The 144179-nt window shown below is 34.7% G+C and overlaps 1 protein-coding gene and 2 pseudogenes across 1 annotated transcript; 2 read left to right on the top strand and 1 right to left on the bottom strand.

Annotated features, from left to right (window-relative positions):
* Positions 1-58990: 58990 nt before the first annotated feature.
* LOC143389051 (A disintegrin and metalloproteinase with thrombospondin motifs 5-like) lies at positions 58991-93563 on the top strand. Its single transcript, XM_076842380.1, has 8 exons — positions 58991-59092; positions 59846-59964; positions 60312-60999; positions 71779-71911; positions 83326-83493; positions 91094-91377; positions 92806-92989; positions 93361-93563. Exons 1-8 carry the CDS (start codon positions 58991-58993, stop codon positions 93561-93563), a joined length of 1881 nt encoding a protein of 626 aa, XP_076698495.1.
* A 2776-nt stretch (positions 93564-96339) lies between these two features.
* LOC143389023 (leucine-rich repeat protein SHOC-2-like) lies at positions 96340-124915 on the bottom strand (annotated as a pseudogene).
* On the top strand, positions 105558-106493 carry LOC143389013 (opioid growth factor receptor-like protein 1 pseudogene; annotated as a pseudogene).
* Positions 124916-144179: the final 19264 nt, after the last annotated feature.

Below are 144179 nucleotides of genomic sequence, written 5' to 3'. Positions count from 1 at the left end.
CCGAGAGCTAAAAAATAAATATTAAAAAAATTCTCTCTCTCTCTCTCCCCCCCACTCTCTCTCTCCCACTCTCTCTTTAAAAAAAATAAATAAAGGTATTGTTTCCAACTACAATTAAACAATAAAATATTTCAAAAAAATATCGACAATTTAGAATCCCCTGAATAGTTTTCTCCATTCATTTATTGCAGCTACAGAAATATTAAAGGTTATTTCCATTAACATTGCAGAGCAAGTGTTTCTAAATTAATGCATCTCAAAAGCTATTTTCTATACATTGTTATTGCTTTGTCTGGACTTGATTTGAAAAAGAACTGTGGAATATTAAGAAAAAATTTAAAAGGATACAAAGGATTCATACCAATCCTGAGACCTAATTCTAGCAGAAAACAGCTCATTCCAGGTCTTGCCTCAGAGGAACAAAGATGCCTACTAATTCCTACAGGGTCTCATGACCTACTTTGGTAGAATGAATGACTTTCTCTTTCCAGCCTATGTCAGCATCCTTGGTTCCCACTGCCCCAACTGAGTCACAAATGTATCCCTTATCCCTGACCTCAGCCTTCAGTGAAAACAGCTTAAGACCATTAGTACCTGTTTTGTGTATGGTGAAGGATGAAAAATATCCAGTAGATCCAAAGCCAATCAATCAGATTAGAGCAGTAAGAGAGCAGGCTCTAGGACTCAAGTTATTTTTTTTAAAGTCTCTTTGATATATTTGAATACATTATTTGGAGCTTTATACTTATAAGTGTTTGGGAGAAACTAGTAATAGACACATGCAAAACTAGACAAATAAAACAAGCGAGAGAATTAAAAAAAACTAAAAAATTAAAAATATGACTCATGTGAAAATAATATTTGAATAAACATAATGATTAATTTTGGACTTTTCAGATCATGATACAGTTATGGTGGGATAAGGGTTGGGGTAAAATGTTTGTCTGTGTTTGGAAGACAGAGTGAATTGGGGGATCTATTTTCCATATTAGGAAGTAAATAATATTACTGTAGATAAAAACTCAAAAAATAGTAGTATAAACATGTTGTATAGGGGTATGAAAGATGGTATTAGGAAGAACAGCTAGAATACATGGAACTGACTACATCTGGGAAATGGGAATTATTGGGAACCAAGTTTGTAGCAGAGAAATTCCGATTTTCATACATTTTAAAAGTTCTTTTTATTACAAACACTAAAACAACTATTTGACTTTTGGTACCATACATATTTTTAAAATCTTTTTTTTTCAAAGTAGATTAAGATGGGTAATTCTTACAAGACTCTGACATGGAAAGGAATGTGGAGTGTTCCTGCCCTAATAGCTCCTGGTGGGAGGTAGTGGGCTAGGAGCAGAATAAGAAGAGAGGGTTATAGATCCAATACTGGGTCTGGCAGGCAGGGTCTACAAGGCACATGAAGATTTAGCAATTTGCATTGACAATAATGAGATATTCACCTAAGTTCTGAAACCTAAAAAGTATATCCTTATAATATGTTAATCAGTTAAGATAATTATATTAGAAACATTTAAAAAATAAATGAAAACTAGATATTCTTTTAGAGAGCATCTGATATTCTTAGCTGGCTTAGAAGCACCCCCCCCCAAAAAAAGTGAAAAATAGAAACTTCAGATTAATATTCTATCATGTGCAAAATTGACTAAGTAAACCTGGAGTGAAAAAATGAGATTTGATCATATTGTTTTCATAATAGTATTTAATACTAAATAATATTACAAAATTGAAATTCATAAATATATCATTTAATACATATACAACCTAAATTTATGTCAAATCAGTCATTTCATGACTTATATAGTCTAACATATTTATATAGTAATTTTATTAAATGAGTTCCATAATGGTATGTCTATTATTTATTATACAGAGTGAAGTCTACTAAAGCCCTAAAACTATCTTGATCCTGCTGTATAAGTACACAAAAAAGTACTTCAAGAAAAATGTTAGTAAAAATATTCATATGTATACATATATACATACTCATATTTATAAACAATCTTTCCAATTTGTAAGTATAGTAAAAAACTAACTTAATTCAAATTTTATATTGCACATATAAAAATTTCAGGCAAAGTCATCAAGTATGTTTGTTCTTGTCCTCATTACCTGAGTTCTTAATTCAAAACTAGGGTAATAGAAAAATAAACCATGTATTCTGTAACATTCTCCTCTGTTGTAATTTCTCATAGTTATTTTATGATTCTCCTCTTCTGAGGATCAAACTTTAAGCAAATAAAAATCATTGACCTAATTCCTTTAGGGGACCCAGGAGAGGGTGGGAGCAAACTCTCCACATTGGGTATTGTTTATGACGTCTTAAGTCCCTTCCTTTTCATTGCCTATGCTTTTGCTGGTGTCAGGGTTCTCCCTGGGTCATAAGCTCCAATTCCACAGATTACACATTAGGCAAATATATTCTTTGCGGGAGCAGTTAATGCTGTGGGAAGAGAATTCTTGGAAGCACAGTCCAGAGGCAGCCTGATTTCATAGAGGTAGTAAACATCATGGGAACAATGGTTGACATTGGCCAAGCTCCACCATAAGGAGGCACATGATCACAGGACAACCCAAGGGGAAGTGAGTATTTAAAAAAAGGCAAAACCTAAGAATCAGTCATGGAAGGAAAAGGGAGAAGATTGCCAAGAAATCCAGGCATACAAACAAATGAGTAATGTTTTTCTTTGGTTGTTCAGTTGCACATGTGTGTTTTCTGGGGAGGGGGGTGGGGGTGGGTTGTATCTTAAAAACTCAAAAAGTAATTTATGAAATAAAAAAGTTCAAGTTTATTATCTTGGAATTTAAACCCTAGAAACATACTTTCACTTTTTTTGAGATGCTTATTCTCAATTTGCTTTGTAAAGTATTACTTTACACGATTCACAATTAAGCCTTAGTATTTGTACAAAGTTAGTCTTACTGAATTCCCTCAACCTAGGTGGATTTTTATACTTCATTAAATAGTTCCCTGTGCTCTCAGAGCAACAATAAACTGATCAAGAGGCAAAAGCGGGTCACCATTTTTTTTCACTCAAACTTAATGAAAATGTTTTCCTCTTCCAATCATAACCTCTTTGACAAGTTAACATTTTTTGAATATTGTAAGCACTGTTTTTCTAAGTGTCTACTTTGAAAATTCCCAGTATATGCTAACATTCTTAACATATCTTATATCCAGTGTTACCAAAACCTATTTTTCCCTTGGCTTCAGTCTTTTTCAGCCATTAAATGATCTTGAAAATTTTATTGTAAATTTCCACATATTATGAATCAATAATTGTTCATATAAAGTGTTTGAAATCCACCATGTCCTATTTATTCAAACTTCCCCAATTTCTCTATGCTTCCTTTTCTGTGTTTCCAAATATGTAAATATCTCAACCAACAGATGGCAAATGGAAGCACCAATGATCACAGAAATCAATCCAAAGCTTTTAAGCATGAAATGACCCTGAGGCAAGTAGCAGAAGGAATAAAGAAGGAAAGCTTGAATATTTACAAAGAAAAGGAAGAACTGCTTGTCTTTTCATGTAGTTTGGAGAGCCATTTATAAAACTGGACCATTAAAATTGACCAATTCATTTCATACTTTGAATCACATTAATAAGTCACATTGAAAGAGGCACTGGGTTTTTTGGTACTCAATATGAAATAACACGTAAGTGATATAATCTTTTTTAATGCTATTTGTTTTCATTGGAAAAGAAACCTACACATCCTTTGACGTTAAAGAATTTCTGTTTGTTCTTATACTATAACCTACCACGTAGGCTCTTGGTTTTTAATGTTTTTGATATGAAATGTTCTTGGTCTTTGGATTCTTCGCAACTGATAAAGAAACCATGGTTATGCAATCCTAAAGCATGACCACTTCCTGGTATTTTATCTCAATAATTACTCATCTCACATGATTCTGCTCTTAATATTTGACTATGAAGAAAAAAACTTTGAACATTCATACTGATACATTTTAAATGGATTCCAGTGTCACTTAATCTGGATATAATGGATAATTAGAGAGGAATTAATGTTTTCATTTTTAGCTAAAAATCCAATTAAATCTTTTGAATAACTTTAAAATTTTTAATTATGTTGTATATTTCACATTAAAATCATTAAATTTCCTTTTTTATTTTTATTTTTTTGCTTCTTCACAATGTAGTCTAGAAGAAAATAAAAGTTATATTAAAACAACATATAAAAATGTGAACAAACTAAGTGTTTGTTCGCAGGAATTGAAGTGCTAGCATCTGACATCAATATTTTCTTTGTTGTACCTCTTTATTGCTCTTTATTCTAAGTAGTAGATGAAGTATTTTTTCTGTTCAAATTCCATCCTCTAAAACTGCAAAGAAAATGTGATGACAAGTGTGTTTACTTATAAGAGGTCATAAGCAGTACAATCCAATGTTGTTGGTAGCATAACACATCAGAATGCGCTGGATCCTGGTGCTCCAGACCTTGGCTAGAGACCTGGCCAGCACCAGGAACCATGCTGTAACGGAGGCATGCTAAGAAAAAAAAGGGGAAAGAAAACAGTCTAACAATGGAAATTATGTGAAGTTAGAAAAGTGTTCTGAACATAAGATAAGGCTAAAGTTCCTGATGTAGCCTGAAGGGAGATTTATGATATAGAAGATCCAGAAAGACCAAAGTCTTTAAGAGGCCAGCTCTGCGAAGAGAGGAAAAAAAGCATGCCTCCAAAATGTGGGCTGTCTATTCACCTCACAGATTATTCCTTTTGCTGAGAAGAAGCTTTTCAGTTTGAATCATCCAATTTAATGATTCTTGATTTTTAACTCTTGAGATATAATATAAGAGTCTTACTAAGGAAGTTAGGGTCTAATCCGACATGATGGAGATTAGGGCCTAATTTTTATTCTGTTAAACACAGAGTCTCTGGTTTAATTGCTAGGTCCTTAATCCACTATGAGTTGAGTTTTGTGCATGGTAAGAGATAGGGTTTTAATTTCATTTTGTCGCACATGGATTTCCAGTTCTCCCAGAACTGGAATTTGTTGAAGAGGCTATCTTTTCTACAATGTTTGTTTTTGGTGCCTCTGTCTAATATAAGATAACTGTATTTATGTAGGTTAGTCTCTGTGTCCTCTATACTATACCCTTGGTCTACAATTTTATTTTGGTGCCAATACCATGCTGTTTTGTTACTATTGTTCTGTAGTATAGTTTAAGTGATGCCACCTGCTTTACTCTTCTTGCTAAGGATTGCTTTAGCTATTCTGGGACTCTTGTTTTTCCAGATGAATTCCATCACTTCTTTTTGTATTTCTATGAGGGATGTCATTGGGATTTTGATTGAAATTGCATGAAATCTGATAGTGCTCTTGGTAGTATGGTCATTTTGACAGTCTTCATTCTACCTATCCGAGAACAAGATAGATCTTTCCATCTTCTACTGTCTTCTTTAATTTCTTTTTAGAGTTCTGTATTTTTCATTGTAGAGGTTTTCCACTTCTTTCGTTAAGTATTTTTTTTAGTCTATTGTAAATCTTCTCATTTTCCTTTCAGAGGATTTGTCACTGATATACAGAAATGCCTTTGATTCCAGTAAGAATGGCAGCTACTAAGAATACAAACAACAATAGTGTTGGCATGGATGTGGGGGAAAAGGCACACTTATACACTGCTGGTGGGACTGCAAAATGGTGCAGCCAATATGGAAAGCAGTATGGAGATGCCTTAGAAACCTTGGAATGGAACCACCATTTGACCCAGCTATCCCACTCCTCTGTATATAACCAAAGGACTTAAAAACAGCATACTACAGGGACACAGCCACATCAATGCTTATAGCAGCACAATTCGCAATAGCTCAACTGTGGAACCAAACTAGATACCCATCAATTGATGAATGGGTAAAGAAAATGTGGTACATATATGCAATGAAATACTATTCAGCATTAAAAGATAATAATATCATGTCATTTGCAGGTAAATGGATGGAGTTGGAGAATATAATGCTAAGTGAAGTAAACCAATCCCAAAAAAACAAATGCCAAATGTTTTCTCTGGTATAAAGATGCTGATTCATAATGGGGTTGGGGGAGAGCATGGGAGGATTAGACAAACTCTAGGTAGAGCAAAGGTAAGGGAGGGAAAGGGAGGGGGCATGGAAGTAGGAAAGATGGTGGAATGAGATGGACCTCATTTCCCTAAGTACATTTATAAAGACATGAATGGTGTGACTCTACTTTGTGTACAACCAGAGATATGAAAAATTGTGTTCTATATGTATAACATGAATTGTAATGCATTCTGCTGTCATATATAACAAATTAGAATTTAAAAAAAAATCATTCCACCAGAGAGTTCATACCATGAACTAAAACTCACACGGACAAGAGCTTCACTTGTTCCAAAACTGAAAGAAGTCTAGTCTGATAAATAGAATCATGAGGGAGAACAGATCAGAAGTAATAAAGTAATAGGTTGTTGACTTCATGAGCAGCTGCTTTGTCCTGAATGTGATTGGAGGGTTTTAAGCAAAAGCAGTGTGTATTAACTTTCTACTTCTGCTTAAACAATGAGTTCAAAATGTAGATACCTAACAACATTTATCACCTCACAATTTCTGTCATTCAGAAATGCAGTTGAAGTCAATGGAAGACACTCACTCAGGTTTTTCACAATGCTGTAATCAAGGCATTCACTAAGGGTGTAGCTATCTCACGACTGGACTTGAGTGAGGTCCATTTCCAAGCTCACTTACTTTTGTTAGCAGGGTTCAGTTCCTTGTGGACTGTCACACTGAGTGTTGGCTGAAGGTCATACTCAGTTTTCTGCTGCCTGGACCTCTGCATAAAGCGATTCACAGCATGGCAGATTGTTTTATCAGAGAACATATGGAGAAGAAAGAGAGAGAGAGAGGAAATAAAATTGAAGTCACAGTGTTTGGCAATCCAAGCTCAGAAGTGATGTCCCATTACTCCTGTCATGATCTGTTCATTAGAAAATCAATATGATCATGCAGCTCTCAAGGAATTACATAATGGCCTGAATATCAACTGATGATGGGCTTTCTTAGAGGGTGCAAAATGTCATGATCTTATAATTAAAAAAAAATTACTAGTTCTTAGTGAATAATGCCATGTGGGGATCCAAAGTACAGACAGGCAAACCAATTAGAAATAGCCTACAGAATTTGATGATACATTTGATATGGAAAGTTACAGGAAAAGATTCAAGAACTTCTAACATTAGTAACTGAGTTGATGATGATTTATTTTTGGATGATAAATACAAGTGTAAAGAAAGTTTTGATTAACTATTTATGAAAAATCAAAATATTGACTTTTTGGTTCAGGAATTTTGCAAATGTATCTACATATACACATATGTGTGTGTGTAGTTAAGAATACACTACATGTTTTTTTAATCTGATTTTATTTAAAGGATAAATATATAAAGGATAAAAGACACATGTAACTTTTCTTAAAAATCTAGTTTTATTCTTTTTAATCATATAAGGAAGATCAATAGACATAAACTATCAAAAACCAGATTTTTATATCCACATTAGAGTCTTCTTATAATTTAATAAAATTTAATAAACTGATCTATAAAATAATAAGCTTCCTGTTTCTGAAGGTGTTTAAACAGCATTTAAAAACCTGCATGTCAGAGGAACCCTTTATGAAGTAGAAACTGGATTAATTTATCTTTAAATACTCACACATTTTCTGTTCAATAACTCCATAAAATATTTAACAAAAGTATGGCCAAATATTAAGTTATTATATAAGTCATAATATCTTTTGACTTCCTTAAGAAAATTTACCTTCATAAATTCTCTAAATATAGGTCATAGATTTTATTTGTAGGAGAAACAGTAGAATAACTTGATAACGTTATTCTAAGTTTCCTTTATGTTGTGTTTCATGGGATAGTGATGTATGTTCTGATGGATCTCAGAACACTTATCAGTCATTCAGAGCATTGTGAGCCATAGTCATTCAGAAGACTCTTCGCAGTTCTACTACCAAACAAATATATGTCAGGTCAATGATCCATCCCACACTGAGTTCACTTGTAAAATATTACTGAGGAATGGTAAGGCCATTTCCCAGAATGTAATAGGCATAAAGGTCCAAAACGTATGTGTTCATGCAACTTGAGAAGGTGAGAAATTTGACACAAGCAATGGAATGTATTAGCACCATGGCTAGATAGTCATACATCGTCATCTTCTACAACGTGAAAGAATAGCAATATGCTGGAACTGGTATTAATTTTTTCTTTTTAAAATGATTTCAATTAATTTTATGTCTTATTTTATCTTCTGTACTACTTTTTATTGAAATATAGAAGGCATAAGTTTAATACTGAAATTTCTCTTTACTGTGATTACTCCACATTTATTATTTTGAGAAGGTAGGCATAGTATTTACAATGAGTCTTCCATCTTATGACAATGGCATGTCATTCATTTATTTGTCCTTTATTCATTTATTTCAATAATTTTTATGTCATAAGTCTCTGAAGAGAAGTTTTCACATCTACCATTTTACTTATTCATAGGCATTGGATGTATTTGATACTACTATAAATGATATTATAAACATAACTAATATATGTGTATAAGAAAGAAGGTGCATGATTAGCCACCCAAGGTAACCATTGTTGTGACTTTCAGCCTCATTGATTAGTTTTACTTTTGGCAGGAGGAAGGGATTTTATATAAATGGAATCATTAAGTATATAATCTATCATGTCTGACTTGTTACTATCAATTTATAAAGCAACTCATCCATGTTCTTACCATGAAACAAGTCTCCAGTTGTGAAAGGAAATCTTTATTATTTTACCTTTCACATTGAGATCTTCAGTCTACATGTAATCTTCAATCCATCCATAATGAACTCCTATATATAGTGTGAGAAAAAGTTTAGCTCAATTTTTCTTCCCTTTGAATATCTAATTGACCCAGCCTCACTGAATGAAAATTTGAAGGTTATTTTTTTTCCAAACAGATACTCAACTTATCCAGTATCATAACAGGAAATGTGAACCTTTCACCATTAAATTGTTTTAACACTTTTGTGAGAAATGGTGTGATTGTTGATATGCATGTGCCATTTTGGATTTTAACTGATTTTTCACTGTATTACTTGTCTGATTCTGTCAATGCCACATAGTTTTACTATATCTTTATAATAAAACTTGATAGTTTTATTATAAAGATATAGTATGCATTCTTAAAGATTGTCTACTATTCTTCGTTCTTTGACTTTCCACATACCAAAGACAGTTTTGATCTATACACATACTCACACACGTACACACCCCTGGAGGGAATTTGATGAAAATAATTGTGCATGTATTATTTGGGTGAATATTGTTTATACCTTTAAGTGATATGTTCTGTAGTCCATACATATGGTACATTGTTTAATTTGTTTACTTAGTTTTCATTCATTCAATGTTTGATAGATAATTTAATTTCTTAATGGTTTTTGGACATTTTATTACTCACAGAGTAATTTTCTGCGTGGAGATTTGGCACATCTTTCATTTGATTTATTCCTAGGTATTTGAGATGATTGATACTACTTTAAAGAATATTATTTGTGTATTTCATTTTGTAGTCATTAATTATAAAACCCATCCAAAATCAGCCAGCCAACAGAATATAAAGAGAAAAAATGTAAATATATATATATTTAGAACATGAGTTTTGAGATGATTTGTTAGAACACAATAATCAATGGACACGACTTTATTAGTTTAATGAAATCTCCCTCTATCATCAGTTTGCTGTGAGGTTTCTCAGAAAAATCAATATTGATACTATCTAAACAGATAATCATATTTCCCTTTTATTTAATTAATGTGAATCACATTGATCAATTTACAAATATTATAGTAGAACAAATTCTGCTTTATGCATTATTAGATTAATTCTGCTGATATTTGGTTTTATATTTTTGTTCCTATGCCCTTGAAAAAAAACTATGTCCATGATTTTGGCATGAAGTTATGCTTATACATTAAAAAGGTTTGGAAAAAGCTGTGCACTTGGGTGTCTGTAGTTCTAGAATTGCAGGAGATTGAGTCAGGAGGATGACTTGAGCCCAGGAGTTCAAGGACAGTTAGAGTAACAGAGCAAGATGCCTTTTCAAAGAGAGAGAGTGAGGAGGGAGGGAAATAATAGGGAAAATGGAAGGAAAGAAGTAAGGAAGGGAGGTAGGGAGGGAAGGGGGGGGCTGTAGGAAAGAAGGAAAGGAAGAAGGAAGGATGGGAAAAAAGAAAAGGAAGAGAAGATAAATCAAATCACTCAATAAGTGTGGAAACTTCCATTCTAAAAAGAGTTTGTGTGGTAATTGTAATATCTGTAACCAACACTTTTGGGGAAAAATCACAAATGCAGTCCTTGGGTTTGGGAATTTTCTTAGTGGAGACTTTAATTTGTGGATTTGGTGTTTTTAAAAAAAATATTTATTTTTTTATTGTCAATGGACCTTTATTTTGTTTTTTACTTATATGTGGTGCTGAGAATGGAACCCAGTGCCTCACACATGCTAGGCAAGCGCTCTGCCACTGAGCTACAATCCCAATCCTGGATTTGGTGTTTTAAAAGATGGAGAATAAAGAATATAGATACAGATAATAAGGAAATTTACATTTAATCTTTCATCTTATGTCAGCTTAGTAGGTTAAACGACAGTGGTCACTTAATGTTTTTGCTATCTCAATTTACTTCCTGTGTCTCTCAAGTATGTATAGACAGCTTATTTTACTTTCTTCAATAAGCTGCACCCTCTCTTTCTTAAAAAAAAAAAAAACAGTAGTAAGTTTTCTAGAAGTCTACAATTTTAATACTATTTTCAAACAAGCAAATTGTGCCTTTATTTTCCTAAACTGTCAATTTCTGTTTCATTGATTCTTATTTTTACTTTTTATTATTTCTTTCCTCATATTTTAGTTAGCCCTTTTTACAACTTCTTCATATGGAAGTTTAGTTTATTGATTTTTCTGAATTTTCATTACTTCTGAATGATACTACTGATAGCTATGCCTGCCTTCCTCTGTGCATGGCCAGCAACATTTAAGAGATTTCGGTATGCCAATATGTTGTCATTATGTTTTAGTTCAAAATATTTTCTAATTATATAATTTCTTCTTTGGCATATGGGTTATTTACAAATACTTACTTAGAAGATTATTGCTTAATCTTCAAAGTTCAGGGATTTTATTAGTTATCTTTCTGCTTTTGTTATTGTTTTTTATTTCCAGCTAAACCACAGGTTTTTTTTTTCCATATAGATTTTCTCTTGATTTCATTTTCAAATCTTCTGAAGTTTCTTGAGACTTGCTTTATGTCTCAGCATTTGTCAACTTATTTGGGCAAATGTTCCATGCACATGCACACTTGAAAAAAAATTCATTTTGCAGTTGTTGAGTGCAGTTTTATACACACACATCATATGTGCATGTTTTCTGTATATATAGATACATATTATATATGCCATATATTATGCCAAATTGTTTAATTAAATAGTTTTAAATTCTTAGACCTAAACAATACTCAATTTTGTCTGATTCATCCATCATATACTGAATTGCGCATATTTTAGTCTCAAATTACTATGGTGAATCTTCTGTCCCTTTTTTTATCAGTTTTGAGCACATAGGATAAGTTGTATACAAATTTAGGCCTTGCATATCTTTCTACTGAATAAATTTACTGGTAACTACTCCCTTAAATATTTGACTGATAATGTTGTAGTTACACAGCTCTATGTTGCTTTTAATTTTAACTACTGTGTTCTTACATTAAAAAAACATCTCATGGAAGAAGTAGTATAGCTATTTTAATCTTTAATCTAATGTTTACAATGAATATTGGCTAATGAATTTGGATTTATTAGAAACACTTCACTATCTTATAACTTATTTCATCAGTTCTTTGTGTCTTCTCACCTCTTGACATATTTTAAAAATTATTTTAATTTTTCCTTTTCTTTTCATTTTTTAGTTTATTAGTAATACATTCTATTATTATATTTTGTTGTTGTTAAGGTTCTTTTAAAAATTGTGTCAAGGTATAAGCAGAAATTTGCCATTTTAACCATTTTTAGTGTATAGCTCAGTTGCGTTAAGTATATTCACATTGTTTTGCAGTCAGCACTAGCATTCATTTCCAGAACTTTCTTTCATCTCCCCAAACTGAAACTCCATGCCCATTAACACAGTAACACCCATTTTCACCTGTACTGGCAACTGCTCTAGGTATTTCATATAAGGGGATAATGTAGTCTCTGTTCTTTAATGGCTGCTGTTTCACTTAGCATACTGTTTGCAGGATTCAGTCATCAAAGTTTCTTTTTAATGTTAAATAGTGTCTCATTGGTATCTATATATACCTTTTTGTTTTTCTCTTCATTAATACCCACTTGAGATGCTTTCTTCTTTCAGTTGTTAATGAACATGGATGCACAAATATTCATTCAAGTTCTTACTTTCACCTCTCTTCAGTATATAGCCCAAAGTAGAATTGCTGGATTACATACTAATTCTGTTTAATATTTTTTTTGAAGAACCATGATGCTATTTTCCACAGTGGGTTACCATTTTTTCATTTTCACTAACAACACTCAAGAGTTTCAATTTCTCCACATCCTCATCAATGATTTTGTTTCTATTTTTGTTTTCTCTTTTGGTTATAGCCATCTCACCACAGTGAAGTAGTATATCTTGTGGTCTTTGCTAACATTTCCCTAATGATTAATGATGTTGAGCATCTTTGCATGTGTCATTGACAATCTGTATAACTTTTTAAGAGAAATTTCTATTTAAGTCCTTTAACCATTTTCAAAATCAAATTGTCCTGTTGTTTGGGGGTTATATCACTAGCCTTTTAACTGCTACAGGAGGTGTTCAGTGTGCATCCTTGCTTTACTTGATACCTAGCATTTTTTTCAATATCCTTGGCTTACTAGAGTTGACATGAAATTCAGACCTTTATGAATTTCAAGGCAATGCAACAGCCTTTGGCATTTGTAATGCTATTATTGTACTCAACTTTTTCACTAGTCTAATGACTTTTAACTCTGCATTTACTTTAAAACACACAAATATTATTATTGTTGGGATGATAAGCTGGTTATCACTTTAAGCAATCTATTTCCATTTAGACTTGCCCACTTATTTCCATTCCCCATTCTCTTCATTTCTTGTTGATCTACTATGCTTCTTTCTGGTATAATTTTAATTATGCTTAAAGATTCACTCTTCATAATTATTTATTATAGATGTGGAGCTGAAAAGTTTTTATTATTTATCTGAAAATCTCTCTACTTCACTCTCAATTTAAAAGAATATGTCTTATAAACTATAGTATCTAGCTTGGCAATTTTTTTAATTCTTAAAAATGGTATTTCAGTCTTTTCTGTCTCTCATTGTTTCTATTGAAAAGATGAATATCTGCCTTATTTTTCCCTTTGGAAGTAATTTATTCTTTAAACCTGTCTGTTTTTAAGATTTTCTGTTTGTCTTGGTATTCAGTAATTTTAGTCTGATATGGATGAGTATAAGATTTGTTTGTTTGTATAAACTGGTTTGTGGTTTGGAAAAGTTATTGAATCTGCAGCTCAAAGTCTAAAATTCGTTTTGAAAAATTCTATACCATTATTTCTTGTAATGTAATTTTGGTGTCATTCTCTTTTCTTTTGGTGACTACAATTATATGTATGTTATAACTTTTCATTTTAATTCATAACTTTGTTAACTTTTTTCTTAGCATCCTTTTATTTATTCAATTACAGAATTTTCATTTGAAACTTTGAATAGATTCCAATTCTCGTATCCTACCCTCAATCTTTTTATCCATTTTGTTCTGTTATTATTGTTGTTGTTTAGAACCAATGTTTTAATCAAAGCCTAGAACAGTAGGCTTTTTCAATCCCTTAAGATTGAAATTAGGTTATATAGAACAAACTCAACAAAGATTCAAAGATTCAGATGAATTTCATGACTATTTTTTTTATTTCTATGAGGAATGTCATTGGGATTTTGATTTGAATTGCATTAAATCTGTATAATGCTTTTGTGAGTATGGCAGAGCTATATATGGTCTCTTTTTATGGTCTGCTGTGATTCTCACCACTTCTTTCACTTCCTTCACCTACAGTAATATACTTAAGAAATAAAGACTCAATGAATATTTTAGAGAAGAAAAGTTATATACTTGTAAGAGTTTTGAAAATAATCTGGATTTCAGAAAGCCCAGTTTACCATTAAATGACAGAAATCAAAAAGAGAGATTTAAAGGGACTAGAGGCAAGGAAAACTGCAATAGGAGATTGGAAAAGTCACTAAAGTTTCAAACTAATCTTTTCATGGTGAAATATAATATAATATTTCATATACCCAAGCAACACCTTCAGGCATCACCAATGCAAATGGCAAAGATAAGTTTATTTCTGTTAGTAAGTCAACTACTTACAGGTGAGTATATTAGTGTTCTCTGGAGTAACAGAAGCAATAGGAAAGACAGATGCATGGACAGATAGAGAGACAGACATACAGACACATATTTATTTACCATGCAAAATTGGCTTGCATGATAATAGAAGTTCAGAATTCCAAGAACTAGCAAGAAGAGCCAGAAGAGCTTATGTTATAGTTTTGGTTCAAGCTTGAAGGTTTAAGAAGCAGAAGAAATTACATAAGAGTTTCAGTTCAAGCTCAAGGTCAAGTCTAACTCCAAAGACAGAAGACTATCTCAATTCAAAGATAGGCAGAGAGGAAAAAATCTTTCTTACCTAGCCTTCTATTCTATTCAGATAATCCACTCATGAGATGAGTCTAACCCACACTGGGGAGGGCCTTCTGCTCTATTTAGTCTACCAATTCAACTGTCAATCTCATCCAAAAACACCCTCCTAGACACCGCCAGTAAAAATGATTAACCAAACACCCAGCACCCCATGACTCAGTAAAGTTGATGTCTACAATTAACAGACTCAGATTTCATTTGTTTAGAAAGAACTAGAACTGGAAAGTAAAACTGTTTTACATTTGTTTGCTTTTTCTCATTTTGATTTTTTTTTATCTCAAGGTTACCATGACACATTCTGAGGAGTCAGTAAGGTGTCCATCTCTCTGCCATCCAGATCCTATCTGTATGTGGGGCTCAGCTGCACTGTGCACTGCTAACTGGCCCATTCGTGCTAGATGAGAATCTTTGGCTGGGACATCATCAGTTTGTCATGGAGTATTCATATGAACCACAGGGACTGATAACCTTTCTGTTACACCACTAAGTCTTCATGTCACTTCAATTAAGTATTCGTGTCTCTCTGCAAAACAAACCTGAAAATCTGTTTTCTAATTGATTAATGTATTTACCATAAATTTTAAAATGACAAGAGCAACCTGATGCAGTAGTGCATACTGCCCAAACTGTAAGACAGTAAGACCCACCTTAAGCATTGTGAATGGTGAAATAGTCAAGTGAATCACCTTTTATAAATTACCTACTTCAAAATGGAAAGTATTTCATTAATCTTACACATATATTTAAATTTTAGAATAGTAATACTCTGTTGAAACTAAGGAAATTTCCACACTTGATAATGAAGATTCTTTATCTTATGGAAGATTTTATCTCAAGTTTGTTTCTAAAAATACGTTTGAGAGGATAAAATATTCCATGGTAAAATCACAATAAAATTTTCACATTAAAAATGACAGCTCCTATGTAAAACTTTTCTGCAAGAATTCCAAAGCTTCTACTAAAATGTCTGGCATTTCTATAAAACCCTACTAGATATTTTTGGTATAACATAACATTACCCCCAAGGAATTCAACAGGCTGTCCCTCCCCACATCTGTTAGCAAAGTTCCTGTCAAACACAGCCTTGAAATGTGGCTCTGAAACCTCCAACACGTTCAGTCAAAACTGATGATGTAAAGTAGTCATATAAAATTACAATTGTGTCTGCACTGAGGAGCTGGGGGTGCATTACTTTAATCTCCTTAATTTTCAGATGAAGAATTAGATTTAGAGAAGTGAAGAGATGTGTTAAAGTCACATAGCTAGTTGACAGCAGATTTAGTTCCAAAACAATGTTATCCAAAGAACATTAAAAACTTTGCTCCAGATGTTTTTAACATAGAAGAAATTTATTCACTGAAGGTCTAGGGATGTAAATGGTAGGGATTTAAAAGAAGTAGAAACTATCCTGGAAGAGTTTGAATTTTACAAAACACCTAAATATATCCATATCTCTTTTAGTTTTGTACTGTTTATCAATTTTAAAGAATGGGAATTCAGTCAAAATTAATAAGAGCTGGTACATTATGGAAAGCACAGGGTCCAGATATTATCTTTTTACCTCCACAGCATACCCTCCAAAGTATACATGTATCTGAATTTTAGAAATAAATAATGGCAATGATTTCTTTCCTATATCCTTAATTGGATCAACTGGGAAAGAGTATGTGTGTGAGAGAGAGAGGAAGATTTTGGGGGTGGGGGTAATTTTAGAAATCCTATGAAACAGAATAAATGACGCCAGATTCCAAAATAGGCATGGGCAAATATAAAATACCATGAATTTTTACTAAATCCTATTCCAAGAAAAATAACTATTTCATTAATAAACGGTACTCTTGGGCACATTTTTTCTCATAACATAAATACCAAGATATAAATGAGGGCAGAACAGAAGTCATTAGTTATGGCTAGCCCACTAGCACAAAGAGATACCCATGACATTCACTCCTCCCTCCCTGGACTTTTATTCCCCAAGCCTGTTGGGTCCAAACCCTAACATTCTGCTTTTTCCCCTCTAACTTACAAGCTTCAAAATAGGCAGGAAGGTTGTGTTTTGCAAACTTTTTCTGGTTAAAAATGACTCTTTCTATTTCCTTCTTCTATTTAAAACTTCTTCTTTCATAATTCTGTGACTTTTGAGTAGATGTTAGGAAGCAAGCAATCTGGTTATGTAAGTTCAAATAAAGCTTATACAACTAGTAATTTGATCAACCTTTCCCAGATACAGCCTTAATAAAAATGAAGGCTTTATCCTTAGCTTGAATGAATATGCAATTTTCAGAGAATCTGAAGTACAGTATAGGTTAAGCACTAATTTACATATGTAAAATCTGAAATGCTCCAAAATCCAAAACTTTTTGATTATCCACCTGATGTTGTACATGAAAAACCCCGCACCCAAACTCAAGCAATGATTCATAGCCAAAAATGCAAACACACTAAAAAATATTGTGTAAAATTACCTTCAGACTGTATGTACAAGGTATACATGAAACATAAATGAATTTTGTATTTAGACTTGGGTCCTGTCTCCAACATATCTTATTATATATGTACAAATATTCCAATTCTGAAGTCTGAATCACTTCCAACATTAAGCATTTCAGACAAGGAATGTTCAACCTGTATTCACAGGAAGAGCCTGGGAATGATAGATGGCCTTGTTCTCCCCTTTGCTACTCAGTCAGGCCTTTTGAGCTGTCATCCCCTGTTGTTTCAGGCTCTCTCCCTTGATGCTCGACTTTACACTAAGGTAAGCAAAGGCAGGTAGCAGACCTCCCACTATTATAGAATGTCTTTTTTAAAGGTAGTATTTCTCTGTGTGATTTTCTCCTGCACAGTTTCAGCACTTGTCAATTACAGATGCCTGCATCATTACCCAGTAGACATTTCTTTTGAGATTAGGCTTCACAGTCCCTTTTAGCCTGGTGTTGTTCATGGATAAAGCAGTTCATTGAGGTAAGAGGATTCTGCAGGGGCCATCTCCATGTAGTAGTCCACCTTTGCCTGCAACTTCTCTGAGCAGAATTACAATGTTATTTATGGTTTCAATGTCGTAGCCTTTCAACTGCTTACAAGGACGATGGTGAGTACTTCTGTTTTTAGCATGGGGGTAGTTGAGAGAAGTCCCTTAAATATGATATATGTTTTCCCAAAGGAAAAGTTTTTAATGATTTGAGTCTGCATGTGATTCTTGGGAAGTTAAGTAATTTTACCTGCTAACTTGGCAATAGGGATGTGGATAATTAAAAGCAGGCATTTCACAAAATATTAGCAACCAGAAATTTGGAGACAATGAGGGTGTTGACCTATCTTCATAATGTTTCCACCCTTTGAGTATCTTGGAGAAATTAAGAAATATTGACTGATACTGATCCTTGCTGTAAAGAGCAATGGAGGTAGGCAAATCTGCCAAGAATCTGTTCTTTTAAGCAATTCACAAAGGAGGTCAGACTGGTGTGCATTTTCCTTACTTAAATGTTTCTGGTTCAAATTATTTCTTCCAAAAATCAGTTCTGGCAGGATGTTGTATTGGTATCTAGATGGTTATAGTAGGAAGCTGGTTCCAATTCCAAAGTATATTGAGTAATTAGGTTCAATGGAATTGATCTTCTCAGAGATAAGACCAATGACTTACTCTTTAAAACATTTTTCATCAGCAACAATGTTTTCTCTTAGATGTAGCCCATCAACAATCTCGTGTGTGTGTGTGTGTGTGTGTGTGTGTGTGTGTGTGTGTGTGTGTGTGTTTCACTTCCCAAACTCTCACAATGGACATTTTAAAGGTAATATTTCAAATAGATATTTTTTTTACATGTGTATAGGTGAATAGTTATATCATTCAATACACCAATGGTCAGATTTTATGGAAGAAAAATCTTATTTTTAACTGTTTAGTGGTGAACATTTTATACTCCTTATTAGCTATCTTTATGGAAAGAGAAACTTTAAAGCCTACTAACATTCTTCCACCATTATAAGTCTTATTTCAAAGCAGTTTAGAACTTACTCCAATTACCAATGATGTGAAATAATATTATTGATTAAATCTTTTGTGCTTGATACTGTAGTGCTGTTATTTTCTGAAAATAAAGCCACTTATCTAGAACCACCAAATCATACCAGGATTTTTATCATTCTTTTTGGATTCAGGTTTACAAAAACTCTTAAGATTATCAAACAACTATTCCTTCTCTTAGTTAAAGACTTTGCCACCTTAAACTTGGCTTCCTCTTCACAGAAAATTCAAACAAAGAAAACAATCAGCATTCTGAAAGTTCTGACTTGTCTACATAAAATTTTATGTTAATTAGGCTTGAAAAGCAGTTGTTTAAATTGAATTGGTCTTATAAAGACCATATTTGTTTCTCCTTGTGCTTTCAATAGACATCAAACCACTGAAACCATGCATTTCAACAAAGGCACAGTAAAAGTAAAGTTAAAACTATGCTAAATTTCAATTTCCTGCCAATTTTAGATTTATCCATCATAATCATTACCAAATAACCCCATGAAAATAATGCAGGGACCCGATGAAGGTTGAAATATGGCCTTAATTTATCACCTACTTGATATCATCAACCTATACAATTCCAGACATAATCACTAATAACTAATGACACAATTATTGTTAATCCCATCTCTACCATGTCATATAATAGCTATTTTATATGCATTTGTACTCAATTGTCAAAAACAATGAAAATACAAATTGTAATTTTAGTCTCTTCTCTATTTGCCTGAGAGAGAAATCAAATATCCAAGAGTCCATACAATCTAAGATACTTCTCCTAGAAAGTAGGAAAGCAATGTTCATTCATTTCCAGCAATGAATGAACACCTTCTGACCTTGTTTTCACAGATGAAATGCTTATTTCCCCAGTTAATATAAAGTCATCAGTGAAATTCTAGATAGCCACTATACATTTATATGTGTATATGCGAATTCATATATATATATATACATATATACATTTATACATACATATTTATGTACATTTATATGTGTATACACATGTAAAATATAGATGTATATATTAATCCTCTAAAGGAAAGAGATGGATATGAAAGATAGACAGGTCTTATGGAGAAAACAGGTAAGGGGAATGGGGATAAAAGCCTGGCTTGGGACAGGGGACATCCACCAAGGAGACCAGACTAGAGAACCTGATGGAGAAGTGTCCATGTGAGTTGAGTCCTGGTGGCTATGTGGGTGTCGGGCAGGAGGACAAGATATGCATTCCTGGAGTGATTCAGGATAAGCAAGGAAGCCACTCTGGGTGAGGAGTAACATACAAGGATTGGTGTAAATGAAGGTGAAATCACAAGGGAAAGTAGGGAGGCATATATTTAGTGGCCTTCCTAAGCTCATTGTTTTCTCCCATATCACTTTTGTCCCAAGCTTCTCTGCTCTTAGTTTTCTATATTTAATATGGTGAATGACACTTTGTTGTTTAAATTTAGCATCTATGTGTTTCAAAACCAAAATATAACCTCATATACTTTTTTATAATTTATATCAACTACATTAAAGTAAAATTTATTATGCTAATAAATGGATAATTATGTCCTTTTAGATTACTTTTTATTTAACCTGAACTTACATTCAATTTAAATTTGTCTCTTATGTTGAAACCTAGATCTTTATGATAGAACATATAATTTGATGTTCTCTAATGGTAGCCATGGGTAAAAATTATTCAGAAAAGCATTTCCATAGTTCACCACATAGCCATCGCCATTGCATTAACATAAATTTACCAATATTCCATGCATCCTAATCTTGCACCAAAGATGGTTTAGTAATGAATGATTTTAAGTAATACCAGCACATTTTTTTTAAAGCTTCACATTTAGTAGTTTTGATTTGCAATTCTCTAAAAGCTAGGTATGATGAAAATATTTTTCATGTATTTGTTGATTGATTGTACCTCATCTTCTGAGAAGTACCTGTTCAGGTTCCTGACCCATTTATTGATTGGGTTATTTGGTTTTTGGCATTTAGCTTTTTGAGTTATTTATATACCCTTGTGATTATTGCTCTATCTGATATGTAAGGGGTAAAGATTTGCTCCCAAGATTTAGGCTTTCTATTCACCTCTCACTTTGTTTCTTTTACTGAAAAGAAGCTTTTTAGTTTGAGTCCATCCCATTTATTGATTTTTTATTTTAATTCTTGCATTACAGGAGTCTTATTAAGGAAGTTGGGGCCTAATCTCACATGATGGAGATTAGGGCCTACTTTTTCTTCTATTAGATGCAGGGTCTCTAAGGTTTCATTTCAATCCAGTCAGAATGGCAGCTATTATGCATACAAACAACAATAACTGTTGGTGAGGATGAGGAGGAAAAGGCACACTCATTCACTGCTGATGGGACTACAAATTGGTGCAGCCAATATAGAAATCAGTATGGATATCTGTTGGAAAATTGGGAATGAAACCACCATTTCCCTCTCCTCGGTCTATACCCAAAGGACTTAAAAACACATACTACAGGTACACAGCCACATCAATGTTCATAGCAGCACAATTCACAATAGCTAAATTGTGGAATCAATCATAGATACCTTTCAATAGTTGAATGGATAAAAAAATGTGTGTCATATATACACAATGAAATATTACTCAACAATAAAAGAGAATAAAATCATGGTATTTGCAGGAAAATATATGGAGTTAGTGAAGTTAACCAATGCCCAAAAACAAATGCCATATGTTTTATTTGATATAAGGAGGCTGATTAATAGTAGAATCGGAAGCAGGAGCATGGGAGGAATAGACAAACTCTAGTTAGGGCAGAGGGTTTGAAGGGGAAGGGAGGGGTCATGGGGTTATTAATGATGGTGGAATATGATGATCATTATTATCCAAAGTACAGGTATGAAAACAAAAATTGGTGTGAATATACTATGTATAAAACCAGGAATATGAAAAATTGTGCTCTATATGTGTAATAAGAATTATAATGCATTCAGCTGTCATATATATATGCTTCACATAATGGTCACACCCCACTCTTTGCAAAATGTTTGGAATAAAATCTGCAGTGATTGTTCAGTGAGTTTTGTGTGGTGCTGTGTATGTAGGAGTGTGCAATTTGTGAAATTTTAGTTCATTTGTTTTTTTTAAATTGTATTTTAATGCGTTTTTGAAGTTTTATTATATTTTAAGCAGTTTTTAATCTGAGAAAGTTTTAAATTTAGGCAGCATTGTAGTTTATTTAAAATTTTATATGAAATAGAATCATCTTGGAAAAACTACCTAATTAGCTCATATTTTAGTAATTTTTAATTAAAGTACATCACTGCATAATAAATTATATTAAATTAAAACTTTCTACCAGTATCTAATAGTCCACTTATTTTAGCATATTGAAAGCTATTTAGAATAAAACCATAACTGAAGATGAAAAATATTTTGATGAATAGTTGGAGTAAAAGAAGAAATTCAGTTTGGTTAACACTGTGTTTTAAATTTGTTCCAAACACCTGAATCAACTTTTAAAAATAAGATCACTGTCCTTGACTGTATTGGTTTAGGACAGTGATCTTATTTTTAAAAGTTGCTATAACAAATACACAAACTGGGTGGCTAAAAACCATAGAAATTTGTTGTTGCATTGTTTCTGAAGATAAGACTCCCCCAGTCAAGACGTAGGAAGAGTTGTTTTTTTTTCTGAGGGCCACGAGGGAGAATAAATTCCATGCCTTTCCTCCAATCTACTGGCTGTCTCTGGCCATAGGGTTCTCCCTTGGTGCCAGTCTGTGGCCAAATTTACTTTCTTAAAAGAATAGCAGTCATATTGACTTGGGGATCCACCCTAATCTAGAATAACCTCATCCTACCTGATTCCATGTGCAATGACCCTATGTATAAATACGGTTACATTCTGAGATTGGTAGTTAGGCCTTCAGCACGTATTTGCGGGAAGTGGAGGTCAACATTGAACCCATAAAACTAATCAATAGTTTCTTAAAAGTAACAGCTCCCTGATTCATTATTTGATCTTGCTTCCCATGTAAGTGACATGTTTCTTTCTCTCTTCCCATAACTTACTTAGGTTTTGAATAAATATAGATCTAATGTATTTTCATTTTCCCTCCCAAACAGATGTTATCATTTATTTATTTGTTCAAAGAGCGGACAATCATTGAATTATGTAGAACTCTTCTAGATGCTAGGGAAAAAGTGTAAAAGAAGCACTAAATGTTGTTAACTCTTCAGAACTTACAGTCAAATTTGAAACAGTCAACTAAGAAAAGTTTATAGTCCAGAAATTTTAGATATTAAAGGAAATATACTATTATTTTGGGTACGGAAAATGAAGCAAGAAGTCAAGAGCTTGTTCACTCTTATTTTTATGACTTCCCCAAAGCCTAATTTTTCATGTATAATTGTCAGTCTTGGTGACAATGTGACATTCCAAAGGGATTAATTCCTAGCAAAAGGAAACAGACTCCACAAGAGTACATTTCAGTGACTCGTTGAGCATCCTTGGGCCATGAGCCACAGACAGATTTTCTGGCTTGGATTATAGCCTTAAGAATTTGAGCAAATATTTCTCAGAAACATGAATGGAGAAAATTCACTCTAAAAATTATTTTTTCCTGTATGCTTTGTTCTTTGCCACAAGCAATTTAAGCAAACCATTCTTCAAGTGCCACACTGGGATGGAATTCAAATAGACCACAGAGTGGATGAGAATCATGCAAATGAGAAAAGTCTGAGGAACACAGGCAACTGGAAAGTGCCAATTCAACCAAGAATAGGTAGCATAACATCACTATTTCCATGTATTAAGTGGAAACATTTACATAAAAAATAAGCGTTAGTTTTGAATTTTTGTTGTTTATAATGAAAATAATTTGGCACCATTAAAAACAGTTAAGTGCTGAAGAAACAAGCTTCATTCTGTAAAAAAGTTCTAAGAGGGCCCAAGTATCTCTTTTCGTGGTCTTGATAGTTTCAGTACAATAATATTTTTCCAACTTCCAACTCAATGAAAGGTATTAAAATTCAGAAAATGGAAAGCCTCACAGCAAGTTAGACAGGAAGTAATTAAGAGAGGTTTGACCTCAGCCTAAAAGAGAGAATATTAAAACATCATTAACACTGGGAAAGAAATGATGTTATTGTGTATGTATACATAATTTGAATAAGTATTGCTAGATTGCTCTGAAAAAATAAGTATAGATGTTTTCATTTCCAATTATAAATGGATTGTTTCCTATCATTCTATATGGTAGAAGATATGTGGTTATTTCTGGCCTATGTCATATTTCTGGTCACTTTATGGCAGAAGTGACATAAATCATTTATTTGTCAATAAAAGCCCCATTCCCATCCCCACAGTCTTAACACCCATCCCCTGCCCCCATTCTTTGTCCAAAGATCTCCCTTTTCCCCATTGGCATAGAGATAAATAACAATCACTTGTTTGTGCTCTATCAACTTGGACTTCTGAGTACAGTGAAGAGAAGACTACCCAACACTATAATTCTCACAAATTTACACGTAGCAATAAGTAAATCTTGGGTATATTTTACCACCAAATTTGGTGTGTCATTTGTCTTTGTCACTAATACTGGCTCATTCAGCAGATAAATTCCATATTTATAGCAATATTCAACATTAGCTGAATTTACAAAATTTTTCCAGTCTTGGATATATATACTTATAATCCACTGTTTTAACTTGCATTTCTCTAGTACCCATATGACTTCATCTTGTATGAGGATGATGTTTGAGTTTCCTCTTTAACTTTCCGATTCAGAGATATAGTCTATTTTCTCATGATCTTTCTATATCATTGGTTTTTATGAGTTTTATTTGTTTACTTGTGCTTTTCTTTTTTTCTTTTTTTTGTGGGTAGTGGTTCTGGGGATTAAACCCCAGAGCATTCAACCACTGAGCCCCATCCTCAGCCCTTTTATTGTATTTTATTTTGAGACAGGGCCTCACTAAGTTACTGAGGCTGGCTTTGAACTCGTGATCCTCTTGTCTCAGTCATCCAAGCCACTGGAATTAGAGGCATGTGTCACTGTACTTGGCTTGTTTGTGTTTTGCTTAACCTCTTTTCAGTTTTTGATATTACATATATTTTATTCTATTCTGACAATTTGTTCTTAAAGTGATCTGGGTGATCCTTTGTTTAAAAAAAATAATAATAATTAATTCTTTGTCATTACTTTGCCATCAACATCTTATTTTAAAAAATTCTTTCCTATCTCTAAGTCATGTGATAATCTCCTATTTCTTATGTATTTATAGTTTTTGTCTTTTCATACTCTTTCAATCCATCTAAGTTTCTTAATTTTTTTCCTATGAAGGGAGTAGTTTTTCAACATCATATATTAAAGAATCTGACCTTTACCATTGATTTGTAGAGACTGCTTTCTTCTATATAAATCTTCATATATTTGCATTGTGATTATTGGCTCAATCCTGCTAAACAGTTTCCCTCAGGGATCTCATTTGACAGCGGTATCTTCTTCCCATAGTTTTTGCATTTTGTTACTGTAAGTGCCCACCCACAAAAACTGAGATGTATGTAGATGAATGCAAACGCCTCCATCATCTTGCAACCAAGATCATTCCTCAATATCCCTCCCACCAGATTAAACAGATTAGAGGGGCAACAAAATTGCCTACTATATACCATGCTGGTGAGTGCTGAAAAATAAAGCCATCTAAAAATAGGATGTCTTGAGTTGAATTTCCCAGACATAGACTTTGGAACAAAAATGTTGCAAATCACTTACTTAGGAAGTTAAAAAAAAAAAAAAAAAAAAAAAAAACACTGTTGGGAAAGTTATGAAATGAGACAAGAGAAAGCCACTAACAAAAGATTGCTACCACTAGGGGAAATGGAGCTTCAATTCCATTGAAAAAACTCTGGGATTCCACATAGAGCCAAAGTTTTATAGTCATAAAGGGGACTTTAGTATTTAACAAACAAAATCATTGCTCAAGAGCCACATTCTTCGGTGGACATTGAAAAGGCCCCAGCCCTTCAATGGCTCTCAGGTGGACATATGCAGATGCCAAACTTTGGTAGTAGGCAAGTACAGGATCAGCAGCAAGGATGCAACCAAGTGTGATGGGAAGCAGGTAGAACAACAGCTGCTCTCCAAGGTGAACATAGATCATTACTGGATAGTACTGATTAATAGTAAAGGAGACATAGGACCTGTGCAGTGCTTCTCAGGTTTAACTAATAAATGGGCCATTTGAAATCTTCTCCAAACCCCTCCAAAATGGATATTATTCATATTCTATTTTATGTATGAAAATGCTAAAGAGATTGAGGTTGGCTAAATGTCCCAAGATTTCAGAGCCAGGTTTTATGGTTTCCACTATTTTTTTTTAGGAATTCAGGTGACTGCAATATTGAAACAGTTAATATAATTTTTATTTATTCTTTATATTGCTACCCCATTGCATTTTCAAAATAGTCTGTGGAGAAAAAAAGAACATAACTGTTAATAACATTTTTTGTTGTTGTTGTTTTTACAAAATGAAAGAAACAAGTAAGAACAATATGAAATCCAAATGTTCAATTACTTTCTGGTTGAAAGGTAGGAACACAAACAGGAAACATTATCCAGGCAGTGAGAGAACCTCATATTTAATGTTCTCCTTTCTTATTTTCTCACATGCCCGCAACGAAAATATCTTTGCAAAACTCTGACCTGAAAGGATATTTGCCACATTGTCCTTAAAATCTCTCTTATTAAACTTTACTTTCACATTTTAAAAAAATTAAATGAGTGAGAGATGCAATGTTTTAAAGTAGTCCTGTTTTCCCTACTCTAATACTCAGTCATGATAATTCTCTATTCTTTCTTCCAATGAACAAGATAATGTGGCCTTCTGTCATGCTATTTGGGTGGTGTGGCTTCAAAGTCTGCTTTGGATCCACCACTAGTCTGTTTGCAAAGCAACTCATATTAAGTAGTTTTGGCCCTTCTCTACCTGTGCTTTTTCTTTGGATTGACTGTATGTTCTGAAATTACCCTATAGAATCTATTATTGAAATGGCAATGAAAAAAGATAGTTACCAAAGAAAAATAGCATTAAGATTCTTAATCATTATTTTTAAAATGAAATATTCAAAAATTGTATATATTTTTTAGAAATTTTCCTTAAGGGCCAGTGAGATTTGGTTGTCAGATTTTAAGTGTCTATGCTCACCTAGCATGGCCTTCAAGCTGGAATACTATGTATTGACAAAACTAATGATACAATATATCTTTTAGTGTGTGTGCAATGGAGATTTTAAATAAAGCATCACATTTCATCATCCAAAAATGTTATCACCTACCCTACCGTGCAGTAGACTTACAAAAACAAAACTCAAGGTGACTATGCTAATAGAATCAAAGAGATCCAGTAAATATCAGATGCATGAGTTGAGTAAAGGACTACTGAATCTGATGTTAAGAGAGCATCAGTATTCATCCCAACATGCCATGCTTCATGACTGTATTTCCAAGGAGGCATGTAACACTATCAACTAAAAGTCCAGGCACACTATGCAGCCTCAAAAATTCCACAGGATGCCTGAAATGGTCCCTCATTTATGCATATTTGCTTCTCAGATTTTCTGCCAAGTGAGACATGAGAGAACAAGGAACAAAATGGTAACTTTGTGTGATAATTAAAGAATTTCTACCGGTAATTTTTACTAATGAGGCAGAAATTTTTAAAAGGTGCCATAACATTTGATGAGTAGAAGAATGTATTAAAGGCATGGTTTGGTCTCAAAAAGTAGGTGGTGCTAAGGGTGACTTAAGGGGCTAAAATTTTTTGTGTATTTTTGTTCCTTAGATATTGCTTTAAGCTGTACTCTGTTAGGGCATAGAAAATGTTTTCAAGAAATACACACAACCATGTATGTGTGGTTCATAATTAATAAATAATTGGTGCAGATGTGCCTCAGAAATTAAGATATTTTGTAGCCAATAAAAAAAATGGTGGCTACACAACCAATTCCAACAGTAAGATTTCTTTAAAAAGTAACAGAAACGAGAGAACAGTTACTCATAGTTTTGTTTCTAGAAAATTTATTCCTAACTGAGTCAGAGAGCCAGAGAGCTACCAGATTCTTAGCTAAGGAAGAATGCCATAGTTTGAATGTGACCCCCAAATTCACATGCTGACAGCAGTTGAAGATAAGAGTATGGGTGAGGTAATTTCCATTAATATGAAGTCATGAAGGTGAATCCTGCATGATGGGATTAGAGACTTTACAATAGAGGAAGAAAGACCTGAGCTTGCCCACTTCCTCTCTCTCCACGTGATGCCCTCTGTCACACAACAAGAAGTCCCTTACCAGATGCAATCTATCAACCTTGGACTTTCTAGCCTCTAGAACAGTAAGAAATAATTGTTTTACATAATTTACCCAGCCTGTGATATCATGTTAGAGCAACATTAGACAAACTAAGACAAAGGGTGAAAAGAACACACTGAACTACCATAAACATTGTTTAAATTGCTGGGACTGGCCTGGAACTTGAGATACCATAAACATTGTTAAATGATGAGTTATTACTTTATGCTGAATATTCTCCTGAAAACAACAAATGGAATGCTCACAGGGGCTCAGCATAGATTGTATTGCATGAGGCTTTAGCTATGCTAAGGACTTATATTAAGAGGAAATGTCATGATTTTATGGGGTAAAAAATAGAATCATTATAACACTTCTTAAAATTTTATGTAACTTCCAGATTATTCCTTCATGAGCAACTTAATAGTCTAATTTGGCTTTTTCTTTTTTTTCCTTTTTCAAATACAAAATTTTTTTAAGGAAAGAAACACATTACTCAAACCAAACAACATCATTCATATCTTTGATTTAGATATCGAAACTTAAGAAAATTGGAATTTATTGAAGTTAAATGAGTATTACTCAGAAATCTTGCATTATATTTTCTGGTAATTTATATTTTGGAATCAATCCCATCTATATGCAATTGATTTTTTAAATTTTTCTTTCTTATGTCAAAACATTTTTGTTTAGACACATGTTACCTTTGTATCAAAGTCAGTGTGATGGCTAGATCATTGTAAGACAAGGACTATACTTTTAAAATAAATTTAAATGTTTCATTATCTAAACATAATTTTTCTGCAAAAAATATGTTTCACATTCTTGTAGGGATAGTAGACAAAAAGAGAAATAGGTCCTCCCATGCTGGAATTTACAGCCCAGAAGAGGAAACAAATAAAATACATAAGACACTTTCTAGGATCAATGAAAATTTGGGCATCATGCAATAAAATCAATTGCTATTGTTGAATTCCTGTGGTACAATTCATTACAACAAGAAGGGTATATCAAAATAAAACTCAAGAATCTCACAGCAATCAAGGATTCATCCATGACACCTCAACTTCTGCCACATCATCTGTGATCTTGGAGCTTACCTGTGCAACACACCCACCCTATTTAGCATGTTAGAGTTAGAGATGTTAGAGTCGGAGACACCAGTGCTGCATTATGACTGCTTCTTCTGTGTCCCTGGAGCTGAAATCAACATGACTATTTTTATGGTCAGAATCTCCTTGAGTTGAGAAATAGTAATATGCTCAATTCCAGGAGTGTTCCAAGTTTTGGTGGTCCACTGCTTATTAATTATTAGGAGATTTTCTTTAGGGAAAAGAGTACTCTCTTATGGATACAAACTTAAGGAGAAGAACTTGGAAGATGCTAATGCAAAGGAATCCCCGAAAGTCCACCTTCACAGTATGTTTCTGTTAACAACAATTGTAGTATATGAAAACCTAAAAAGCAAGTAAGAACAGTCATCTCCCACACAGAGGTACTCTACATATACAACCACACGTAAAAATCTCTCACCTTTGAATAAATTCATAAAAATCCTATAACACATTAGCAGAATGTACATTAAAAACACATTATAACTATGTACTGTTGATTCCAAGAATATAAGAATTATTTGATTTTTTAAATGTATAACTTTGAGTTAATATATTAAAATATTAAAGGAGAAATATCAATTCAATAATTGTGAAAAATATTCCTATTTTAAAAATATCTTTTTTAGAAATATAGGACCTATTTGAAAGTTATGCATTCAGCAAGACCTCGTGATAGCAACTATAATTTAAAAATAAAATTTGGAAGCCCTTTCTTACAAGTCAGAAATTGAACATTTTACTAGAATCATTGGGTGTGACAATAAAACAGCTGAAGGAAATAAAAAGGTTTCCGTATCAGGCAATATTGGGAGATAATTTACCAGATAGAAAACCGATGACAGCCAGGCATGGTGGTGCAGGCCTATAATCCAATGTCTCAGGAGGCTGAGGCAGGGAGAGTTCAAAGCCAGACTTATCAAAAGTGAAGTGCCAAGCAACTCAACAAGACCCTGTCTTTAAATAAAATCAAAATAGGGCTGGAGATGAGTCTCAGTGGTCAAATGTTCCTGAGTTCAATCCCTTGTAATGTCTCACACACACACAGACACAAAAATCCATGACAAGTATTTTGAAAAACAATCTATCATAACTTATATGGATACTCAGAAAGATACTTACATGAAAGCTAAATATATAAAAGCAGTAATAGCATTTTATATGGTGGTAATAATAAATTTTAAATACAACAGAGAAAGAAATCATAAGAGTAATTGAAACTATAAAAATAATTTTAGATGACTTAAATACATGAGAAAACATAGTGGCAAACAGGAAGTATAAAAACAGAAAAGATAAAAACAGGAAGGATACAAAGTGTACTTTTTGGCTCAAATGAATATTGAATTCTGTGAAACAAAATAAAAGTCTTTTTTTAAGAATAAATCTTTTTTTTCACACTGTTTCCCAAAGGAATAAGCCCCGGTCACATAAAATAGACTCATAGAGGTTAAGAATATCATTAGAAAGATAAAGACACAATGTGTGTTGAATGATCCTCAATGGAGGTGCTGGCCTGGCAAGTCTTAGGAACCTTCCTTGCCTTATCTTTTTAAAAATTGTTTTATTTGTTTTAATTAGTTATACATGACAAATGCATTTATGTACTTTGATATATCTTGCATAGATGAGATATAATTTCTCATTTTTCGGAGTGTACATGTTGTAGAATCACATTGGTCATGCAATCACATATATACATAAAGTAATAATGTCTGTTTGATTCTACTATCCTTCTTATCCTCACATCTCCTCCCCTACACTCTCCTCCTTTCATTTCTTCTACCTAATCTAAGGTAACTCTATTCTTTAGTGCCCCTGCCACATGGTGAATTAGCATCCATATATTAGAGAAAACATTCGGCCTTTGGTTTAATGGAAAATGAGCAGACCATTGTAATGTTAGCAGTTCTTTGTGGCTCTTTAACTATTTATTGTAATTTCTTTCATTGAATGTTCATTTGGAAAGAATTGCAAAAGTTTCTAAGAAGCATGATAAATCAATTATAGTGCTTAAAACATATGGACAAATAGCCTCATGGAGAGATTCTGCAGCCCCAGATGTAACTCATAATGTAATGACAATGGCAGCTTTTCAGATTCATGGAGGAAACATTGGATAATTCAATACCTTATGTTCAGACAACTTTCTATTAACTTAGGGGAAAAAATTCTGTATATCTACTTAATAATGCATATACAAATGGACAGATCAAAATATTAAATTTAAGAAAATATAAAAAGAAAATAGTAAATGTTTATGTTAACATGTGTAAAGCTTTTTTATGACATTACTAAAAGATGCTAAAGTAAAGTTATAAAATTCATAAAACATTTGTATTTTCTTATGTTCAAAAACGATGTAAACAAACACACATGGCAAAGGACATTCAAACATAAAATTTTAAATGTCATAGCAAATCGATAAAGCAGTAAAACAGAAATATAGCAACAATAAAAAAGAAATATAGCCTGTGAGAAAAATTCTATTCACATGCACAATATTAAAATGTATGCTGCATTGTATGTGACTTCTTACTCGTATATAAAACCACTGTTTTCAATTCCAATTATTAATATTAAAAATAAAACTCATAAGCTCATGGGTAATTGAGAAACTTCAAATCATTTTTTTATTATCAGTTGTTCAAAACAATACATAGTTCTTGACATATCATATTTCATACATTTTATTCAAGTGGGTTATTAACTCTCATTTTTACCCCATATACAGATTGCAGAATCACATCGGTTACACAACCACGTTTTTACATATTACCATACTGTTGTATTCTGTTGCCTTTCCTATCCTCTACTTCAAATCATAACAAGATAATTATTTTTAACCATTTGATAAACATAAACCAGAAATATTCATGAAATATACTAGTAGGCTATACAGGATATTAAGATACAGAAAATTTCATGCTCAATTGAAAGAATGTACATTTTCTACATGTTTGAAGAAATCCTTGAGGGTCTCTTTCCAAATATAAAACACGTATATCCCAAAGATTACTTTTCTAAGTAGCCATCCTAGCTAAAACACACACACAAAATGATTTATGGTATTCATTGCAACTTTCTTGTTCATAACAAAAGAAATAAATGAAGGCTACAAATTTTCTACCAATGGAGTAAAATAGAGGATACTACTTCATCTTGTGAAATACTTTGCAGCAGTTTGAAAATATACTGAGTATACATGAATTGTCATGGACCAACCCTTAAGATATGTTAGAACAAAACCTATAATATAATCCAGTGTAAATAAAGTGTGTTAGTGTTTGTGTGTGAGCCTCCAAAGGTCCAGAAGAAGTCAGGGTAAATTATTGGCAGCAGTAACTTCTGAGTTGACAAGTGGACACTTGCAACTGTAGGATTGTGAAGTGGGACTGTGTGTGTCCCCCATGATTCTCACTTCCCTTGTTGACAGTGCCAGTCCTCCGGTGATTATGAGCTGGACTTTTAACTTGCTTTTAACAAATGAAATGTGGCAAAGGTGATGGGGTGTCACTCCTGTGTGTATGCTGCATTGTATGTGACTTCTTACTAGTTGGCTCACTCTAGAGACTATCTCCCTGCAGCCCTACCCAGCTCCCACCTTTCTCCCACTATTCCTCCCTCACCCTCACCACTCCCCTCATTCTGGTTTTGAAGAAGCAAGATGCCATTAATCCTGCAACCTAGCAGAATTCATGAGGAAACTCAGACACATGTCCTTCTCCAGTAGTCCAGGCTCCCGTGAGACCACTGCCCCAGCCAAAGCCAGGGTTGCAGCCTGAAGACACTGAGAGAACCAGCAGAGCAGGGGAGACTCCTGACCCACAGAAACCGTGATATAGTAAATAAGTGTCATTTTAAATGTGTGGAGATTTGTTGCATAGCTCATAGGCAACCAATACCTTTCACCTTGCACTCATATTTACTGTGTCTTCCACGGAAAAATGTAAACCTATGTTGAAATGGAACTAACAACAAAACTGCTGTTGTCATAGAATCAGACTACCTCCATTCTTGAGAGGCCCTGTGAGTCCCACTTATGTAAGAGAAGAGCACTGAAAGCCACACAGCCTCAGAGAATCCTGTTACAACTAAAAAATAGGTTCTTCTCTTCATAAGGAAACCTACCACATTTAGGAAATCACAAATGTATACACACAGAAGAAAGAATGAACAAAAGGCAGGAAGGATGGAAGGGAGGGAAGGAGGGAGGGAGGGAGGGAGGGAGGGAGGGAAGGAAGGATATTCTTCAACTCAAAAGGAAAACTTACTCTGGAAGGGAAAAAAAACTCCACTTTTTTCTCTTAGCAGAATTACAACTAATCAATTTAGAAGAAAATGCAGAATTTATAAGTTATCCCTTGACAATCATAGGAATAATAAATGATTCATCTGGGAAGACTAAACAGATCCTAAAATGTGTGTGAAATCTTGATGAGTAATGACATAGTTACATAGTCCTAAAGTACCTCCAACTTTCTAATTATAAAAGAGAAAAAGTGTAAAAGTGCAACTTCATAGTGAAGAAAGTTGTTCATCATCACCTTAATCAGAAAATCAAAAACAACATCACCAGTTATGTCTCAAACTGAAACAGAGCTCCTTCTGATAAAATGGAATAAGAATAACAAAGAATCCTTTCTGTGAAATCTCTACCAGAAATGCACAATATGGGTTTAATCATTAAAAAAAAAAATTAGACCAACCTAAATTGGGGGGATGGGAGAAAGTAGTCATCAAAAAATAACAACAAAAATACGCCCTGAAATCTTTACATGTGCCAAATTCATGCAAGACAGGAAAATACTGAGAAATTCTTCCAAACCAAAGAAGACAAAACAACTAAATGTAATGTAAGACGTTGGAATGATTCCTTTTGGTATTAAGGACAGTCTTGGGAATAACGGGAAATCTAAATGAGATCTGAGGATTAGACAGTAGTCATGTATCAGTGTTAACTTCCTGATTTGGATGATTATATTGTGGGTACACAGGGCAATGTCTCTGTTGAAATTCATCAGTGATGGGACGTCAAACAATGACTTATTTAAAAACTGTCAAGGCTTAAAAGAAAAAAAAATAACAACTTATTCTATCCTTACAATACTTTGGTGATTTGAAAGTATTTTAAATGAAAAATAAAAAATGGTCATTATTATTTTTAACCAAAATAAGATATTTCCAAAGCAATCATTATTGTGAATATTTTCATCAAGATTTACCAGTTATGAATTCTTTCAATCTAAGTCAAAAGATCACTATTATTGAAGTGCTTTAGTTCTAAAATCTGACTTCTTCCCAATATGTTTTGCCTCTAGTAGAAGATTGTCACCATCCAATATGGAGACTAATTGTTTTTTCATTCAAAAAAACAATTCTCACATGTGGTGAATGTCTATACATGATAGAATTTGAGACTAAGGCAATGGCCTCTTTCCCATGATATAACAGTATGTTTGAGGTAAAAATATCTAGTTTACTTGAGTCTTCCAAATAGGTAATTAATGTTTTCATTTCCCTTCTGTTTCATCAAGGCAATCAAAAAACTCGTATATAAAACCACTTTTTTCAATTCCAAACACACACTGAAGTACACACACAAAGACCCACGTCATATGTGTCCATGACCCCAGTGATTGGACAAGACTACTCATTTCTAAATAACAGTAGCCTTTACTGGAACCCACTAGACCACTAATGTGCTTGTACCTGAGCTAGAGCTAGACACAGAGCAAACTCCCAGATCTGTGTGGTTTTTACCAGCCGGTGCCATCTGTTTGACATTGAAAGAATGCTGAGACCTACTTCCCACCACTTTTAAGAGTTCCATCAGAGGGACATCCAAGTGCTCTCCTAAGATGCAAATGTTACAAATCATTCTTCTTTAACAAGATATCTTATTCTTTAAGTTTTCAGTTTTAAACACTGCAAATCAAGGGTAGAAACAGACCCCAAAGAGGAAATATTTTGAAGAAGCAGAAGTAGGAAGTTTTCATTACTGTTCTCATTCACCCATTTGATGCATTTCTTTCTCCTACTTCACCAAGTCTATCTAGGCATTCATCAATAATTATTAAGATCTTACCTAATAATCTTCATCTTAACCTCAAGTACATGTGCATTTTAGTGACAGATTCTAAATGAACTAAAATCCCTTAAGACTTACAGACATAAATATCCTTTGGAGAAATGTCAAGCATCATTATCATTGGTGAAAGAATATTTGGAGCAAAACTCTCTCCAAAAACCACATTCTGCAAACATTTCCCTGCTGGACTCCACCTCGCCTCTCTGAGAGGTCCAGGGTAGTGGAGGAGGAGACTTATTCCAGCAGCAAAGAATAACAGCAGTTCTGTTACTTACTACAAGTATGATCAAGGACAGATGATGAAACTTTCTGATCATCAGCTTAGTGAAACATATCAGGAAAACACAAATATTTATTTTTCTAAGATTATTGTTGTAATTGAATATTATGTTGCATATAAAGTGTCTGGCACATAGTAGGTGTGTAATAAATGGCAATTATTAGTCATAGAGCTTGCCCCATCCTCATAGGAAAATATGGTCTGTATTTTTACAATTTTGTTCTTTAAATAAATTTGTGACTACAGTTTAATAGTCCACATTTTCTGAAAATGAAGTATTTGTGTGAAGTAGATTTAACCAGAAATTTGTTGCTGTAGCTTTTATTAGTGTAGAAATGTTCTCAGTAATAAAAACATTATCATAGCTAAGTGTTTTCAATTTCTGCTCTGTTGTAGCATTGTGGATAGAAATGAAAAAAATATATTTGCTACTTGTGTTCTAGTGTAAGTGATACAGGAATTCTACATGGTTCTGAAATCCAGTGTTTTACATAAGCTGAGAAGGAAGGTATGCAGTCATTAAATTCAACATCATAAAACTATTCCTCTCTTTAAAAAAATAAACACATTTAATACTTTATTCCTCATGTTATAACTAGAAAATTAAAATCAACAAAATAATAGAGTAAATAATTTTTCTATGTCCTAAAAATTGCCCTTGAAGTAGCATCATCATATAACAATCAATGATTTACTGATTTGTGAAGGGATAAATTCATAAGAATGTTTCATAAACTGTACTTCCATAAAGTATGAATGTCTGATTATAAATGTTAGAATATCTTCTGATGTAGCTATTTATTGTTATTCTTTGAAACTGTGAAGAGGGTAATATTTGTTATGTTATATCAAGATTTTGTTTTGTTTTCCTAATGAGTCCTATTATAAAGATCCCAAACTTGTTGAAATCAGTGTCATTTTTGTGAAGAGATTTTTCATGGTTTGTCAGCAAAAATAGAAATAATCATTTGAAATTCTGTCCATGAGTGAGATACTGTCCTAAGGACTAAATTTAATCCTCAAAACAACCTTTAAGGTATGCATGTATTATTCTCATTTCTGAAAAGAGAAAATTGATCCTTTGAAAGGCAGAAGAACTCCACTTTTTCCACACCACCTAGTTGGCAAAGGTAGAATCAGTACTGAAACCCAGTTACTGTGACTCCAAAGCCTTTGTTCTCCATCTCTCAGAAAATCCATGATCTCATGTCCTGTGGATCCCATTCATATTCCAGATATATAGCTTTCAACATTGCTGTCACCTGCTCCGGAGAGCCAACAGAGGAGTTGCCAGCCTCAGTTATGGTACAAAGTGCCAAAAACTACTTGAACTGCAAAATAGCTCACTCCAAAATCCTATCATGGCCCAGGATTAGAAAACCACCAGAAATTAAGGAAGCAAAGTAAAAACTAATAAATAACTGAAAACACAGTTTGAGTGTTCCTGGAGCACACTCCTGTATCAGGCTCACCAGTCTGCATTACAAAAAGAAAAGCACTGATGAGCACATTATTTGACATGTGCTATGTGCCCCTCCTGCCTGTGGCATATAACTGTCACTTCTTTACGACTGCTTTCCTGGGATTTGAGTTAGTGGAGTTGTCATGCACCAAAGAAGAAATTCTTACAGAACAGCTATCAACAGACCTGAACAGATAACTTGGAAAATTTGCCAAACAGGTCTTATTCTGGATCCCACCCCTCCCATAGAAAGAACAGAGTGAAAAACATGTGGTTCAGATGGGGTTTCTCTCTGACCTGAGGTTTGAGATATTATAATTTGTTGAAACAGTGAATTCCAAGACTACATTCTTAGAAAGAAGTCCATTATCATCCGGTATTAGGATTCTGCGATCTGGGATCTCTACAGTGAAAGAGTGAATAGTTTCCTTGACCACAAAGTTGGCCAGGAGAAATCAGTCAGAAGCTTCCCCCTGCCCGGGGGAGCGGATTGCCACTGCGAGCCCAAATCTAGACCTGACCTGGAGGCACAGTCTCCCAGGCTTTTGCTCCCTGTGCCCGGAAGCAGTTTGAGTCTGGGACTCTCCCCAGGGCCATCTGGGGCTGCCCAGGATGCTACAGCTGGCAGAAGATGCTACTGGCATCCCTGAAGTTTGATCATTTCCAAGGCCAGTAACTACAATGGGTCTCCCACACCAGGAGGCTGATGAGTAATGAGTACTATTAATGCTTATTTCAAATGCAAAAAACCTTGAGATAATGTACTAAATTGTTCAGAAGGTTGTTTTCTTAGTAAAATGCTACAGGATTTTCTTTAGCCATCCAGAGTTCCTGCCTTCATCCCAGTGCCGGTAAAAACAAAGGTGAAAGAATTTACAATGTTGCTGAGAACCTGAGGAAACTTCAGCTGAGAACCCGACGAGAGACTTCGAGACTTTGGAGCTGTTGCTGTTTCTGCTACTACAACTTAAGCTAGCTGCCTGCAAAACTTTCCTGGATTGTGACTTAAGCTAGCTGCCTGCAGAACTTACCTGGACTGTGATTTACCTGGACTGTGAGTTAATCTATTGAGACACTGCTTTATCTGGACTGAGACAACAAACTGTAATCTACTAGAAATTGTAACTTGATATCTTTGCTAACGGTATCATTGCTGGTATGATTTTTCCAAGGGCTTCTTGCATGGAGCCATCAATTAGCTTGGAATTGTAACATTTTGTATCCTCCCTTTCTGTTTCTAGCAGGTTATTTATGGTGTTTCTGTAAAAAAACACTATGGTCGTTATTTAAATTAAACAAAAGGGGGAAATGTTAAGGTCTATAAACAAGTCAGATTGGCACCTGTTATTTTGCCAGAGAAATGTTAGAGTCTGTAAACAAGTCTAGATGGCGCCTGGTCAAATGCCAGAGGGAGTGGTTTGTAAAGTAACAAAAGCAAGCCATTAAGTGTGGAGATTCCTTATTGGTTGACTGCTGTATCTATTTTATGCTAATTAAATAAGCTTTGTAAAATCTATAAATACCACTCCTGTCCTACAATAAACGGCTCTCACTCCTGCTGCATCAACGTACACAAGTTATTCGTCACCCCCCGGTTATTTTGCTGCAGCCGGACTGCGGCAAATGGGGATGCTATTTTTTCACCTAAGCCTTTTAGCATTTTTTCAGATCTAGAAAACAAACAAACAAACAAAAAAAGAATAAAATTGTCAAATTAAAGGCTGTAAGAGAATACATGCAAATTATAATTGCTTTATTATTAAGGTGTTATTCTGGATAGGTACAATGTTTTTCTCAACTTTTTTCAATGTTATGAAATCCATACGATTTACCAAGAAGTCTTCATAAGGAGTACTTTCTTTTATATTTTATTCAACTTTAGAAACAGTTTAAGTGCCCTTTAAAAAAGTAACACATTGGTGAGGAAAGGGGAAAGTACTTGAATTTTTTGTTTGTGTATATTAAACCTTAGTGCTATAGCCAGGGTAAGGGATTACCCTTAGCTGGTCCCATTATTGGACTCAACACAAGATGAGGGGCGACAGAAGTATTTATCAGCAATGAAGGAGCTGCCATTTTTATCAGGAAATTGACAACACTAAAGAAAGAAAGTACCCAGGAGTGTTGTCAGCACTGGAAAGTGGGTAAACTGGGGTGATGATAGGTCCAGTTTCTTATCTGTACAACCAGTGACTAGACCTTAGTCCATGACAATTCACCAAAGTGATTAGAATCTCTGAGCTGTTTAGGTCAACAGCTGGAGGACTTCAGAAGGTGGTGCACTGATACCTCTGAATGATAACCCATCAGAATGTATCAACAAGATATGTTCTTAACAAGGACAGCTTTGGAATTCATGAAAATGGCTAGGTTTCTAAATCTCTAATTTAAATTTCACATTATCTGTACCCAAGAAACAAAGATGAAGATGATTTTTCTTTCAAAGCCTTTGCCTTTGCCTTCTGTAATTTTCCTAAATCATTCTAATACTAATAATGTTGAATTTTAATAATGTTGAATTTCAAGCTAATCACTCAGGCCATAGATTAAATGATTAAAGTGGATTTCAGTTTTCAAATAAAATGTTGTAATAAAGAATAGTTTCCTATTAACAGTCTGATGCTCATATTTTGCCATTGATCAGAACATCTATAAAAATTAAATATTTGTCATTCTTATAAACAAATGCTACATAGCATAAAGACTTTCAGTATATATTATTAACATATTTGAACAATAAAATAATTAGACACGATGAGCTTCCAGAGAAAAAAGAATATTGATTAATAAAAATAAAATAGGAGGGGTTGGGTCTGTGGCTCATTGTTCGCGTGCTTGCCTAGCATGCATGGTGAGGCACTGGGTTCGATTCTCAGCACCACATATAAATAAAATAAATGTCCATCAACAACTAAAAAATTTAAAGAAAAAAATTTTTAAAAGTTAAAAATAGATAAAATAGGATTTTGAATGGGAAAATGTTTATATTAGTTCCCACTCTGATATACATGAACTTTTTGGTTTTATTCAAGTCACATGTCACTTTATAACCTAAATGTACTTATAAGCAAAATACAGTTTGTTCTGTCTCTCTCAAAATCTCTTAAGGAATAAAATATACACAACTTCCCAAAAAGGTTGCTATAGTGATTGCTCAAAATGTTTGGTTAGGCTTGGCTTTAGAGCACTTGCCTGGCACATGTGAGCACTGTGTTCGATCCTCAGAACCACAGAAAGAAAGAAAGAAAGAAAGAAAGAAAGAAAGAAAGAAAGAAAGAAAGAAAGAAAGAAAGAAAGGAGGGAGGGAGGGAGGGAGGGAGGGAGGGAAGAAGGAAGAAAGGTAGGTATTGTGTCCATCTACAACTAAAAAAATTCTTTAAAAAATGCTTAATTATTAGTACAAAATGAATCACGTGAGCACAAAGGTATAAAGCAGAGCTTTATATAATGTAGCTGACATTGGTATTATTCCCCCGCGCCCCCCATCCTGATTATTGACAGGGAATGTATGAGACAAAGCACCAAGGACAACCCAAGCAGGGATAACTGACTGGGCTATCAAGAGGTCCTTGAAGTCAGGGACCCAGGACATAGGGTCTTCAATATTAGTGCAGGTCAGAGAACAGACAGTGCCAATGGTGCAGTTCTGCGTGGCCTTCTGCCAGGGCTCTGAGTAAGTGGAAGAGCGCTGAGCTGGTGACTCATTAGCAGTCAAGTTGCTGTAAGTGGGGAACCACCTGTAGTTAAGACAAGTGCCCCATTGAATTTAGGAGAACATGAGAAAACTCAGGAAAGACTGATCTCTTTGACGTGAGGTGCAAAGTCTTCAGTTCAGGCTCACATAGCTTTCTAGGAATTCCTTCTGGCCATGCCTGTGTCTGATGAAAGCTTCTCTTCCAAGCCTACATTTTTGGAGGAAACAGGGACGGAGGAACTGGAGGTCCCTATAGCTACCTGTACTTAGGTGCTGCCTTCTTAATAACACTGAGGAATATGGATTACCCTTTAATGAAAAGTAAGAGGAAAGAAAAGAAGGGAGGAAAGAAGGGATGGAAGGAGGGGAAGGGAAGAAGAAAGAAAAATTATTTCCCTTTAGTTCTGTGTATAACCCATAGACAGGAAAGGCCCTGGTACTTAGAGTTCTGTCTCAGATATACTTAAGTTTTACTTAAATTCAGTTTTCTAAACCCAAACACTATCACCATTCACAGTATCCATGTTTCTTTCCCCCCATCTTCTCCAGAGCACTTTCCTTATCATGGAAGTTAAATCCTGAGTAGACATTGTCATTACTACTTGATAGTTTTCTGTCTCTTCTGACTTCACTGTTTTATCTTTATTAGCTCACTAGTTCCCTCTGATCCTCCAACTGGACCTGAATCAGGCTTCATTTTCTCCTATTTTGTTTTTCTAAACTTAAAATATTCACACACAAACACAAAGATTCTGGCTCCTGCCACTCCCTTTTCTTTCTTCTCATTTCTAAATGTCCAACAACCTTAGTCCTCCTATTTTCTCTGTGTTGTCTCATGGTTTACTGAGGTTGTAGGGCTTCAAAAAAGAATAAGAGATACTACAAGATTTTTGTCACATCCTAACACAGTTAAATCCATTTTCTTTCAGAGCTAGGTATATGTTAGTTCAGGACCTCCTAGCTCTGAGGGGCTAGGTTGAGAAATAAACTGAGATCTGCTTTAGTTCCTCCTACATGTGATCTGATGTTTGTCTCTAGCAGCCTTTTAAAATTCTATCCTTATTCTGTATGCTAGGCATTTTCATGATAATGTGCCTAGATATGGTTCTGTTGTAATTTTGCACCTTTAGGGTTCAATAAGCCTCTTGTATTTGGTGTTCCATTTCATTCTTTAGATCTGGGAAATTTTCTGATATTATTTCATTGAAAAGATTGTGCCTTCCTTTGGTTTGTATCTCCATGCTTTCATCTATCCTGATAAATCTTAAATTTGGTCTTTTCTTGTTATCCTATATTTCTTAGAAGTTCTGTTCATGGTTTCTTAAAATCTTTTTTTTCTTTTTTTAAATTTTTATTATTAGTAGTTCAAATCATTACACAGCTCTTGACATATCATATTTCATACATTTGATTCAAGTGGGTTATGAACTCCCATTTTTACCCAGTATACAGATTGCAGAATCACATCGGTTACACATCCACATTTTAACATACTGCCATACTAGTGTCTGTTGTACTCTGTTGCCTTTAAAATCTTTTTTCCATGGTCAACTCTATTTTCAAGATTATATATTTTGTCTTCATGGCCTGAGGTTGTCTTCCAAGTGATCTAGTCTATTGTTGGTACTTTCTACTGAATTTTTAATTTGATTTATTGTTTCCTTCATTTCAAGAATTTCTGTTTTTTCAAAGTTTCTTTATTGAAGTGATATTTTGCTACTGGTATTTGCTCTCTTATATCATCGTTTACTTTGCAGATCAGTTTAACTATGTACATTCTAAACTCCTTCTCTGATATCTCTTACACTATGGTGTCAATGGATTCTGTTATTGGAATGTGTTGGTTTGCTTGGGGCAACTTGTTTCCTTGTTTTTTCATGTTGATTTTTGTGTCTTCCCATCTAAGAGTATGGATCTGAGGCGGTAGAATTTCTACTCTGTAAACTTATACTGCCCCTGAAGGTTTCCCGTACCTTACTGTTTAGGGAGAGACAAATAAGAACAATGACCATTGCAAACAATTTACAGCATTAAACCAAATAGTTCCTACTATGATATCTTCAATGTTAATTATCACAATAAATAGAAATGATATGATCAGTTACTCTCTATAATAAAAACAGCAAGTTTGCAAATGGGTTTACATTTTAAAATGATGGACAGGAGAGAATAGAAGTGATATAGGATGTGATGGTTATGAGGGAGGAGGAGAGAAGAAGAGAAGTACAAGTTTAAAGGAAGAGTGAAACAGAGAACAAGAGAAACAGGTAGGAGAAAACAGGTAGAGATTGGCTATTAGCAGAAAAAAAGAGAGAATCAAGGGAAACAGGTAGGAGAAAAAATATATATAAAGCAAAAAAAATACACAAAAATAAAAATACAAAACAAAACTAAAATATATTAATCAAACACAAAAATAACTAGTTGACAAAAAACTAATCCATGTATAATAACTGGCTTCAAAAATATTAGAGATGAGAAGGAAAAAAAACAGGAAACTGTATAAATGTCCATGGACCATTAAGGTCACAATTAAATAGTGAAAAAGAATTAAAAGAAGGAGAGAGAGAAAGAGAGACAGAGAGAGAGAAAGAGAGAGAGAGAAAGAAAGAAAAGAAAAAAGAATCTTGGTGAAAACTTAAAGAATTTTTTCTATTGGATTTCAAAATATTATCTGCTTCTCTTCTCACCGGTTTTAGGTGGGTTCTTCTGGAGTGTGATGCTCTACACTCTGGATTGCTGGAGTGAGAGAGATAATCCCACAGGTGGAGTTTCTGGAAGCAGGGCTTATGCTTAGGTGGGCTTCAGGCTCTTTGCTGAATGCTAATTGATCTGGAGATTTTAGATCAGCACATCTTCAGTAATCAGTATTTGCTGGTCCATGCTGGAAGACTTTACCCCAGGGATCTCCCTTGGGTTCCACTGGAGTGGTGGGGGACACAATTCTTTGTCCCCTATGTCACCTGCAGACCCCATGTTTCCTGGTCTTGGGTTAAGTCTTCAATTTCTTCCACCCCCATGCTTCCAAGTTCCCATTTCTCTAGCCAGTCCTGAAAGCAGTCAGGTTGGAGGGGGAGGGGTAGACCTGGGCGAATTTCTGAGACCACTTGTCCCCTGTGTAAACCTCTTGCCAGGTTTGAATTTTTTCTGGACACTTAAGCACACTCTATGTCATTCTGTCATGCAGTGTGTGTTTACCTGGCCTGTACTTTGGGCCAAACCCAGGTTTGCCAGGGATGGGTTTTCTCAGTTGCCAGTCCCCACACCACAACTGCAAAATTGTTCCTTCCTTTGTCCTCCACATGCCTCAGGAGAGATGGTGGTTTCTTTCCCCATGGACGGATATCGAAGAGCAAGTCTTTCAGGTTTGTTGGGCAATGTCCTTGGTCTCTAAATGCTCTGTACCCAGACATGCCTCAGGCCTCCCCAAAATTCAGTTTCCTTTAATTTGCTTATCCCTCTGCTATGCTCACAGAAGGACCCCTCTGGCTGGAGCTTCTGGCCTGACTGTGGTAGAGGCTGTGCTGCAAGAATTTTTTTCTTATTTTATTATGTCCAACCTCCTTTGTCCCTGGTCTGTTTTGAATGTCTAGTTTTATGTCTCAGTGAAGTCTTTCCTTTTTTTTGTTCACCCATCTTTCAGAGCCACTGTCTGCTTTTTTTGATTTCACTCCATGGAGCACCCAGGAATGTAACCTGCCGCAGTCTGGCTGCAGCAAAATAACCTGGGGGTGACGAGCAATTTGTGAAGACTGATACAGCGGGAATGAGAGCCATTTATTGTAGGACAGGAGGGGTATATATACATTCCACACAGCTTACCTTAATTAACATAAACTAGATTCTGCTGCAGCCCGGCTGCAGCAAAATAACCGGGGGGTGACAAATGATTTGTGTACGCTGATACAGCAGGAATGGAAGCCGTTTATTGTAGGATCTGAGCGGTATTTATAGATTTTACACAGCTTAACTAATTAGCATAAAATAGATACAGCAGTCAACCAATAAGGAATCTCCACACTTAATGGCTCACTTTTGTTACTTTACAAACCACTCCCTCTGGCATTTTGCCAGGTGCCGTGCAGACTTGTTTACAGACTCTAACATTTCTCTGGCAAAATAACAGGTGCCAATCTGACTTGTTTACAGACCTTAACAAGATACACCAGTCAACCAATAAGGAATCTCCACACTTAATGGCTCCCTGGTGTTACTTCACAAACCACTCCCTCTGGCAAAATGCCAGGTGCCATTTTGACTTGTTTACAGACCTTAACAGAAATCTCTATTCTGCTATCTTGGATCTCTCCTCATTTTATTTTTTTTAGTTAAAAGAAGGAAAAACATATGTGATGCACCCTTTTTGTCATGTGACAAAATTAAATATACTTATCTTTTTTTTTTTGCATTTATAAGGTCTTGATTTAACATCTGAACAGTCATCTTAAATGTCAACTGTCATTCTTATGAAGTAAGTTTCGCTTTCCAGTACTTCCTATTACCGGAACTCCCCGCACCCCCATTAGTGACCTACCCCATGGTACCATAACCCTGCACCAATTCCAGAGGGACAGGACCCCTTTGGTCTGGAAAGCCCGTGGAGCCATCAACCTAAGCCAATCCCATGCTATTCCCACCCGCCCAGCTCTGACACAAGCACCCCTGAGCCTCTCCCACAGCACCACAGCTATGACTCCAAACCCCTACCCCATAAAAGCTGAACTCCCAAACATCTCTCCTCTCTATAGAGAGATGGGCTTTATTTGTCAGCTTTGACAAATAAATTTTCATGTGGATCTCTGCCTGGTTTCAGTCCTTCATTTCATGCTCGCCTGTCTCTTGCTTTCTCGCTTTCCTTTCAGCATTCATTCTGTTTTTCCTGTGTGCTTATCTTCCTTCTTCATAATTAATATTTTAAACAGTTCCTACATAAGGTCCTCTTGACTGACGATAAAATTCTTAATCTTGGAAACAAATATTTTAACCTTTATTTTGCACTTACTTGTGGAAGATAATAAGGTTGGGTATAAAATTTTATACTTAAACAATTATTTTCCCTTAATCATTTAAGAACTAAAATTTGCTATTTTTGTTATGGATTTTTGTTGACTCAGGTTCACTAAAGATTTATCAGTCTGGGTTTCCCCCCATTCTGGTGGCTATTAACAGTGACAGTAGTCTCTCTTGTTAGGAAGAGTAAGTGCAATGAGCCTAAATAAAAATTATTTGTATTAATTCACTTTTGTACTCAGAGCAAACTTATCTAATGAATTTTGAAAAATAGGCAGATATTTTCTCTTCATATACCACTTCCCTATCATTCTCTACATTCCCTTATGCTCTTGAGTTCTTCCTAATTAACATGTGCATCTTGTACTGTTCTTTTACTTTTTCTTCCACTTATGTACTGCACATGAATACTTTTGAAACTTCTTTAAAATCATTAGCTGTCTTCTACTATATGTAGTTTATTAAATCCATTACAATAGGTTTACATAAGAATATTTTTGATTTTCAAAATTTATAATCAATTCCTTTCCATAGTTCTCTTTTTTCATCTTACCTTAATGCAACTTTATAATATTCTATGCTTTAGTAGAACTTATTTCTACATTTATCTCTTCAATTTTCTTAGAAACTTTGTTTAAAGTTTGTGTCAACCTCCCCTGAAGTGAAATTCATATTTTTGTTAGATGTATAGATGCTCCTCAGGTTACAGTGGAGTAACATCCTGATAAACTAATCATAGGTTGAAAATATCACAAATCAAAGATGCTTTTGACACCCTTAAGCTACACAGCATCCTAGGTTAGCAACACAGAGTGCCATGTTCGGTTGCTTTCCTTCCTGATCATATCACTGACACTGCCCTACATCAGAGTGTCAGTTGTACCACATTATCACTAGCCTGGGAAATGATCAAAATCAAGTTCTAGTTTCTGGTCTTGTTTTTATTGAATGTGTATTGAGTTTATACCATCATTCAGAAAATTGCAAGTTAGACCATTGTGAATCAGGGAAATTTATGTATTTTAGCATCTGATTTCTTTATTTCTTTCTTTCTTTCCTCCCTCCCTTCCTCCCTCCCTCCCTTTCTTCCTTCCGAACTTCGAGTCTCTTCACCACTGAACCACATTTCCAACCTTTTTTTTTTGAACTGTCATATTTTATTTTATTTTGAGACAGGGTCTCAAGAAGTTTCTTAGCCTTGCAAAGTTCCTGATGCTGGCATCAAACTTGCAATCCTCCTGCCTCAGCCCACTGAATCACTGGGATTAAAGGCGTGTTCAATCATGCCTAGCATCTGATTTCCATGTAACATCGTTCCCGTATCTCAGTGAGGTTGTTTTTGTTTGATTGCCTTTCCATTCATTTTTCTCTGTGCTAATCAATCTCTGCTTAACCATCATTAATTGTCAAGATTGCATCATCTGAGGGCTCCTGCTGAAAGAAACACTGGGGACCACAGACATGTTTACCAATCCACTATGTTTCTGGGTTCATCTTTTGGCTTCTGAGATTGGTCTTATCACAAACCTAGTTCAGAGCTTACTACAGTCCATTGGTACAGACAGCAGTTACTTGTCACTTTCTTAAACTCACTGACAAGACCTAGGGATGGTGTCTTGAAGTTTAGGGTCTTGAGTAATAAGACTAACTGCAAGGCGCTATTTATTTATATCACTTTATTTTTGCCCTATTATCCTTTAGGGACAAAAACTTTAGTTGTCACTTGTCTGCTTATTATAGAATTCAAAATGACTGACTTTATGACTTAGAGTTTCTGATCCAAAGAGGTATTCTTTAAAGAATGCTTATTTCTCTTCATTTTCTATTTTAGCTTACCCATCATTATTCCATGTGTAATTATTAATTTACAAATGTGTGTGCTTATCAATGCAACTTTAAATACAAGAGTAAACTTCTGAATGCTTATTTCTCTTCATTTTCTATTTTAGCTTACCCATCATTATTCCATGTGTAATTATTAATTTACAAATGTATGTGCTTATCAATGCAACTTTAAATACAAGAGTAAACTTCTCGTGCCTTCCTGACCATAAGTGTTCATGCCTTGTTTTCTTGTAAAATATGAATTTTTCAAAACAAAAGAATAATTAAAAGAATGTCAAGTTATACATCACCACTATGTCTCTAATAGCTCTCACAACAACAACAACACATATAAGAGCCATAAACACTGAACCCAGCATTATACAGAAGACTCTTGGTATGAGCTGGTAATGCTGACGCATTTTGGAGTAATAGTCACAACTCTTTCTGAACCAACTGAGAAATAAGCGTCAGAGGCAGATAAGGATCAAAACATACATAGGGAAACCTAATTGGAACCTGGTTGGAACTTGATTCACTTTTTTCCAATTTGTTTAGTCCAAGAGAGCTTATAGGATAAACAAGACATCTAGCAAGCCTGTGGAATGAACTTCTAAGCACAGAGAATTATCCTACACCCTCTGCAAAAGGTCACATATGCTCAAAATTGTGCTTGTCAGCTTTCTGTTTGCCATAGCAGATCCCTGGTACAACCAATTTGTAAAGAGAAAAAAATTATTTTTATTCAGTTCATGGTCACTTGGCCCTGTTGCTTTTCAGTCTGTAACAAGAAGCAACCTTCATGGCAGGGAGCATGTGGCAGAGCAAGGCTGCTCAATTCACAACTAGGACAGAAAGAAAGAAGAAAGGATTGGGATCCTACTATTCCCTTCAAAGACACACCTCCAAAGGCTTCCTATTAGATCTTACCCCTTTTATGGTTTAGATATGAGGTGTCCCTCAAAAACTCATGTGTGAGACAATGTAAGAATGTTCAGAAGCGAAATGAATAGATTATTATGAGAACTGTAACCTCATCAGTGGATTAATTCACTAATATGGATTAACTGAATGGTGACTGTAGGCATATAGGATACGACTGTAGGAAGTAAATTATTGGGGACTTGCCTTTGTGGGTTATATTTTTTCCCTGGTGAGTGGAGCTCTATGTTTCCTGGCTGTCATGAACTGAGTAGCTTTCCTCCTCCACATCCTTCAGCCATGATGTTCTGCCTCACTTTGTGCTCAGAATTATAAAGTCAGTCATCTATAGACTGAATCTCTAAAATTGTGAGCCAAAATAATTTTTTTCTCCTTTAAATTGTTTTTGTGTCTTTGGGTCAGAGCAATGTTGACTTAAAAGATCCCTTAAAGGTTTTGGTACCTCCAAATGGTGCCAACCTAATGATGAAATCTTTACCACATGACCTTTCGGGGATACTTATGCAAACCTTAGCAAAAGCCACCACATTATTTATACCCAACTGGTAAATGCAAACCAATGTTTGTCTCTCTTTTTCTCAGGAGAAAAGTCAATGAGAGAGGGAAACCAACCTGCAGTATACTCTTACTTATGAATATATCTGTGAATTATCTGAAGAGTTTGTGAAAATGCAGATCCAGTCCAACCAGGTGTGGCCTGAGGTTTTGCATTTGTCACATGCTCCCAAGTCAGGCAGATGCTGGTTTTGAGTAGCAGCTTCCTAGAGTGGGGCTTTCGATGTCCATTCAGGGGATGCCCTAGGTCACAAATATTTTTTCATAATACAAAGCCATTCAGTGGAGTGTTTTGGTGGGTACATGGCATGTGTTGGTTAAACCACTAAAGATAAAAGATGTGAGAATCCTAGTATCTTTTATAAAGAAATTTACACACACACACACACACACACACACACATATATATATATATATATATATATATATATATATATATTTTTTTTTTTTTTTTTTTTACAAAAATAAGCCTGACATGGTGGTGCATACCTGTAGTTCCAGTAACTTGGGAGACTGAGGCAGGAGGATCACAAGTTCAAAGCCAGCCTCAGCAACTTATAGAGGGCCTAAGCAACTTAGCGAGACCCTGTCTTGAAAAAAAAAAAAAAAAGGCTGGGGATATGGCTCAGTACTTGAACTCTTCTGGGTGTAATCCCTATTACATTTTTTGAAAAGAAAAAAAAAGAAAGAAAAACAAAAAAAGAAAGAAAGGAATTCACAAAAATCTAAAACTATAACCCTCATTTCACTAGTTTCTTATTTTGAAGAACATAATTATGTTTATAAAAATGTTATCCATATTAGCATGTAATGGATTTATTTTCATTACGAAATAAGATAAATATATTTTTTCCAGTTCTTATTTGTATTATGGTAAATATCAGTAGATATAATTCATATGGCCAAAGTTTTGGGGATGCCCAATCATTTTTAAAAAGCTTTCCAAGTATTTGAGATTCACTGCTTTCTGATGTATGAAAGTTTATTTTTCCTTGGTCAAGACAAACATGAAGAAAGAGAAAGTATGTTCTCCTACTTTAAAGCTATGTTAAGAAAACATTGAGAGCCCACATATTTTAATAAAACACCTTAGCACAAAGTACCTGTGGACATTTTTGTAGGAAAAAATAGAAGAGTTGGCTATGGCATCTGCTCTTTTTAATGGAATGTCAATAAACATCCAGGGAGTTCTTCTTCAAGTGCCTTACTGTTGGGAAATGACAGAACAAGAAAACAAGTGAGTCTTAATCCCAAAATATGCTACCCTGCCACAAAAGTAGATGAGTCAGTTTATCCTTGGCTTCCTTAAAGCCTCATGTTTTCTCACCCATCTCATGGAGAATATTTGGGACTGTATTTTCATCCAGGATAGGCCAGTATTTTCTTTGTTGAACATGCTATTTCTGTTCTATGAGTTTCTTCTACTTAGGAAAATACATGTGAGGCAATGCATGAAAGAATTCATTTGTTAACTTTACATGTGGTAAAAATATCAAATGCTTCTGGAAGCTTCCAGCCAACATTATACCACATGTGCTTAGTTCAACTGCTTCCACCATGCCTTCACCACCTGAGCTTGATAAAAGTATACTGTTGACTATATCATTAAGCTTATTCTAATGGAAACATTCAGACATGGGTTTTTTTTTTTTTTTTGGTTTGTTTTCTATGCCTAGCAATGCATTTCACCATTTTCAACTTTTCCCAAATGTTTACTAGTGTGTAAAGTTTGCATTGGATTGGCCAGTTGAGGTGCTGTTTTCCTCCTTTTCTTATGCCTCTGGTATGGTGAGTCATTACTAAATTCCCTGTTTAAATGGATAAATTTTATTTTCTATCTTAAAGCAGATTATATAATATTGACCAACTTGAAGCCAAGGAAGCAGGTGCTTGTCAAAGGTCTATACAGGCCAGTTCTAGCGCTGGAGGCATGTGCAATGAGGGACATAGTCCTTATTCTCTGTGTAATGACAATCTACCAAGTGCAAGAGGAACACAAAGGTAAGCACACAAATGGCTTTAATACTCTCAGGGACCATAGACACAGGAAGACATGAATAAGAAAGATGTTTTTTTTTGTTTTTTTGTTTTTTTAATAGTTCACCCAGAGAACAGAGGTAATGTCTATTAGAATAGACAGTCTTCTAAACTGTTTTGAACTTTCCACTTTTTAACATCAGGCTTTTCTCTAAACTTGGGACCTGATATGTCTCAAATGTATTTATTCTTCACAGCCTTAATGATTCTCCTTCAAAATCTTCTATCACAACAAAGTCAGAGATAAACTCCTTGAAGCAAAATTTAAACAGACATGAAAGAGTTAAAACAAAATCCTCAACTACTGTAATGGGTATTTAAGAATAATAATGAATTTATTGTTCATTTTCTTTGTACACAATATTTCACACAGATACACACACACACATACACACATCTTCATTAGAATCAGTGAAGTCTGTACAACTGTTGTCACTCTTTTGCACATGAGTAAATAAGTAGACAAAGTGTCTAATAGTTTCCCTGGTATCATAGACAGTGATAGGCTGGGATTTTGGCATTGCTGTTTTTGAGGATGTGCTAAAGTGCACAGAAAGTTAGTCCACAGTAAATGTTCTCATAGTTTGATAGAATAATTTTTGTTATCATGCTCAGTCTAGTAGCTTGCTCTAACTACTAAGAGCCACAGTGATCAGTACTCTTCCATACTGTAGGGTCAGGCACAGATGAAGCAGGTGAGCCAAGTATCTCTTAAGAGTTCTCATTGGAGGAGGATTTGCTTAAGTTCCAGGATTTCACAGGCATTGCAATATTTCATAAGATAAATCAGACAGAATAATGGAAATATGGAAATACAATTAAATATCAGTTTTGATTAATCATAAAAGTGACAATTCTGCAATTAGTATATCAGCCTAAATAAGAGATGTTGACAATTCTGATACAGACCAACATGGATCTGCATAGGTGAGTGACAGAAGAGAATAGAAACTTCAATAATAGAGTAAGTTAATTACTTGGCATTGTAATTTTTAGGAATAATGTCAGATAAATTTGCTAACATCAGACCAATAAACATAGACTATCTTAGCTCAATATATTTTATTGAGTATTCTTTGGTGAATTCTTTGAATCAAAAGTATTTAAATTGTCTACCATATGCAAGGTACTAGACTAAGGGAAACATAACATGGCAAGCAAAAATGGGGTGTTAATCCAGATTCTTTCTGGTTTAGGTGACAGCACCCCTAATTATAGTGGCATAAACAAAAGGAAATATTTTGTTGATATGGCTGGATTCAATGATTCTAATGATTTATTGCTCATTATTTTATCCTACTTTTTCTCTGTCTTCACCCACTCTCACTTTTGGTTGGCTTCTTTCTGAGTCTCTTTCTCTTTGGTGACATCTCTAGGATAAAAGCGTAATCAGCAGAGACTAAAGTAGATGCTTTTTGCTCTTCCTTCTTGACTCCCAGCTGCTCTATATTCCCCAGCTTCCTGCCCACAGTCTTATATCTGGGTGGGTCCATATGGCTTTTTCTGCCATATGGACTATATTTCATATGCTGCTTCCAAGTATGCTGCTTCCAAGAAAAAGCAAATAAGGAAGGATGTGCCTTTACTTCCTTTCTCTTTTCTTTCTTATGTTAGTATTATTAAGGGCAACAGGTTAAGAATGGGACAGGATTGCAGGATAGAATAAGGTTGGTTCCCAAATAACTGCACAGAGCAGCACTGTACCAGCCATCAACCCATAATGGACTATGCCACGAGCAAAGAATGCACTCTGTGTGAAGCCATTGAGAATTTAAGAGTGTTTGTTACAGCATTCAGCTTTCCTTTTAAATGTGTAGTCCTTAGATTCCCTGATGACAAGGTTCGGGGGGGGAATGCATTTAGCTAATGGTTTGAGCAAGTGTTCCAAGTAAGACTGCAATGGGCAGAGTTCTTTGCAGAACCAGCTGCTCTGGCCAGGTGTAAGGAGCACTCTTGGTTGCCAAGTTTGATGTCCAGTGTCCAGATCTATGGGGAAAAAAATAGCTTTGTTCAAACACATGGACTGAATTTCCCTGAACAAATATATTTTTATATTAGAAAAACAATGGTAAAGAAAGGGGATAAGTAAATATCAGTAAACACCCACATACATAATTTTTTAAAAATAATTTATCTGTGTTTTTCTTACTTAACATGTCAATTCATGCCTCTCATTTACCAGATACTGAGCTGAGAACTGGAGATAGAGTGGAAAGAAGACCTTCAGGGTTCCTGTTTTGATAGAGCATGCATTCTGATGAAGAAGACAGACACAGAGAGGGAGAGGGGATCCAGGGAGAAATGGAAAGAATATGGAAAGAAGGATGGGGAGGCCAAAACCGATTCTGAGATATTGAGTTATTTTTATGCAAAAAAAGTTTGTTGTCCAGTAGGACAATTCTATCAACAATCTAAAGCTAAAACTAGATTTAGGGGAAAAATATCATTGTCTCCAGATATAATTTTGCATTTTCCAGAGGGTGAACTGACTGGGCTGGAAGCTTTTAGCAGAGACTCTAATGAGTTAGCTTGTCCTTTAATCATATTTTTTTAGGTTATTTATGGATTCCCTGAATATTTTACAGATTTAGTAGTGAAGTACAAATGAGAGGCTTTCTTTATATCATACTGGAAGTTTTCTTCTGTCAATACCTCCATTACACTTAGGTTCAACATACAACATTTTTCTTATTTAATTTTCTAAAAGAAAGTCATTGAGTAAACTAATGGATAAAATAATTACCTATTTAACTAATGCTTGCTGTCAGACAAGTGTGAGTCTGAGCTGCAGAAAAAAAAAACAGGTTAGAAATTGTATAGTTAATTGTAAATATGTCTTTAGTAATTTACAGTTAATTCCATAAAGTCACAAGTCAGAAGAATTCTTTTAGGTTCAACAGTCACTGAAATGTTTGAACTCAAACTGACATGGGCCATTAAGGGTCTGGTGACCTTCGTGGTCAAATCTGGTAGGGACTGTCTTTAGAGGATAGTTTTGAACATGGGCCACAGTCTCACACAACACAGCACCACAGTCGTATCCTTTCCTACTCATCTCCATCTAGAAAGAATGTGATGACCCCGTTTGGCACCAACAGAGACAGGAAAGGATTTTTTGATGAACTGATGCAGAGTTCTATGATGAGAAGGAAAGGAACAAAAGCTGACTCTGGGAAGAGCTACACAGGATTCTATGAGCAAAGATGAGTTTCCTGAACTGTAAATCAATAAAGCCTGTTTCCGCTTCTCATTTGATGCCTCAAGCTCATCTGTTCCCATTTTCAAAGGGCAGCAATGACAGTTTTGGGTCTCTGTGGGGCTTCAGCTGGAGTGAAAGGGATGCTACCAACAGGTACAGGTCCTGCCAACTGGGTGGTGGTTGGGGGCAGGATGGGTGGTGGACCCCTATAAGGGAGTCCCTTCCTAGGACTCAGATCAAACTTTCCTTCAGTCAGTAAATCAGAGCATCACTTTCTGTTACCAAAATGATAAACAGTTGGGAAGCCAGGATGTGGAAGAAATGGCATCTCTTAGGTAAAAAGAACGTGAATCAAAACTGCAATGTCTTTGCCTGAATTGTAACCTAGATAACTGCTTTTCCACCTGCCAGTACCCTACTAGGAAAGGTGTGTTAGAGAGGTATGTGATATCCATTGACAGTTATGAGTAAATGAGGCTCTACCTGCCATCTAAGCACCTTGCAGAACCCTCCACATCGTGGGGAGGGGGGAAACACATTGATCAGGCAGCTGGTATCTCCATTTCCTTATATTCAGCTTTGTTTCACACATTAGCTCCATATCAGAATAAAGCAAGTGCATTAAAATGGAAATATTGAGTAATTTCAACGAAGACTGTGATATTTCCGAAGCTTGAACAAAGTGATATTAAGACACAAACTTAGCCTAAAAAAGGTGTGATTGTAGGACTCAGGAACAACAAATATTACTACAATTATAATCACAACTACAACTACTACTCATTAAGTTATTTGAAATCTGTGCTTGAAATTTGCCATCATGAAGGAAAAATAAAAAACCTCAAATGTTTCAAATTACTCTTGTGTGGGAATTCCCGATTTTCCATGTGTTTCCAGTAAGATTTGATTTCAAGATAATTTCTGGAAAATATAGAAAAAAAAAGAATTTGGGTAACTCATAAAAGCAAGTTATATGTGCATAATTGTGTGAGAAAAGCTAAAACAACATTTCACAGCTGGTCAGCATAAAAAATGACTTGTCGGTTTTACTTTACAGATAACACCTGTATGTTTTAAATAATACATATGCACATTATTCATTTGAAGACTTTTTATAGTATAAAGTTTCTGTGTATAGGAAATATAATGATCTAGCTTTTATAAGAATTTATTTTTATGATATTAAATAAAACTGATTCCAAAGCATATATTATCCATCATGATAGATAGATAGTCAAAATTTGTCCTATTCAGATAGCAGAGAAAATGATTTTGAATTTTATCAGGCATGCAGGAAACTTCTTTGTGTTGGGGGGAACCTTGACACTGCAGATCTCAAGAAAGTTTTCTTTGCAAGGGAGAGGGAACAACTGGTCTAATCCCTTTTTCTGGTGTCTAAGCTTTGATCAAAACTTCATATTCATACATCAATGCAGCCTAGAGGGAACCCTAAGTTAGGGTGGGTGCTTGGGCATGACTATACATGCTAATATGTGTTGTGTGTGCTAATGTGTGTGAGATTGTGTGTGTGCACTGGTGCATTAAGATGAATGTTCTGCCACTGTGGAGTAAAGGAAGGTTTGGGAAAAGGAGGGAAGGATTGTAGAGGAGCAGTTTCACCCTCTAAAATCTTGGGACTAAGTGGTAAATATACTCTTTCCCCTGCACCAAAATGTAACCTTTGGTTTTGAAGCAAAGTCTTCTGAGAACTAGAATTTGCAAAGCAAAGAGACACAATGGGGAAAGTTTCACCTAGAGTCTTCAAAGCATGCATAAATGGCCAGGAGCAATAGTGAAGTCTTTCCACTTCATGCTAACCATGCATCCTGCTACCAAGGGAGAGGACCCCAAGAGGACTCTCAGTGCAGTAAGGAATGGGTAGGAGTCTTGATGTAAGAAAGGAAAACAGAGTTGGGAATTGTGATTCTTCTGCAGGGGAGGTAAGGTGCAGGTGTTTGGCTGGCAGGGAATATTTTACTGTCAGATATTTCCTCACTCTTACCATTAAATCCATAGTTTGAGGTAGGGATGAGGAAATGACACTTTAGCAAATTGAAATTTGAGAAAATACCACATTCAAGAACATAGAAATCCTATGAAGCGATACTGAAAATACAGAGCTCAGAGCTCCTGCAAGTGGTTGTTGTTGTTGTTGCATCTTATCCCCTCTATATTTGTGTTTTCCTGTTTGGATACCAAGAATCTGTTGATCCATTTGGCTCCATCTCTAAACTGTGATTGCCTTACAACAATCATTTTGGCTTATTCATCTTCACAAGACCCTGGAAAGCCTCACAAAGCCCCTTGCCCCTTGTTAGACTGGATAGTTTTTAAAAGGTGGGATAGATTAAGCAACAAACTAGAGTTAGAGGATTTAATCTTCCTAAAATTTGGCTACAGATTAGTCGCTTTGACCTCTAGGTCTCAGTTTCTTCCTGGTAAATGAAAGTTGCCTTAGAGGATCTCTATGATGATTTCCAACTTAATATCATGATGGAATAGAAAGCCTTTTTCTCCTTTTAGTAAATGTAAAAGTTATGTATCAGTTGAATTTGTGATTATATCTATATATGCAGTGAAGATTTCTCCTTAAATATGCACAAATAAAGCTGTTATTTAGGATAAGATAATGAAGTAGAAATCAGCCCACCTAAACATGATCGCCAGTATATTGTCTTCCTATGATTAAACACTTCAACTACTTTCATCCAGTGCAGATTACGTCCTTAAACTAACATTATTTTTCTAGAACATAGCTGCTCATTCTAATCCACTAAAGTAATTTTTTCACATATCACCAAATGAACTTTCTAAAGTGTTAAAGTAACTTATACAGGGGGGAAAAAACTTACTTCCAAGAAGAATTGTTCTGTATGAGTAGGAATTTATTCATTCTATTCAAAAGCTCTGTTAGTTTTTTTCCTTGTGATATGTGGTTCTAATAAATATTCAGCACTTGATATTGATATTTGGAATTTTGTTTCTAAGTGTTCTTCAATGTACTCATAAATGACTGGATAATCTATCTGAATATAAATGTCGTTTTTAAAAAAATTAAGGCATAAAATTTGTGTGAGAAGCTCAGCACCTTCAAAAGAGACAAGCTTTAATAAGAAGAAAATTCAGTTGGAATTTCCTTAAATTCTAAATAATAAATATTTTGTGGATGAAAAGAATTATAATTAATACATCTGAACCACTGTCATCTTGAAATACCTATCAAAATGATCCACTGAGATTAACAATGATGAAATGAATCGAGGTTGCTTTATAAATGGTGTTTAATGCCAAATGCTGGATTATTTCACTAAAACTGGATAAGAAAATTAAATTTGCTATTTGTAGGCACAATGTACTGATCACTGGAGTAAAAGTCCTGAGCTTAGTGCTGAAGGCAATTGGTAGAAAATTGGAGATTGCTGGAACCTAGATTCTCTTCCTTTATATTCTGACTTATCAGCCTGGTAGTATGGGCCTTGGACAACTGACCACTGAGAGACTGAGGGGGTTGGAAATCCACAGGCCTTCAATAAGAGCAACTTCCTTGCAGGTTCTGATGAATTTCAGAATCCATCAGCAGCTACTGAATATTCCTGGGACTTGGAAGTTCACTTAATTTATGAGTGAGGATCAGATGTCAGGACACATTTTATTTGCCTCCCAGATGATTACAGATGGTGTTCCAGTCGGAGGGAACATCATTACTGGACATTTCCAGAAGTCCTCCAGAGGTTTATTGGTACTTTGAGGATAAACCTCCAGCTAGTCCTGGACTTTCATGGTTCCCTCCCTAAGAAGCGATCATCAGCTTGGGGGCCACTGAGGTATCTCAGCTACCCTTGTCACCCTCAGAGTTTAAAAAAATGCAAATGTGCTAATTATACCAGATTCATTTTTTACTGATGTGGTCATGGATTAGTCTGAAGAACATTGGTAGGGGAGGTGCTCCTGCTGCTACAGTAGGTCTTCTAGTCATTATGTCAGAAAGCCCTAGGACTTTCCTTCTACCTTTTTAGAATTGATAATTAGAGGAAACAAAGAGGACAGAGAAAAAGGCCAACAGTGTGTAAATGCCACCCGCGTACTAATAAGCACCAATCCGCCTTCTCTACGAAGTATTCTTTTTTCTCCTAAAAGGAATTTCTGAAAAGACTAGTAGTCTAAGGCCTATGACAATGACTGTTTATTTTCTGTGATTGAACATATGGACATTTATCATTTTAATTATCTTTTAAGCAGGAATAAAAAGAGAAAGTGAGAATACAAAATTTACAAATCTTGGTGGGGGGGGAGGGGATTGAGGAGAATTCATTTCAGTAGCTACCTATTTCCCTCCTTGCCTTTCTAAAGCAACAGCGTTCCAGTGGCTGGGATTAAGTGACAGATTGTGGGCACTGACTAGAGGCGCGTTGGAGAAAGCGGGGAGCCCATCCTTCGCACACAAAGCCGCGGAGTTCCCATGCTGCAGGCAGCTCTGCCCTAGGGCACCGTCGCGCTCCAAGCTCAGGGACCCGCAAGGAAGCGCCGGCGACTGCTCTCGGCAACCCTGACTAGCTGCTGGTGGCTGGGAGAAGTTAGTCATCCCGCGGGGGAACCGAGCTAGCGTCGGAGCTCGAATAGGCTAGGGAATGAGGAGGCAGGAAACCCAGTACCCCCAGACCGCTGGAAGGAAGCGAAGGAGTGAGGGGGCGGGGGTCGCTTGGGAAGCTGAGAGCCCTGGCTGGTGGATGGTGAGGTACCATCTGCAAAGCCTGAGCGCACTGGCCTGCAAAGGGGAAAAATTGCGGCAGAAACTTCCTACCCAAAGCAAGAAAGGCAAGCGAGAAAGGCAGGGAGAGACTTGAAGTGTCTCAATAACTTTAAAAACACCCCAAAACATCCCTCCAGAAGATGAGGTAAGCCGAGGCTAACCCACCCCTCTTGGTTGTGAAATACCAGAACGACCCGGAGTCGCTGTGACTTTAAATGAGACCAAGTAAATTTTATGTTTTTCTTCCCAAATACCCCCACCCCCCACCCCGCCCGCCCTTGCTCCCTCCTTTGTCCCTCCTTCCTCTCCTTCAGGTCCCGGTCCCTTCCTCCTTCTCCTCTCCCTTTCCTCGATCACCCTCCCCCGCCCTTGCTCTTTCCCTCCCCCATCTGATTAGGCGCAGACGGGGAAGGGTGGGAGTGGTGGGGGAAGCTCTCCCTTTAAGAGGCAGCGTGCAGTGACGAATTGTTGAAATTGCCATTGCAGGATGGCATGCCGCTATAAATTCATTGTTCCACCTCCTCGCATCTTCACAGCGCTCGCGCTGCTCTCCGAGCTCTCTACAGCCGACTGGGGATGACTACGGGCAGGAAGACACCGCATCCAAAGGGACTCGGACGCGCTGCTTCACCGGCTCTCCTCAGTCTCCCCCCCCCCCCCCCCCCCCCGCGCATTTTTGTTTTGATTTTTATGGCTTTTTTCCGTCTCTTTCTTCCCTTCCTCCCGGTTTCAGCAGAGCCGGGGAAACCCACAAAATCAGAAAGGAAGTGGCCCCGAAGCTTGGAAACTCCGCAGCCAGCAGGTCCGGAGCAGCCAGGGGGCGGGAGGGGGTGCGCACCAGTTGCCCGCCTGGTGTGCGATACCTTTTTTACTTTTCTTGGTGCAATGACCTTGTCTACATTTGGGTTTTCCTCCCTTCCCCGTATTGGCTGAATCTTCACTACCTATCTTTTTTATTTTATTTTATTTTTTTCCCCTTTCTTATTCTTTACTCCCCTCTTTCCGGAGCACAAATCCAATCATTTTCCAAACCAACAAAGAAAAGTTAGCACGCTGTCACCGCGGCCTGGACAGGCTGTCACTGCTTCTGGTCCCCCTCCCTCCGACACTTGACTCAACCTTGCAAGCAAGTGTGTGTGTGTGTGTCCCCATCCCCCCGCCCCGGTAACTTCCCTGGCGAATAACAAATACCCATAAAGTCCTCGCTCCCTGGCTGTTTTTGACCTGTGTGAGGGTCTTGACGGCTTCTTCGCGGTCAAGCACGCGAGCTACACCTTAAAGCCTCTACTGCGGGGGCCATGGCCTGAGGGAGAAACCGGGCGACTGTACGGGGATGGGTCAGCACGGGTCCTACACGTCTACACCCGTGAAGGTTTCAGCTTCGAAGCCCTGCCGCCACGCGCCAGCTGTGAGACCCCCGCGTCCCGGCCGGGCGTCCACCAGCTCCTCCAGCTTCATAGTAGTCCAGACCGACATACTGCGCTGGCCTCGAAGCTCAGGGACCAGTCCGCTCTTTTGCCTGTGGGGAACCCAGGACCTCAGACCTGGTGGCGGCGTAGGCGCCGCTCCATCTCCCGGGCCCGCCAGGTGGAGCTGCTCCTGGTAGCGGATGCGTCTATGGCGTGGATGTATGGCCGGGGCCTGCAGCATTACCTGCTGACCCTGGCCTCAATTGCCAACAGACTGTACAGCCATGCTAGCATCGAGAACCACATCCGCCTGGTCGTGGTGAAGGTGGTGGTGCTGGGAGACAAGGACAAGAGCTTGGAAGTGAGCAAGAACGCAGCCACCACACTCAAGAACTTTTGCAAATGGCAGCACCAGCACAACCAGCGGGAAGATGACCACGAGGAGCACTATGATGTGGCCATCCTGTTCACCAGGGAGGTAGGTCCAGCTGGGGTGGGTGCACCAGGCACTGAGATAAGGAGATAGGTGGAAGGGACAGTCTTGCTGATGGCTTTGTTCTCCTACAAACCATCTGCCACTGCGGACTTGCTTAACTGCATCTTGCAGAAAACCCAGGCTGCGAGCTATGCTCCTGTGTTCAGATTAGCCTCCGCAGCAATTCTTGCCTAGTGACTAGACCTGCTTAGGCAATCAATAATGCTCTGTGTCATCCAGTCTGAGATATGTTAATACAGGGCCACAAACATGGTAAAGAGAACTAGAATGTTTGAGAAACTGTACATAGTTAAATGGGAAAGGGGGAAAGCAAGATTTCTTTTGGAATCATCAATCTTTTGCTTTCCAGTGAAAGCAAACAAATAACTTTGTCTAACCTAATGGAAAGGGCTTGTTAGTTCATCCAGATAGTTCATCTGATGCTATTCCTTTGCAAATTTCCCTTCCTAGTTGAGCTCCTTCTGCAACATAAGCGAAGGAAAGATTTTCCTAAGGACCCCCTTTCCAATCTGGCTTCCTATTGGAGTCCTTGCAGGTCTACCTTACTGTCTTAGTTCCTGGGAAGGAAAGAATGTGGGAGGGCCAAGAGGACACAGAAGCCCAATCAGCTGACAGGACAAACTTGTGAGGTTGCTTAACAAGTTCTTTGCTTAGTAGACCAGTAAATCACAAGCACAGTCCTGGCCAACTCAGCGGCCAAGGAAGGGTCACATCCAATTTTCAAGTTTGGATATTGGAAGAATGTTTCTGAAGCTCCAGTGCAAAAGATCTAGGCAAAGAGTCAAGGCCTGGGGAAAGAGTATTTTCCCAGGATTTCACCCATTTTAAGGATGACTTTACAGGAAAGAAATGGATCTTTATAAGCCCAGAGGCTGTAGGAGGAACACAATATCTGTTTACATGGTTTTAGACCACCACCTTGGAATGACATTAACAGAAAGTCTGGATTGGATTGGGGTCTGGGTTGCTCATAGTTTTGAGCCTCAGTTTTCACAGTTCTGTTTTGATTGGCAGCTTTCTGGATTCTCAAATAACTGGTAATAATCGACCTTTAAAGTTCATTCTTGAAGTGTTTGAGACTCACCCAGAATAAATGAAGAATTACAAACTTTGAAGTATTATCTAAAATCACTAAATGGAATAAACAAAGGATAAGAAATTAAATGATGCAGGAGGCTTCAGAATCATGCCTTCACTACCCAATTCTTCTATTTTTACTATTTGGAGTGGTACATGTGGTTCATGGGTGGACATAATGTAAACCACATGTAAACAAAGACACTGAAGGGCAGCACTTTAGAGAGAACCAGGCAGAGCACCCGTGTGGTGCACAATGGAAAATCTTCCTCCTCATTAAGTGATATTCTGGAATCCATCCTTTAATTCCTGTGCACAACATTGGTCTTTGAAACGGTAGAACATTCATTTTGTAGCCGGCCCTATGAAGTTCTCCTGTAAAACTATCTCTTTCTCATTTAGTTTCCAAGTCCCCCTCCCACCCTTTTTTTTTTTCATAAGTAACTTTCCATGTCTGGGTTTCCTTGCTTTGCTACATCACAAGAGACTGCCAAGCAGGAAGCTTGGCTAGTTTATGGAAGGAGGCTCCCTAAAGAAATAGGAAAAAAAATCTTTTGTAGGCATACTGCTCTGAAGAGTAGATTATTTTAATAATTCATCTTTACTACTAATGTATATTCTAGAATTCTAATATAAGTCAAAATTGATAGAAGGCCCATCCCTCTGACCCATAATTTTCTTAATGTTTCCCAGGGGAAAAACAAACAAACTAGGCAGTGATTGTATATGATGTCTATCTTGCTTTTTCTGGATTTGTTTTTTTGCTTGGATAGTTAATTCTGTGAAACTTATCCAAACCTTTTAAATGGATGAAAGCAAGGAAGAAATAAATTGACTAGCTATCTTAATTTTAAAAAGTACTGTAATAACATACTGTTTTCAAACTGCTTCACACATGAGAAGTATTTGACATGGGTCCTCCCTTGCCTCCTTTCGAGGCAGAAGCATACTTTAAGGAAAGAAAATCTCACTGAGTTTCCTGTTGGCCTTCTAGTCTACACATTGGAATTCACAAAACAGTAGTTTGAAAAGTCAAGTTACAACAGGTATTATGAATATATGCAGCTAATTTTAAAAGAGTATTATTAGATGGCTGAGACAAGTATTTCAAGACCTCTATGCAGTATTCACTTGTGAATATTCCAAATGTAGAGTTGATTTTTGCCTCATTCTTCAGAAAGTAAAAAACAGAAAAGGCTGGAAGAGAGATGATCTTGCTTAATCTATCTCATGGAAATAAGATATCTTAAGGCCTTAAGAAAATCTTTCTCCCCTATTTCTATTGCAATGAGAAATACACAGAGTTGGCTGCCGGCTTCTACTTTTACAACTCTGTTTTGAATGTAAGAAGTGTGTTGCTTAGCAGCCAGACGCCAAGCCATCAAATCCGTGTTTTGATGGGCTCTGAGTCCAGCTCAAATTTTGTCTCCAGATGTCTTCTTCTAAATTACTTGTTTTTCAGGCATGAAGCAAATGTTTTAGTATATGTTTTCCACTGTATTTACTAGCCGAGGCCACCTTGAACGAACGTTGTATCTGGAAGTCAGCAGAATAGTGTCCATAATTTATCTATCAAACTAATACATTTGCTGTCATATCTATACTCCAGCATTTCAGTACTGCTATAATTAGAGAAACTTAGCACCCGCCAATTTTCTGGCACAGAAGCCATTTTCATTGTGGAATGGCACTTATGCTGGATTTCACATTACTTCTGCAGTGGAACAGTTGAAATCCAACCTCCCCAGTCTTTATTTTTGCAAGAATCTTTTCTTGTTCCTAACTTCCTCAAAGTAATTTATTTAAATTAAAGTCTCAAACCCATTTTGTAGACAATCCACTCTTTTCTAGAAACAAAAGTCTCTCCAATTGATGACAAAATTGGCGGTTGTTTAAAATCCCACTGACGCTTGTGTACCACCAGTGAAACCTCTACCCTGCCATGATTGAAAATATGGGATTGAAACTAAACCAGCTAAGAGACGTGCCATATAAAAAGTTCATTCACTGTCATTAATTATCAGTGTGCACTTTAATACGCTATTGTCTCCCGGCTCAAAACTATCTTCTCCTATTCTGCTTTAGCTTAGGATGCTGGAACTGGAATTTAGACACATTTCTCCTTTACCACTTCTCAGGTTCTGACAATAGGGGGTGCTAAAGAGAGATCAGAATCTTGAAAGAGTGAGAGGGATGTTTTTTCTCTTATTGTCCTGCTGATAGACCATCTGACTCAGTGTCTTATTTGAATTCAAGTCCATTTAAAGAAAATAAAGGAGTCCTTATCAATAAATCATAGCTTATAGTCAATCTTAACTAATAAAAGGCTAAATAACACTGAAATGGGCAGACTAGTAGCAGATTAAGCAGCTTTAATTAGTATTATTAATATATGACAAATATTGTGAAAAGTCTAAAATCTATTAGAGACAAGATCTCACAACACACAGGAGATATTGCCTTTCTGTGTTTCTTACTTTGGCATGTGCCTGTGTGTACTTTCCACATGTAACACACTCACTAGGCAGTGTGGTAGATGCAGGATGGAAAACACCTGGTCCCTGCCTCCTGGGCTTATCACTAGCTGATAGGATATGCAGGCATGTGCATAAATTGGTCCAGTGTTAGGAAAACTGATAAATGCAGTACGAAGATAAATGCAAAGTCTATGAGAGAAAAAGTGAGAGCACTGTGAATTCTGCCTGTGGGTTTTATGCAGGTCTTATTGTACATGTAGAATTGAATTCATTTTCAAAAGATGGATAAACTTGACTTAGATTCAACCACTGTGATCAAGCCCTTTATTGGTACTACCTAGGGGTGTAAGCCACATGATCATTAATCTTTCAGCAATCTATAACCACTGTGTCATTCTTTTAGTTTGACAGATAAAGGACACTCATGTATAGAGAAACAGATAATCTTAGAGCAACAGCTGACAAATGGCAGAGAAAGAAGATAGTGCTCTCTAAACTAAAAATATTATCACTAATTTATTCAAACATTCAATATGTTCCTTCTAGGCAGGGATTCTGAGATTTAAAAAGTGACCACTTTCTTTAGAATCTATTTCAGGAAACAGTGAAGTGGATAATTTTGGTGGAGCATGATGACTTTTATCATAGATGTGGTTGTAGGGCATCGGGGAAATGTTGCCGACCACATTTCAGTTCAGGTTTGAAGAAAAGGTAGGCATTAGCCAGGCTCATAAGGAGGAGTTAGGCATTGGGAACACAGTGGACCTTCATGTTCCATGGCTTAGAAGCATGGTGATAATTCTGCAAAATTCAGGGAGTTATCTGTGATGGGATACAGGATGTGAGGGTGGAAAGGACAACTTGGAGAAGATAGTAAGAACCAGATGACAGATACAGAAGAAATTGTATACTGTTTAATTTCAGTTTGCTTGGGCTACTATAACAAGATGCCATAGGATGGGGGGCTTGAACAACAGAAATATATTCTCTCAGTTTCAGAAGCTAGAAGGTTTAAGACCAAAGTTCTAAGTTCTAGCCAGTTTATTTTTGGGCGAGGCCTCTTTTCCTGGCATGTGCTCAGAAGATATTTTCTCTCTGAGTGCTCTAGGTGCACAGGAGAGTTTGAGAAAGACTGAGTTCTGGTGTCACTTAAAGACACCAATCCTACCTGATCAGGGACCTACCCTTATGACCTCATTTAACCCAATCTACCTTCTTATGGGTCCTATCTCCTGATACAGTGGGGTTAGGATTTAGGAATTCAATTTAGGAATTTAGGGGGACACAATTCACTCCATAGCACCCTGGCAAGTGGTATATATTATAAACTAAATGCAGTGATAACCAATGAAAAGAATATTTGTGGGAAAACAGCAATGATCTGAGATATGTTCTAGAGTGAGCCCTCTAGCCTAAGTAGCAGGACTGGATTCACAGGAAGCTAGGCTGTCTCAGTCATCTAAACTGAAGGAGCTCATGATGGTCTGAACTAAAATAATGACATTAGGAATTGAGGAGCACAGGTTCATTTAAGAAATGTTAAGTAGTTAGATGTGGATAAATGACTCTTTTCTAGCAGCAAGAATATTTTGGTCTAAGGTTTGTGGATCAAAATATTCATGAGATATGCAGGAAATTGTGGACAGGACTGAGAAAGAAGGGTCACTGGAGACAAACAGGAGGGTTGGGTTGCATTGTGCAGGGGTTTGAATGCCAAGCCAAGTTCAGTGTGGAAGAGTGGAGGACTCTCGTTAGATTTGTGCTCTAAGAAGGAAACCCATCACAGTGTAGAATTAGGAAAGTTACTGAGACTCAGGGCCAGTTAAAAGTCTCAGGTTATAGTCTGAGCAGGAAGGAATAATGGGAAGAGTAAGAAATAGAGGGCAGCTGCAGTGACTGCCAGTAGATGTGGCAGGAGAGAGAGACAGAGGTAAGTTAATGACACTATCAGGTTTCTCATCTATCACTTCAGTTTTCTTGTTTTCTGAAATATCCTTTGCAATGAAATTTAAATATTAAGTTGCCCTCCAAAATGACTGAGCTTTACCACACATACCATAGAGATGAAGACCCTGCTGTTTTTTTATTTATTAAATTCTATTTATTTATTTATTAAAATTTTTAAAAAATTAAAAAGTGCCAATGTAAATGTAAAAGATAAGATTAACATCAAGAATAGCATGTACTGATTTAACAATGCCTTGGTAAGCTAAGACCAGGAAATAAAATGTTTGGTTACAGGTGTGAATTTGAGCTTCCCAGTGATCCAACAAGACTTTGGCCACTTGCTGCCTCTGATCTATAATTTCTTCCTCTATAAGTTGGAACATGTAGTTGGACCAAGCCCTAGAGAACACCTTATCCAGTCTCCTTATATTAATGATAAAGGGACTTTGTCTCAAAGTCTGTAGACTATTTACACAATACTTCTTTTGTCTTATTTGTTGTTTTTAAATATACACTAAAGTGGGGTGTATTTTGACATATTATACATACATGGGGTGCAACCCATTACAATTTTGATCTCACTCTTGTGATTGAACATGATATGGAATTACACTGGTCATGTATTCATATATAAATGAATCCTCTTCCCATTTTCCCTCCCTCCCCTTCACTCTCCCCATACTTCTTATTGATAGAGTTAGAGTGAAAAAAGTATCAGCTTTCCATGCACCATCTCTAACAGCTTTGCTTACATTCTTCAGAATGACTCTTCCAAGCATCTAAGTCCTTCAATCTCCAATGTGCTTCTTTCTTTTCCCTTTCTTTCTCCATATTTATCAGAGAACATGTCCTGTCTAGGAACTCTGGATCCAGACAGCCTTTCTAGATTACCCTGTTAGTCCACCCCCAAAATACTGAAATCCAGTCATAGCAAACTTTTCATCCTTCCCCAAACAGAGCCTGCCTTTTACCATCCATGATGTTTCCACGGATCCTTCCTTATTACAATACCTTTCTTCCCAGTCTGCAAAACCTGAAAAGGTGTCTCCAGTCCTTTGGAACCTTTACTGATTCTCTCTAGGAAAATTCATCAATTCTTCTCCTGTACTCCTACAACAGTCTATTCATCTTAGCACAGCCTGCTCCCTGCTTGACATATCTGTTGTGCTCACTGGACTATGAGGTTTCTTAAGGGTCAGGATTAGATCTTATTTGATTTGTTCATTGTAGTATCAGCACTTAGTACAGTAGGTGGAAGATTATAGGCATGCAGTAATTGTTTTATGAATAAATGTACCTGGATTCCTTAGCTTCTTATCCAGCTGAGCTCTGAATATTGGATATCAGCCAGTTGTATCCAAAGGTATGAGTAGAGATAATATAACATGAGTCATGGTAATGATGGGTGTAAAAGTCTCAATTAATATAGTCTGAGTTGAAGGACAAAATAAAACCCTTGTGATTAGGGATTGCTATACAAGTAGCCAAAAAGAGTAAATGATACCTCAAGAATAAGATCCATTTTGAGGGCACAGAAATAAAGAGAAGTTGGATTTGATCTGTGCATACCATATACACGTGTGAAAATACCACACTGAACCCATTCACATTTACAAGTAACACATGTTAATCAAAGAAAATTAAAAAAAAAAAATTGGAACACATACACATTGGTGTGCACGTGTGTGTGTGTAATACTTATGATTAAAATATGTACCATCCTATTAATTCTTGTATCACTAATCACTCCTCAGTACGAGCTATGTGGAGAGAAGTGTAAACAACTCAAGTGTAGATCAACCCTGTTTCCTGCTCTTCACCACCCCTGCCCTTACCAGGAGGTAATATTTACAGAAACAAGTTGCTTTTAATTCCTGTATAAGGTGTTCTTCCTTAACTTGGACTGCTGCCCCTTCAATTGTGGTATCTATCTTTATCAGCATTTTTATTTCCTTAGCTTCTTACTGCAGCAGTTGCATGGAGCATGGGAGACCCCTCTCTCAATCAAGGCAGGAAATCCTTCAACTCCTGTGATTTGTTCCACTTTGGATATTCACACTTGTTTGGCTCATTTTTCCCACCTGGCACTGAGCACTGGGATTTTCCAAGCCATACTATTCTTTGGGTATTGGTCTCCTCAAGGCAGCATTATTTGCTCCCTGCCTTGCTCCCATCCCCACAAACAGGTCTTGGACTTTATTAATACTTCTAAATTCCATAATAAATCACAAGATATGCCACATGCCAAATCTTCTAAGAGGCACACCTGGTGAATGGTCATAATGTCTGTGATCTCCCTGTCAAATTTCTGTTGGTCTTTCAGACCATCTCAGATATATTTTTGAGTTAGACACATGTCTCAGTCTTGTAACCCTGCCAATGCCATACCACAAGACCACAGTTAAATCTCTGCATGCTTTTGCAATACTTCCATTTTGCTAAATCTTCCATTGCGATTTTTCCCAAACAGTGGTGATAATATATTGATCCTATATAAGAAGAGCTGTCTTTAATACAACAAAGATATTCTTTTCCTTCAGATCCACAGTGAATAAAGCAAAAAAATTGTTTGTCAGTACATTTAATTCATTTACCTCTTCCATGATGATCCACATTTCTACAACGACCTCTGACTCCAAATCTAGATTATATAAAAAGATATATAAACACAGATATATGGTATTACTACAGTAGTACTTATACTCCTACTCCGAACTTAAAAAATAAATTGTATAAACAAGAAATAAGGTTTGCATCTGTAAAGTTATAAGCAACCACCAGAAAATAGAAACAAACATGTGTGATATGCTGAATTCTTAATAATTTAATACACAGATTAGTTTTCATACATGTAGATGAACATTGGTTCACAAGGAAACTCAGATGTTCATTGTCAATCTTGAGTGTAAAACAACAAATATATTGCTAAGGCTTGAGTGAAACGGAAAGGTTGCCAGTTTGTAATTGTACCTATGGAAATATAATAGTGTGACTATGTAGTCAAGGGATTTAATCAGGGTGGTTGAAAAAATAACAAGTGCTTCTGTTCATAATTTTGTCACATACACACATTTCCATGGCAAAAGGCCAGATGCATTTATTGCAATTCAGAGATGACAAAGAGAGCTGATGGCCCTTAATGAGCAATTGATTAGCAGTAAACAGAGAGATATTAAGATTCTAGTTGAAATGCCATTCAGAACAGGAAGGCCATTTCCTTTAGTTGTGGCTCTTTACCCAACCTTATTAGTGAAGAAGGAGTAAGAAGGGAAAATTTATTTCTTGCATTTTATTAGTTGATGATTATGAAGCCTAAATTATGAAGAAAAGTATAAATCTTCATACAAAAACTTACAGTCATGCAGAAATAACCTACAAGTATCTAGTAGCTCTCTTAAATGATGACCTGAGATTTGGTCCTAGAACTACTAAAATGATTGGGGAGGCTGAGGATTTTTTTAAAAAATCTATTTTGCTGTATTATTATCTCAAAGACTGATTATTATGCAAAAGCATATTCCAATTTCAATTTTAAAAACTACTAATTTGTTCTCAGCAGCTGTAATTTGGGATCCCATGGGATGACATATGAGGATACACAGAAAACTCTGGAGGGTGTTGTGGGTTTGGTGCCTTGATTCACCAAAGCCACTTGGCTGAGATTGCCAATGTCTGCTGCTAAGCTAATATAGTGGCCACAGTGTAATCCATCACAGCTGTGAACTCACAATGTACAGATACAATAATGACTTGAAAACACACTAAAGGGAATAAAATAGGATGTATCTTCACTTTGGTTGAATTTTTAGGCAGCCAAATTGGGAAGAATTAGAAGATTATGTTGGCCTGGGTAGGTGGCACTTGTTGCATGATAATAACAGCCATCTGTGTTGCTCATGGGTAGGGAGGTCCTACTAACAGGCAGCATAGAAAAGGTGTGTGAAAGTCACGTTGAGTCTGACCCTATGTCACCAATAAACTCAATTAACCAAAAATCGACTGAGTTCCTAGTTATGGCAATTAGGAGAAAGCAAAAATGACCGATATATTGAAATAGTACTTTTTACTCAACTTTGCATATTAATAAACATTTTAAAAAATACTTTCCTTGCAGTTATTAACATATGGCTTACTAGAAATACTATCTTATTTTAGGGGATATAAATGTACACACTATTCTTTAAATTTTATTGAAAATAATAGGTAATAATAGGCAATTTAATGTCTGTTAATTTTTTGAGTAACATTTAAAGAAAAAGCTTATGTTTACAAATCTTTTACACAAAAATTATGGCTGAGCCAGGCACAGTGATACGCTGCTATAATCACAGTGGCTCAGGAGACTAAGGAGGATCACAAGTTCATAGCCAGCCTCAATAACTTAGAAAGACCCTAAACAATTAAGCAAGACCCTGACTTAAAATTTTAAAAAAGGAAAGAATTTAACAACACCCTGTCTTAAAATAAAAAAATAAAAAGGGCTGGAGATGTAGCTCAGTGGTAAAGTGCCCTTGGGTTCAATACCCAAATCTTCATATTTTTCAATATCTTCTTGAGGTTCCTTTCAGCCAAACTATTAGTGAAGTGTGATATCATTTCCCCTTTTGAATCTCTTAAAAGCTATTTAATATCTCACAAAAAAAAAATCCACATACCCATATCCATCCCATACGTGTAAATAATACACCTGCATTGTACATATTTTCTGAGAATTGGTCAGGTTGAGATACATTTAAATGCTATAAGTGAGAGTGCATATATTTCTGAAGAAGAAACCCATGCATGGAATTACAACTCAGTTTGGAATTTCCCTTTCAAGTTACTGAAAAATTTATCTTGTCATGAATGTGTGGATGTAGTTTTCCCCTATGACAGAAAGAAAAGGACAGTCTTCTGATAAATTTAGCATGTTTGGGGGGCAGAATATTAGGGCTTTCCTATGGACAAAGGTATGGAAAAGCCATTGTTGACATATCATATGTGCATTATGACTTTTTAAACTACAGCTGTGATTGTAATGGACAAGGTACAATCCTAAGACATGTTTTTTAAATGTACTTGAGTGCCTTTATCCTTCTGGGCTTCTGGTCCCAAAGTAGCTCAGAAGAGTGAGTTTGTCTTTGGAACCTTTCCAAGAGCTGAGCAGGTGATACCATAAACATATCCCAGCCTTGCCATTTGGGGTGAGCAAGTGGCTGGACATGGTGGCTCTCTCTGGATGTAAATTGATTGTAATGATTTCTTTCTTTCTCCTGGGCAGGATTTATGTGGGCATCATTCATGTGACACCCTGGGAATGGCAGACGTGGGGACCATATGTTCTCCGGAGCGCAGCTGCGCTGTGATTGAAGATGACGGCCTCCATGCAGCTTTCACCGTGGCTCACAAAATTGGTATGCAGTGCCTTTTCTCCTCCCTCGCCAAGTCAAACACTTGTAGCAGCTGCAACAGGAACCGAAATATTTGGCAATTAATTCCAGATTTCTTCTGGTTCAGATGTACCCATTGGGGATTAAATTTGTTTATATTTGCACTTCTAGGGTTAACTAATATGTGAGAAGGAAGACAAAGTCAGCAACACGGTATATGTTCTCTTCTGACAGTGTCACTTAAACATTATAGAGAAACTTGCTACTGCTACTATCTTCTTCCTGTCCTTTTAAGCTTTGCTAAGTGACTCCTAGATGAAATGTGTCACAGTCGCCTATGGAATGCGGAGATGTCCCTTTTGGAAGTCATTCAGCACAGAACTGACTCATCCAGGGCTAATCAGTTTGCACAGAGATTTAACATGTTTTGGCTCTATTGTGAGTGAGAATAGCAGACTCCCATCAAAGGTAACCAGTAGCTTGTGGAAGATATTCCTGTGTCCTTCTTAATAGCATAGACAAGGGAAACCAAACTCAACAGGGTTTGCTTTAAGATGTCACTTCCCCAATTTGTTTGTTTTAAGAAACATCCAAACCCTACAACTCTAAATTTAGGACTCAGTTAACTGTTAAAATATATATGTGCCATAAGGAATACGTGCTTTCTAATCATTGACCTACACTACTATATGTTTGTGAAATTGGCTTAATACTTTGGACTAGGTGTTTGAATTAGACACTCTGGGTTCACTTCTTGCTAAAGTACCTTCTACCTAGATCACATGGGTCCAATTATTTTAACTTTCTCAAAGCTTTAATTTTTATATGTGAAATAATATGAGATAATAATGTCCATTTCATGGAATTATTTCATGGATATTTATATCCACATGTACTTCTCTTGTGCCTTTTAGTTAAGAATTCATTTATTTTCTTAATTTATGTATCACCTTTTAGCATCATTGTTTTGGTGGGACAAAATATGGTTTGATCATTATTGTAGCTTTAATTTTTTTCTGTGTTTTTTAAAACAGATTTAGTTTCTTTAAAGCTAAAACCATAAATTTTAAATGGAAATTAAAACTTCTATTTCACAATCTTGGCAGGCAGAGAATATCTAGCTGTTATATTTCTTTGAGGAGTCAAAGTAACCTCTAAGTAAAGGTATAATCTCATAAGTCCCAATATTATAGCACTTAAATAGAATTAAGTAGTTATGTTTCACCTCTTATGGAATAATCATGACAGTAATGTTTCTAGCACTCCTGACACTCTTATGATCTCAACTACAACAACAAAACACAAACATAAAGCTTTGATATAAATAACTGTACAACAATATCACGGATGAGTGTTCAATCCACATTCCTTGAGCATCCTTGGCCTCAGGAGCCAGATCTGAATTGGAGTGCCAAGTGCTGTCTGAATGTTCTCCGTGTAATGAAAGTGATTTGGGCATGTTGCACTGGAGGAGCTCATAGGCCTGATGGTGATTTTAAAACATAAGCCATTTGATCTTCAGGGTAAGGGGCTTGTCTTCACTTGTCTCTCACTTATGCCTATGAAACTAACTAATAACAACACATTCGGATATAGACCATTAATCAGTATTTATTCCATTATCGATGTATGTACATGAGTAAGCAGGAGAATGTAGCAAGGGAGCTGCTCAAGGCAACACCCAGATTCTGTAATGGGAATGAAGAAGAATTCATTCAAGTCTTCCAAAGGATTGTAATTAAATGGAGGAGAATTTAAAAGTACACCATTGTTAATCACCACTATACAAAGTGAGAGAAGTCCCATATGAAAGCATCTAAATCCCTCAACAGCCTGATGTGTCTCAGCAGGATAGAGAAATGATAGGGAATGGGCAGCCACGCTGGGTTTTGGTGTCATCCACCTACAGGACCCAGAGCTGCAGATCCTGCACTTCACTGGAGAGATCAGGCATTCCAGGGAAGGACTGTTTCTTCTCTCTTCTGCTCTCTGTAGTGATCTGCTTTCCCAAGATGGCAGCATCTGGGAGGTCTTCTGTAGGAGAAATGCCCTGGCTGTCAACGCAGCTTCTTCAGGACTGCTTTGACTCCAAAGCCAGTTAGGCTGGAATGAGGAGCCTGGCAGTGTCACCTTCTCCAGTCTTCCTGAATTCCTCAGCCAGTGCCTTGGTTACACCAGCATGCGCACAGTCTGAGTGGTAGAAAGAAAGTCAGATATGATAAGAATAAATGTTATATTAAAACTATATACACATATGCAATGAGAACCTATCTTAATGACACAGGATTATTGGACATAGTTATAGAAAAATGTAGACTTTCATATGCAAAATCAAACCTCAATCTTTGATGTATGATCACATCCTTTGGTCCCCTTTAACTTCTTGGTTGGATCACCTTTGTTTACCTCTTTAAAACTCTCTGTAAATCATTCTCCAATCAAATAGTGCCTGCTTAATTTCCCTTTTTGGATTATGAATGCCCTAATTTGAGACATAAAATGTCTAGAAATATGGATTTAATTTCCTTTTCATAAAAAAATCTGGCTTTCATTTGCTTTATTTTCTAATTGCTTTATATTTAATTTTGCTTTTTGCCTAAGTATTATGAACATATGTTATAAAGTATCAGCCATAAAATTTTTAGAAAATACACAAAATATACCTAAACTTCTGTGTATTATTAAGAGTATTATCCCTACAGTTCCTGGATCTTAATAATACAGCTCACTGATCTGTTTCCAGTGCTTTTATTTTTGGATCTTTGCTTCAAGTCTTCAGCACAACTTAAACTCACCGTGCCCTGGATTCAAATTCTGCTGTATTCTTTCCATGGGATTTCCCTTCTTTCCTTTTATTACATGTTTGTTGCTTTCCAGATTTAGAAGCTGTGTAGATGGGCTATGTATAGTGACAAAAATGACATTTGGAAACCTCAGTTTCCCAGTGTTTTGAATATACGTAAGCCTCATTCCAAACTGTGCAGTTTGCTTCATGCAAACAGATAGTATAAATGTGTGTTACAGAACTCAAAACACAAGCTGGGAGAAGATTTTCAGGCTCTTCCCATAATTTTTCTACTGTCTTTTTTCTATAAGCAGTAAAATGATATGTCTGATTAAGAATAACACTTCCATTAACTGGCTTAAAAGTTCTCATGGGAGAGTCCAACTGCTTCCTCTTTTTCTACATAGTGGTTTCAAATTTAAGATCAGATTTATTTTTTGCATGAATAAGTGAATCTAAATTTCCTTTTTTTATTCTTCCCTCTCTACAAGGAAAAAAAATTACCTTGAGACTCATAAGATAGAGGAAAAAATGAAATTTTTGTAAATTGCTTAAAGTTAGAATGCCATGGATGGAATAAACAATTGTGAAAAGATTTCGTGTACTACATATTAATTGGATTATTTTTTTACTGCTAATTCTTTTTTTTAAAGAGAGAGAGAATTTTTTAATATTTATTTTTTAGTTTTTAGTGGACACAACATCTTTATTTTATTTTTATGTGGTGCTGAGGATCAAACCCAGTGCCCCGCACATGCCAGGTGAGCGCACTACCACTTGAGCCATTGAGCCACATCCTCATCCCCTTTGCTAATTGTTTTTTTGGGGGGGAGGGGCTAGATATCTTGTTCCTAAAACTAGTATTTCCCTCTTTCTTGGTTTATATATTCACAAGCTTTTAAAATAGCTTTCTGAGGAAAAAAAGTACCTGGGAAATAAAATTTGAAGGTCTAAAAATATTCTTATTCATAATTGATTTATAAAATGGTTGTATACAGAATTTTCTCTTTCAATTCTTTTTTTTATTTTTTTATTTTTATTTTTTTATTGGTTGTTCAAAATATTACAAAGCTCTTGACATATCATATTTCATACATTAGATTCAAGTGGATTATGAACTCCCATTTTTACCCCAAATACAGATTGGAGAATCACATCAGTTACACATCCACATTTTTACATAATGCCCTATTAGTAACTGTTGTATTCTGCTACCTTTCCTATCCTCTACTATTCTCCCTCCCCTCCCCTCCCCTCCCATCTTCTCTCTCTACCCCATCTACTGTAATTCATTTCCCTCCTTGTTTATTTTCCCCTTCCCCTCACAACCTCTTATATGTAATTTTGTATAACATTGAGGGTCTCCCTCCATTTCCATGCAATTTCCCTTTTCTCTCCCTTTCCCTCCCACCTCATGTCTCTGATTAATGTTAATCTTTTCTTCCTACTCTTTCTCCCTGCTCTGTTCTTAGTTGCTCTCATTATATCAAAGAAGACATTTAGTATTTGTTTTTTAGGGATTGGCTAGCTTCTCTAAGCATAATCTGTTCTAGTGCCATCCATTTCCCTGCAAATTCCATGATTTTGTCATGTTTTAGTGCTGCGTAATACTCCATGGTGTATAAATGCCACATTTTTTTTTTATCCATTCATCTATTGAAGGGCATCTGGATTGGTTCCACAGTCTAGCAATTGTGAATTGTGCTGCTACGAACATCGATGTGCAGTATCTCTGTAGTACGCTCTTTTAAGGTCTTCAGGGAATAGTCCAAGAAGAGCAATGGCTGGGTCAAATGGGGCAATGGCTGGGTCAAAAAAAAAATGACAAGAAAGCAGCTGAATTTTGGAGGTGCATAATCTACCAAGACCAGGCTTCTGGAAAATAACTATTGAGTAGTAGGTTATTGCCCGGGGCGGGACGAATAACTTGTGTACGTTGATGCAGCAGAAATGGAAGCCATTTATTGTAGGATCTGAGCGATATTTATACATTTTACACAGCTTATCTAATTAGCATAAAATAGATACAGCAGTCAACCAATAAGGAATCTCCACACTTAATAGCTTGCTTTTGTTACTTCACAAACCACTCCCTCTGGCATTTTGCCAGGCGCCATCCAGACTTGTTTACAGACTCTAACATTTCTCTGGCAAAATAACAGGTGCCAATCTGAATTGTTTACAGACCTTAACAGGTTATTGGCACTGGCAGTAATACATAAATTGCCTTAACTTCTTAGAATATTTCAAAACGTTACTTCCAACCATCAAAAACACAGTCTCCATCCATGCGCCTTGCGTGGAGGTAGGAATGTGTTTACAGCCATTTTACAATCCAAATGTGAACTGCAGAAAGTTTTCAAGTTGATATAAGTTTACAATTTGAATTTATATTTTTAACTTGTCAAACTTTTATTATAGACTTGTAATAATAAAGATTTCACGTGCTGCACACACATGGTTGTTAAAAACAATAGTTTTATTGATGTCAAGCCAGCTTCTAATACACTAGGGAGAACAATCTGATTTTATTTAGATTAATGAAATCCATAATTTGCAAACATGCCACAGGTTTGCTTCATAGTATTAATTATAAAATGTGTTAAGTGAATCTCTGCACCATGAAAGACTCCAATGTGCTTCCTAAGATAAAGCCAGGCAATTTTAAAAAGTCAAGAGCAAATATTCAGTGAAGACTTGGGAAATAGCCGAGACACAACAGCATGGTTGCCTGTGTTTTGCTGCGGTTAGAGGGTGTTCTCTGGTTGTGCTGATCAGCCTGTGACTACTCCCATCGATGATTAGATTAAACAAGGCCATGTTTTGAAAAGCTGTGGAAGCCCTTGACACACCATAGACCAAAGCTAAGTGCACAGCATCAGATGTCCAAACTGGCTGTGAGATGTGAGGTGAGAAGGAAGCTGGGATTTAACTTGCTATTTAACCCCAAAACCCATCACTTTAATCAATGTGAACGGAACATTTTTTTTTTTTCTATCCAGCTTGGAGCAGTGCCACACTGTCTTTTTTGGCCTCAGATGAAAGGTAGGAATAGGTCTTTGCTATATGTCTAACAGTATTGAGTGATTTAGTGCTTGTTAAGTTTTTAAAACATCAAATCCCGATTCGTGTTTCTCTAGGGGAGGCCTCTTGATTTTCTGCTGCATGTGTGGAAATCAAGTTGAAGTTGGCAGAAAATGGAAAATTGCACTTACTGTGTAATTGGTTTCTCCTCTAGTAACTAGGAATATTTCTCTTCCCCTCCCAAATCAAGGTGTTTAGCAATATTAAAATCACCAAAGACTAGCATATACCCACAGTGAGAGCACAATGATCAATGAGGACAGTAAAGTCAGCTGGTCCCTTGGTATATATCAAGCACCTGTTCTAAACAGTTTACATCTTTTATGCTACTTAATCTTTACAAAATGCTCGGGGAAGTAGTTACATTTCACTCAAGTGAGGAAGAAACTGACACACAGAGAATTTTCTAAAGCTAAGCCTAAGAACTATTACTGCTAGGGTAAGATTCAAACTCAACTCCCCTGGCTCCAGAGCCCCAAATTTTTATACTATCCTAAAATGAATGTTTTTTTAAATAGTATTTAGTTTAAAGGAAATAATCTCAAATTTAATTCAAAAGGACATTGACACAGTTAGGTATATAGTGGAGGGGATTATTTTCTTCCAACCAAATTGTGTAACTGATATCATGTTTACCTTTTATATTTAATTTTTCAAATGGTCATTTGAGAATTTCATCACTTCTATATAAGGATCTGTGTTTAAACAGGGATCATCCAATTGTTAGAGCTCATGGATGCTTTCTTCAGTTCTAGATTCCGATCCTGTTTGAACTATTGACTCACATTTTAATCCCTGGCTAAACCTTCTTGTACCTCCATAATCCCAGCTGGAAAATTAGGTAAAATAAAAACATGACCTCCTTAAGAAACAGATGCTTCATCTGAGCACTTCTTTCCCAAGTAAACACATTACAGAGCTTCTGGTAACTTTTTATAGGATGTGGTGCTGTGTCCCCTTGACCATTGGTCAGTTTAGGGTCAGGAGACAGGAGTTTGAAATTTAGTTTAATTCGCAGACCAACGTTCAGAAAAACAAGCAGTTTCCTTCCTGAGGTTAATAGTGTAAGTCAGCCATAACTGTACAGCAATAACTGAGTTGACTAGGAAGCCTGCCTACCAGTTTCCCTTAATGTGTCCTGACTCCTCCGCTTGTTATCACTGATTTTCCAACAGTGAATTCATTGATTAAAGAGACTCAATGTTCTTTAAATCTCTCTTGGGAATTCAAAGATGAAATTTATTTAACAAAACATAACCTATGTACCAATTTAAAAAGAAGATTGTCACACTGGAAGAATATTCAAATGACCAATTGTTTGCTATTTCTGCAAGAACAATATAACTGAGAATTGTTACTAGGGGCTTTGCTTTGACATAATGCATCATTAAACTAATTTCATTAGTATAATTCAGGAGAAAAAAAAACTCTTTCTTGATCTTATTTTGTGGGGTGGGTACTTATTAGCATGGCTTTTGTATGTATTAAGAAGAGATGGATATTTCCTAACAAATTATACCTTGACTTTTGCTGGTGACTTCAAACATCAAAATTTATTTTGAACTGTGGGAACACCTCACATTTTCCCCCAACACGTCTCTTGAGTCTCTCAGAAAATACTCATGGATTAGATAGTTGCATGATTCTGGAAATTTCACTCTGGCTTCGATCTGTCACCCGCTCCACAATTTATTTTGAGACTATTATCAAGTGAATACACTATATTAGACTGTTTAGCCTTTCATTACCTCAGAATTTCAGGTGAGAAGTTTACAATTACATCAAAAATAAGGATTCTCTATAAAAGATAGCATTGTAAACAGAATTGCCCAAGCAAATTTCTTTTCGGTGTTTTGCATGTCTGCTAGTTACAAATGGCTGTAAATACAAATACTGTTTCTTCCCCCAAACAAGACTTTGTGATATTTAGCTGAAGCCCCAACAGTGAATGGCTGCCCCTAAGTCTGCCTCCACCTTTTCTCTCACTAGTTTTCACTCCCTGTTTTACTGAAGGAGCTTTCTCAAAGATCTTTTTTAGCTCCCAATTTTCCCCACTCTTCTGTTCCTACTTTGTGACTCTGGAGAAGGAAATAACTTCATCTCTTCAAGGGCATGAATTGCCTTTCTTTGTGTTTCTTGATTCCATTCCTATGTCCCTTCCACCAACCTTGCTGCTGTGTATTTCTCTAAAAGCTCATTGTGAAATACAACGTAATGAAAACAACAAACTCCTTTAGTGTTGTAAACGCTTTCTCCAACACTTCTTCAGATGCTCCAGGAGCTGTTTCAGCTTCTGGGCATGAATGTCTAAGTCTGATCTGTGGGTGATGCTGCTGAGGCCTGCCTGTTTCAGAAATCCTTCATCTCCAGTCCACACCATTCATTCTGAACATTCCCGTAAATGATTTATGAGCAAATTTCTCCCTGAAAAGGTAGATGTCTGAGAAGCTTAAGTCCATCCTGGATGATAAGTCTAAATTTTGATTCACCTTTGCAACTGTTTGAAATACACAGTTGTCAGCTGTGATGTTATATTTTAATTTCCTAGAGTCCAGATTTCCTGTGTTAGTAAGCATCAGGGTCATAGTGTGAGCTCTCATGTAAGCTTCCTTTTAAAGTATCTTCATGCTGGTATATGACCTTGTCATTTCAGGGTTCAAGGATATTGGAAAATTTAAGACTGACATTAGACATCTTAGCAAAACTGATTGAGCACTCATATTTTTAAAACTCTACTCCTTTTGCTGTTCACATCCTTTAGTATGTGTGTCACATCTTTCCTGAAGAGCATCCAAGCATTCCTCACATTGATCTTCCTTTTCAATTTCCATCCAGCTCCTGAGGGGAAGTCACATGGTCTCTCACTGTGACCTGGTTCCAGCCACTCTGGAACTCACTGCCTGTTTCAGGGGTGCTCACAGGTTCATCCCATTGCCTGTAACTCTCCCTGCTCTAGAGAGAGTCTGCTTCTCCCAGCCAGCTCATGGGCTTACCCCTTGGAGAGCAGAAGGCTCATTTGCTCTTTCAATTAAACCCCAGGCAGTCCAATCCATTTCTGCCTGACTCTGGGGATCTTAGAAAATTCACATCTCTTTTCAGCTTTAGAGGAGGTGGAGCTAAGATTTGTTCATGATCAGCATGGCAATCTTCTGTGGTACAATTAATTAGATGTAACTTCAGTGGCAATTGAGGTACTGGGAATTGAAATGGAGAAAACTATATTATATGCATTCATGAATATGACAGAATGAACTCCATTCTTATGTATAACTATGATGCATTAAAAATTAATAAATAAAAAGATTCCATGGATTAACTAGTAAATTTGAGTAGCAAAAAGAAAATATCACAATATGATGCCACATAGCATGTCAAATGATCCATTAAATTATGCCATCTTAAAAGTAAGATGCCTTGCTGAAATAGTTAAAATGTTTTACATTTATATGCCTTGCCCCTCTATATGAAAGAAAAAACAAGGTACTTTCCCAGCCCCTCAAAGTGAATTTGATGTTGGCCATACAGCCTGTATTTTAAATCAGAAATCTAAAATCTAGCCTCCAAATGAAGTGAAAATCCCTTGATACAGTAATAAAACTGCATATGGAAAGTGCTATTTATATCAATTTGAAGGAAAAGGCTGTTACTCCATTTAATGCATATGAATATCTTATGAAATAGAATGCAAAAATCACATTTTTCAAAATAGAAAATCTGGATTCAAATATATATCATATTACAGAGGTTACTTTGGGCCACTTTTCCTTTTTTCTCTTATGTACCAGATCAAAAACTTAAATATAAAATTTTTCCACACAACTCCCACAGTGCAAGCTGATAAGGCTTCTACCTTGAAAAAGTTCAGGATCTGTGCAATGGATTCTCAGTGAGTGTTTGTTTAACAAAATGACTTCCAGTAATTTTAAGGAAGATTCTGTTTTTCCGTGGTCTGTGATCCTAAAAATCTTAACACACTACTCAAAAATTAGAAGGTCCCTCCTAATCTGCCTTTGCACGTTATCCAGGACATACTTTATAATGTCTGATGCACATTCATGCTTCTGTCCAAACAAACTGAGCATAACAGTGGGAGCGTTTTCCAGAGAGAACTTGCTAGCCTCATAAATACTGTTGAAGTCAATTACCAAATAAATAGCATAAATATGTGGTGACTTGGAAGGTCACCGAGCCCTAGTCACTTAATTTCAGCCACAACAGCAGTCAGCTGCTCAGTGAACAATTTTATTATGAGGTGTCAGTGATTTAACAAGTTGGCCAAAAGTAGTCGGAATGCAACATGAAAGATTTCCTCTCTGTTGAATTTGACTGTGTATGCTGGACTCCTGATAGAATGGCCCAAGTTTCTGTACTTGGCACTCAGGAACCAAAGGAAAATGAAGGAATCAATTTGCTCTATTATATTCTGCATGCTTTTCAGTGGATTTTATATGATTCTACAAAGCTTTGCTAAAAACACTGATAGGGTAATTTGTTGTCTACTTTTTAGAGTTTCTGCAAACTTCTCGAACTGCTTACCTGAGTTTTTTTAAAGTAGCCTTTTAGATATATTGGGGAATGTCAATTTATCCTTAAACTGCTTGAAAATTGGTATTATGTAATAAAAAGCAATTTACTCAGATTATAGGAATGTGGTGATGTACTGTGTGTAATGGTATCTGACTAACAGAATGGCAATAGTGTGGGCTGGGATACAGAGAGCCTGGTTGGGAGATTTAAGAACAAGTACCACCTGGCTGATCAATCACATCCCAGTATCTATTTGCTTTGCAGTCTCGAACACTCCATCAAGGGCATCTTGATCTTTCCAACATTTCTTTATGGAGATGAATATACTTTCAAAATAAGCTATTTATTTGTGAGACTAGTAATCAGTCACAGCTCCCTAAATAACAAAAAGAAATGAAGACATAAAGTAAGCTTACATTTGCATGGAACCTAAAAGCTACTCATTTTCCCTCTCTGTCTTTGCCTCTCTAGTACATCTCACATAAATACTTAAGTACTTGACCAAGAAAATAAATCTCTGACATTCAAGAACCCTCTATCAAGTGTTTGCAACTTGCATGGCATTAAGTTAAATGCAAAGGTTTCAACAGAGAATTGGGGACAGATGCACTTTGATCTCATGGGGCTTAGGGTTGATCAGAGAAGGCAGAAAATTGGACAATCAAAATAATATGTGGTGAGGGTTATGACATAATCCCACAGTTGCCTCGCAAATTCTAGATTCTAAATAAGGCTTTGTTTCTATGTGTCTTTGAGCATATGTGAGCCAGATGAATTATGGGACTATCCATTCTCAAATTTTTCAGTTTTCTTCCAAATGTTCACCCCAACTAATGGTTCCACTAACTATACGCAGCTTTTATTTCTCTAGAGTGCAGTCTTTGGGTGAGAAAGAAATTAAAATGAACTCATTTATAATTGGGGAACAAAAAAATCAAGTGTCAGCATATTTGTCAGGAAAAAATAGAAATGCAAAACCACTCGTCATTGGCACTTCCTTTATTCGCTCCCACATTTGTGCCTTCTCTGTTCTCTCCCTTAGGACATCTACTTGGCCTCTCCCATGACGATTCCAAATTCTGTGAAGAGAACTTTGGTTCCACAGAAGATAAACGCTTAATGTCTTCCATCCTAACCAGCATTGATGCATCCAAGCCCTGGTCCAAATGTACCTCAGCCACCATCACAGAATTCCTGGATGACGGCCATGGTATGTATCCTTCAGGACAACAGAGGCTCAATGGAAGAAAGCTGGGATTCTTAGGCACTTTACTTTATTGCTTTCCCATAATGTTCATTTTGGTTGTTTAAACAGTGTCAAAATAGGAGCAAGGAAATTGATTGTCTGTTGGTGTGTAATGCCAGCATCCCTGGTGGCTTTATAGCTATGGTATTTTTGCTTTTGAATTGTAAAGTTCAAAAGAGAAACCGTGTGGGAGACCACACAGAATGCCTAGCGGGTGCCCTGAAAGCCTGGCTTTTATTCCCTCTCTCACCACTGGCTTCCTGTGAGAACTTTGGCAGACATCTTGGTTTGCCTGCTATTAATACAACTCTCAGAATTATTTGTTACATGCCTATTACAGGGGTGTGGTTTAGGTGTAGGTGACAGTTCTACCGGATTTTCTTCATGGCAACATAAAACCCGCAAAGGAAGCTTTCGCTCTAGATTTTCATTGACTGGAAGAATTTGATTTCATTCTGACAGCAGATTCCCCTGAAAGCAGAATAAAAACTGCAAAACAGAAACAGAAAAGAAATCTAAATGATGGGAAAGCACTTTAAGAACTTCAAAGAAAGTCTTTGACTTTATCCTTTAGAGACAGTTCAAGAACATAGTACACTTTATTAAATCTTTAAGACTAGGATTAGAGCTGTAAATTTTATAGAAATAGAGGAAGTTATAATTTTTAGAAATAATAAATCCTAGCCCCGAAGTAATCTCTGAAACAAGCTGTTGCAAATTTTCTCACATCCTTTATTACTTAAAAATAATAGGAAATTAGGAGGGTGGACATATGAGCATCGAGGAGAGATCTTCAGATATCATATAATTCACTTCACATCATCTACTAAAAAGAACATATTCTTCATTTTTGCTCTTTTAAAATTCATCTTTTTCTAAAATTGGTGCTTAAATCAAATACCATAATAATTTTTCATTAAGTTACCTTATGGTGTATGGTTCAGCATCTGTGATGATGGCCTTTCCCAAATCCACAAAGTTTATAACTTATTATATTTGTAATTTCTTAAGAGTGTTAGGCATCTTGAACTTTGGCCACACAGTGTCAAAATGAGGATAATAAAAGTCATTTCAGACAGAAAGAACTTCAGCCACACAGTTCTTTGATATTATGTAGCCAGAATTTGCTCATTTATTCCTTCTTGTTACATCATTGATGAACTCTAAAGCCTTTTGCTACTTGCTGCTGTTTACATTATCTATCCCTAAAACTAACCTGAGTCCAGCTTGGTGTAATATTCCTCTCAATACAAAATAAATGTTGTTTGTTAGTGAAAGGTCAGCCTGATAACTGAAAAACTTCAGAATAGACTAGAAAGCAATATATTAGGCTTTTCCTTTAGACTAATAATAAAATGAGCATTTATGTTTTATTCATTAACAATGATGGTTAGATGATGATAAAGTCCTAAAATAAATGTTTACCTAATTCTTTTATCTACATATATCAAGTCAATATCTGATAAAGTCTGTCTTCAGTGGAACCTTAACACTTCACCCCTAATATTACTTTTGCTGTTTTATTTTTTCCTGAGAATGAAATAACATTAATATCTAATTTCAAAATCACACTTTGTACATTCCAAAAGATTGAGCTAAACCTTGACTCATTAAATGAATGGATTTAGTTGCTAAGGTAGCAAATACTTATGGCTAAAATGGGACCATTTTTTTTTTCCTGAACAACTATTAGGTCAACTAATTACAATGCTGTGCAGAATTTTGTTCCTTAATGCCATAATTTTGGAATGATTTGTGTATTTCATATTCTGAAAATCATGATCTTATTTTCTGTGCAGTAAATAGGCTTTCAGCACTGTCTTCAACTTTTAACATTATTTCTGTATTTAAAGAAGTTTATACTCTGAATTTTAACAGTTGTACAACAAATTTACATTTTTTTAATCTCTGTTTCTGTTCAAAAAGAATCATGATAGAAAACAAAAACATAATTTTAGTAGACATAGATCTTTTTCAATTGCACTGATTAAAATTTCTGAATTTTCCAGATGTATATTAAATAAACATATTTAGTTATTAGAATTCTTTGAACAGAAAATTCTCAGTTTATGTATTGACTTTTTTCATCAAATTTAGATTCTCTTATTTTTGAATACATTGGTTTGGTTAGGCAGTGTTTTATTCTAGCCAAAACAAAGAATTCTATTTTATGAATCACATATAATGATTAAAGTAATTTCAGAACAATGAAATATAAAAGAGAGTAGTGTGGAAGAGTGGCAAAGCTAAATTATGTCTCATTTCTTCTAAAAATAGCATACACAGAATTGAAGCACGTACACTATAGTACTGTTATTTAATTGTGAATTCAAATTAGCTTAATTAACTTTTTAATTGGGACCCTCCAAACTGACTTAAATCATTTGAAGTGCAAAACCAGCCACAGGAATTAGGAAACTCAATTTCTAGATGATTGAGGTTCTGACATTTGAACTAAGGAACCTAGGAGCAAACCAAGGAGAATGTTGAAGCTCAAGAAAGGAAGAAAAATGAACATATATTTTGTCTAGGGATCAAAAGATTTTAGGATCCTTGTCACAAAACCTTTCACTTTACTCCTAGAGAGCTATGCAGGCTTCCAGTCAGATGCCTGTTATTAATATTTTACACTTTTACTATTTTTCTGCTCTAATTTTCTAGGACATTAACAATGTTAAGCAATAAAATAGTTGTAGGGGATGGGGAAGACTTCAGATAGGTAAACTGAGGGCAAGAAGTGGCATTGTTTAACAATAAAGATGAAACAAAAACAGTGAAATATAGCCCCAAACCATAAAATGTCCAGTGGTCTGATCCCATTTTACAAATGGTCAAAAGTGCTATCACATTAGTATTATCCCTAAAGTTACCTCTATATTTTGGCATGATGCAATAAATTCAGAAAAAGAATGATTTTTCAGTTATTGAGGAAGGCTAAATGGTAAAACTAGTATAAAGACTGAAAAGCAATTGTTATTTTTTTAAGTAAGTATTCTCAGTTATACAAAATGTGTGTAATTGTGTCTGTGTGTGTTTATATGTGTGTTGCTGAGGATTGAACCAAGGACCTCATATATGTGAGGTTAAAACTTTATCACTGAGCCACATCTCCAGACCCAAAATGTACATAATTTTTGATGGTATCTTAGTATCTAAAGATTACTTTATCTGGAACATCCATCCTATATAATATCTTATCCTTCCCTTCCCACCTCCAAAAGAGCTGGAGACATAAGAAACTAAATTCGAAGACTTGATTTATTTTAAAATTATTAGCTATAAGTGGCTGGACATTTGTAGCACTCAACCACTGCCAAACTTAAATTCATTAGCACTGAGTGTTTCCTGATTTAGATCCAACAAGAAATATGCAGCAATTAATTTATGGTTGAGAAGCCAATGTGCACACTCAAAAGTAGCTGTGTCTGGAGATTTGTAATTCAGAAAGGAGTAGCCATGTCCCCTGGGACTCCTCTATGCCTGGCCAAGAGACTTGCAGAAGTCCTGAGTGTTTATACCCATTAGTTCTAGGCAAGCTGGCTGGGAGTGTGCTCTTCTAAAATAAAGGTAAGCACTGCCAGAGAAATTGTGCAGTGAAAGAAGGTTATCGAATTTCCTCTCTCCAATACTTAATAACCTTGAGGCCAAAAAAGATAGCTGTGTTTGCTGTATCTCTGAGTCCACAGTGCCGGATGATGCGAAAGGCCACCACCCAGGTAGGGACAGTTCAAGATCACCCACAACAAAGGCTGCTAAGAAGAATCTGCAGACATACTTAAAATATTAACATGTAGCCTATTTCAAAAGCAAAGTTTACAGTCCCTCACTGAACATTGAACTTTAGTTAGAAAAAATGGTTTTGGAAAACCAGATCTCTGAATCCTTTGCCAATTTTACAGCTTATCTGATTATATAATTTAGCATAAGAGCTCAACATTCAGTTTTTAAGGTGGTATTAGTAAAATTCAAAGTCACTATGGTTGTATCTTGATTTTCACAATAAATGTTCTTTTAAAGGAAATGCAAATAAGACATCTAAGGCAATGGTGACCTATATTTTTCAAAAGCTTTGCTTCCCCTTTTAGGATGGGGAGTTTTCAATCTTATTTCCTTGCCATTTCATCTGCTGAGTGTGCACCTTATGCCTCTAACAGTTTCTCAAACAGACTTTAGAGTTACTTTAGGTCAGTGCCCTTTGTTCTTTTCTCAATGCCCTTGTTCTATTATCTGCCTCTATCTCCCAAATGACTCATCGAATAGCAGGCAAATGCACCCATTTCTCTTTTAATGTCAGACATTTCAGTTAAGACCCAAAAGAAGAAGCACAAAGGCAGAGAGATGAAGTAGGAAGCAACGAGACAGCATATGAAGTCCTGTTGGGCCTCTTTGGATGCTTCAGTGGGGACAATGATTTCTTCTATGCCATGGCTATTTGGGGGTCAATTCTGAATTTTATGCCTGAGTATTGAAAGGATGGAAAGATTGAAATAACTGAAGTGCTAGAATTACAGAAGGAAAATGAAAATATAAAGAACAGCAACGTTCATCTGATAATTTCCATGAAACATTTATATGAAAGATGAATAGTGCTAGAAGTTAGGTATGTAAAACCAGAGATCACCTGGAGGAAAGGACTATCTTCCACCCCATTGGTGGACCTCAGTGGCCAGATGGAAACAACCACATTCTTTCTGTGTCTATCAAGGTACAACCATAGTGACTTTGAATTTTACTAATACCACCTTAAAAACTGAATGTTGAGCTCTTATGCTAAATTATATAAACAGATAAGCTGTAAAATTGGCAAAGGATTCAGAGATCTGGTTTTCCAAAAACATTTTTTGTTCCCTGGAGTGGGTCTGCCATTTAGTAGAGATGTCCATACTATTTTATTGCAGAAGGACACACATCAACTTTTAAAAAGGACATCTATAGACTGTATGACTCAGAGTATGCAGAAATAGTACAGTAACATATTCTAAGACTGAGAACATGATGGTAATAAGTTAGTTATGTCGATCACTTGATAAAAAGAAATCATTTTATTTTTAAAGGTTATCTCCACACAACCTCTAAGGAAAAAAAAAGAACTGATATACCTATTTCTTAATAGCAAAGCAAATATGTTCTTGGTTTTCAAATTTTATAATTTCTGTCATGAAGAGAACCCACATCTTGAAATCTCCTTGTTGTTGGCTGATTTCAAATAGTTTTCCCTCTATCCGTCTCTTCACTCATCGTAAGCTGATGAGATAGAGTCTCTGTCAGTGACTTTGCAACCATAGTGAGTTTGCGACTCATTTTGCCTCCAGATAAGTAAAGTAGACCCATGCCACATGCATTCACACCTGGTAAAGACTTCCCAGATAATATTTAGTTACCCAGTCCAAAGACCTGTGATTTTGAGTAAAATTTTTTAAAAGTTTCTTAAGACAGCACTTTTCAGGAATTGAAAAGCATTCTTGCTGATTCAGATTTATTGACAGTCTTCTAACATCAGCAGTCTGCTAAGCCATTCTGGTTTCCACAGCATGCTTTTTCCATCTAGCAATGAAGATAACGATCTCCACAGAGTTCTGAAGTGCCTCATCTTGGTCCTGTAAACAGAGCTTAGTGAGGTTTTCCTGTCATTCTTTCCTATTGACTTGATGTGGATGTTTTCCTTTCAGCTTGATGTTTTTCCCACACATTCTCTTTGGCAGGCCTCTTACTTTTAATGCTTTTTCTGGGTTCCCTTCAGAAGCTTTACCTCTTCAAACACCCTGGCTCAGAAGTTAAATGGGAACTTCGCTCTTTATTCATTTTCATATAATGCCTCCATCACAGATGGACAAATTCTAAGGTATTCACTTTGAAGAAACCTGAGTGTCACTGTAAAAACATTTGCAGAACACTTAAGAGGGGTTATTCTCAATAAAAAATAAGGATTTGAATTTGTTGAATCAAAAGAATAATACATCTAAAAGGTTGGCAGATACGTTGGACAGAGAACTGTCTATCTTCGTTTCCTATTTTTCTGGTCTACCTTTGTATCTTCGTTTGCCAATTTTACCTTTAGACTGTTAAAGTGAGGAGAGACACATTTCTTTATAGTGAATTATGGAGAAGTTAACTGCCTTGGCCAACAGCACTCACCTTGTTAGTGTTTCACCAGCCTTAGAGGGTAGACCAGGTGTTTGTCCCATTAGCCTAGCTGCCCTTCAGCAGCAACATTAGACAGCCCTCCCCATGCTTGCAGAAGACGAAGTGGCATGCAATGAGGAGGGCAGATTCTAGACATAAGACCCTAATTTAAGCTTTGTGGCATGTGGTAAATTATCTGCCTCTTATGGTATGCCTCAGTTCTCTTGTCTATAAAGTGAGCAAAATAAATGAAACTGCCTCATACGGTTCTTGTGAGGATTAAATAAGTTATTACATGTAGATAATGTGTGGAACAAATGTTTGTTATTGTTTTTATTAGCTTTATCATCAGTGTATAAATCTAAAATTAAGTAAACAAAAATATAGAAATAGATGGGCAATATGCATGCATATGTGACAAAAGAAGATAAATAGAGTAAAGCTCACTTGGCAGGGATTCTCAGGGAAGCATTTTCAGGGGAGAAAGCCCTGTGTCACCTGTGGATCTGCTTCATCTGTGTCCCACCTTTTGTAGACCTCTCATCTCACCCCTGTTTGCCTGTGGCCACCCTGATCCTTAATATTTGCAGTAAGACACTAATTTGGTTTTGACAGATATACTCCAAACACCCAACAGATACCTGTTCTCAAAAGAATAGATACCAAGGAAAGAAAAAGAAGAGTCAGAAGGCTGGCCTAGTCCTAAATTGTCAAAAATTGTTTCTTTTCTTCTCTCATCACTCCTTTATTCTATGAATCTTGAAAGAATTTCACTCAAATTTCATCAGTGTGAAAGGAACACTACTTTTTTAGTCTATCTCTTTCATTTTATTGGGAGAACTTAAGGGGTAGATGTGGGTCATTTTTTTCCCATATTCTTGATACTAAGTATGCTTTCTAGAACATTCTAGATACTAAGCAAATGCTTGTTCAGTGAGTGCTATAATAAATGAGGTACGAACTTGACTGTTATGGAACTAGTGGAAAGGAGACATGGGATAAACACATAGGGATAAGGTAAGTGAGAAGTAGATATGGGATGTAAATAGAATGCCAAGGGTGAATTCTGTTTCTCCAAGTTGAAGAGGATTTATTGTTGCTATTAAGTATGCTATCAGATTTCCTCAAGGTCCCTCCTAATTTTCTCTTGTTTTGGTGTTTCAGCATAATGGATATTTTCAAACTATTTCAAATAATTTTGTGTACTTATATGCTGCCAGCCACACCTACATTACAGGCATTCCGTTACAAGCATCACCCACAAAGGGTGATAGAGGGCACTGCTGAGTCCCACCCTTGCCGCTTGCAGAGTCCCTTTTCCATGGAGATTGTGGGTGCACAGTGCTTCGGCCTTATCTGGAGCCTTTAATTGTTAGATCTCCCCTTTTAGCGATGTGAAACCTAAACTTATTACGGAGATCAATTTCCGTTGTTCTTTTAGGTAACTGTTTGCTAGACATACCACTCAAGCAAATCCAGGGCCCTGAGGAACTCCCAGGAGAGACCTACGATGCCACCCAGCAGTGCAACCTGACATTCGGCCCCGAGTACTCAGTGTGTCCTGGCATGGACTTCTGTGCCCGCCTGTGGTGTGCCGTGGTGCGCCAGGGCCAGATGGTGTGTCTGACCAAGAAGCTGCTGGCTGTGGAAGGGACACCCTGTGGGAAGGGGAGAATCTGCCTGCAGGGCAAGTGTGTGGACAAAACCAAGAAAAAATACTACTCAGTAAATGGCCACCCAAATCCCTGAGACCTCGCATGGGATGTGTGTGGGTACTGTCATGGAGGGCTTCTTAGTTAAAAGATTCTTCCTTTCTGATCTATATAAGTTTCAATTTTTTCCGTCAGTAATCAAACACTGGAGAATATCTGACATTAGGTATTTCTTTAGGAATTATAGCCTTTCACATGTAAATAAATGACCAAGAATCTGTCTAATTGAGACCCCAAGTAGGGCCCCAGAACTCATCTTTTGGAAGCTCACTTTTAAACTCCTCTTGCTAAGATTCCAGATACATTTATTTAAATTTAGTAAGTAAATAGTAGCAGAGTCAATGCCATGGTCCTTATACGTATTTGGCAAGCTCCAAATGGTCATTTTGCTTCCGTTGATAGCAAGTTCATCTAACTTTAGGGATTGCAGTAACCTCTGGCTGCTCTGGGGAAATAGGTTTGCACTAAATGCACAGTCCCAGCTTCAGGTCACAAATTGCCTCCTTAATCTTCAAGGCCAGATCATGCTGAGTGTTCTCTCTCACTTGGAAGATTTTGCCACGTCCCAGAAGAATGCTGCTTTGTATTTATCACCTGTGTTTCTACAGGCTGTCACATAGAAAACATTTGTAGAATGGGTTCCTAGTCTTTAATGCTGTCAGATACCCCAACACAGGCAGCCAGAGGTAGTTCTGCACACATTCCCTGGACAAAATTGTGGGAAATATGTTTCCTTTCTGAATCTTTCAGCTTCATCCCACAATGTTTCCAGGGGACTAGACCTAGGTTGTCAGTACAGAGCTCTTCCTTCCCTATGGGGTACATGCATGTAGGGTGCAGGTGTCCTTCACTTTCTGTCACAACTAATTAGGAATCATCCAAGCCATTGAAATACATTTATGTATGGATCAGAGTCTGTCACAGACAGAATACATGATATCATCAGAAGGACCCTAGAGCTTCAGGGCTAAAGACGGAGAAAGACAGGGACTTGCAATCACAATTGAACAATGCCGGGCCTCCTGCAAAGCTATCAACATTGTACACTTTATCAAAGACCTGAGATCAGCGTGTACAGAAAGAGAACATGGTCCAGTGGTTACCGACAGAGTTGTACAATATCAGAAAGCATAATTTAAAATGTCTCATAGAAAACAGAAGACGTTCTTTGTGGTATCTTAGTATTTAGTAGGATGCATTAGATCCTCTGGCACTGGCCGTAAAGGCTGGGAAAGATGAATTGCTTGGAATTGGAAATGTGTTGCAATTCCAGAGCACGATCATGTTCAATCTGATGAAAATGTAACTGTCATGAGGTTTCCACTGTCTCATTATATGCAAGTGATTTCTAAAGGTACCTTTTGAATGTTTTCCTTCTGAGTTAAAAAAAAAAGAAAGAGAAGAAAAGAAAAGAAAGAAAAGCTTCTCTTTTTTATTCCAGACATCAAGCCATGGCAACTGGGGGTCCTGGAGACCCTGGGGCCAGTTGTCTCGCTCATGTGGGGGAGGAGTAGAGTTTGCCTATCGCCACTGCAATAATCCTGCGCCCAGAAACAGTGGCCGCTACTGCACAGGGAAGAGAGCCATCTACCGCTCCTGCAGTGTGATGCCCTGCCCACCCAATGGTATGTTACTCTGCGTCAGTAACTACCCTGTGCCACAAGTGTTTGAACTCTAAGAGAAATAAATAGGAGAAGCTAGGGAAATAACATTTATATTAGGCTGCACAGTTCCACTAGTATGCAAATCAATAACAAATATGTGAGTGATTTTAAATTATTTTTATAAACAAATTGGTGTATTCAGGGAACTGGAAGATAATGATCCTGCAGACAGAAGTGGAAGACAATGATATAAAATCTTTCAGCGTGGATGCATAAAGAAGCTCTGTGATAAAGTTAGCATCATCTCCTTAAAATTAATTATTCAAATGCACAAGATTATATGTAAGGCTCAGAACAGGTCAAGTGTTAAAGTAACATGTTTTGTTTCCTAGGTAAATCTTTTCATCATGCGCAATGTGAGGCCAAAAAAGGCTATCAGTCTGATGCAAAAGGAGTCAAAACATTCGTAGAATGGGTTCCCAAATATGCAGGCGTCCTTCCAGCAGACGTGTGCAAACTGACCTGCAGAGCCAAGGGCACTGGCTACTATGTAGTCTTTTCTCCAAAGGTAACTAACTACACACTGGCTGTGTAGATGCAGGAGGTGTGCTTAGTGCAAATTATTTGGTAGAATGAAGGCTGCAGGTGCCAAATGTAAATAGTCATTATTTTGGGGGTGGTTTGAATTTTGGAGATTTTTATTTTCACCTCTATAATTTTTATATTTTCAAACTTTATACAATGAATAAAAATTATTTTTCAACAGAATAAGTAAATGTTTTAAAAGCTATTTTTGAAAATTATAAATCACTGTCAGGGCAAACAAAGTGTGACCTTAACTTCAAACTAGTCTTGAAAACAACTAGTATTTCTTAGGCACATTTGCAAAGTATTTCAGATACTGTAGATCGAAGCAAAATAAGACACCATCTTTAATTTTAAGAAACCTACAGGGAAGATTGAAAATCAAACACACACTGACCATTAAATATAACTTACGATACAAAGGAAAACATAATGTATATAAGATCTGAGCAATTTCATGAGATTAACTGGAGTAAACAAAACTATTCCTCTGAAGAATGAGATACGTTTGAGTTAAAATTCATTTTTTACTTACTTTTTATTTACTTTTTTTCTTTCACTTTTTGGGATGCAGCAAAGGCTTTCTTTATGGTAGGTCAGTGAAGAAAGAGCCCCACACCAGCTCTTGACTTGAAATTAAGATCAAGAATAAGACTCCATTTTATGTACAAATTTTTCTGTTGTTTTGGTAAATGATAATTATAGAGATTATGGAGGATAATAGATTGACTGAAAGCATTTAAATAAAAATCCTCTTGTGATCAAATGCTCCTATTTTTCTTCCAAGAATTCCCATAAAGATGAACAAATATTTCAGTTTTATTTCCATAAGAAATACCTTCTATCCTCAAGCTGGCATTGGAATCTCAGCATACAGATTTCTGCTTTTTCTTTACATTGCCACTATATTTGTAAAGCCAAGTCCAGATTAACTGACCTCCCCATCACCATGTGGCTCTAACACACATTCTCATGATCCTCACCATGGGACTTTTGGTATCAACAGACTGTTGGGAAGTGTAAGACAGTGCATGCGAGTTTAAATGCAAAATGATTGTCTTCCTGGCCAAGGTTATAAGGGGACCCTCCACCTGCAGCACCCACATGATGGGTGTGTTTTAGGCCATAACCATCAGCCTCAAGGGCTCCTAGTTGGCCTTCCTCAAATTACAAACCACAAAGATCATCCTGTGGCTAATTGTTTTCTTAATGATCCTCATCATGTCCACCTTTACAAACACACTTTTTTATCCTGTGGCCAGACAAAATAAAATTTAGCCTGGTTTTTGATTTCTCACTGACCACTGTTCTTTCCTGCTCATGAGATACAAGCACTGGAGCCTCTTCCTTGCACTGATGATATTCAGTGATCTCTAGTTTTGATACTGTATGGTTCTTTCAAGCAGATACATAATAATTCTCTTTCATAGACTTAAACAAAAATCATGTTTCCACAAAGCTCCAGATTTTCTCCATGAAGCTCCCCAGAAAAAAGATCCACTCACACCATTCTGCTGCTCATCATGTGCTTTGATATCCAGTATTGTGACATTCTGGAAAAGTCAAAACATTAAAAATGTTAAACATTGCCAAGAAATAAGAGGGAGCAGAAGATGCTAAAGGAAGACATCATTGTGAAAATCGACACTGTTCTTTTTCAGTGCTTTAAAAACTGTAAAATTATTGTTTTAATAAATAATTAAACTATTTATTTCCATTAATAATTATGTATTACCATCACTATTGGCAAAATATTTTGATTTTTTGATTACATAAAATATTTCTCAGTAATGTACAAAGAAAAAAGTAGTGAAAACTCTGAATAAGGGAAGGCATATGTAACAAATTAACATTTGGTGCATTTTTCACCTCCGGCACTTTCTTTTTTAAAAAAGAGAGAGAGAAAGAGAGAGAATTTTTTAATATTTTTTTTTTAGTTTTTGGTGGACACAACATCTTTATTTTTTATTTTTATGAGATGCTGAGGATTGAACCTAGTGCCCTGCACATGCCAGGTGAGCACGCTACCACCTGAGCTACATCCCCAGCTCCACCTCTGGCACTTTCTATCATCTAATGTTTTCATGAGTATTCATGAAGTCTGTAAATTATTTAATATCTCCCCCTTCTTTATGCATGAAATAAAAATCTGGGATTTAAAAAGTACTAACTTCACACAAAGGAGGGCTATTTGATATCACTATTTCTGCTTTACTGCTACAGATTAACAATGAGCAACATTGAGATCAACAGTTTTACAATTCTCTGACCATCTCATATACTAAGCAGCAGAGACTAAACATAATTTCTTCAATGGAGTTTGTGTACATGCACATGAGTCCTATTGCTCTTTCAGGACTGTAAACAATGTATAAAAAATTAAATCTCAAATTGCAAAAGAAGTTAAAGAAATATTCTACCTGATATGACAATTAGTAATAGAAAAATGTATTAATAATTCACAAAAATAGTTTACCCATTATTTTTTCCTAAGAGAAATATATATAACTATTCTGTCACTTGAATTTAATAAATTTATAATTTTTTGGCAATTTTTTAAGGAAACTGACACATCAGAATGCAAAACAGAAAAAAAATGAATCAATTTCAGCAAAGAAAAATTATAAAAGACTTATAAAGATCTAAATTCCTCTATTTTCAGAAACACATAATGAATCTTTATAAATCTGCCATGTATATCAATATCTACATAAATATATACAGATATAGATGTGGCACATTAATGGCAAATGATTTGAAAAATGTATGGGATCATCAGAGCTTTATCAGACCATGGCATGATATGTACCCTGCATTTTAAAGAACTGAATGATGAAAGAAGGTCCCCTAGCAACAATCTGAGGTGGAAAGTGACTGAGTGGACAGTTCCAAAAATTCATGATTGTAAGCTTGCTGCAGAGAGCCAGCTCAAAAGGAAGGCGATGTAGGTTAGGGTTTTCATTCAAATACAGTTCTTCAAGGTTTTCCAGTGTACCTGTTTTATTTTTTTAAGTGAATAATTTTTTTAAAATAATTAGTTACTATACAAAGGTGCAAGTAGGAATTAATACATAATACATATTTCCCACTCTTCTCTCCATTTTAAAACTCTTAGAACCATCAATCTCAAACTTCACTACATATATAACTTATATGGGGAGATTTTCTAAAACCCTGATGACCAGGTCACCCTCCACAACCATTTATTCAGAACCTCCTATCTTATGCTGGTTTTTAAGTTTAGTTTTTTGAAAATGCTCCAACTCTAGAGATCTTTTTGATAGAGTTTGGCATTCATGTGTGTGTCAGTATGTGTGTGTGTGTTTGATATAGATCTTTCATGAAGAAAGTTACCACATATTTGGTAGGCAAACCAAAATAAATTCATGTAGTCTTTCAAAAAGTTTTCTTACATTATTATTCTTAATTTACACATAAGAAGTTCCAGTCTTTGAGAAAGAGTTTGTGTAGACTATTTAAAGACATAAAACTAAGAAGTGAGAGATTCAGATTTTAAATAGCTAAGAATCTCCAAAACCATTGTTTTTTTTGTTGTTGTTGTTAAACCTTTGTTTTTTATATATTTATATGTATTTCTGGGGATGTGGCTCAATCGGTAGCACACTTTTATATATTTATATGTAGTTCTGAGGATCAAACCCAGCACATGCTAGGCAAGTGCTCTGCCACTGAGCCACAATCCCAGCTCCCCCAAACTATTCTTAATTACTAATCCAACATTGTATTAAGCACATTATAGATGGCAGGACAGTATACATAGAATTATTAACTTAAGAACTCACAGTTATTTAGTATATGACCTTAACTAACTCTGTGTAAAACAGTATTACAACCTTCACTTATAAAATTAAAGGTGCTCATAATTATATGAGATAATGGATATAAAAAGATTTGGCAAAATTCTAAAATGATCCCAAATATAAATATTAATCAAATATTATTATTGAGCCTAAATCCCCACAATAATAATTTGTTTCAAGTCTGTGTGATTTTTCAAATTTAGCAGAACCGAAAATAATTCTTTTAAATTAAGATTTCAGAAAATTTATTGGAAATATAAATATACCATACTATATTCAAAAATACAATGTTAATCATAATATCCCATGGGGAAACAATCAAAGCACCCACTAACATTAAGTATCAGTACTCCATAAAAAACTCAGAATGCTAATATAACCTCAGATTACAAAAACAGATTTATCTGAAATACTGTGTGAAAATCAACAGTTAACTACTTGTAGAGTTAATAATACATAAGGTTCCTACTAATTTCCTTAGGAAGATGATTAAGCAGGTTATCTCCAGGGCTTAGATGTGTGAGATTGGTAAGGTAACCAATGCTTCTGGGAAGAGTGGTCAACTGGTTGTTTGTCAAGACTAAATTCTAAAAAAAATTAACAATAAAAGTTATATGCACATTTCCTACAACTATATAAATTTAAAATAATACTTCCACAAAAGAATAAAATAACAGGAAAATTAAATCAGATAAGACTTAATAAGTTACAGGATCTTCTTTCAAAAATTATCATTTTCTAGAAATATAAAAGGAGATTATGTGAACTTAAAACTCAGCCCTAATCCTATAATAGAAAAATGTATCTGGTCCAAGAATTTAAAAATGGTGAAGAATTAGAAAGATGAATTCCAAAAACTCCAATCATATGCTTATAAAGCCCCTGACACGATTTACCTGTAAATCTTTAATATAACAAATTTCATTTGGCAAGAATTCTAATTTATTCTCCTCTATGTCCAACTCCCTTAACTTCTTAAGGTTTCCCAGACCTTGGGGAAGTTTGTTTAGAAGATTGTTTGATAATATTAGAACCTACAGAGAAATAATTTACAGTTTAATAAAACATGATATGGAATTTTATATATATGAATTTCATTTTTATATTAGCCATATATATGACAATTGTGGGCCTTAAAAATTTATTAGAAATGATAATTTTTCAAACAGTGAGTATTAGGATAGGAAACATTCAATTAAATTACATAAAATATTTAATTTAGTACTCTAAAAACTTTCAAACCCAGGAGTTATTGAAAATAATCATTTAATGTCAAAATTAAAGTAAAAATTTGACTATAACTAAATGATAAATAAAATTAAAAGCATAAATTTTTTCATGAATGTCCTATAGTTAGTTAATCTATCTGATACTGAAAAGTTGCAAATGTCTATGAAACCACCTGTTGTAAACAATCACATAAGGAAGGTCACAACTAACAATCCACAGTATTTATAATTTATGGTATTTACTACATTTCAAGCATTCTAAAAAAATAAAATTAGGGGAGGAAGGAAGATGTCCTTGTTTTCTAATAAATTATAAACTACCATAGGAGTAGGAGTCAGTAATGCAGTGGGGTTTTGAAACAAGCATTAAGAAGAAAGGTGTTCAGATACTTCTAGCTAATTTTATATCTTCTTATTTCACCCATGCTTTCAACCACACAATACTATTTCATCTTAGCAAATTAAATAAACAAGATTTTTAAAAAACAAGATATAGGAAAATTTTTAAAAAGTTGAAGTACTATTAGTAAGCTTTACTCATCAAAAAGATGAAAACTTTAGGGACTCAGGCAGAAGTGATTATCCCTGACTAAGAAGGTGAAAATAAGATGGATCTTTATTCATGTGAATGAATTTTTAAAGAAAAAAAGAGGATGAGAAGAGTTAGATGCTGGTAACAACTGGAATAAACATACAGACCTGGAAACACGCTAGATTTCCAACAAATAGCAGGTGAGTGATTTAGGATGGAAATTAGGTCAACATCATACAGTAAAAGGTTCTAAATGCCTGGCTCAGGTATCCATAATTATTATGGTAAACAAGATATGGTTTTTTAAAATAATTTAGAAAAATGGCCTAAAGATGCTGAATTTTTATGCCCCTTCCTTCAAAGTTATATTAGAGCATTCAAACCTGCCACCTTTTAGTGGGCAACAGTAATATTGAACCTAGATTAACTCATATTCATTAGTATTAAATATTAATGATTAGTATTCAGTAGTATTGAGCCTAGACTAATTGATCCAATACTGCATCATCCTAACAGGGTCATATGTTTAAGAGAGTTCTTATTATCATCACTTTTAATTTTGACCTTCAAAGAGAAATCACTTATTTTATATTAGTAGATAACTGAGAAAGAGAATGAGAAGTTTAAAATGCTCATTAGTACTCACTCACCTGAAGAGAAACAAGACCAGATAAATCCTCAGAGATCATTCTTAGCTGATTATTGGCTAAATTCAATTCTATCATGATGGTCCAAGTTCTAAAGTCCAATGGAAGTAATGTTAACTGATTGTCCTGGCAAATACAAAATGCAGCATTTCATGTGGAACCATTAACACAAACCTCCATGTGTACAGTCTTTTGGAAAAAAAAATTCTTAAACCTTATTCCACTTCTCGATATCTAAATCAGGGATTTACAACCAGCAACAAAAGCATCGATTTTCCAAGATTTTTGCATAGTACCGAGCTTTTGTTTTGAATTTAAAAAGGAAGTTTGTTTCCTATGTGAATATGAGTAATGGAAATATAAAAATACTACACAGAGAAACAACTTCAGAATTCAAAGATAATAGTCATAAATTTGATGTTTTATTTTATAATAATTTTTAGGAACCATTGGAGAAAATGTGACTGGTCAAATTGAGATATAAACACCATGAAAGAAAATACATGGCCGAAAAGGAAACCCAGGTGAGCTCTGGAATGGAAGAGATGCTGAGCAGAAAAAAAAAAGAGGAAAGGGATGGAAATATAGCTCAGTTGGTAGATTGCTTGCCTCCCATGCACAAGCCCCTGGGTTTGATCCCTAGCACATACCCCCCACAAAAAGAGGAAGACAGAATACATTCATCACTAAATAATAAAAACATAATGGAGTGCTATGATATTAATTAAGCATTTTAAATTGCCTTTTTTCCTGCTCTTACATGTTCACTTTTTTATATTTTGGATTGAATCCAGGGGCACTTAACTACTAATCCACATCCCCAGCTATTGTTTTGAATTTTATTTAGAGACAGATCTCACTGCATTGCTTAGGGCCTCAGTAAGTTGTTCAATATTCCTATATCACTCCCCACCAACCTGCTAGAATTACAGGTGTGTGCTACCATGCCCAACAAATTCAACCCTAAATAAACTATTATAATGGTAATGGAAAAGGGTGATATCCCCCTTGTCCCAGTTGGGTATCAATGTGCCAATATATTAACCAATTGGTCATGGATTTCTTTTACATTCTTTTTAAAAAAATATTTTAATTGTTTGTGGACCTTTGTTATTTAATTTATTTATACATGGTGCTGAGAACCAAACCCAGTACCTCCCACATTAGGCAAGCACTCTAACATTGGGCCACAAACTCAGTTCCATCTATTATGTTCTTTTGTTAATGTATATTTCTATTTTTTTCTGCAACACTCATGGATCCTTGTGGCTTTTTACACAAAATCATCAATATAAGAAATACCAATCAGTGAATATATATTTAAAAATCCTGTTTATATTTTCTAAATTGAAATTTATTATTTATTAAAAAAATATTTAACATTATCTATCTATCCCCAGACTACCAATAGGTACAGTATGATAAAGTATTTTCATTAAGAAATATTTACTATAGGTGCTTACATGAGGAAGAATACAACAAGCTTCATTTTGATTTTTTTTCAAGAGAAAGTTTTGTGTAACCTTTATCAAGTCTGAATAGAAATTTAGGAAAAGTGCTATAAAGTGTTTTGTTGTTTTACTAATAACAACAATCCTTTCCAAGCTAACATATTGTAATAATGTCAAATTCATAAAAGTGTATATTCAAATAAAAAAACTAATTAATATTGTGACCTCTGTGTTCTAAATCTATTATTACAAAATGAATATACAGAATTAATGTTATTTACCACTACATTACTGTTACTGCATATATTAATTATGTAACTATAATAAAAATTCTGTTTGTAATAGGATTTTGAGTTTATACTACTTCAGTAATTATGTGCTTCCAAATTACCAAAAAGATACATACTATATTTATGACAAAGTATAGACAGAGTCAAGAAATTGTAAATTTAAATTATACAGAACAATAATTGTGTGACTGGCTCATCAAAGACAAAAATATATTGAATACCTCGATTCAAAAAATCTAGGAAGCTAAATTCCTGCCTCAGCCAAGAAATAGCTGTATGGCCAAATAGACTGTTTTCTCTGAGTAGAAAATTTACTGAAAATTAAATCATTGGACTAGATAAATTACCATTTATTCACATCTTTCACAATAAACTATTACAAATGTGAGATCCTTTCACTTTCACTGGACAGTATAGAAATAAAAAATGAAAAGAACTGGAGATCAGAATTACTTATGGGTGGTCTTTAAAGAGATACATTTTAGAAAACACTGACTATATATGTACACTTAAATACCTATGTAGTTACTATATTTAATCATACTCCAAACAGCTTTAAACTGTATGTATGCAAAGAATTTTTAATATGCTATTGCCTCCTAATTCTTAATAAACTAAGAATATTGTAACTGGTATTTAATATTCTTCTATATCTGAGCATCAATTTTGGTGGCGCTGCAGTATTCCACTTTAAAAATTTAAATCCCTAAGTGTAATAATAATTTGGTACCTTTAAAACTGTTTTGCAATAAGCATACCTACAAATATAATTTAATAAATCCTCATTATTAATTCTTGAGGACAAATTCCTAGGGTATTATACACAATTATAGAACACTTTTTATCTGATAAAAACTGCCCCCAAGGGGCTGGGGTTGTGGCTCAGTTGTAAAGTGATTTCCTAGCATATGTGAGTCACTGAGTTTGATTATCAGCAATATATATATATATATATATATATATATATATATATATATATATATATATATCTCCCCTAAGTAGACTTCATCAACAAAGTAAAATGAAACATAACCCACATCATTAGAGAGAATATCAATGCATTAGTAATTCCTCCTTTCCTCCTGATACAAAAAGTTTACCTTCATATTTAGCTCCCTTAATGCTTTTACTCTAGAGAAAATTCCATATGGGATTTCATTGATTTGATTATATTCCATGTTGAGGGAACAGATGGTGAAAAACTGAGCTGGACCACCCACTGGATATGACTGGATGTAATTTCTAACCAAGTTCAAACTGTTCAGTTTCACAAGACTGCATAAAAGGCTCTGTTAAAAAAAAAACAAGCATAAATCTAAATTAGAACTGAGAAAAAAAAACTTCATTTGAATAGAACAGCAAATTCCAAACACAAATGCCTCAAGGCCTTGCAAGTAAGGATCTACAGAAACAGGTTAGGCTGATTCTGTGACACTTTTTCCAGGATAGTCAATACTCAATTCCAGCAAGCTATTGTCTTGCCTTGTGGAAATTGTGAAGTCAGTGCACTCAGATTTTTCAGATTTCACAAGAAAACAGGAATTTTTTTCCCTTTTTTTGAATTGTTTGGCTTTAGTTTATTTAAATCACTCTATAACAAAAAGTACAAATTGGTGACTGAGAAGTATCTCAAGGTGGCTAGTTTGAGACTGCTATGTCACTTACTGTAACAAATCCTACATAAGTTTTAGTTATATAACTATCTAAATTAGTATTAAGATTAACATTAGTACTAAGATTAAGCTGGAGTTGTAGCTCAGTAGTAGAATACTTGCCTTGCACAAGTGAGACCCTGAGTTTGATTCTCAGCAGCATGTAAAAGTAAATAAATAAAAATAAATAGTAAAAAAAATTAACATAATTCCTGTCACAGTATAAATCATTATTCAATAATTTAATGGTTCTTTAGGAATACTAAATTCAGAAGCTGATTATACTTCTTGATATAGTATAACACATTCCTTTTTATATGGTAAAATTTGAAGGAATACAAGTACCTATTAAGCAAGTATTTACTAAACACATAAACTCATATATCCCTACTTTAGTTTCCCACTACATAAAGAAACTGCTAAGTGTGTAAATATAAATAAATATCTCCCTTAAAAACATTAAACATTTTTAGAGATATAAAGCACAGATAGGAAGCACTTAGAAAATAATGCACAATTGGTATGTCATCAATAATAAATTACACAGAATAGGTGCTCATTATTTAGGCTTGATCAAGGAAGAGCAACATTAGTAGCCCCTGAAAGGCTGTTAGAAATGGAGACTCTGGGCTGACTCCCACAGAATTAATATGCATTACAACAAACTTTTCTGTTGACTTGCATACCAATATTTAAGAAATACTGTTTGTTATTGGTTATTCAAATAGTTTTGCATCAATATTGCCTTATCATTTAATAGCTTGTGATTTGGGGTAAACTATTTTTCTTTCTTTTTTTCTCTCTTCATTTTCTGGGACTGGGGATTGAACCCAGGGTTCCTCCACCTATGAGCTATATCCTTGGCATTTTTCTTTGAAATTATCTTAGAGTTTCACTAAGTTGTCTAGGCTAGCCTTGAACTTGTGATTCTACTTCAGCCTTCTGAGTAGCTGAGATTGAAGGTAGGCACCACTATTCCTGTTTGGGTAAACTGATGTATTAATACTTAGTTTATTCACTTTTGAAATTATAATGCCTTACTTTATGGGTTGTAGTGAAGATAATGGAGACAAAATACACAAACAGTTTTACCATATCTAACATATAATAACTGCTAGAATTTTAGAACTCCTATTTAATTCCAAAGTAATAAAGAAATACTAGAATAACTAGAAATTGAGAAAATAGACTGCAATGAAATTTTGAAAGATCAAAAAAGAAATAAGAATTCACAACAGGATAAAAACCAATCTAGATTAAATTAAAATGTAAGCAAAAAGAAACAAAGCCCACTGAGAGTATGTGGGTTTAAAATACCATTCAAAATTCAGCTGTCTGACCTCCATGAAGGCTTGGTACCTGAGATGTCAGTTATGGCAACATAAAATGAAGGAAGAAAATAACTATAGACTTGAAAGTGAATTATCTATTTAATAAATATTTGATTTTCACACTAAACATTAAAAATCTAACCTTATCATCTATTTTTGCACACAGACAAAATGTGAGCACAAGAACAGTGCTTAAGAAAACCTTACATGACATTTCAAGAAAAATGTCTTTAATCTGCTTTATCAGAAACAAGTTTTATTGAGATTCATTGCAAAAATGTTATTCTTAAAACTGACTTAAACTGCTGAACTGATATTCTTGTATGAGAAAATATTGATATTTGATTATATTAAGAGTACAAGAAGACTTCTCTTCAACACATTTTTTAAAAAAAATTTTGTAGTTGTAAATGGAAAGAATGCCTTTATTTTATTTATTTTTTTTATTTTTATATGGTACTTAGGATCAAACCCAATGCCTCACACATGCTAGGAGGCAAGTGCTCTACCACTGAGCTACAGCCCCAACCCTCTTCCATGCATTACTTATATCACACTGTGAAACATAGATGTTTATCTTTCCTTTACAGTCACATATATCTGGATTCCTATCTTAGGTCTTCTACTCATCAATTTTGCCAACTTTGGTAAATTTATTAGATAATATCTCTCCCATATTTTCAAAGAAATGTTTATGGTAACAAATTTGACTAAAATAAAACTGTCTTTTCCCCCTATCTATTCAATAAGAATATTCCCAACAAATCGTAGGAAGATACTGAATATAAAATAATACATGTAGAGCTCCTAGCTTCATGTCTTGAGCATATGTGCTTAGTTATAGTTTCATTTCCTTATGAGTATTTAATCTTGCTAAGTGAAATATGCCAGTCTCAAAAATTAAAGGGTCTGAGTGCCCCGGCGGGCGCGCCGAGGCTGCCGCCCAGCGCCCTAGCCGCGGCGTACCCGGGCCCTAGTGTGCCTTCGCAGCCCGCTCCTTGCGCCCAGCAGCCCCTCGCCCAGCAGCCTGGCGCCCACCGCCGCCTCTTCAATGGGCAACCTGCTAGGCTGGGTCAGCTTCCTCGAGCCCACCACCGTGGAGGACTGCGACTCCACCTGGCAGACGGACTCGGAGCCGGAGCCGGAGGAGCCAGGGCGGGGCGGCAGCGGCAAGGGCCCGGGGCAGGAACCCGAGGAGCCCGTGCAGCCTCCGGAGCGAGCTTGGTGGGGCCGGCCCCGCGCCAGCCCTTCGCCAGACGAGGACGCCAAGGCGGCAGGCGCCCAGCAGGGTGGTGATTCCTCTGAAGCAACTGCCAAACCAAAGAGAAGTTTTTATGCAAGGGATTTGTACAAATACCGACATCAGTACCCACAGAACTTCAAAGATATCCGATATCAAAATGACTTGAGCAATCTTCGTTTCTATAAGAAAAAAATTCCATTTAAGCCAGATGGTGTTTACATTGAAGAAGTTTTAAATAAATGGAAAGGAGATTATGAAAAGCTGGAGCACAACCACACTTACATTCAATGGCTTTTTCCCCTGAGAGAACAAGGCTTGAACTTTTATGCTAAAGAACTAACTACATATGAAATTGAGGAATTCAAAAAAACAAAAGAAGCATTCCTCCTGGCTTATAAAATGATGCTAGAATTTTTTGGAATAAAACTGATTGATAAAAATGGAAATGTTGCTCGGGCTGTTAACTGGCAGGAAAGATTTCAGCATCTGAATGAGTCCCAGCACAACTATTTAAGAATCACCCATATTCTCAAAAGCCTTGATTCTGATAAATGGAATGGAGGTGCTGGGGGAGCTCTGACCTCCCCAGCTAATCTGTCAGTCCTGCTGTCTTCTTTCTCCCTCTCCCCTCGCTCGCCATTGAGCTGCCATCTTTGTCAGCAATCAAGTGTATTTATAGTATACATTAGGATAATCATCTTCTTGACATCTAAATGGAACAGAGGGCAACTTTTAATTGTATGATTTCAGAGTTTTCTTTAAAATTATAATAAAAATATTTTCTGTATTAAGTGCTTAAAAACAAATTTTGGTGCAAAAGTCCAAAAAAGAACTTTACTTAAATGGATGTTCTACATAAATTCGGTGGTTGATTCTGGATGCAGATGACTGAAGAATTAAAAAGGAAAAAAGGAAATTATTCATTTTTAAAAGGCATGCCTCTTGCACTATCTATAGGCATATCTCTTAACTCATTAATATATCTCAGTGATATGTGGATTATTAAATTACTATGTTGTTTATTCTACAGCGTATCTTTTAATATATACATATATAGTTTTGCATCTTTAATTTATAAAACTTTCAAATCGAGAACAGTTTGAAATTTCATATACTCAGTTCTAGTAAGAACTTAATTTATTACTAATAATTACTGAAAACAATTTTATTTCCAATAATATTATAGTAATTACTATTAAAATCAGAAAATAATCAGAAACAGTGTAATGAGAACTTCAAAACATATACACAAATATGGAAAAAGCAATGAATATATAAACATTTTCACATTATATCACTTAGAAATAAATTGACTTTTTTAAAAAAATCTTTCACTTTTAAAAAAGGTTCTATTTACTTTAATCCCCTGGAGGATTTTTTTATATGGCCTATTTCATATCCCATCATATCCTCTTCTGTTATATTTATTGATCCACACTTTAAGTAGTGGATTTCTAGAAAATAATCATACTGATAGTATGTCTTTAGAAATATGATTTTATTGCTTTGAAATTTATGCAAAAACACACCACTTGCTTAATCTTGATTTTTTTCATGAAAGTCTTAGTAGCACTCATGTTTCAATATGTAGAATATAGAATACCTTATCATTTTTAGTTCCTATAACATGTCAAGTTGAAGTACTAAGAATTTGAGGTAACAGTTTAAGTTTGTTTTTTCCATTTTTTTTGTTTTACATGCAGGATATACATGGATCCTCTGACATGGTGCTTGTCATAGCAATGTTCCTGTAGATCTTAATAAACAGTTTCACAGAGTTTAGTGGATAAGAGTGAATTGTCAAATTAGGCTGAATTATAGGAATAATATTAATTTAATTCAAAATATCTTACTAGTTGTGTATAGACAGTGTATTGACACTTTCAGACTGCTTTCTAAATGCTTAATATTAAACATGTGACCAGATTAGTATCTGGTATCTATTAATACTTTTAATATTTTAATTTAACTTCTAATATTTTTAACAGTTACAGATACTAATCCTGTCACATATGTTTAATATTAAATGTTAGTAACTGTTAATAGATAAGTAACTGTTAATATTTTAACAGTTACCATTACCAGATACTAAAATAAATGAATATAATCTGAACTACTTAGAAATTATAGTATATTAAAGCCCTCAGAAGAAAAACATTTCATTTAACAGTTTAGTTTTTAAAATATTATTCTTTATGAGGGATTTTGTTACATTGTGCTACTTTATTTGAGAATACTTAGTTTCAAGGGGAGAACTTCCTGGCTTCCATCCAAAATATTGGACTTTATCATCATGTGTTTTTTAAATGTATTTTCATATGTGACTATAGTTTCCTACATTTAATCTGTAAATAACTAATGAGAAAATTATTAAGTGGAGAATAAGTCGGGATGACATTCCTTTTGCAGATAAAAATTAAATGTCTAGAACTTTTTATATTAATAATTCTTTGTATATTTAATGGTTTTTTTTAAATAAGATCTATAGATATGTGTTTATGTGTGTCTTAGATATGAAACTGCCCCCTGGGTTTAACTTTTGTTTTGTATTTTTAAAAACTACCATGTGCTTGCAGAAGTTTACAGAGAAGCTGTTATAGAAAATTCAGTGAAGCATGGCCAAATAGCTAGAAACATTATTGTATATTTGCAAATATAGTCTTTATTGTTGTACTACAGGCAGAAAGGATAGTTAATATTGGCTATTAATAAAATAGTAACTTGAATTCCATGGCCAAAAAAAAATTAAAGGGTCTAATGTTTTCTCTCTCATATGCGGAAGCTAAAGCAAAATAAGGAAATGAAGGAAGAGAAGATTGGTTTCATAAAATAAAGGAAAGGTCAGTGGACTAGAAGGAGATTGAGAGGGAGAATGGAGGGAAGGGAAAGGGGGGTATGCAAAGCAATTTTAAAGTCATGCTATATACATACATAAACATAACATAGGCTATTTCAACTTTATGTATAAGTAGAAAGAACCACTCAAAAGTGAACAAGTACATAAGCAAAAGGAAAATCACTATCATACAGGAAGGAAAATGAGGGAAGGGGCCTGGGAAGTAAACAGGAGGAGCCTGAACTAAAATCGAGTTGCATGCATGTATGAGTTTGTCAAAAGTAACCCAAGTACAGCGTATAATTGTAATGGGGTATTGCGCACGCACACACACACACACAACACATATAAATATAAGCTTCCCCTCACTGACAATAAAACTGGGGCAATATAAACACACATATTTAAATTGAATTTCCACTTTTTGAATTTTGATATAGACCCAGTCTTTATACTTATGTATATGGATATATATTAAAACCAGTCACTCTTAATTAAGCTCACAAACCACATCCAAATATAATCTCAAAAAGAACTAGTCAATGTGCTAATTACTTACACTCTTATGGATACAAGTCATTCATTATCAAGAGGGGTGACATTAAACAAAAGAACCTCATATACTTTGATCATGTGTAAATTACTATGACCAAAGACAAAAACCCAGATATTCTGGTTCTCAGAGATGTATCTGGTATCTGTGGATTTACTCCTTATCCCATTCAACCTCTTGTCAACAGAAGTACTCTTTTGTCATAGGTAAGATCCTGTCATACTAGTCTTAATGAACTGATAAGGAAATGAAGAACCCCTATTCAACTCCAAAGTAAAGAAGAAATACTAGAATAACTAGTCTAGAAACTGCAATTGTGGGAAATTCATTTCCTTTCCACCCACCAATACTACAGATTGAACTCAGGGGCACTCTTACTACTGAGCTAAAACCTCAGCCCTTTTTGTTTTTTTTTTAAATTTTGAGATAAGGTATCATTAAATTGCCTATGCTGGCCTTAGGCATGCAATCTTCCTGCCTCAGTCTCTGGAGTAGTTAAAAACAAGCACCACTTTGCCTGGTTGAAATTCAACTTTCAACCCTGACCAAGCTGTTTCATGAAAATTCAGATACACTAATTTACTCTGTGTGTGTGTGTGTGTGTGTGTGTGTATCTACAGTTTTAATCATTAGGGAAGAAAAAAAAATTGCAAAAGATCTATGGATCCTTAAGTCAACATTCCATTTTTTTTAGAATATTATGCTTGAGTAAACATAAGCAAATATTTATGGGTAAAATTCCCTTTCATTGTTGAGACACACAGTCTAAAAGAGTGTTACATTTTACCCAATTACTACCAACACAAAATAAATAAAAAATTATTTAATATATACAACACAAGCCAAGTTAAAAGTGACATATATGTAACAAAATGAAATTAAACCTGTCTCCCTCTGTACAAAATGAAATTAAATCTCTCTCTCCTCCTCTGTACAAAACTCATATCAAAGTGGATCAAAAACTTAGGCATTAGAAAAGAGACCCTCTGCTTACTAGAAGAAAAAGTGGGCCCTAGTCTTCACCATGTTGACCAAGAATCTGACTTCCTTAAAAAGACCCCTAAAGTGCAAGGAGTAAAAGCAAGAATCAATAAATGGGATAGACTCCAACTAAAACATGTCTTCTCAGCAAAAGAAAAAATTAATAATATAAAGAAAGACCCTAGAGATTGGGAGAATATCTTTACTGCATGTACATACAATAAAGCATTAATGTCAAAAAACTTACACAAAAATAACCCAATCAATAAATGGTCTTAGGTACTGAACAGACACTTCTCAGAAGAAATACAATCAACAAATATATGACAAAATGTTCAACATCTCTAGCAATTATAGAAAGGCAAATCAAAACTACTGAAAAATTTTATCTCATTCCAGTCAGACTGACAATGATCAAGAATAAAGGCAAGAAGATACGGCAAAAAGATAGTGAAAAAGGAACACTCATTCATTGGTGGTGTGACTGTAAATTGATGAAACTACTATGGAAAGCAGATGGAAATTCCTAAGAAAACTTGAAATAGAACCACCATTTCACCCAGCTATCCAACTCTTTGGTTTATATTCAAAGGATCTGAAATTAGCATACTACAGTGACACAGCCATGTCAATGTTTATAGCAGTTTAATTCACAATAGCTAAACTGTGGAACCAATCTAGGTGTCTTTCAATAGATGAATGGCTAAATCAAATGCACAGTGGAATATTACTCAGCCCTAAAGGAGAATGAAATGGGGTTGGGGATGTGGCTCAAGCGGTAGCGTGCTCGCCTGGCGTGCGTGCGGCCCGGGTTTGATGCTCAGCACCACATACAAACAAAAATGTTGTGTCCGCCAAAAAACTAAAAAATAAATATTAAAAAATTTTAAAAAAGTTTAAAAAAAAAAAGAATGAAATTATGGCATTTTCCAGTAAATGAATGGAGCTTTAGAACATCATGATAAGCAAAATAAGCCAATCCCCAAACACCAAAGGCCAAATGTTTTCTCTGATATGTTGATGGTAATTCAAAATAAGGAGGGGGTACTAGGAAAAAATACTTTATATTACTTTAGATTAGGTAGATGGGAGTAAAGAGAGGGGAGGGGTGGGGTTAGGGAGATAGGAAGGATGACACAAACATTATTGCCTTATGTACATATATGTCTGTATTACTAATGTAATTCTATAACATGTAAAATCAAGGCCTTGTCTGTAGATCAGTGGCAGAGCACTTGCCTGGCACATGTGAGGCACTGGGTTCAATCCTCAGCACCACAGAAAACAAATAAATAAAAATAAAAGTACTGTGTCTGTCACATGGAAAATCAGAAAAATAAATTATACCTACCTATGTATATAAAAGTGCACAAATGCATACTACTGTCATGGATAACTAATTTAAATTGTTTTTCAAAAATTAAAAAGTAATGTTTAAAAATGAAAGATTTTGGTGATTCTAATATACTAAATACTTTTAATATTACTGCACTGATAAGGGTAATAATTTGTGTCACATTAGAGTTACAGCTAACATTAATTTTAATAACAAGTAGTATGTTCTATCAAGGTAGTTCTTATAAGGAACTGTGAAGGACAGATGAGATTTAAAACTAGCCATACAACTTTTTCTTAATATTTTTACTGCCATTGCCCAAAATGACATAAAAATGATTTACACAGTGCTACAGGGAACTATAGCATGCTAATTTTCCTTCTGATTTTTACCTTCTTTATATTAAAAAAGCTTCCCTGTATCCTTTCTTTCCTCTTTTGAATTCTATTTTAGTGGTATCTATATAGGATGCTTGTTATTTAAACAATTTCAGTCACCAAATTATGTCCCCAGCTATAAAGATTGGTTAGTTTTCCCTAAATTATCTTGAAAGCTTATTTCAATCCAGTCATGTTTTCTCTCATCCAATTCTTACCTCTGGTAAAGCAGAAATATTATTGTTCTCCAAATTTAAGTCTTCAAGTGCACTGCAGTTTGCTAGTGACCTGGGTATTGCAGACAGTCTATTGTATCTCAGACCAAGATGATATAAATGAGACAGGTTGCCTGAAAATATAAAATGAACCTCTTTACTGTCACAGGCTATCCACTGGATTACAAGATTCTTATCTTCTAGAACCAAGGAAATTGTATAAGAAAAATAATCAAATATGCAGCTATACTTTGTTAAGTATCCTATTGAAAATTATTGTCATCTTTTAACAACTTAATCTTTAGAACCAACTTGTGAAAAGAAGTTACACAGATTGGGCATCTCTAATGTGAAAATCTGAAGTGCTCCAAGATCAATAACTTTCTGAGCACCATACACAAGTACATATACATTAATGAAATCTAAGAAAATCCTGCTTAAGAACATATTAGCCACTAATAAGTACATTAAAATAGTGCTTTATTTTCTAGGCATGTTCTAGTTTTATTGTCAGTATGAGAATACACATGAGCTACATAGATGGATATAATGACATCTACTATCATAAAAGATTCAAATAAAATTAAACTTACCAAATAACATTTATAAGAAAAAAGTTTCTTTGATATAACTGTTGCTATGACATTATTACATAGGGTAGGTTAAAATGCCAGATGTTGCCTTTACTTTTAAATTTTCTTTTCCAATGTTAGAAGACAGAGAAATGATTGTCTGGTCTCTAGGTCACACTTGTGTTTTTAGTGACAAATACTTGTGGGCTTTCAATTTTCAGAACCTTCTAGTATTTGTCCATTTCTTTCATTTTGGTTTGATCATTTTTTAAAAAAAACTGTTGTATGATAAACTTTCTTTTTGATGTTTATAATGCTTGCATAAATGGATGATAGCATACATTAAGTTGACAGCATAAATTAAGCCTTGAAACTTAAGAGGAAAGTCACTATGCTTCATAATCTTCTTTAATTTATTCATTAGTTTCTTTCCCTCTTGCTGAGGGAAGTTACATAAAAATGATAAATTGGTACAGTTGTACTTTCTACATTTATAAAAATTAGTCATTGACAGTAAAAAAAATCTCATGAGTATATACTATAAATCTAGTCAACTATAACGCAGAAAAGCAGCAATCTTCTCAGTTCTCAGTTCTTCAAAGTATAACTATTGTTAGGCTCATGCACATCACTTTACTTCAACAGGGTTTGTAAACTGAGCTAAAAAGTATTCTGGTGCCAATTAAGCAATATTCCAACAGGCGTAAAATAGTATACAAAAATCAAGATTAAAAACTACCACTTAGGAAATATTAAGTGTGTTTTGTCTTTAATGTATCTTCTCAATTAACTAAGGAAATTCACTAGCATCTTTTTGATGACACTCTGGTAAACTGCATCCATTTTGAAGGGGAGATGGGAATGGAGGGCTGGGGTGCATTTTCAAAGCTCCAGAGAACTTAGTGGTTAGTAATACAGGCAAAAATATTTACTATTGTGATCACTGCATTATGACATTGAGAACAGTAAAATATGTGTTGGCCAAAAGTAAAATAATCTATGACTAAACATGTTAAATTGTATGTACATTAGCAAAAATGGAGACAATCTATATGTTCAACAGAAAAAGAATGTTTAAATTGGAGGCATAACCATAGAATAGAAAAACCAAAGTGTACTTATGTGACAATGGGCAAGTTGGTAACCTCTCTGAAATGCTATATTGCTGAGCCACAACCCCACCCCATGGCAAAATTTTTAACCCAAGGAAAAAATATTATTGCAGCTGCTATTTGATTAGCATCAACTCTTCAAGACAGCAGTTGGGTATTTATTTTTTTCATAATAAGTTACAATTTTGAAGTGCTAAGCTAGCAGCAAGGGTAAAAGGACAGAATCAAAAGATAGATTTCTATTAAGTTTGTGAATACTATTTCAGGTATATCAATCTTCTCCAAAAGATGACAGGGAGAATCTCAAAAGTCAATTAAGACTGCTGAGATGTATAACAGATCATGATTCAAAGGTTCAAATTTTCACCAAAACTCAGGCTTCTGCTACATGATACAGGAGATGATGAAAAAAGAGAAAAAAATTATTCTAATAAACACTGTAAATAAGAAATAACTGTGATTCATAAAATTTTGAAAACATAGTATTATTAACTTCCTTTACTCAAAATAGGAATGGTACTATATTTGCTGACCACTAGCAAATCATATAAAATAAGGGCAATGTTATTCTTAGACTTTATTGATCTCTAAAATATTACCTGACCTTGAAGAAAACGTTATACATGAAGCAATGTGTTTTTCATATGTCATCTGAATTACAAGACTTTATAATGAAGATAAATGTTTTCATATTCATAATATAAATTAAAATCAGAAGAATCATTTCTAATAAAAAAAGAAACATAGAATGATTAAGGAAACCAAGACAGAGAAGTATACATAAAGAAGTTACTTTGTGTCAAAGAAGTGAACCCAAAGGACCCTCATCCTACTTTCTGGGAGATTTTACCATCTAGCCCCATCTACGCTCTCTCTGTGGGCCAAAACCTTTCTTTTAGTGCTCTGATTGCATCACCCACGGATTACTAGTCAATAAGGATACAAATACATGCTCAAAAATACAAAACAAGAAAATATTGCTAAAATGTTAGAATGGATAGGGTCGATTGCTTACCAAGCCCCATGTATCCATTTGATGAACTGTATGAATAAGAAAATGATATCAATGTTTAGGAGAAAGGAGGCCTAAGCAGAGATACAAAAAACATAAAAACCTTGAGGTTAGAATTTGCTTGATAAGCTCAAGTACCGATGGTGTATAGCATCCACAATATTCCAAGAATTATACAGTGTCAATAATTAGAAAATCCTAAAATTCCATCAAAAGATTGTTAGAGCTAACAAACAAATTTATTGATTAGCAAGATACAAATCCTACATACAAAAATCAATGGCTTTCCTATATACCAAAAATGAATCCACAGAGAAAAAAATCATAAAACAATCTCACTCACAATAGACTGTAAAACAAGAAACAACAACAACAAAAAAAGAAAACCACCAACTGACCAACCTAGGAATAAATCTAACCTCTACAATGAAAATTATGGAATATTGAAGAAATTGAAGACCCCAGAAGATGAAAAGACCTCCCATGTTCATGGATAGACAAAATATTATTAAAATGAACCTACTCCAACAAGCAGAATATAGGTTCAATACAACCCCCATCAAAATACCAATTACATTACTCATAGAACTAGAAAAAAATTCCTAAAATTTATTTGGAAAAATAGAAGACCCAGAATAGGTAAAGCAATGCTTAGCCAATAAAGCAATGCTTTATAAAGACTTCAAATTGTACTACAGAAGTACAGTAACAAAAACTGCATTGTACTGGCATAAAAAGAGACATAGATCAATGGTACAGAATAGAAGACACAGAGACAAACCCACAGGCATATGATACTTCAAAAAGGTATAAAACATATATTAGAGAAATGATAACCTTTTTAACACTTGGTGGTGGGAAGAATGAAACTAGACCTATGTCTCATCCTGCCAAAAACCAACTCAAAATGGATCAAAATCCTAAGAATTAGACCAGAAACTGCAACTCCTAGAAGAAAATACAGTGTCAACACTACAGCTTTTAGACACAGTCAATAACTTTCTCAATAGAACCCAAAAGCCTTAGGAAATAGTAAAAAGAGTTAATAAATGGGACAATATCAAATTAAAAAGCTTCTGATCAGCAAAGGCAACAATTAGGAATGTAATGAGAGAAAGTACACACCTGAGAGAGAATCACTGCTATTCTCCTGAAATAGTGTTAATAGCTAAAATAAGAACTCCAAAAACTTAACAAAATAACCCCAAATAATCCCCCTAATAGGTAAATAGATACTTCTCAAAAGAAAAAGTACAAATGGCTAACAAAGTGCATGAAAAAAAAATTTTTTTGAACACCTTTAAAAACTAGGGAATGCAATACAAAACTACACTGAGACTTGATCTCATGGCAGTCATGGGCAGGTACAGTATAGAATGCTTGTAACCCAACTGACTCCAGAGGCTGAGACAAGAAATTCACAAGTTCTTGGTCAGTCTCACTAGTTTATTGAAATCCCACCTCAAAATATAAAAATGATTGGGGTTACAGCCTCAGTGGTAAGTGTCCTTGGATTCAATTCCAAAAACAAAATAAAAAACAACAACAAAAAAAACACCCAACAAGAACAAAAAATCAAAATACAAACGACAATAAATGCTGGAGATGATGTCGAGAAAAGAAGAAACTTTTACATTGTTGTTGTGATTGCAGATTAGTAAAACCACTATGGAAATCAGTATGATGGTGCCACAAAATCTACGCATGGAAACACTGTATGACCCAGTTGTACAATTCTCATCAGTACTTTTTCTCAAAGAATTAAAGTCATTAAAGCTTTAATATATGATCCATGTATACCAACATTTATAGGCAGTACAATTCATAATAGCCAAACTATGGAGTCAGCTGGCTGTTCATCAACAGGTAAATGGATAAATAAAATGTGGTATGTTTTCACAGAGGAGATTTATTCAGCCATAAAGAAGAATAAAATGTATAATTTGCAGGAAAAAAAATAGATGGAATTAAGACTGTTAGGTTAAGCAAAATAAGCCAAATTCAAAAGGTCCAAGGTTGTATGTTTTCTCTCATCTGTGGGAGCTAGAATAAAAAAGGAAAAAGAAAAGAGTTAGGGAAGGGGATCAATAAAAATCAAGGGGGAGACAATAGAGGAAAGGGACAAGGTTGTGAGAGGCCTGAGGACCCGGGCAGTGATAACCGGCCAAATTATATTGTTATATCCTGTGCAATAACAAATATGTTACAACAAATTCCATCATAATCTACAACTACAATGCATCAATAAAAAAATGAGGAAAGAGAAATAGAAATACACAGTGACTAAGCACCAATGAGAAGAACCTAACTTTTAAACATTTTGATTATCTTAACTTTTGTTTCTTGTGTCTAATCTGCATAAATAATAATTATTTTTTCTGCTTCTCTTTTAAAAACTAAACAAGATTTTGTATTTGATGATAAAAGTTATTTTCTGAAAATGGAATTCCACTGAAGTTATCATGCTGAGATTCCACATTATTTTTCCCTTTACCATCCCAATTAGTTGGTTGTTCAAAGTAAACTTAAAGACATATATTTCAATGTAAGAACATATAACAAATTAAAAATGTAATTCTTTATTCAAAAAGCATACTGAAATAAAAATTGAATGTACATGTTGAGTTGGCCCATAGCATACCAGGGACATGCATCCTTGGGAAAAAACACTAGGAGATAAAATCTAGCTTTTGAATTTCAGAGATAAAGAATAATCTTTGAGTGGCCAGGCAAATAGATTAAATCATTTATAATGAAAAATACTGGACTTGCCTTGTAGTTTTAATCATTCAATTCCAAAGAACAGGAAAACTACCTCTTAGTTCTACTAAGATCCTCAAGAAAAGGAAGTCAAATACAATGACTTTATACACATTTAACCTGTTCAAGTAAAAAGGTCACAAGCACAATAACAATAGAGACACTACTGTTCCCATAAACTATGTTTGAAAAACTTCTACAAGGATTGACTTTAACTAAAGTAAAACTGACTAAATCAACTGTGGTAACAGTCCTGCTCATGACCATTAAGACTGAAACAAAAATGAAGATTAGGGATTAGTATAGCAGTGTACGTTACCTGTCCAGACATTATAAAAATCACAAGGAAAATAGACCCCAAAAGGCAGGAAGTAGACTAAATTCACTAATTGCCTCATCTGCACAACAATTCATGACTGACATTTACAAAACACCTGACTCATCAAATGTAGAATATACATTCAATTGTATACAGAATATTTAACAAGATAGACCTCATACTGCACCATAAATTTTGAATACATTAAAAATGATTCAAGTCATACAAAGTCATGCTTTTCTCCACATGGAATAAAATTATAAATCAATAACAGAAAGAAGGAACACATGGTATATAGAAATGTGTGAGGTGCTAACTAAAGCAATCCTTAAAGGGAATGTCATAGCACTATATATCTTTATGAAAAAGAAGGAAGATCTAAATCAATGACCTCAAACTCCTACCATGAGAAACTAGAAAAACAGCAAATAAAATTCAGAGTTAGCAGATGAAAGGGAATAATAAAGTTCAAAATGGAAATCAATGAACTAAACATCAGAGAAACAGGAAAATATCAATAAAATCTTGAGAGGAGCAATTAAACTTACAGTTTTGATAAAGAATATTGGGGAGGGAGAGACAAGACAATTTACCAATATTAGATTCTGTAGATATTAAAGATAAGAAAATGTTATAATTTTATGTCTTTAATAACAACTAAAATGCAATTAACTTATTCCTTAAAAAAACACATGACCAAGTTTGCTCAAGAAGAAAATAATAACCTGAACAACCCTATAACCTTTAAACACATTGGAAATGCTCTGAAAAGCATTCAATAAAAGAAAACCCCTGCCCCAGACATCTTCAATGGAAAACTTTAACAATAGAAAAGGATAAAATAATGCCAATTTCATATAAATTGTTCCAAAAACAAAAGAGGAACTTACTATATGTTGGTCAGCAGTATCCTTAGACCAAGACTAAACAAAGATGGGTTGTAAAATTTTATATGTGAATATATTATTTATTCCAAATAAGTCAATGAATATAATTTTTAAAACTAAAAGTACCCTTTTTGATTATATTTTTTTCGGAAAGCAATTTTAGTCTTATCCTTAATATCTAGGTTTTAATCAGGTTTAAGAAATCAGTGTATTTTGAAATTATATTTTATAATTTTCTTCATTGGATTACTCCAATATTCTCTTTCTAGTACTTCTAGCTTTATTTCTCATAATATAATTTTTCATAGGATTTACATACATTCCCTTCTTTCTGTTCTAGACATCGAGGGGAATTCTACTTTTTCCTATAGATCAATATTTTTGGTGTTTGTGTTCACTATAGTATATAGCATTTTCTATTGAGTTTGATTTGGGAAGCATATTTCTAAGATTTGTATTTTATTCATTTTTCCCCTTTTAATTAGTCTGATCATGTTTTATATACAATACATATTTTCTATGTTTTTTTCTTCCAGGATCATTTCTCTTTGTTCATCATTGCCATTTCAGTAGATTTTATTTTTTTAATTTTTTTAAGTTGTAGTTGGACACAATACCTTTATTTTATTTATTTAGTTTTATGTGGTGCTGAGGATTAAACCCAGTGCCTTGCACATGCTAGATGAGCATTCTACTACTAAGCCAAAACTCCAGCCCCTTCAATAAATTTTAAAGAAAGAAAATTAGGAAATAGTTGTACTTGTTTCCTACTATATTAAACCATGAATATAAATCTCATATAGAAAATTTATATAAAATATTCACTATGGCTATAAAAACAATTCATTATGTGTTACAGATGAGCTTGCCTTTCAGGACAACATTTAGAAAATACTTTTAACCCATTACCACTTCAAATAAGAATATGACATAAAGACCCATGACAAGAATTCAGGAAAGCATATGTTCAATGGACAGTATCTATAACTAAGAACTAACAAGAACTAAATAATAGACCAAAAATAATCAAAAGGCTGAAGAGTTTGAGAACACTTTTCTAACCTGCAGCTCCAAGGCTGTTATTCTGGCAAGAGTCAAATCTAAGGCCTGAGCCGAGTGGGACCAATCATGACTAAAACCAATAATATAGGTGAATTAGAGATAAAACAGTCCTCTAAATAATCTGTAACAAACTTTGTATTACCTAATGGACCACAAAAATATTTAGCTATGAATATGGATTGATTATAGTGGTTCCATTAGGTACCTTCCCCAGGCAATCAAAAATCTTTCTAGAGAAAGATAAGACAAACCTACATCTCAAAAAATACAATAACATCTCTGAAATATTTTTAATGAAATTATATGAATATTTTGCCAAATAAGCACTATAGTATTTTTATATTACACTAATAACTAAAAAGCATTATGTTTTTAAAATTACCTTTTATGTTTGTAGAAATTTTTGAGGTTTTAGAAAAAAATCTACATAAATATAGAACATTATCTTGGTAAGCTCAAACTTTTTGCAGTGTGGTGTATGAAGTCTTCAAAACATGTCTTTTCTTACAACTCCCTCAACACTACAAATAAGCAACCTTTAAACTATACTGGCCATGTTCAGAAAACTAAACAGCAAAGGCTTAATTTTTTAATATTGCCTACTTTAGCAAAGAAGGGACCTCCTCCATGTAATATGCTTAAATAAAAATACCAAAAATCCATCATTTTATAATAAAAAATAAATAATAGAGTATGTACATGAAACTTAACACTCTTTAAAACCGACTGAGTTAATTTCCTAAAATTTAATTTTATTTTCCTGAAATAGAAAAAGTTTTCAAACACTGTCTTAAAATTCTTATTACTTATATAGTACTTTGATAATTTCTTTAATTTGTGTTACCAAAATGGATCAAAAATAACCCTTTAAATATCTAGGTTGCTATAAATAATCATCAATAACTTCTTTCTCCTCTGATACCTATAGTATCTGGGAGGTCTAGCAGTTCATTGTGCTGCAAGTCATGGTTGGTTATGTGTGTGCAGTTTCCAATCTCCTTTGGAAAGTTTTCAAGTTGATTATTAGCTATATCCAGCACAATGAGGTTACATAATTCACCTGCAAATTGACCAACATAGTGATTTAATAAGCATTATTAAATAATATCTCAGGTAATACTAGAATGCAAGGGAGTAATTTTCATGATTTTGAAACATAACTAGAAATATAATATTATTACATAGGCAACATTTTTGAAAATGGAAAATCAATGAACATACTTAGATTGTAAGTACAAAACCTGGTTTTCTCCAACATATTTACATTCTTTCTGAAAATATTAAAATTGAACTCAAAATTTGAATCTATTGTTTCAAAAGTACATCTAATAACATAAAAATATTTCTTGTAAAAGGTTACTAATCAGTTTCATGTGGGGCTTTCTTCTTTTGTCCTGATGATTGAAGTCAGGGTCTCACACCTACTAAGAACATATTTTACCACTAGCTACATCCAGGGCTCCATGTCATATATTCAAGTAGCAAATTTAACCACAAATGCTGGATGACATAGTCCAGATTTAAAAAGCTGAAAAATTTAGCACAATTATATCAAATACAACTTGAGTTCAGATGAAGACATGACTTACACCTCAAAATATACATGCTTAATACAGGCATATAATCTGATGTTACATAAATACATAAATTTTTAGTAAATAAAAATAACATCTCAATTTAATAGAACTTTAAAACAATAGACAATGAAGACAAAGCTGGTATGGCTATAATTTCAGACAAAGCAAACTTCAAAGCAAGGAAAATCCTCTAGAATACAGAAAACTTTACATAATAATAAATGAACAGAATAATTCTCTCTAAGACATAGCAATCCTTAGAGCATAAGTACTTCCTCATCTGCACTGTGTCTGTTTGGTGCTTAGTGCAAAGCATTATATTAATTGAAAGAATAAAGATAATTAAGGAAATTTTGGATACTTCTATTCTTCATTTCAGAATAAAACTTAAGATCTGTCATTATCTTTTCAAATACATAATACCTGAAGATGTTTCAATTCCATGATTTGTTTTTAGAATTAGAAATTTAGGAATAAAAGACAAAAGTTGGGTAGCTGCAAATATGAATCATTTAATGACATAAAATATGCCAATTTAAAAAGTTATGTTCAGGGGCTGGGATTGTGGCTCAGCAGAGAGCTCTCACCTAACACGGGTTAGGTCCAGGTTCTATCCTCAGCACCACATAAAAATAAAGGTATTGTGTTGTGTCCATCTACACTAAAAAAGAAATATTTAAAAGAAATTTAAAAGTATGTTCAATTTTCAGTAAAAATGCTACTTGTGTACTCTCAAGAACAAAGTGAAGTTAAATTTAAAATCCTGTTAAATAATTCCTCATTCAACAATAGTATATTAATGTCTAGGTAATTTGATAGCAATGCTATAGAAAGAAACCCATACAGAATGACTTGTAAATTTAAGTCAAACTTTTTAGGACTAAGTGTAGCACAAAAAAATAACAAAGAAAAGCAATAATATCTCACATTTCTATACAAAAATTCAGCAGTTGGCTAAGCATGGTGGCACATGCCTGTAATACCAATATCTCAGGAGGCTGAGACTAGAGGACAAAGAGTTCAAAGCTAGCATCAGCAAGGGTGTAGTATTATGCAATTCAGTGAGACCCTGTGTCTAAATAAAATTCAAAATGTGGTGTGGGTGTTATTTCACTGATTATGTGTCCCTGAGTTCAATTCCTCAGAACAACAAAAAAATTCAGTATTTGTTTTTCCAAGTCTATACTTCTATCCAATAATAAGCCATAAATGCAGGTCAAATTTGGAAAATATGATACTAACAGCAGTCATTCTACAATCTCATTTCTATGGGACTATATGTAATAAATCACTTCCACACAGAAATTCCTGGGAGTATTTTAATACCTCTTGAGTAAACTATGCTTACTTCATACATACCATGTATTACTTGAGAAAGTCTATAATGGATAGTTGGGAGTAATCTGAAGTTAAAATTAATATTTAAGTGTCTAGACTTAAATCTAATAAAACATATTATCTAAAAGTTTAACTGCATTTTAAAACACAGAACATTATCTCCCTGAAAAGCTCCAGAGCCTAAAATCAGAAAATTTCCTCTATCACTAACAAGACATATACTGAATGCAAGAATGTATTTAATTCATCTTTGTGTATTTTGAATAAACCTTTTATAAAACAAAAGCTTCCATTAAAAAAATAAAAATATACTTTGTATTTTGATTTTTAAAAACTCTTACAAAAAAACCACAAAACTGTAACTTTAATTTCACAAAATTGATGCCAATAAATTTCTATATTCGAAATAGTTCAGAAGTTTTCCCATAATTAATAATAAAGATAATTCATTTCTTTTTTACTGATTTTACACATCTATATTCATTACTTTTTTCCTACTACCATTCTCTTAAAACATTTCCTTTATTTCCTTACTATTCAGCTTACTATAAAAGGCAAGAATGAGTGCTATAGAAATGCTAAGTGTTGTTTTACTACAGATCTCTCTTCTTCTACTTTTCTGTTCTAAATTTTTTTTTGTTTGCTGTTTTGATTTTATTTTTGATACAATATGTTGCCCAGGCATATCTGGAAATGTTGGGCTCAAGCCACCTTCCTTGCTACAGCCACCCAAGTAGCTGGGATTATAGGCATGTGGCACCCTGCACAGCTAATATATTCTATTTTTTTCCTATTTTTTAATTGCATCATATTAGCGATACATTAAGATTCATTCTGATGCAATTATAAATGCATGGAGTATGATCTGCTCCAATTCAGTATAAAATACTTGCCTTTATCAACCCCCTCAGATACTCTTTCCTTTCCTTTATTGATCTTTCTGCTATTTAAGTACATTAGTTTTTATTTTTTCAATTAATCTTGTGGAAGTACATGATGATGATATTCACTCTAGTATAGTAATATTAGAGTTTTAAATAAAAATGAAGGTACTGACAAAATTTAAAAAAACATGTTTTTCTATTTTCCTATGGCACTTCAGTTTCACAAAGGTATAATATGAAGATTTTTAGAAATACACTAAGTAGAAAGTGATATGAATTTAAAGCCTTCAAATAAAAAATGGAAAGTTAGAGAATGGGCATGTAGAGCCTTAATATATCTAGTATAAATATTTTGGTGCTTTGAAAACAGAAGACAACTTAACAATTAAGCAAACATCTTTCAAATTCATTTTTCCAATCAAAATCAGAGCTGATTGTGTTTGTAATAAAGGTCTAATTATATCTATATCCTATCTTACACTTTAATCCTACAAAATAATCTCAAGTCATGTAGTATTAAGTAGATCACAGGGAAAATGGAACTTAGAAACAAATATTAGGAATTTTCTGATATGGAAAAGCACTCAACAGAATTATTAAACATAACAAATAATAAAATCAATAGTAATAACCCAAATGTTCTTACCAATTTCAGCAGGTAGTTGTTTGATTTTGTTCTCTCAAATGCTAAGCATTCTGAGTTTTGACAGGTTTTTTATGTCCTTTTCCATAGTAGTTATGCGATTAAAGTGAAGGTAGAGAGTGGTGAGAGAATCTAACCTATACACCACTGAAGGAATTTCTCTTAGTTTATTATGCCATAAATCAAGCAACTGCAGCTTCTTTATGTTATCAAGAGAGTCAGACAAATTGGTAAGTGAATTTTCACTTAGAGCCAGTATCATGAGATTTACTAGACAGCCCACCACTGCTGGGAGGGACTGCAGTTTTTACTGTATAAATAAAGTTCGGTTAATTGAGCCAAGTGTTTGATTGATGATGGCAATATGTGCATAGACCTCTTGGATAAGTCCAAACACACTGAATTATCTTCCAGGCATTTATTGAGCTCTTTAGTTACTTCTGCATTACTGGATTTTTTCCCAGTCCCACGTGGAGGACTTGGCCGCTTGATTGTATTAACTAAAAAAGCCACCCCTGGTTGGGCACTACTGGAGATCTTTTTTCCATCTTTGGCATCTTTTTCTTTGGTTTTAGGTTCTTTTTTATGGCTTTCTTTCTCCAAAACTCCAGAGGTCTTTGACATCTTTTCTCTTTCTTTGACTGATGGCACTTTCAGATCTTTCTCTTTAGAGTCTTTTTCTTTCCCTAAAATACCACTCATGGTGACTCAAGCTTGAAAAAAAATACATTAACTTTTACTTTATTTCCTAGCAATTAAATTCAATGTTGAACAGAAAAAATCCTAAACAATCAAACAGGTGTTAGCTTGAAAATGTAATCACCATGGAGTAACACCGATCTGTCACATGTTGGATCTAAAAGTACTCTGTCCATTTCTGAAAACTCATTCCAACTGGTAAAATGGTGCTGATCAATCAATGATTCATTAGAATTCCTGAAATATAATAGAGAGTATTAAATTACCTTATGTTATAATTAATATGAAGTAAACAGCCTCAGAAAAACGGTCTTTCTGTGAACTTTGCTGTGAAGAATGGTCACAGAGAATGGGAAAACACTGTCTGGGACTGGGGTCTTGGATGACCTCATGGCTGGGGCATGCCTGGTAGACAAGAATGTTTCTTTGCAGAGGTGCAGAATGCCTACCTGCTGTTGGAATGTCCTCCATGAGGAGACTCTGTGCTAGAGTTTTATCAACCTCAAATCAAACACACAGCTCCTGGGAATAGAGGAAATCTCTTGCTAGAATACCACACTGTTCCACCGGTTACGCCTCTCCTGAACCTGCCCACCTAACAGTAAGTTCGAACAATAAACTTTGAGAGTTACACAAAGCTCTTAATGTTCCACACTGCAACTGTGGATTGTGGAATAATGCATGATGCTGGTAGCCCTATAAACATCTGAGTACAAAGGATAATGCTTCTAGAGGCTTTAATCTGAAAATGAGGCATATATAAATAAAGAACAGTGGTATAATTCATTAGATCTTCTTCTTCAGAAAACAGCACTGAACCAACCCCAGTTTTACCTTCAAAAACATCTGTCTGTATGTGAGTCTTTTTTTCTTATCCCTCTTTGCCCCTCACCAGAACCTGCTAGTTTGGCCACACTGGTCACAGGATTTTACCATCTTCCTATTACTTGATACAGTATTTACTGAACTTTTTAGTATGTAAAATGAATTGAAAACTTAAAAAAATTAATAAGTCAGGAACTCCCTTCAAGGAATTTGGAATCTGATAGAGGTAAATGATTACAAATCTCTCTGTGGTAAAACTTTATGGAAGTTAAAGTGAGAGGAATCACAACGGCAGCAAACATTTATTAAGTGCTAATACAAACACTGAAGAATTTACAAACATTTATATATTTTACATGGATATATATAACAGTACTATGAGATGAACTATTATCCACATTTTCTACAAAGGGACACTGAAACACAGAAGTACTTTTAGATAACTAGCTTTGTTATTATGGAAGTGAAAAACAACCAACATTTTAAATCAGCATATATCTACAGGCTATATTCCTAACCAACCGTCTAAAACTGCTCTACCTGCAACTAATTGTAGCTTTAGAAAACAGGAAGGGTTATAAAGTTGATAAAATAATGGACCAGCAGTGTGGCAAAAGAACAAAAGGAACAAAATTATATAGATGGAAAAACATTTTAAAATAAGGGAAAACAGTATTAAACTGTGCACTTTAGTAAGCACTCTATTTGATTCTCATACAGGTTAATCAAAGGGATCACCCTTGAGAATCCATGACACATCAATCTCTAATGATGTCTATATTCTTGGAAAAGTGAAAGATTAATAGCACAGAAAAAGTACAAAAAGTTCACTGGTGAAGAAATGGTATGGAAAACTTTTGTGGAAGGCATCAGTTCTCCCAAACATTTTTTTAAATTTAAAATATACAATTCTTATTTTTAACTCTTGTTAGCTTTAACTAATGATACACATTGCTTGGCACAAATAAGGACTCTGGGTTTGAACCCAGAACAGGAAAAATTGTAGGCTATTGCCCCTCACCCACACAAGTTTAGAGGTTAGACTGTAAGAACACTCAAGACAACTAAGTAACTAGGTAGTGTAGTATATTAATTCCTCATATGAGTGACACAAACTATAGAACGTTTGGGACAATCATTATCAGTGAAAATATCTGAGATGAACTTAGGGTAACTTGCTCGTTATTAATGGAGTAGAGTTCAAACAAGGAGAGATGGGTGGTACATCAGGAAAGGGGACATTTTGCCTAAAGTAAGAACAAATGGGCTTAGTTTGCATATGATAGTGAAAAGGTGGAAATTTGATCAAACAGGAGACTTGCAATGATCAAAGAAGCTGGCTAGGGAAAGAAGGATCTATAAAATGAAAATGCAAAGTATGAACTTACACTGGTAAATACAATTAAATAAATGTGCTGTTATTTGCTAGCATACCAGGAAAGCTCTGGATGATGACATTCACCACTATGGCCCCTTCAAACCAATGAAGTGCTTTTACTCAAACAATAGAACAATTAATAATGGAAAATATGCATCACTTCAGGGATACAGCATTGCTCACATGTACTTAAAATGTCATCATGAGCCAGGCATGAAGTCACATGCCTGTAAATTCTAGTAGTTCCCCAGAGGCTGAGGTAAGAGCATCACAAGTTAAAAGCCAGCCTCAGCAATTTAGTGAGGCCTTAAGCAACTTTGCAAGATTCTATCTCAAAATACAAAAAATAATAATAATATAAAAAGAGCCAGGGAGGTGGCTCAGTGGATAAGCACCCCTCGGTTCAATTTCTGGTACTAAAATCAAACAAACAAAAAGCATTGAAAGAAAGGCCATCCTACTAAGTTTCTGAAAATTCAGTTTTTATTTAAATATAAACACACAATTTAGAAGGAAAAATCCAATGTTTCTGTGTAAAAATAAATAATATTTAAAAGTGCAAAAGCTGAGGCTCCATCTCCAACTGCTCAATCAGAACCTTTATGGAAGAGAGCCCAGGAAATCTAAAACCTAAACCAAAGTGTCTGTATAAAAACTTATCAAGTTTGGGAAACATTTGATCTGAACAAATGTGGGATCTGAAAACCAGTAAATGTATTTCCAAGTATCATTCTAAAATAATGAAGGTTGAAGGTCAAGGACAGTTCATGATATAAGTACATTAATGAAAAAAAATTACTCATAATTTTAGGGTCCTCTTGAAGTCTAAAGGAGTTCCTATAGTTTATTAACACCATTCAGTATATTTGAAATTCAGACTACCAATACTTGAGCTATTTCAATGATTTTACTCTAGCCAAGATGGATTTGAGCTGAGTCACGTACCCATCCTGCAGCTCCTGTACCAAATGAGATTTGCTACTACACAGTTTACTCACAGTTCACCATGCTTTTATTCTTTAATTAAATAACCAGGCTGGACTATTAATTTAAAAAAAAATTCACATCTAGTAAAATAATTTTGTTCAGGTGAACTGACTTGACAGTCCAAAAGTAAATTCTCAATATATTTCTGAATCAATTGACACTGCCAAACTTTAAAAGATAAAATGTACTCAGAGTAATCTTTGATGTTGCTTGAAAATAAGATATTCAAGAGTCTGGGCTTCATGTAATTACTTTAATTGTATAATGTTTGGAGGGATAGCTACATTTACAAAAATTGAGAATTTTGTACTCATTCATGCAATAGTATATAGTACTGTCTCAAATGCTTCAAATCCATTTGAGGAAGAAATCCTAAAATTGTATCAATAATTAAACTGATGCCAACAATGTGTTTTTATACTGAGATACTCACCACCCCTGGTAACTCTTATTTCCAACCATCTAATAACTACTGTCTATAGAGCACTTTATATGGGGTTTTAATCTATCTTATTTCATAGTCTCACAACCAGATCCTAAGGAAGATATAAAACAAATCCCATTCTTATTACCAAGTTAGCTCTGTTAAATCCATTTTACTATTAATCCAAAGTAGCATCAAACCAGAAAATGGCACTGATTTCCCCCTTGCAAAGGTCTAGGTTGAGGTAACTTTTATAAGCAAAAAAACATGTTTCAAATTATGAAAACAATTTTGAATTTCTAAGGTGAAAAGTGACTCTATTCCCCATGTATAAACAAGAACAATGACACATCTAATAAGTGGAAAAAATTTTAAAAAGGGATGCCGATTTTAAATTCCATGTATATCCTTTGCCTTATAACATGCTCAATTACAAAGATAAGCATCCATATCATGATTGTATATGGATGTTGATTAATTTAGATTTCCAGTATCTTCTAAGTCAGGGTTCTGTCAGGAAGCTTTCTGTTATTTTGACAAAATATCAGATAAACAACTTTAAGGAAGTAAGGATTGTTTTGGTTCACATTACAGAGGCTTTGGCCTATGGTTGTTTGGCCATGATACCTTTGGGCCTATTGTGAGGCAGTACATCATGGCAGGGAACACATGAGAAGCAAAACTGCTCTCAACATGCTTGCCAAGAAGCAAAATGGGAAAAAACATCCCAGAGTCTCAATATTCTCATTAAGGGTGTGCCTCTGAAGACCTAAATTCCTTCCACTAAATTCTACCTCATAAAAGGTTCCAAAGCCTCCCAAATGGGCCATAAGGTGGGGCCCAGTCCTTCAATACATGAAACTTTGAGGTCAAAAACTTTTTTCTGTAGAGGGCCATAGGATTTGCAGACCAAATTAAGTCTGTGTGGCAGGAATATGAATTCTGTTATTTCAGTATGAGTGCAGAAGACACCAATACACAACAAACAGGAGTAGATGATTTCCAACAAAATTTTATAGCAAACTAGGCCTCAACCTACATTTGGCCACTGGTCCATAGTTTAACAAGTCTTATCCTGTCACTGTTTCAAGTTTTAAATAATTATTTCATAAGTCTCAAGATGACAATGATAAAACTAAAAAGAAAACTCATAAATCTTCATCTATAATTGAGGATTTCAACACACCCTTCTTTGCTAATTACTCAAGAGACCAGAGTGGAAGCAATGGTTTCTAAATAGGTCACAGAAAAGTCTAAATTAATGGAAGACATCAGAAAAACATTATATAACCAATAACTGATAAAAACCACAGGAACAAAAGATGACAAGAAACAAGAATCTGTAAATTTGAATGGTAATGAATATTGTGTAATACATAAGCAATACCTAAATAATGCACTAAACATATCTCTAAAATTATACAACTATATAAATCACTATGTTTAGATATACTGTATATGCAAAATCATATGTAATATCTTCCAAAGTTACATGTAGTATACTTTATAAGCATTTACAGAAGTTTGACGGAGATTTTGTATTTATAGACTGTTGTTATCATATGTGCTGGTATTGGGATATAAATTCAAAAAATGTGTCTTCTTCATAATGAGTAATTTTTTATCTTTTTAAAATAAAAAAGTATAAATTTATGTGAGAGTTACACATCTATAAAAGAGCACAGAAGAACTAAAAAATCTACACCAAACTTACCTGCTTAATCTCTCCAGAAAAAGATGTGGGAGTTGAGATGATGAGGTGGTGGGGGAAAGGCATAGTGAGGGCATAAAGTTGAACAAGGTAAAAAATTTAAGGCCAAATTCTTAAAGGCTATGGATACTCCATTAAAAGAGTCTATACCCTGCCACAGATTCCTTTTCTAGGATTTCATGGGTACTATATATCAATAAAACCAATGAAACTAATATCTTGATTGATAATTTTCAATTTGTGAGGGATGATGTATCTCTGAATGACAATTAACAAAGGAGTCTGTATTTGTCTGGCTGGCCTAGAAGGAAGCTGTATATCCCCATGTGTCTATGTCTGGCAGAACTCAGCAAAGGCAAATCTGTTTTAGAGCCTTTAGTCAAACTCTTTCCCTCAAAGCAGATCTTCACTCTATGTTTTTACCCCCATCCCACCCCACTTGGTTCTAATAGTATAAAATTTGCCACCTCAGCTCAGAAAGCAGAGTTTACCAACTATTACGTTTGATTTCCAATACAATTCTTAAAAAAGCAAGCTTCCCAGGTAGCAGCATTCCCATTTAACAGATAAGCAAGGTCTAGTAAAATGATTTGCCAAATAGCATGATTTTAATATGAAAACAGTATTTGCAGCTGCAAAATTAATTATTGAGCAATTGGTATATGCCAAGCACTGTGCAAATTGCTTTTATCAGTCAGTCCATTAAGTTGCTAAAATAATTCTGAGGCAGATTAAGGCCCATTTAGAGATAAGGAAATGCTGGCTTAAAGAAATTAAATGACATATCCAAAAAGATATTTTTGACAGTCATGAGACTATCACCTATAATAATATATGCTTCTTGAATTTTAGAATACAATAAGTAAAAATAAATAATCATGTAAATAATTTGAATTGGACATATGAACCAAGAAAAAATATTTGACAGAAAAAGATTTCTAAAGGTAGGATTGCATTCTATGGTTTAATGGAAAATTGCCAACTGAATACAAAAAACTCAAATACCTATTTTTTTAGAAATTAATTTCCCCCTCAATGCAGTCCTGATCCTAGGACCACAATAGTAATTTACTGATCATTCTGGAACTTAAAAAAAATCTTTCAATAATACACTTATAGCAAATGCATAATTCATAAAGTCCAATTGTACTAAATATCTCTATGCAAAAAGTATGCCAAAATAGTTTTTTAAAATAAATTTAAATTCAAAATGTAGATATTAACTCTAGTCATTTAAGTGCACTTGACTAATAATATTAGATGATATAGATAATTCTTTACATAACCAACTACTAGGAAGTGATGATGCTGCTCAATTCAGAAAAGAATTGAACTCACCTATCCTTGGCCCATTTCCCTGGTCTTAATACCTAGCCCTGATAATTCACTTAGTAGTAAAAACAGTAAGGATACATGCTTATTTTAAACCTAGTAATCTTATGTTGGGGTGGCAACAAAAGGTGGATGAGATAAAGAGAAGATAAAAGTAATTTAGATTATTGAGGAGAGAACTGTGTGTTTAGTGGCTCACTTAGTTTCCCATTAAATATGATTCACCTCATATTATACAAACAAGCTTTTCCCTTAATTCTCTTGTTAAATGGAGATATCATTTAACTAATTCCCATCTCAGAAGGAATGTCCTCAAAAGAATAATACATAAATGAAAATGCAGTAAAATGAAAAAAAAAAGATCTGGAATGGGGGTTTTGGTTCCAAATCCCTTGATGAATTGCAATATGATTTGAGCAAAAAAATATATTTCTGGGCTTCAATTTTTTTATAAGAAAAGTAAGTCTTGAGGGTATATGAAATGATTTCATAGGTTCCTTAAAATACCAAAGTTTCTACTACTAAGTCTTAATAGAATGTAGTTCAAAAGAAACCAAAAGTTTAATACATAATGTTGAAAATAAATTTAATAAAATTCTTAGGATTATAGAAAAAATACCCTTGACAATAGAAGACACCAATATTATTAATTGTTCTGAGTATATTTACACACTGAGATATTTGAATATTTAGAAGAATATTAGGTCCCCATGGCTTTAGGTAACCATGACTATCTCCAAACACATATTTATGGATATCCTAACAATATGTTAATCTGAAAATATTCTGTAATACATTCTCAAAATCTCCCCAAAATGTATTTCAATATCCTCTAGTTTCAATGGTCAAAGAGATTTGGGATAAAAAGTGTTTCTAACATCAATGTTGACTGGCTTTTCAGAAGAAATTATTTGTTCTCTTTATATTTTTCATGGGGTCATCATTATATTATACACAAAAGTTCTCAAATTTATGAGGATAACAAAATATTTTCTCAGGAATATCTATTAATCTCATAATATTTTAAGCATTTACACTTCCATTTACTAGCAAACACTGATCATTTATCAAACAAACTAGAACACTGATATATATTTTTAAAACCATTAAAATTTTGAGATTTTAAAAAGTACAAAGTTACCAGTAACTGGATGATAAAGAGTTGAGACTGAAATTTCCAATAATCTAACAAATATTATAATATTCCATGACGTTGTCAGATGTACTTTTTTGTTTTTAAACATGATGTCATTTTAATACCTTTATTTTCTTCATTTATTTACTTTTTATGTGCTGCTAAGGTATCAAACCCAGTGCCTTGCTCATACTAGACAAGCACTCTACCACTGAGCCACAACCCCAACCCTGTCAGATGTACTTTTAATTTGGATCTAAGAAAGTAATCTTGTCATTGCCTAGGAAAAATTAAGGGGAAAACACTGATCTCCTCCCAACTGCTATACTGCTCTTGCAAATCCAAAATGATAGGGAGAATGGAACTGAGTCAAATGAACATATTCAAATCAGAGAACATAAAGATTTTAAATATTTCTTATAAAAGAATCATTAAGTGAGAAAAATAATTGGCATTTTCCTTTGAAAACAAAATGTCATTCAGAAAAAATATATTGTATAACTACTGTTATTATATCAAGGGTCTTAAAGTAAAATTATTTTAGTGGCAGAATCTAAAACATCAAAGTTAAATTTTCAGATTCAGTTCAAAAATGAATCAACAGTAAGACATACTAAAGAACTAATAAACAATCTAATAATAGTGCCTGACTATATTCTCTAGAATCATTCTTAATATTTTCTAATACAAGCCTTTATAATCACAAATTGATACAATAAAAATAATATAGTAGGGCTAGGGTTGTTACTCAGTGGTAGAGTACTCACCTAACACACATGAGGCACTAAGTTCGATCCTCAATATCATATAAAAATGAAATAAAGATACTGTGTCTACCTACAGCTAAGAAAAAATACTTTTTTAAAAAAATTTAATGCTAAAATGTGACTTTTAAGTTATTTTTTTTTAATCTATAGATGGGATGTAGATCAGTGCTGACATGCTTTCCTAGCAAGCACAGATGGAGGGGGAATCTAGCACACCCTATGTAAATAAAATGGTTGTAGCTCTCAGGAAACTACACTGACAGATAAGCATGTGTTTTATTCTTTTTAAAAAAATATTTTCAGCTATATTTGGACATAATAGCTTTATTTTATTTATTTATTTTTTGTGGTACTGAGGATCAAACCTAGCACCTTTCATGTACTAGGAAAGTGCTCTACTGCTTAGCCACAACTCCAGCTCCCATATTTTATTTGTTATAGCAAATTATTTTAATTTAAGAAAACAGGACCGACAGTTCTTAAGATTTCTAGTTTGAAAAATGGTAGAGGAAAGATGGCCTCCTCTTCCTCTTGGAAAGTCTTAAAACAACCAGGAGAGAAAAATGAGAAACAGAAATATGAATACTATCTTCAAATAAACAGGAAACCACCATAGCCACATTATATAAGAAGAGTTGCCAAATGCAGTGAAGAAACTAACAAGAAATGGTGGAACATCTCAAGCAAGCATGAAAGATATAAGCTTCAAATCTAAAAACTATCATCAGTTCACTAAATTAGATTGCACAGCCAATCAATCCCTGTCTTGCATCACCTGAAACATTCACCCAAATCCTTGGGCACTGCTCAAGACAGAGAAGAATCAGAAGAATTCATTGTTTGAAAGGACACACCTTTTCCTAAGAACAATAGGTACAACCTCATCAAGATAAATGATATTAAATTCACTATACTTGACAGATTTAAAAAGAGAATCCTTTGAGAATCTAGGCAAAAGCACTGCTATGTAAAAAGCAGAATGAGGGAGTTATCAATGTTATAAAAACTGTGGAAATACACTCTATGTGTATATGTCAAAATACATTCTACTGTCATGTACAACTAAAAAGAATAAAAATATTTAAAAATAAAAAAAAATAATGAAGGAATACCTATAGAGTCCTCTGGAATAAAACTATGCCTCAAAATACAAATGATAGAGTCACTGACAGTGTTGTATAACCAACAAAATTTGAGGAAAAAAAATGGACTGATTTATAACATCGTTACAACTGTACTGCTTTACACCATTAAGTACACCTCCGTTACCATATATTCATTTATCTCAAACCATTAGCTCTAAAATATGAAGAACTAAGCATTATTTCATAATATAAATGCTCTAAATATACCCACTGTAAGAAAAAGGCTTAAGTCAAAAAACAAAATTATGTGACTATAAGACCCGTTTACTTCAAAATTTGAAAGGTTGAAAAATGTAGAAACTCTGTACATATTCAAAATGATGCAGGCATTACATAGGTGGAATCACATGTCCTCCAACCAGGACTTGGTTATGTTAAGAATTAATTTTTTAATTAATAGAATTCTAAGTATTTATTTAAAAGAATACAGCAGTTAGCTATATTGGTAGGAAACAATTGAATCAGAACTAGTTTCTTTTTTGCTTTTCATGGCTATCTACAATAAACCATAATCCTAACTGATCAAACAAAAATTTCCATAACAATTCACAACTTTTAAACTGTGCACTCCTATGACCAGTAGGATGAAATCTCACACAATTCTGTTTTCTTCCACCTGGGATGTGGAATCAAACATATCCACATTATATGTGCTACTGAAATTAGCTCAGTTATTACATCCAATGTCCAATTGTAAAAACTTCTGTTTTATTATTAGATACTATTATTTTCTTACTGTGACTAATTTATAAATTAAATTTTGTCATAGGTTTGTAAAGAAGAACTTTATAAACATAGTATTACCCATGGTTTCAAGCCTCCACTGAGAGTCTTGGAACATGCTCCTACAGATAAAGAAAAACTACTGTACAGCAGCAAACAGTCCAATAGTGAGAATTCTACCCAGTATGCTGGAGTTCAACTCAACAACTAAGATGCTACTTACAGTTTCTGTGGCTTCATTTCTTCACCTAGGACAAGGGAATAACATTAGCTATTTCCAAGTTTGAAATAAATATTAATAATCAATACCAAATGCTTAATAAACATAGCCTAGAACAGAAAAAGTATAATATGTTAAATATTAATATAGTTAAGTGAGGAAAACTGAGCTCAAAAAACATACTTTACTACCATGTGTGAAAAAAAAAATATATGTCCAGACTTAAAAGAAATTGCATGCCTGTAATCCCCAGTAGCAGCAGTACATGCCTGTAAAAATTATATATACATATGCATATTCCAAGGACTTTTCATAACAACTCTAGTCACAGCTACACTGAGAGTCACATACTGTTTATATAACATGTCATAAAAATCAGTTTGTTATTTCTTTTCCAACTAAGTCATGATCATGATTAGCCTGTACTTCTATTTACACGCACACAAACACACACACACACACACACACACACACACACACACACACGTGGAAAATAGATAAAATGGTACTGGTTTCCTAGGAATAAAACTAAGCAGAATGTATTTCAAAATGGAAGAGAGATTTCCTTTACAATATCTGCTTAACATTGCAGTAGAGGTATGTATCGAGAAAATATTAGTACTTAAACCACCTTTTATCATTTATTTCCTCAGTAACAGCATTTTCTTCATCATTAGAAAATAGAAAGGCACTGAATTTATCAGGATCTTTAAGAGCAAAAAGGAAATTATGAAAACTAAGTATGTTAAGTATCTACTGGTCTACCAGGTGATGTCCCAAGTTTAATTAGGGTGACTCTCATGAAATTATCATTTCTAACTGTTAATATAGCAGTTACAATCTGGAAATGTCTCAATCTAATAATTGATAAGTGAATCAGATTACATTTACAATTATCAAGAAAGGTAAACTAAAACACTGATTTTAATGAACAAGGTTTCCTTAAAATATGTTATCTCATGTTTAGATTACAACATCTATGTTAATATCAACATCATAAAATCATTATACATTTTGGAGCAAAAATAATTAAGCAATTAAAAATATTAAAATGAAGAATCTTGAAAAAAGGGAGATAAATTCATATTTCCAGAAAGTCTATTATTTATCAAGCATTGCACTCTACACTGTGTCCTTTACCCACAAGACTGGCAGGTAATTATTTTACCATTCATACAAATAAGTAAACTAAGTTTCAGAGCGTTTAAATGACTTGCCAAACATGTTGAAGTACAGTTACCCTGTTAGGGTTAGGAAATATATGTAACTCAAAAGAGAGTGAAACACATTTGGCCAACAGATGATCAGATGTGATTAATGAGCTCAACTGTTGATGGTCCACTGCCTTCAAGATAAGGCTTACTTTCAAGTCCATCATCTAAAAACTCTAATAATCTCCCCAAATTTGTCACATATTATTACACTTTCCATACTCAAGAAACTTTCCAGTTTAAGGACAATAAAACCTAAAAGAGAGCAACAAATTTGCAGTTCTTTTTGGTCCCCCTATTAATATCATCCTTGCTCTTTCAGTTATCCAAATCTTTTAGGATATACTTCAATCCGACTCCCTCCATGAATACTTTTTTTTAACAACTCTATAGTCACAGCTACACTAAGAGTCATATACCATTCATCTAACACATCTTAGAAATCAGTTGGTTATTTCTTTTTGAAGCAGCCTTGCTTTTCCAAATGGCTCTGACTGTGATTACTGTGTACCAACACCTGGCAAATCATCCTTCATTCTGGCAACTCAAAATTCATGGAGATCACATGGAGACATTTGATCTTTGCTCTGAAAACTTTTTAAATCAGAAAAGCTGTTTTATCACTATGCTGGCTTTATTCATCAATGGTTATCTCAAGTCAGAGCTCAAAAAGTTTTTTTCTTATGCAGTAGTAGGGACTGAACCCAGAAACACATGTATGTGAGGCAAGTACGCTGCCATTGAGCTACATCCACCACCCATTTTATTTTATTTTATTTTGAGAGTGGGTCCCATTCAGTTGCCCAGGCTGGCCCTGAAATTACAATCCTCTTACCCTGGCCTCCCATAGTAGCTGGGATTATAGATGTGTACCACTATTACCAGATCTTAAATTATTTTAAATATGCCTACTTAAAAATACCATGCATCAGACCGATGTGCATGGGCTTTAATATATTTTAAGTTGTAGAAACAAAAAATTTAAATCAAGCTCTAAAAAGGTTAACACTTAAAAATTCCTGACATAAAGTATAAAAGTTAATAACAAACATCATTGTAATAAAAACAGCATGCTAGGCATGGTGGCATATACCTGTAATTTCAGTGTCTTGGGAGGCTGAGACAGGAGGATCATGAGTTCAAAGCCAGTGTCAGCAAGGGAAAGGTTCTAAGCAATTCAGTGAAACTGTGTCTATAAATAAAATACAAAATAGGGCTGGGGGTATAGCTCAGTGGTAGAGTGCCCGCCTAGCACATGTGGAGCACTGGGTTTTATTCTCAGAACCACATGAAAATAAAATAAAGGTACTGTGTCCAACTAAACTAAAAATTTTAAAAAATAAAAACATTAATTGAAATCAAATTTTCCCATTATTCTCACAAGTAGTCTTACTGCCTTTAACCTTTTAACTATCCTCCAAACAGAAGAGACTCATTGTCCAAAATATGACAACACAGAAAACCTTTTGAAAGCTGTTCCCATTATCTAAAAATGCAAAGATTTTACCTTGTAATTTAAAGTAATCCATGATCTTATTTCTGCTTACCTTAGAGTATCACTGCTGATTAAAAACATATCCAAATCGTTAAACCTTAGATTTGGTATGATAGGTAGGTGTTCAGGGAATAAGTTGCAGAGAGGAATATAAAATGTATGAGATAAAAACATAAAATGTGATGGGGGTGACAGCTAAGAAAATGTTGTAGTAATTCAGTGACAAGCTAATTGGAAAAGATTAAGTGTAGTAGTAACTGGAGTTAATAATAATGGTTCACTGTTAATAATATCATTTCACATGGAACAGATTTAGCATATCGGAATACTAAAATAATGCTTTACAAGTTTTGAAATAGGAAGCTGGTGTTACAAGGACATATATGAGACATCATCATAACTAAACTAGCAAGAGTAGCTTATCATATTTAGTAGCACTTCTATAATTACTTCTTTTGTCATCACAGTTACTATTGTTAACCTACTAGATATCAGGTTCTATACTATCTGGTACACACTGTATACCAGGTTGCATGCCATTCACTTCTATATATGGTCTATAAGCCATGCAAGGCTCTATAAAGAAGTTATGGAAGTTTAAACTCACTTTACAGAAAGAAAGTATTATACTGAAATTTTGCCCTATCTAGAAAGAATTGTGACCAGGAATCAAACCCACATTTTAAATTTCATAAAACTACAGAAAATATAAAACTAGAATACAGCAGTGTTGAAAGCTAAAGAGACAGGATAAACAAAGGAGTAAAGGTAGAGTAAGATAAACAGAAGATAAGGTAAAGGAGAAAAACCAGAGATAGACATATTAGATTGAGTTTTCAAGTAAGAATGGGTGGTAAAGAAAATAATTGAAATATCATTAAAATATATTGCTTTCATTTTGTTAACATTAAACTATAGAGGGTCCACTAGACAAAGGGCTTACAAGTATAATAAAAGGTGTTAAAACTCTATTGAAATATCAAAGTATCTAATTTAACCATATCTATTCCCATACTTGAATTTCTTTTCTCCAACTATTTTAGCACCCTCTTCAATATGTGTTTCTGTCTGCAGCATTATTTTCTCTAATAATCTTATAATTTTTTACCCATGCATAAATCAATTCTTTTATTAATATCTTGCTATACAGACTTACCTAAATTTGGGGCAAGTCAAGGAACTGTTAATCTGACTGAATAAAACTAAAAAGGAAAAAAATACTGAAAACAGAGAAGGTGGTATCTTCAGAATTGTATTCTACTGTGAACTAATTTCTTCTCTGAATTCTCTGACATTTCAGTATTAACCACTTCCACTTATATGACCAAAGTATCAGAAATCACATTTCCAATTCTGGAGTTCCAATGAGTGTCAACTTAGAGTAACAATATTAGGAGTATTTTACATAACTAAAAAGGTTTTATACTTGATATATAATATATTGATAATTCTAAAAATAAATTTATAAAACTGTATACACCCATTTTATATATAAGGAAACTGAAGGTTACATAAATAACCTACTTCCTCATAGTAAAAAAAAAAAACTGGTAAAGGTATCAGTTGGATTAAAATACTATTGTCTCTGACTTGGACTATATGCTCTAGAAAGAATTTACCGAAAAGTTTGCCTCTTGGCTATCCAAATATTAAAGACTATATCCCTTATTTCAAGGAAGTACTGGGGGGATGAGTTTTAATGAGGTCTTATTGTAGTAAGAATACAAACTTATAAAGCTTAAAGGTATGCTTTCTCATAAAAGTGACATAGAGGCCACATTATTTAAAATTTTCTACTAGCCACATTAAAATAATTAAAATGGGTAAAATTAATTTTAAACTATTTTCCCCAATCTAACAATAATATTATTTGAACATGCAATCATAATGAAATTTGAGATTTCACCTGCATCTAAATCCAGAATAGCCACAAATGCCTAGTGGATACTGTAAGGGACAGTGCAAAAAATAAACATTTACCTATACATGAAAAACTTTTGTTTTGAAACTGGGATTGAACCCAGGAATGCTTAACCACTCAGCCATATCACCAGCAATTGTAAATTTTAATTTTGAGACAGGGTCTCACTAAATTCCTGAGGATGGTCTTAAACTCGTGGACCTCCTGCCTCGGCCTTCATACTCTACCACCTTTCCCAGTACTCACTTAGTCATTGTTCATAGCAGCACATAATAATCACTAATTTTTGGAGCAAATTTTCAACTATAATTTTCTAGCCTACTTTAAATCAAAAGGTTTAGATAAAGAAAACTAAAATTTTATACAATAGTGAATAAAAGTCACTGGAGAAATGAAATTATAATATTTAACTGTTAACTTATCTACAAGTACAAAAAACACAAGGTTTTCAATTTAATAAAATTATTAACAATCAATTATCTATAATATACCAATATTACTATTAACATATTGCACAATCCTAATTTAACTCTTTTTGGAAGAATGTTCTGAAAGTTACACAATGAACACATTTTCTTTAGGACATGGTCATCTACTCCACAAAACCATGTTTTTTATGTTGTTTATGTGCTTGAAGTACCATGGGAAAATACCATATGTAATTTATAACAAATAGTTAGGAAAGATATCAAAGATTCCATTTATAGCCTATGTTGAAGAGATCACTAACAAGTCCATATAAAAATGTTAGTAAGTAGGTTCACTATTCTTCTCCATTCTGTACTATATACTTTATTATAAATAGTGGCAAGTAAGAATATATGCAATGTGTAAGGACAGGCAGAAGAAAAACATGAGGGCAGGATAAATTCCTAGGAAAATAAGAATCAAAAACTTGATTTTAAAAATAGCATCGTATCTCTGATTGTATATAAGTTATGTTGACACCGAATTCATGTCTTCATACATGTATTTTGTATAATGATGAGGGTAGAGTTACAAAATGGTGTTGTGAATGAATAATTATAATAGTAATGCATTCCACTATTGTCATGTGTGTAAGAAAAAAAATTAAAAATAAAAATAGCATCACTGTTTCCTGATGGCATAAAATGACAGTATTTAAATATACTTTTACTATCGAATGGCCTGCACTTGTCATAAATCTCTACTCACCTATGGGATTTACACTCAGTATCTGCTCATTTTCTACATTCATTTTTACACTGTTTTTTTATTTCACTTGCACTGATTAAACAAATTACCAAATACAAGACTTCCTTTAGTATCTATTTTTAAAAAACACAAAATTTTAACATTTTCTAAACTGATAAAAGTAATGTAAATCCAACACATTTAAGAACATGGTAAAAAATTACATAATTCTATTTTGGGGGGGTCACTGATGATTGAATTTAGGGGTACTCAACCACTGAAACACATCCTCAGCCATATTTTGTATTGTTTTTTTTTAGAGACAGGGCCTCACTGAATTGCTTAGTGGCTTTCTTTGCCTGAGGTTGGTTTTGAGCTTGTGATTCGCCTACCTCAGCTTTCTGAGACACTGGGATTACAGGCATACACCACTGTGACAAGCTCAGTTCTATTTTTAAGAGTTCAATTTATATTCCAAGAAAGCAGAAACAAATTAATTAACATTTGATTCAAATTTTCTTGACAAGTTTAACTGTATGAAATACCACAAGATTTCAGTATGTGGCAGTGCACCCTTTAAACTTGGAATTAAAACATACATTTTCTGTATGTATATATTTCAAGTTAAAGACATACAAATATCCCAAATCTTTTAAGAATATCAAGCCCCAAAATCTGATGTTTACATAAACACACATACATAAATATGGGCAAGATCTCTACCAATTACTTATAAGAACTACTCATTATTTTAAATAAAGACTTTACAATTTTGTTTCTTGGGAATATATTTTGAAATATATTGCAAGATGTCAAAACTGAAGTAAGATTTCAAAATCTCTGGATATTTTTTAAAAAGTAGTTTTAAGTACATAAGTGTTGTATACTGTTTAAGGCATAAATTCGGAATATAAGTTCTTCCAGTAATTTACAGTGATTACAGTTGCAGTGTGCTTATCTTTCAAAATAAAATGCAAAAATTAGTGAAAAACTAACTTCAGAATTTTTTTCATATACAATGACTTACTGTTAGATGTCATTCTAGGATAAAATGATATATGATGCCTCTAGGAACACAAAGATGAGCTGACTTTTGAATTCCTCAATACTTCTTAAGTCCATAGCTCTTTTTTCAAAATAAGAGGCTATGAAATTGTGAAACCAACACAAATACAGAGTATGCTAAATTTATAAATGTATGGTAATCCTTAGTGTAAGATGCTATCATATAGATTCAGAAATTAAGAAAACAGAAATATCATTATCTAAGTCTATTCAGAATAAACTGGTATATGTGATTCTATATAATCACTTTTCATTATAATTCCAACCAACTCTGGATTTAGGGAAAAATGAATCTTAAAATATGAATAAGAGGGCTGTGGTCATAGCTCAGAGTGCTTACTTAGCCCAGGTGAGGCACTAGGTTCCATAATCAGCAACACAGAAAAATAAATAAAGGTATTGTGTCTGGCAACAACTAAAATATTTTTTAAATGCATGTACACTGATTCAAACACATATGAACAAAAATAATCTGTAAACCAAACCTTTAGCCCTTTCCATGTCTAAGAATGCCACACACTGTTTAACTTCAGTATATTATAGGGAAGGGATAATGTGTTACATTTGTCATATATGTTGAGTTTTTAAAACTAAAGCTATATTTTAAAGTGTTTTACTCTTGATGCAAATATAATCTATGAGAGTTTTTCCTACAGAACCTTAGAAAGAAAATGATTATAAACAAAGCTCATAAAGTCTTTATACTTCAAAATCATTTTAAATTCTTCATTTCATGCACCTCACAGAACAATTTTGAGGTAGTTTTTTTCTGCTTTGCACACACTTAAACAGATTGAGAGAAGGTAGGTGATCAGGCAAAGGAGAGACAGCTGCTCAATGGAATAACCAAGGTTAGAATTCAGACTTAATAAATAAAGTAAAAGATTTTATAATATTCTTCATGAAAATTCTTTTTAGAGTTAATAGAGAGAAGCTTATTAAAGCATAGACTTCTATTGTTAAATCAAAATTTTAAGTACTACTTATTGAACAACAAAATTATTTTAAAATATTATACAGAAGGCATTTGAGTTAGATAAATAAAATTATCAGGTTTTGCTTATTATCTATAACTTACTAAATTTGTTCTTATTAAGTAGTTCTTTAGTCAATAATAACCTTATGAAAAAATCAACAATTCAGCCACACATTTGGTAGCAGCAAAGTAGTTGAAAGGATAAAGATTAAAACATTTTTAAATAAAAACTAAATAAAAAAGAAAGGATAAAAAATCCCACATTTCCACTCTCCAAAGTAGATTTTTTTTCTATTTAACAATCTTAAAATATTCTCAACTTCAAATTAAGAAAATGTATACAGAAAAAAATCCTAAAACCTAGTTCTTTCATACTAATCTATAAAAGTTAATTTTCAATGAGAAACAAGAGGTAGAAAACATTAAGTTGGAAAATATTAAGGCTGAAATTGAATATTTTTTTTGTCTCCAATGTTCTTCCTGAAATTTTTCCAATAAATTACTCTGCCATTTTAGGAAGTCATTTTTTTAAAATAGAAAATTACTTATTTTTTTAAATAGAAAATTCCTTTTTTGCATTCCCTGGCTCTAATCATCCTTATCAGCAACATAAAATCACCCGGAAACACTCTAGGAGTTTAATGCAAAAGACTGGATTATAGAAATTATCCAAGTAGCACTTATTTTTGAATTCCTATTTTCCCTTGACATTTACTACTACATGAAAACAAAGTATATTAAAAGACACCTAGTGAAATACTTGGGAATTAAATTAACCTACAATGAAGCGACATTAA

This window comes from Callospermophilus lateralis, unplaced genomic scaffold (genome assembly GCF_048772815.1).
Source record: "Callospermophilus lateralis isolate mCalLat2 unplaced genomic scaffold, mCalLat2.hap1 Scaffold_43, whole genome shotgun sequence".
In the NCBI taxonomy this organism is placed as follows: Eukaryota; Metazoa; Chordata; class Mammalia; order Rodentia; family Sciuridae; genus Callospermophilus; species Callospermophilus lateralis.
This window is presented reverse-complemented; position numbering and strand designations above follow the sequence as displayed.

Excerpts from the sequence above, each read along its gene's own strand:
- LOC143389051 (XM_076842380.1), top strand. The coding sequence starts at position 58,991 with ATGAGGAGGCAGGAAACCCAGTACCCCCAGACCGCTGGAAGGAAGCGA. Across the intron at positions 59,965-60,311 it reads GCGCACCAGTTGCCCGCCTG|TCCTCGCTCCCTGGCTGTTT; the intron begins GTGTGCGATACC and ends ATACCCATAAAG. Across the intron at positions 92,990-93,360 it reads GATGCCCTGCCCACCCAATG|GTAAATCTTTTCATCATGCG; the intron begins GTATGTTACTCT and ends TTTGTTTCCTAG.